The sequence below is a fragment of the Nesoenas mayeri genome (assembly GCF_963082525.1).
Source record: "Nesoenas mayeri genome assembly, chromosome: Z".
Lineage (NCBI taxonomy): Eukaryota > Metazoa > Chordata > Aves > Columbiformes > Columbidae > Nesoenas > Nesoenas mayeri.
Window position 1 is genome coordinate 7,677,465 of NC_137542.1, and position 144,179 is coordinate 7,821,643.

Below are 144,179 nucleotides of genomic sequence, written 5' to 3' on the forward strand. Positions count from 1 at the left end.
TCAATTCAGTGTCTGACACCCTCTACCCCCTGCCTCAGCTCCCTCTAACACACCTGCCTCAGCCAGCCAGCCAGACCACTTGCATGTCTTGGATGATTTTACAGGTACAACTCTGACGTGTCACCATGCAAAGAAACACTTCACCGGAGTTAGCATGATGACTTTATCTGGTTTTTCCTCCTAGGCCTGGCCACCTGTTGTCTGTCTTTCACAGCCTGGGTCTTGCTGCACCCATCACAACATGGAATATGTTAAGACTTATGGCCGTCCCCTGATGCTAAGCGCAAGACCTGCAAGTCATGTTCAATGCTAAACGTTGTTAAGTGTCCGAAATACACTTCTGAAAACAAGCACAGCAACACAGACATGACAGGTACTTCATAACCTGTGCGTGAAGAAATTCGGAGTTCCCCATTCATCAGTGTTTTTTTTTTTCAACCACTTAATGTGTGTGTTTTCTCCCAGAAGGCTTGCTCACATTATTGTATTTTCAGCCCCACCTTTCTGCCTCTGTGCCTATTTTTGCCCTTTCTATTAAATAAACTTTTGGCTCTGGTGACTTCACTGACATTTTGCTCATGGTCTTTACCCTTGAATACTTTGACTAAAACCCACCTTGTCCTGAAGAATTTGCTGCCATCCTTCAAATTTCAGACCTAGTTTTATTAAGCAGCAGTTCAAATCCTTTAACTCCACAAATATCTGCAAAATAGGCATAATACAAGATAAACATATTCGTTTAAAAGAAAAACTTGGATTTCATTCTGTTATAGATTTCATAAACGTGGCAACTGTCACGAAGCATAAGCCCAATACAGCACATGTATTGCTTAAAATATGTGACACCATTTATATAGTTCTGATTGAAAGTCTTAGCTTAAAACATAAACAGTTATGATCAATTCCTTTTCAGATTCTACTAATTTAAGAATAACCTTTAGAGTCATTCTGTAATCATCCACGTTTTCCTAACAGAACTTCCTGATGAAGTATGTCAGACTACACTTAAGAGTCATGTGTTAGCATTACGCTGCTTAAATGCTACAGCCCAGTTTAGGCTCTAACTCAAGGAAACTTATTATTTGAGCTGAAGGCTACCATCCTCACAACTGTGTCAAAACAAAAAGGTATGCCCAGTTCTCAGCCATACGTCACCTCAAAGCACCATCAACTTCTGTTCCCATTAAGGTGCCGGGCTGCAAAGCGCAGAGGCAAAGGGCTCCAGCTCAGCCGGGTGGAGGGCAGGGATGGGAGCACTGAATCCTGCAGGACACGTGAACCAGGAGCCTCAGATTCCAACAGGAGGCCAGGAAACAGTTACAGGCTGGAATTGCGGGTCCCTGAGCAGCAACACTAGTGCAACAAAAAAGTAATTCAGTAACAGTATTAATGAAGAGCACTGACACCCGTCAGAACACGTTTCTCCTAGAGGAATCATAGGACAGAATCAGAGAATCATTTTGGTAGAAAAAGACTCTCAAGATCATTGAGTCCAACCATAACCTAACTCTGGCACTAAACCATGTCCCTAAGGACATTGTCTAAACACCTTTTAAACACCTCCTGGGATGGCAAGTCCACCACTGCCCTGTTCCGCCTGTACCAGGGCCTGACAACCCTTTCCAGGAAGAATTTTTTTCCCAATATCCAATCTGAACCTTCCCCGGCACAACTTGAGGCCATTTCCTCTTGTCCTATCAGTTGCTACTTGGGAGAAGAGACCAACCCCCTCCATGCTCCAATCTCCTTTCAGGCAGTTGCAGACAGTGATAAGGTCTCTCCTCAGCCTCCTTTTCTCCAGGCTGAACAGCCCCAGTTCAGAACGGCCTGATCTGCCCCGCGGCTGCGGGCCGGCAAGAGCCCGGCGAGGCCCCGAGGTGACCGCCGACAGGCCGGGACCCCGCGGAGAGCCCGGGCTGTCCCGGGCCGGGCGGCGGGGGAATGAGGGACGGGACGGCCGCGCCCGCACCCCCGCGGGAATGGACTCTCCCGCTCACCTTTTCCCCCGCCTACAACACACCGACGCTCCCTCGCTCTCCCCAGGACTGCGGGGATGCGCCCGATCTCCCCAGCACCCACCTGCCCGCAGGCTCCGCTCCGCTCCGCTCCCCTCCGCGCTCCCCGCCGCCTCACGGCCGCCTGTCCCGCCCCTGCCCGACTCGGCTGCCCGAGCCCCGCCGCAGCCAATGAGCTCGCAGCACATGATCGTGATGCACGCGGCGCGCGACGATACCGCCCCCTCCCGCGCCATTAGCTCCTTCCCAGGCGGCGGCGAAAGACGTCAAGTGCGTAGGTTGACGGACAGGTGGGAGTGGATAGTCAGCGACGAGTGGGGTTAGGCGAGCCCGCCCCCTTCTCGCTCTGGGTCCGCCCCCGGTCGCTAGGCAACGGACAGGGCTCAGGGTGAGGCCCGGCAGGGCGGCCCGGCCGTAGCCGCTGTGCTGTGTGGGGCCGAGCCCAGCTGAAGGGGTAGTGTAGGGGAAAGGGCCCTGGGGGTCCTGGTGGACAGCACGATGACCATGAGCCAGCACTATGCCCTTGTGGCCAGGAAGGCCAATGGCATCCTGAGGTGTATTATACAAAGTGGGTGGTCAGTAGATCCAGAGAGGTTCTCCTTCCCCTCTGCTCTGCCCTGGTGAGACCACATCTGGAATATTGTGTCCAGTTCTGGGCCCCTCAGTTCCAGAAGGACAGGGAACTGCTGGAGAGAGTCCAGTGCAGGGCAACAAAGATGCTGAAGGGAGTGGAGCATCTCCCTTACGAGGAAAGGCTGAGGGAGCTGGGGCTCTTTAGCTTAGAGAAGAGGAGACTGAGGGGTGACCTCATTAATGTTTATAAATATATAAAGGGTGAGTGTCACGAGGGTGGAGCCAGGCTCTTCTCAGTGACAACCAATGATAGGACAAGGGGTAATAGTTTCAAACTGCAACACAGGACGTTCCACTTAAATATAAGAAGAAACCTCTTCTCAGTGAGGGTGACAGAGCCTGGCCCAGGCTGCCCAGGGGGGTTGTGGAGTCTCCTACTCTGCAGACATTCAAACCTGCCTGGACACCTTCTTGTGTGACCTCATCTGGGTGTTCCTGCTCCGGTGGGAGATTGGACTGGATGAGCTTTTGAAGTCCCTTCCAATCCCAAACATTCTGTGATTCTGGGAGTTTAGTTAGCCCCCAGCGTTTATTTCTACTTCATGACTCCTGTGAGGGGCAGCACGAGGAGCACCCCTGGGCCACGCTAAAGCATCAGCATACTTAAGTATTAAAAAAAAAAAAAGAAAAAGTGGAAGAGTGGTTTAATTTTTTTATCATAGCCAAGGAGTTTGAACATGGCAGGAATGATTCTTTGGCATGAATTCCAGAAAGGGTTGTGCATTCATACTACTAATGCATGGCTTGTTTTTGAAATGTCAAGTAACATCTCTATAAGTTAATGTATCTTAAGTGATCTGTCCTGGTAACAGTTCTTCAAGCCTTATACAGCAAGCTCTGACTTTTTTGTTTTATGTCCTTGTGGTTGAAATAACTGAAGTTTGACTCAAACCAACCTGAGTAGTGATTTGAACTGTAGCCCTTAACAGTCGTGCCTCTGATCATATACAAGTAAAATAAATCCTTAAGAACTGCAATCAATAAATAACGTGATGGGCTGCAAACAGAAGGGGCCAACACTGACCTCTGGATAGCCAAGAAATCAGTCACATTGCCTCATTAAGTTTTATATGTGGTTTTTTTTAAGGTAATAAACAATTTTTAGGAAAAAGGTCCATTTTAAGAACCAAATTTTAAGTGCAGAAAATCAGTTGTTTTTTTTTAATTAGTCTTAGTTCAAGATGTCTTTAGTTAGATACGCTTTTACTGCAATACATTAAACTTTACTACTGAGGTTTTGGTGGTGTGTGGAACTGGCATTTCTGAGCAAATGACATACTCAGGGCAAGGGGGGGTCTCTGATCTGGTAGTCAAACCTTCTGTACTCTGCAGGTCATCCAGTTCATCTGCTTTATCTTCCATCAAGTCTTAGAAGTCCTTAACCTCATCACTTCCTAGGCTTAAAGTGGAAAAAGGGCTTATTAAACACTGTTGGTGTAGTTACAATGGAATTATTTATATTAGTAAAAACATACATGGGATGTACACAGTGCTGAAGTGCACACTAGTCTGTTAACTTGGACAGCCAAATATATATGTAATTGTTGAAAACATCTAACAGTTTTCTAAGATATTATCCTATAGCCAGCTATACTAAATTATGTAGAGATAAATTACATTTTTGGCTGTACAAAATATATAAAAATCCTATCAGTACCTAGAATCATTAATTTGACTTAAAATAGTGTGCATTATTTTTATACATATGAATTCTGTGAGATGGGAAATGTTTTGCTAACCAAACATGGTGTCTGTCCATATATTTATACTTGCTTTTCAAAGCCTCACTAAGTGTGAAAATTGTAAATCTGAACAAATCTATGTCTAGAGATTTGTAACATCCGGATTTAGAATTTAGCTACCTAGATCGTTTGCCTGGGTGTTTGTGTGTGTGTGTGTGTGTGTTAATGAAAACCCAGACCAGCACCTGAACAACCAGCAATCATCCGAGAATCTCGGCGAGTTTTATATTTGCTTTAAAGCTCTGTTAATGAGTGCTGTGGATGGCAAACATTGCTGCCTCTCCCACACACAGACATTATTTTCAATTCCTCTTTGCCTGAGTAGCTGATTCAGTGTCTTCCTTCCTGATGTTGGTGGTGTTGGCTTGGTTTGGTTTTTTTGTTATTATTTTATTATTATTTTTGTAATTTCTCACTGTGCCTTGAGAACTGTCAAATGTGCTGTTGTTTGGTATTTTTTTGTGTGTGCATGGGGTTTTTTTGTGTGTACATGTTTGTTTCTTTCTTTTTTCTTTTTTTTTTTTTTTAAATTCCTTTTAATTATTCTGTCTTGCGTGATCTGCAGTCCATTTTACCTAGACATCTTGCTTGTAATCCTTAACTGCTGAGAAACATTGCAAGTGAAGAGCAGCACAGTGCTTAAGCTGATAATAATAATAATAATACCCAGTGCATTTCGCTGCATTGTCATGGTGGGACAGAGAATGTGAGTGATTCTGAAAAGCTGCAGATTGAGACATAAAGGCTTAGCTGCTGGGCTAATTCTTCTTGTAAGAAGAATTAAGTAATGGACAGTGGTCCTTGTCTGTGGATTGAGGGAGGAAGGTAGAAAAGGAAAAGGTGTCAGGGCAAGGAGGAGCCATCGGCAAGGAAACTCAGGTGCAGAAAGGCCGGGGCTCATTAATTCTGCAGTTCTGTACAAATGTGATGCAAATTTATCGTAGTAGTAACTTTGAGCATCTCTATGAAAATGTAATCCTGCCTCAAGTCAAATGATCCTTTGGCTTTACGAAGAGTTTCAGATCAGTAAATTAATTTCCTCCTCGGGTTGTAGAAGCAGAAAGGAACGTAGCTCTTGCAAGGAAGAGTCTAATCTCTTGTGCATCAGAGTACTTTAATTTTTCCCTCAAGTTCCGCCTTCTTGTTCACCACTGTCATATAAAAAAATTACGAAATATAGCATGTCTATCGGAAGGTCATTACAAAGTCTTTGGTTTAAAAAAAGGCTCTTCTTGAACACTGGCTCCCAAATCTGGCCATTCTGCTTATTGAGCCAATAAAATGCTGTTTTCAGGCTGCTGTTCTCGCCATCTTGGTGTAGAAGGAGCCATGTATCTCATCAAATAAACACAAGCTGAGTTAAATTGGATGTGATAATGAATGATCATAAACTGCAACATTTCAAAATGGCCATGGGCAGTTCTATTCCCTACAGGCTGCTTGCAGTTGACAAAGCTGAGGTAAAGCAGTGATTTACTCTTTTTTGTCTTGTTTTTTTTTTTTTTTTCCTAAGTGGAAATAGGCTGTGCAGGCTGTCTCCTTGGCTAGAGCCAAGATCTTCCAGAGGGCTGCTTTTATTGCCAGCTGGCAGAGCTACTCATACAGATCCATTCTAAACACTTCCATTTATGTCTATATTTATTGTGCATGTCACAAAACAAACAAACAAATTAGATTATTTTGAAGAGACTTTAAACATTAGTTGGATTACTCTTTTATATCCAGTTGCCTCAAGGTACTATATCCATAGCTGTAATCCTCCTCCATGGTTGGACTTCTGATTTTTAATTTGGTAGCCATTTAGCACAGACTTCCTCCTTCTGTCACAACACCCTGTCTCGCCACAATCCTATTTATTGGTTCCCCATCAAACTTGATGGCTTTGAAGGCTTTTAATGCAGTGAAAGCTCACCCGTTAGCTTAAATGTGCATTGAATAGCACTGTTGACTTGACAGTGATCCCATCTCTGTACAGAGTCAACAAGCACAGGCATAAGATTTAACTGGGTCAGGTCAGAAGCCTGTTCTCTTCAACCTGCAGTACAAGACATGAACTGTAGCAGCATACAGGAGGGACCTTTTTTCAAAAGATAGGAACTGATTTTAATGTTTTTACATCTTCTCAGATGCTCTTGTTTCGTACTATTATAGTTTCATATGTGCTGATGTGTAAAAAAGACACAAAGCTTATCCTCTCCAGGTAGAGCACAAGGGAAAAAAAGATAAAACGGTCAAGGAGAACCTGTTCACAATGGAGAAAAAAGCTTTTAGTGCCATTGACCTGGCAAACCAGCCAAGCCTGACAGTCTGGCTGGTGTGGCCTCCAGCCTCCCTTATTGTTTGTTCTTTTTACTGTCTGGAGTGTGCTCTAGAGAAGAATCCTGTAATTTAGGCTTTAAATAGAATACTTGATGAAAAGCAGGTGAGTTTTACATGTCTGGCCTAGTAAATAAATTCAACCTGAAGTTGGCCTCCTGCTATTATTAATTGTAAACTGTATTACCATTTTATGTCTCATTATCTGAACAAGAAGATGAAGATGCATTACAAAAAGAATGCTATGAAACAACTGAGAGTCCTTTTCAGGCTCACACTGAGCGCTTACAAAGCCATCTGCCATTATAAAAACATCCTGAGTGGTATTGTTGGAGTACCTGGCACTCCAGAATGTGTGGCCTATCTTTACATTTGTGAACAGGTTTTCCTATAGGTGCCTTCCAGTTATTATTGAGTTGCTCCAGTCCTTGCTTTGAAGAAAAGCACTTTGCCACCTAATGTTGTATTGCTGCTATGTAGTGTATTTGCTTCTATCTGTAATATCTGTCAACTTATTTTAAAATTAGTAATTGTATCAAATAACAAAATGCTCTTTTCTAGAGGATTTGGACAGGTAATAGAGAAAGCACCTGGATCTCAGAACCACCCACCAAACTGCTTCTATACCGTGAACTGCAGTTACGTCATACATAATGCAACTCAATAGCTTTGCATAGAATCTCTTCAAAATTCCTCTTCTTGCTTATGTTGGCCTATGTCTCACCCTTAGTAAAAATCACAGGAGATGGTAATGTGCATAGAATGATCTCCAGTTGGTGCCAGAGGTGCTTAATTAAAATATATATCAGCCCTGGTTGAGAAGATGCAGCTAAACAGCGGAAGCAATACGAGTAATTCCTGAACTAACGCTGCCTTAATGGAGATGCAAGATTATCACTGAAATGGTGGGATGAGAAGGTGAACTGTATATCCTTCCCCTATATTTATCCTAATAACAATCCAAAGGGGTATTCTGAATGACTTCTGTTTCAGTGATACAGAGGCAGAACTATTTTCTTCAGAAAAAAAACCCAAAACAACACCACATGGAACTGGTGGCATTTGTCTTGCATTTGTGAGATTCTTGACCCCCAAACAGACAATTTGTCTTCTTGCCCTGTTAGTACTATGTGCATACCTATTCTGTTTCATCTTGTGTCTGAGCTGAAATGATATAAACATGATAAATATTTAAGATTTTGCTAGGAAAGCATGCCTGTTTTCTCAGGTTAACTTGGTTTAAGAGGTGGGCATTGAACCACAGTCTCTCTTCAGCCAGTCACTGATTTTGATCTTCATTGTGTATTTTATTCTGTTGGCTGCATGTTTCATGTGCTGATTGTATTTAGCTTGGTCAATGTTTGACAAAAAGAAAACTCAATAAAAATGTCACACAAAATATTACAGTCATAAAATTATACCACCACAGTTGGTGGCACTGAGTAGGAACCGGAGAATGGAACACCCATGTGATTAATCACTTTTAACTTCTTAGCAGAATTAAGACATTTATTTATTTCAGTGCTGCTACTATAAGAAAAATAGACACTTTCCTTCCTCAGGTTTTGGCTGTACATTCTTGTGCCTGCTGCTGGAACCAAATGACCCACATGCTGATGCATTTAGAGGTTTTCTATTTGTGTATGGAAAAAAATTCCTACAAGAAATCAGCTACATAATGTACCTTTTCTGTTTTGTTTCATGCACATAAGATTTGTAGTTATTTATGGCCTCTGTTGATAATGCATAACTGGTTCTAATTGAGGTACAAGAATTTGCTCTTAACTCTGATTTTTCAAATGCAAGTCTTAAAATGTTTTATATTTTGTCTTTTTGAAGTTCCAGCTCTTGAAATCAAGTACGTAAGGCTGTCATCTTCCATGTCAAAAAAAGAAAAAGTTTCTCTCATGGCTGAAGAGGAAGCTGAAAACTTGCCTCAGTCTGTGATATGAACTTGCAGAGAAGACAGCAAATAAAAGGCTAGCTAATTGTACAGATTTTTTCAGATTACAAATTTAAAGTAAGTTTTACATATTTTGAGATACGATTTATGGTTTTTGAGGGTGGTGAGGCCCTGGAACAGGCCACCCAGAGAAGCTGTGGATGCCCCATCCCTGGCAGTGCTCAAGGCCGGGCTGGATGGGGCTCTGAGCAACCTGGTCTAGTGGAAGGTGTCTCTGCCCATGACAGGGGTTGGACTGTACGATCTTTAAGGTCCCTTCCAACCCAAATCATTCTTTGGTTCTATCAGCAATTCTGATTCTCAGAATGACAGTTTGCATCTGCTACTGAAGGTATGTATCATCACTAAACGTAGATTGCTGCCTATACAGATATTTACAGACATGGTACTCACTGAAACCAGGGGAAGACAGATACCTGTTTCTAGTCCTGAAGAAATTTACGGATACCCTAACCCTGTCTGTGTGGTTTCACTAAATGCATGTTATTATCAGAAATGAGTTGTAGTGAACATTTATATTTAAGTGACCTAGGGATCAATATAGGAAAAAGACCTGCTGAACAATTAACCATCTTGACTTTATAGCATGCCATGGTGTTGGAATTCTGAAATTAAAACATCACAGTCAGAATTTAGGAGTAACACCATAATTATCATCAGGTTTGTCTTTTTTCCTGGATAAAAGTCCTTCTGCTAATGTCTTCTGAACTTTTCCCAGCCAGACTTCAACTTGCTTGTTTTCATGGGCGCACAAATATTCTTGTATTCTGCATGTACTGATCCAGTTAGTTATTTGAAAGTGATCCCAAGTAGTTTATGTGAGATGAAAAGACTAAGGATGACATGTTTCAGCTCCACGCAGAAAACATCCAGGTAATGCAAATAAATGTAATTGGTAAACAAAGAGGTATATATTCCCTGTACATTCAGTATTCATGGGGAACTAGACCAGTAAATGAATCACTGGAGCTTGGCACTTCATCCTTGTGTACAGGAAAGCTGAGAGGTCACCTCACATTGCTTCAGAAACTAGATATACAACTTCCAGAGCAACAAATGTTATCTGAATCACTGAATGATTCAGGCTGGAAGGGACCCAGGGCAGTCTCTTGTCCAATCACTTGCTTAAAGGAGGGTCAGATGTGAGATCAGACCAGGTTGTCTTGAAAAATCTCCAAGAGTGGAGACTGCACCACCTCTGCAACCTGGTCCGATGCTTGGCTGTCCTCAGGGGCAAAAAGTTCTTCCTAACATCCTGCTTCAATTTATGTCTGTTGTGTCTTGTTGTGCTGTGCACTGCTGTGAAGAGCCCAGCTCCATCTCTTCCATCTCCTCCCTATGGGGTGTATTGGGGGCTCCAATTAAGTGCCCTTGAGGCCTTGTCTGCTCCAGGCTGAAAAGAACTTGGCTCTGCAGCTTCTGCTTGCAGGCACCAAACATCTCAGTGCCCTCCTCTGAACCTCCTTTAGCTTTTCAGTGCCTTTCTTGTATTAGTGGGCCCATAATTGGACACAGTATTTCTGATAAGGTCTAATAAATGCCAAGTAGAGAGTGATAAACGCTGCCCTCGATCTGCTGTTACTTGCTGTCTAGGCAGCCTGCATACTGCTGTTCGTCTTTGCTGCAAGGATGCAGCAGGCTTATGCTCAGTTCACTGTCCCCACTAAGCAAATAGGTTTAAGGAGCAGAAGGTCATTTGTACCAGCACAGTGTTAGAATGTGCCCAAGTGTCTAAGTTTCGAGTGCATTGGTTTAAGCATCCCTGACAGGCTTCCTTTGGAGAAGGGCTTGAGTTGGAAACAGCTGGATGAGGATGCTTAAGGGAAAAGATAGGAAGAGCTCTTGGTAAGTCGTCAGCCTTTGAGATACAGGATTTCACAAACCTGAAGGGAACTGGTACCTGGGCAATGTGGCAGATACACGAACCTGCCTGCTGCTTTCTCACAATAGTTTCCACTTCAAATTTGGATAGTCCAGAAGAAAGCCAGGGTGTCTGTATTTATGCTGGCTAATTTGTGTTGCTTCCTCTTCCTGATAAATAGGTTGTTTCTTAAGTGTAATGAACAAGACATATTTCACAGCCTCTTTCTCACTTGGGCCTGGGACGTGATAGGGGATTTTGATCATTACTGGAGTTCAAACCTTACATAATGTTGTTATTTATAGTAAAGATGTATTTTTTCATAGTTTTTGCTGTGATAAATAGCATTTCTTTTTGCAATGCAGGGCCACAGTGTTACAGTCCCATGTTTGTCCTGCTACACAGCACCTGGTGGTGACACCTGTAAAACTTGCCAGCTTAGGTTTAGGTAGCAGTGCTGCCCTTTTGATTTTGGTAGGCTGTACTCGCCTGAGAAAAGTTAAATGCGAGCAAAAACGTGTATGGAACCCAAGTCCTGTTTGGTCATGTATCTGTATGCATATCTTTATTTATCTATATATTGCTGGAAGGGATTATGAGGGTCTCACAGGGATCCTTCTCTTCCCTCAGTAGTATGTTAATCTATTACATCTAATTAATGCTGAGCAAACTATTCGCAAAGAATAATTTATCAGACAAATGTAGCTGCTTTATGTGTTCAGGTAATATCTCAAACCGATGATTTTTTTCCTAGTTACTAATTATTCAATAGTCATCGGCACTTCTTGATAGAGGATACATCATTGAATTTTTGTAATTGATATATGCTGATAGATGAATTCATGTGGACATTTCTACAGGATTTGATATAACCTTTCAGCTCATTTTAGGAAATCATAAGAGACTGAATTTTAAGTTGTCTGAAAAAAATACAAAAATTCTTTGTACACAGGGTCAGAGTAAAACTTTTCAGTGCATCTTTTGATTTTTTTCAAGTACGAAAAGAATTATTTGCAATGAATTCCAAGAAGCTTCCGTGTGAAACATTATTCTACGAAAATGTGAAATCTCCCAAGTGCGGCGAAAGCAAACACACGGCAATTGTTGAAAGCGTGTTGCTGTGGTTTGCTGGCCTAACGAGCGAGACATCTGCCTGTCTGCTCGCAGGGTACACCCAGCCCACTGTCAACATGAGGTTCCCGAGGAACAAGAGCCCCCTCGCCCGCCTGGGCAGCTCCGTCCTCCCGCTGGGGCCGGAGGAGGCACCTCCCGGCCCCTACCGCCACTTTAGCCACGACCGCGAGCTCGCGTCCTGCACGGACAGCCGCCGTCTTTGCAGTTTCCCTTCGACACGTAGCCAGTTTTAAGCCGGCGAGCCGAGCCTGGGAAAGCCGAGGAGCTGGCTTGCTTTTGAGGCGTGTGACCGCCGCTGACACCGCCGCTAGCGCCGCAGCCGGGGCTTCCCGCCGGGGTCGCCCGATGGCAGCACGGCAGCGCCCGCCCGTCCGCCCCGCTCCGCTCCCCCGCCCGGGCGGCGGCTGGTACCGGCCGTCCCGCCCGCCCGGGCCTGCCGGGGGCGGGCCCTGCGCCGCTGCCGCCGCGCGGGGGCGGCCCCGCGCCTTCCGCTGGTCCCCGGGGCAGCGAGCGGGCGGGCGGGGCAGCCCGGGGACCGCGGCGGGCTGGGGGGGCAGGTGGCGCGGATGGTGCTTTGTAAAGGGGCGGGCGGTGGCTGCGCGGGCAGGCGCTGCTCTCGCTCCTCCTCCTCCGCCGCCTCCTCCTCCTCCTCGTAGCGCGGTGGCAGCGGGCAGGCTCCGGCCGCGGCCCCGCAGCTCCCCGCCGAGGCGGCGCGGCCTCCGCTCCCTCCTTCCTTCGGTCGCTGTCCGGCCCCGGCACGATGTCGGGCGGCGCAGCGGGCGCCCCCAAGCCTCTCCCGTCCTCCGGGCCTAAGTCATTGCGGGAGATGCCGCATCCCCTCGCCACGTCCAGCAGCGAGGAGATGGGGCCGGCGCTCACCCCCAGCCCCGACCTGCTCCTGCCCCGCAGCATCGCCGACAAGGTACGGACCGGGGACGGGGGGCCGCGGCATGTGGGGGCCCTCTTCTTTGGAGGGGGAACATGGAGAGGAGGGAGAAGGGCGGTGTGTGTGTCTGCCAGCCACATCCCCTTCCCCAGCTGCATCTCTCTCTCCTCGCGGGGAAATTAAGCCCTGGGCGCTGCTGACATCCACTGCAAGAGCCCGGGGAGAGAAGGGGGGAGAAGGCACCAGGTCGGGGGGCTGGAGGCATCGTGTCCCTCCGTGCGAGGGGCCAGCTGGGACACCAGAGCTCTCGCTCTCACCGGAGTGGGTGTGAGAGGCAAGACTTCACTGACTGTATCCTCCTGTGGCTCATACTCTCTACAGATGGGTATGAATGCTTCAGGAATTGCTTCAGCCCCCTCGACGCCTCCTTCCTGTAGCCCTCATGAGGAAGGCTTGGAGCTACCGTTGTTTCCTTACCACCGAGCTTGGCATCAACTTGTATGTGGTTGTCCTTTCCAGAACTGAGCTCCTTACTTGCTTCTTCACAGCAGAAAGGATGCTGTTGCAGCAGCATCTGTGCCTGCTTTCCCTTCCTTAGCACCGGCATGTGTCCACAGGACACTAGCGGGCTTTGCAAAGTGCTTTTTCTGTCTGTGGGCCTCGGATGTGATAATTCGTGAATGTGAAAGCAGTAGCGACAGCACAGCACTGCTGTTACATTAGTTACTCTTATAAGGACTTGCTATCTCTGTGGGCAGACTTCCTGAAATGTCTTAAGGTAGTATTTCCCGGGAGTAAGGGTTGCAAGGGGTCAGATCAGTTTGAAACTTCATAGTAAATGGTTCTGGGCCGGCTGGTGTGAACACAACGTGTTACAGAGCTGCTGGTGGCAAGAGGTGCTTCCTATGGCTGTTTTCCCCAGGAGCATGGAGCTGCTTCTGGGCAGGATGGACCGGCCAGCAGTAGCTGGTCAGATACGGTCCTGTGAGTCAAGGTAGTCTGGTCTCTTCCATGTGTCACCTTCTGCCGCCCTGTCACTGTGCTTTGCAGATTCAGCACAGGTTCCTGCCCAGGTAAGGTGGTCTTTCCTTGAACACTTGCCCACTGTTGCTCAAGCGAGGAGCCAGGCTTGCCTTCCCTCTGGGAACATATGCCTTCACCTAAGAAACCTGTGAAAGACTTGATTGCCCTCTGAGAGAAGGGGGTATGCGAGTAAGGTGGGAGTAGGAATTGTGGCCATCTTTTGTCTATGATAGGTTAGATATAATAATGTAACCAGGTGGCTGTCTGACCAGCCTGTAGGAATAGGAGTTGGCAGCTGCCTTCGTGTGCCTTCTCGCAGCTCAGGAGTGCGGCGGTGGTGTTGTACTCGCTGTCCATCCACACAGCTGTGTAGCTGGTAAGCAGCTCTGCTCTGAGGAGTAGCTCACACCCAATAACGTAGTTCCTCAGCTCCATTAAAGAGCTCTTTTTCTTTTGGAGCCCAGGAAAGCTCCTCTCTACTGTACTGCTTTGAGTTGTCTGAGAAGTGTATCATCAGGAGCAGTAATACATCTCTAGCCTCAAGCTGTGGTCAGCAAACTTGTCATCAACAGGAAAGTCCTTGCCCAGTTCTTCCACCAGCACCACAGGTGAAGTCCATCTTCTAATGTCTGTGTGTGGTGCTGTCTTGTTTTAAGCACTTGGCAGCACAGAAGTACTCTAAAGCCAACAGCAAAAAGAGGCTGAGGTAAGTGGTTTTCAGACTCACAAGCAGTTCTGTGGTTGACCTGGAAATGGCACTATGGTAATAAGCCTTGCAGAATAAAAGGATTTCCAGTAGGAAGAGAGCAGCATTCTTTTTTTTTTTTCCTCCTAGCTGAATTAGCAGAAAAAGCCAAATGTCTGATCCTTCTGACGAAAGGAGTCCAACAGTTCTGCTGTGCGAGGGATGACCCTTCTTCTGCTTAATACCTGAGGCACTGGCAAGAAAAAAAAAATGAGTTGACTTCTTTCTCACCTCAGGAAAAACTTCAGTAAGCAAACAAGTGTTCCTAACTTCAAGACAATAGTGAACTTCAAATGCTTGTATTGTGTATTGAGTAGTCTAGAGAGTGAGTATGGCATGTGGAGGTAAACAGGTAAAACTGCCTTTTAGATGGTTAGTGTGTCTCTTGGTCTTAATGTCTGTTGGTGGGCTACTCATCTCCTAAAAAGCTGGCTTGCTAATCAACTAACAATGTGTGGGTAGCTTCAATAGTTGGGTAACAGAGACAGGTCAAGTGTTCAAGTTTGATAGAGCTCTACAGCTGTTCTTTATTCATTCTTGAATAGGAGCTGTGCTCCTCTGTTCTCTTGACCTTTCCAAGGGCTTTTTCTGGAGAGTCTGGTGGAGTCTGGCACTGCAAGAGAAGTTTGGGTCAAAGTCTCCTGCTTCACAGTGTTTCTGAGTCAGTAAGCTTGTGTAAGGACCGCTGTCCATACCAGGCCTGTACTAGAACATCGCCCTGGCACAGAGATAGTGGCAGTGCCTGACCCTTCACCATGAAGTAGTTAACTCACTTTTTCTGGGTTCTTGTTACCTGCTCTGAGTGAATAATTCCTAAACATTGCTGTGAGATAGAAGTACCTAAGACTGAAATCCTCTGAGGGGAGAGAAGTGCAGGAGCCAGGGAACTCGTCTGCCCATAAAGCAGTGCTTCGATTTCCACTGCCACAGATATGCAGCCTGGAGTGGTTGAACCTCTGACGTTGCTGCTTTGCATTCTTTTAAGCATGCTTTCCTTGCTTTTTTGGAGCCGCTGAGTGAGAACACTAATTTATCCTGAGTCAGAGGAACCTGGAAGACAGGAACACTGCTTGTGTGTCTCCTGTTGTTTTTTGATTCAGACATGGGAACCATCTAGTAGCTTAGACCCTGTCTAAGTTAGAAGTCTCTTAAAGCTTTGGTTGCTGTTTAAGAACTGTGGCTAATGCTACCAGAAGAGCAGAGGTCATACGAAAAGGAAGGAAAACCTCTGCTGTTTTCTGTGGCTTCCCTGGTTCTTAGGCCCTATAAGTAGACTAGTCCCAAGTTTTCCAAATCTTATGACGAGAGCTGCAGAGCTTCCATGGTCTGAAACAACATCATCCTGACTTGTAGGAGAGAGCTGTTTTAGGAGGAAGGAAACCTTGGTTTCTGAGCAGCATCAAGCCTCTTGAAATGGACATTTCTGGCTAAGCACTTGGCTTTGACTGATACTGCAGCAAACACGGAACATTAAAGTGTAGATTTTTGTCTCTGAAATGTTTCTGTATTGGACAGATCTTTCTAGAGAACATTGTGTTTCCTTCAAGTCTAATTGCATAAAACATTGTTTGTCCTGATATGTGACCACCATGAGCTTTTTCAAGCTTATTCTGCCTTTACCCTTGCTAGCCTTCAAATAAGGAGAAAGCCTAAGCTGAATCTAAGCAGTACTGACCCCCTATTTGTTCTTTTTTTTTTTTTTTTTATTTGGCATTAGGTGGGAAAGAAACATGCTGGGGGAAGAATCTCCCAGGGTGCATGGCAGGGTCCATTGCAGAATTAGATGTAAAACTGAATTCTTTTTCTCTTACAGAGCTTTGGAAGGCATGCAAACTAACTGAGATCTGCTTTTCAGAGCAGATCCTCTGCAGAGGAAGGTGAGACAAATGTGGAAGTGTTAGTGTGGATTTCTCTCCATTTTTTTTTTTTTTCTTAAAAAAAAAAGGAAGTTCTGCTTGCTTGCATGTGACTACTAGACTCCAGTTCACTAGTTTGTCACTTTCAATAGCGAATCTGCTGTGTGCACAAGGACAAACACTTTGACACTGAGGACAAAAGGCAATATTAATGAGTTACAGGGCTTGCAGCAGAGGTGAGGAGTAGATGGTACTATGCTGTGTGACTGTACCCAAATGATTGTGGAAGTTTGATAAGACTGGGGATGCAGCCCCACTGAGGCTGTGCAGATTTAATAGCATGCTGCTAAGTGTTGGAAGTGCCAGGCTGTGCAGAATTAGAAGGTTTTCTGCATGGCTTACTCCTACTGTGGTCCTTGTAGTCCGTCTAGACTTGTATCTTCCTCGCAGGAAGATGCTGGCTGCTCCTGCTGTGCTCTGCCTTGAGACTGGTGGCTGCCTGATAAGGTCCTGACTCGCAGTACTGGTTTCTTACCTACAGCTCTGCAAGCGTTAGTATCCCACCTGTCACAGGGCTCAGACTCTCTTGTCCTCTTTCAGACATCTCTGACTACCTGATACTGTACTTGTGGCCACCTACCTGTAACATGTTCAGCGTTTCATCTTGGAGGTGCGCATGTCTTGTACTTCCCTCTGTTAACACTAGACAACTGGTGGCTTCAGGGCTGTTTTACAGGTAGTATATATCAGGCAGGGCTGATCTGGAATACCAGCCTTGCAATGAATGCATAGCTTGAATTCATGAAGTCGTGTAGATGGATGTTAAAACTCCTACTGCAAACTTCTGGTAACTGACTGAAAAATATTGCTTGCATGTGACTCCCTTGCTCATCTGCTTCCAAGCTACCAGTCTGGTGAACTTCTAGGCCTGTATTAGCACTGGATCAAGTATAAATACTTGGTGTGTTTGCTGGAGTGCTGTTACTTAGCACTCATATTCTGGAAGGGAGCCTGGCAGCTCTCCAACAAAAAATATACTGAGAGTCTGGAGCTCTACTTCCAGACTCCTTCGTTGCTAGTTTATAATTATTGCTCTTAACTTCATCCACCCACAGATGAAACCAGTTTGCAGTATAATCTGAAAGCTTAAAATAGACCTGCCTGAGCCTCTACAAACCTCTTCTTTCACTGACTGCATGAGAACTGTTGGACCAGCACCATGTATTGCTCTTAAAACAAGCTGGAGATAAATTCTTCATCTTGAGAGACTGAGGACTACAGAAAGTCAGGAGCTGAAATTGATGAACTTGTGGGACCATGTCAGTATGAATGAGTTGATCTCAGTTCTGATCTACAAGAATGCAAAACTGACAGCAGTGAAGTTGGGGCTGGAGGGCACCTCTGGATATCTTCTAGTCCAGCCCCTTGTTTTAGAGCAGAGCCAGCTAGAGCAGGCTGCCTAAGGTGCTATAAAACTAGATTTTTAATATAATAACTCTCTGGGGAACCTGTTCCTGCATCCAGTCACCCTCAATGCAAAATTTCTTTCTCACACTGAAGTGAAACTTCTGATATTTCAATCTGTGCACATTGTCTCTTGTTCTGTTGTTGGATCTGCTGAAAAGGGTCTGTCACTACTTTTTGGACATCCTCCCGTCAGGTATTTGTCTGTATTAATAAGATCCCCTGAGTGTTCTCCTCTCCAGGCCCTTGGCCTTCTTTGCTGTGAGACATGTTGTTGGCTCATGGTCAGCATTTCCACTGGGATCTGTTGTATGTGGAGGTTTTTTTTGGTGGTATGTTGGGGTTTTTTTGTTTGTTTTTCTGCCAAGCTGCTTTTCAACCAGTCACGCTCCAGCATGTACTGCTACATGGGGTTATTTCTGCCAAGTGCAGGACTTTGCATTTCCTCATGTGGAATTTCGTGGAATACCTGTCAGCCCGTTTCTCCAGCCTTTTGAGGTCCCTCTGAATGACAGCACAATCATCTGATATATCAGGCACTCCACCCTGTTCTGTACCCTCAGTGCACTTCTGAGGGTGTACACTGTCCGGTCATTTAGGTCATTAATGAAGGTGTTAAACAGTAGTGCCCCTATTACTGTCTGCAGGTGTACTCCACTAATGACTGCCCTCCAGATGGAATTTGTGGGATCACAGCCCTTTGAGCCCAGCGATTCAGCCAGTTTTCAGCCCACCTTGCTGTACATCTGCCTAGCTTGTACTGCCTCACCTTGTCTAGGAAGATGTTTTGGGAGACATTGTTGAAAGGCCTCTTGCAGTTGAGATGGACCACATTAAAGCTCTCTTCTTGTACAGTAGGTCAGTCATATGTTCATAGCAGGTATTGTGTTGGTTAAGCGTGACTTCCCTGAAATCCATACTGACCATCATGTCCTTCCTGTGTTTGGAAATGGTTTCCAATATTTGCTTGATCACCTTTCCAGGGATTGAGGTGAGGCTGACTGGCCTCCAGTTCCCTCTATCTTCCTTCTTGAAGACAGGAGTGACACTTGGTTTCTTCCAGTCCTCAGGAACTTCCTCTCATCACCATAACAAGGATAAGATAATTGAGAGTGGCATTACAGCAGCATCACCCATCTCGCTCAGCACTTGTGAGTCCATCTTGTTATGTCTGTCAAGTTTGTTGATATGTTCCCAAACCTGGTCCCCCCCAACTGGTGGTGAGGTTGCGTTGTTCCAGACATTGTCCCAGGGCTCAGGGGCCTGGGATTCCTGAAAGCTGGTCATTTCAGTGGAGACTGAAGCAAAGTACTGAGTACTTTGGTCTTACCCATGTCTTTTTTTGTCAGATCCTCTGCCCCATCAGGACTGCATTTTCCCTGTTCTTTGTTTTGCTGCTGGTGTACCTGTAGAAGCCTTTCTTGTTGCTGTTCTCATCCTTTGCCAGATTCAACTCCACTAAAGCCATCCCCGCATGCTCAGGCAGTGTGTCTCTATTCCTCACGGGTCAATTGTGCCTGCTGCTGCCTTTTTCTTATGCTGCCTTTTTATATTTGAGTTTAGTCAGGAGCTCCATATTCATGCATGCTGGTCTCCAGCCACCTTTGCTTGACTTCTCTGCTCACTGGGATGGATCAGTTTCAGGGCTGGAGAGGTGTTCCTTAAATCAATTAGTTCTCCTGGCTGCCTCTCCAGGGCCATGTGCCTTCTTCCTAGCAGATTTCCGAAGAGGCCAGAGTCTGAGCTTGTGATCCTGCCCTTTGCTTTCTCCTCTCAGGATCACAAGCTCCACCAGCTCATGGCTACTGTGGCTGAGGCAGACCCAAGCCTTCACATCCCTGACCAACTCTTCAAAGCATCTCCGCTAGTCAACTTATCAGTCACCTGTGTCAGGCAGTTGTCACCAATGCATTTCGGAAACCTAGATTGATGTCACCTCTGCTGTGTGGTCGCTCTAGCAAATGTTGTAGTTCAGGTTACCCATAAGGACCTGTGAATGTGAGGCTTCTTGCAGTAAATCCCTGTCCTTGTCTGCAGAAGAAGTACCTGAAGGACCCAGGAATATTGTGTTCCACCTAGGACAGTAGGATTGCTAGTTTGGTTGAATGATCCCCTAACTGTTTCAGAATTCACCTGTTGATGAAGCTGTTCTGGCTTCCTAGAAATCCTGTGGTTCTCTTCCCCCAGTAACTGCAATGAACAGGGAGGTTACATTGCACAGTAGGTGTGTGTTAAGTTGCTGAATGGTTCTTAGGCGGGGAAGCTTGAAGTACAAGCACTTGTCTGCCACATGCTTCATAAGCAGACCATCAACTCTCAAAGGCTGAGCTTAGTCATTGTCTCCGAACTCCAGTTTTGGATGGCTGTTTAAAGGAACTGCTGTCTGTTCTGTTGCACTGTCTGTGTGCACATGTGTGCATCAGGCAGCTCTTCTCTAGGCTCCTAGTTGAAAGGACTGACTTAAACTTGGTGTGGCTTTCAACTTGCTGTCAGTGCTCTACCCACAGCCAAGCTGCTGGCTGAATCCAGTCTCCCATCTTTCATCCCGGTGGTGACTAGTACTGCTTTCTCTCGCTGCTTCATCTCTCAAACCCATGATATCACTTGGGCAGGTTAATACCGTGGTATCTTGCTGAAAAGATGGTGTGCTTGTCTCCTTTTTGCTTGTAGCCAGTCTGGGGTTTCACAGTGTAGAAGCACATAGAAAAACACAGTTGCTTTCATTTATAGAAACAGGATTTTATTGGTAAGGGTGTTTTAATAGCATCTTGCAGTGTAGGTGCTCTAGCACTGTCAGTGGTCTCTATATGATCCACAGCTCCCCAGTACAGTGAGTGTCTCTGGAATTGACAGTTCCTGTCTCTTCTGAACAAGATGAAGGATAGCTAATACTTCGGGCAAACGCTTGCATCAACATAACTGTCTTAGTACTGTTACTTTTTTAATCTTTCCATCTGGTAAAACTGAGCATAGCTTCTACTGTATAACAGTATTATTACTTTGTGGTTGTTGTTTCATCTTAATGGAGGGAGGGGTATACTTTGAGGTTGAATTCGGTGTTGCACAGCTTTCATAATCTCTTCAACAGAATTGCTTCATACTTAATGAGACAGAGTATTAAAAACAGATATTCCAAATGTACGCAGAGAAACTCGGTTCTTCAGCTGGGTTTCAGAAGGCTGAGTCTTGGCAATAACTCATCAGCCATGGTGGAAAAAGTTATGCTTGGTGGTCGGAAAGAATCCTGCCGGCTGCCTGTGCTGGAATGGCTCGAACTTACCAGTGACTGGATGCTCTCTGAGCTCCTTCGTGGGCAGGAGGGGGTTGATTAAGAAGCTTTTTTACAGCTGTGTGGGCACATCATTCTCTTGTTGGTGCCTCAGGGCTTTGTGAAAAGCCTCAGGTGGCATGTCCCTGTTATTAATGATGGGAGGGGCAGAATATTAAGGCTTTCCTATTGACACACAGTAATCTAGGAGACATCAGTTCCTAGATTAACCTGCGAACTATTGTCCTGCTGTTTTCTAGGATTGTGGACTACGCTTGAGGTATCTCAAGCAGGTGTCTGGCACTAGGCAGTCTCTTCTTTATCTGAGTGCGGAGGTTGGTTTCCGTAAAGTAGGTCAGGAGACAAGATGATAGCTCTTACAATGCAGCAAGACTTAACGCAGCACTGCGTTATGAAAATCTGCTTGCAATACCTTAACTGCATCTTTGAGACTGTAACTTGCATGTGCTTTCAGTCTGCAGAAGACAATACACCAATTAAAAGTGGCATTTGATCTTGTGTGTTTCTCAGAAGTCATTTCACTGAGGCTTTTTTTCTGTTGACCTTGAGCAAGGTCTTAAATGCTGAACTGTACTGACTCCTTAAGCTGTGGCTGACTTGACTGCCTGAGCCTGGGTTGCCAAGCAGCTGAGACTCCAGGCTCTGGTGTATGGGGAATACTACTCCCATCACTAGGATAAAATGGGGCAGAAAGCTCCAAACTCCACCTCAGAGGTGGTAGCAGCTACAACCCTAAGGTAGAAGCTGAGTGAATTCTCAAAAAAATGTGGAGAGTGTGTTTCTTTTCCAGTTACTAAGGGCAATAGTTGACAGTAAGGTAGATGCCAGGAATACTGCAATGAGCGACTGAAGATGGAAAACCAGGCCAGTGAGCTGCAACTCTTCTAATGGGTTGGCATTCCCAGTGCCAGTCCAACTTAAATCATTCATTTACAAGACATAAATAGCAACTGGCTTTACTTGCTCCTCAAACTAAGGAGTTCAGACCCTACTGTGATGACGACAATCTTTCTGCCTGTCTTGGAAAAGTTGCAGTGATCTGCAGTGTTATTAGTGATGGGATGACTTACAGCATCCTCATTCTTAGTCTACGCTCAAACCTCAAGCTGAAGTCTGAAAAAACAAGCTCTTCTAAACCACCCTATTGCTGCATATCTGAAGAGAGTAGCTAGTAGCCTCTCAAAGCCAAAATACTAGCAAGGGGTGAAGCTTCTCTTTGTCACATCTACCAGGAAAGCTGTCACTACACTGGTCAAATGACGGGTCCTCATAGGAAAGCGCCTTCTACTGCTTGAATAGAACTTGCTGTATCCTTCTGAAGGGTGTCCTGGGGTATAAGACCACCTGTTTTAAAGTTGGTCCACATAGTTATCCTCACTTTTCCAGTGAGCTTGAGTGATGTGGTGCGTTCTTGAGAAGGATATGCTGCAGTGCACGTGTTGCTCAAGGGCAGAGAAGCTTCTTACCCCTTGCTGCTGGAGGTGATGTTATTATAGCAACAGCTGCCTCTGACTACCTGGGTGATGAAAGCCCTGATGTGTGGGAGCAGTAAGTGATAGGCTGCCCCAGACAATACTCAAGCCCATGCTTATATGGGTAGAACTGACTGGCACCTTTGTTGTAGCTCGTTAGATGCTAGTGTATGTCAAATGGGAAGTGAATATCTTGGATAATGTCAAGATGAAGCTGTGTTTTGAATAGTTGCCAAGAAAATCCCTGGAAAACGTTAATCAATACCATTTATTGCTAGCGATCAGCTGGCCTCTTCAGGATTTGTGTGCTGACTAGATTGCACCTGGATCAGCATATTTCATGTGAAGCCGTGTGTGCCAAACACCTGTGAGTGCCACAGTGGCTGAGAGGAGCTTAGGCCATATAAATAAAGTGTGTATCTATAGATAAATTAGTCTGTAGGTCTCTTGTCTTGTTTCTTCCCTCCATCAGTCTCTATAGATAGTTTTCACACTGTGATGAATTACTACGTGACTACTTTTCCTCACTTGCTCTCCTTAAAGCAGGGAGTGAAGTGGTCATACTGTGTGGGTGTGCGGTGTAGTGGTGTTTTGTCTTCTACTTTTTTTTTCATTCCAACAGATACACACTTTGTTTACTCTGCCCCTTTGGGAACAAATGCCTTTCTGATGGCACACGTCTTGTTTATCAGCAAATGTGATGAAGGGATATCCCTTATATTGCACCTGCATAAACAGACTCTGAGAGCTCCTCCAAGAGCACACTCCTCCAGCTCTTCCAGAGTTTCCCATGAAAACATGAGTTCTCCTCTTTGAATATCGCTCCTTTCTTTACTTGCGCAGTGATGTCTTGTCACTCTGACTTGTAATGAAACCTCCACTGATCCGGTGTGTTAATACAACTCATCTAAAACAGTGAGCATGAGGAAACCCACATCATAATGCAACGTGGAAGTGTATTCTTGCTTGTTTAATTGAGGTATTTGCTGGGATACCACAGTGCTTTCCAGCCTTTCTTCTCTCTGATCCTTTGAATCTGCTTACATTTAAAAAAAATATTACTGTTCGCTCTCAAAAACATCTCAGCCAAATTGGCCTCTTGACACTGGATACCTAGGTAACTGTTGATGTAGCTAAACCTACTTCTAGAGTGTGAACAGGCATAAACTGCTGCACGTTATGTCTGCAGAGCTTTAACACAAAGCTGTGTGTCTCTAGGAGAAAGCAGTTTAATTTGGACAAGCTTAACAAACTGTTCCATCTGTAATGAGATATAAATCTGGCTTCTTGGATTGGTGATGGCTCCCAATCATACACTGGATTCAAGTTTTCCTGTTCATGGTCTGATGCCTGGCTGCTGCTTTGCTATTTAGAAAGTCAGGACTCGGGGTCTGAAAACAAAGCTTTAAACAAAACAGTCGGTGTGTTGGGCTTGTTCATTAACAAGGTGATCTTTAGCATGTTAAAATGAATTGTGATGTTCCTGTGCACACAACTCTGCACAACTCTTCTGATGATAATTCAAGTCTTGTAACAAACTATTTTCTTGAAACGAAGTCCTTGTAGGTGGACATGGAACTTAACAGAGCTAGAGGAGAGTAACTGGAGACTTGACTCCAAAGGTCTACGTTTTCCTAAGTGTTTCTGAAGGTATCTATCTTCTGCTGCTTGTGGAGGTCTTTGAGCTCTGAAGATAGAGTGGAGTTGGTGCCCACTGCTTCCTACTGTAGAAGGAAGAAAGAACCTTTAGCTCTGCTAAAAGGTGCAAATACAAGTCTGCTGAAATGTTGAACTCTCTCGCATTCCTTTGGGTCACAAGCGCTTTTCTACTACTTTCTACAGCTTAAACATCACTGCACTAATCTTGCTGGACAGTTGCCAGGCTGGCTTTTTGTTTATGAAGATAAAGCTTTCTGTGAGGGCTCTAGTGCTCTGGAAACAGATGTAGGAGCTAACCTTGGATGTGGTTCTGTTTCTTCCTGAACAGTTCATCCTGTGGATGTGTTGAAATACCTCTTTTGATTTAAAATACCTTGCCACAGTAATGGAGCTATGGGATGTGGCAAGCATCCAGTGACTGCTCACACTTTCCCTCCTGTTCCAAGGATATGTGGAAGTACATGTTGGGTTAGCAAGAGTTAATAAGTCAGGAAAATGCATTACCTCTTTACGTTTTACCTAATTAATATCCTCTCCAAATAACAACATTTCATCTGCCAGATGCCTGCCCCCCCAAAGCCTTTTGAGCTTTTGTGTGCAAAGCAGCACAGTAAGGTGGTTTATTACTAATATTGAAGGACTTGCCTTAACTGCCTTAAAATATGTGCGAGATGCCACTCACGATCCTCATTTTAAGAGTGTAACCTGAGCCACATTTAGCTTTAATGCCATTTTGCACAGTTCCCCTTCCAGACTAGGAGAGGAGCCCATCCTCTTAAGGACTCTGTGCGAAGACACAGAACCAGACTGTATCAACAGATGGTCTGATGTGGTACTTGATACCTTCCTGCGACACCTCCCTCCTGCCCCTGTGCATAGAAAGGCTGACACTGAGCTGTTTTATAGCTGAGTCCCTGAAGACTTCAGCAACAGAGATAGGAGATGGCTTATTGCTCTTCCTGAAAATGCTCCTTGCAGGAAACGCTTCTGTGCCCACATTCATGCTCTGGTTAGTTTAACTACGATGACTTACAGGAAAAGAAACCACTAAGTAAAATAATCCATCCTGTAAAGCTTGGCTGTTAGGCTCAGGAAAGAGGTAGTAATCCCATGACATGCATGGGAAACTTTGGAAAGTGCTTCTGTCAATCATGTAATGTCTCCAAAGCTTGTTCCAGTGTTTCTCTGCCCAGCCAAAGTGCAAAGAAATGCTGTTCCAAGTATGATACCTCTATAAGCAAGAATGCTTCCAGGTCTTGAGTGGTACCAAACCGCATGCTGTTGCAATCAGGTGTTGCATCTGAAATTCTTATTTTTTCAGGGATACTGAGTAGTCTGTCTCCAGGCAATTCTGACCTTCTAGAAACACTGATTTGGGTGATGAGCTCCAGAACAAAGTTATCAGACTCACGGCTTGGCAACATGTACTATGACAACTAACGTGAGAGGAAATGGATCAATTTTTTTCATCTAGTGGATTTTTCTTTGTTAGATGGGCAGAATACCAGTGTTACTGCTGGAACTGTAGATGTGAGCCTTGGACCAGATATGCATGGCCCATTAGAGTTTGGGACTTTCCACCCAACACTGCAGAGCTCACAGACTTTCTGCATAATACCCTCCAGGGCTAGGAAGTAGAAACCTGAGTTTGTCTTCTCAGCACCCAGCACTGTCCCTCCTCTGCTGATACATTCGCAAGTAAGAGCAAGAAGTATTCCTTCTGATTTGAGCTTAAGCTATTTTGCTCTTAAAATAGCCTTTACCTTGCAGTCTGATTCTAAGTGATTAATATAGTGGAAAACACTGACCTCTTCTGAGGGTATAATCTTGTTCCTTGTGAGTACACCCACACATACTGTACTCTCCTTCCCATTAACTGGAGAGGGATGTCAGGAGCAATGTTGAAGTATATACGTGTAACCACTTGCCCCTTCCCACGAGGGCAGATCCAGCCTTAACAGTTGATTCTCACAGTTCTGTCAAGCTGCATCTTAGCACTGTCTTGTTTGTGGATCAACATAGAAATGTGGTACTTCATCCTGGGAATAAATAGGGGTTTTGGAGATGTAAACTGTGGGTTTTTAATTTTTTTTTTTTTTTTTTTAACCTTGTAGAGCAAGACTGCCTTTTATATTCCCTCCTCTACTGTGTCCTGAGTGTTCTCCCTTCTCTGCAGCCTGGATCCCCATTTTGGTTATTCTTGCCTTCAAGTAGCTGCCCAAAGACAAGTGCAAGAGGAGGGGACATGCAGTATCTCTTCTACCTCAGATATGTATAGGAAAACGAAGGTGACTTGTAGTAAACAAGGTCACCTTACTGATGCCTGGTAGAGAATAAAACTGAACATCTATCAAAGCAAAGCAAATGCCTTTTCTTCCGTTGTTCTCTGAAGAGAAGTTTAGGTATTTGTGTACAGCTGGTATTGGATAATAGTCTTGTGTGGACTGAGGTTTCCCTGTACAGATGCTCAGTGAGATCTTCTGCTGGATATGATACTATGCTGTCAGTGGCAGGTGAACTGATCTAGGTAGGCTGGAGGATGCAAAGGTGCTTTATCTTCATGCAGAGCTGACCTGTACAGGCCAGTAGCAGAGGACTCTGTCAGGAAAACTACCTGCTTTCAAAACTTTATGGTATGAGACATGTAATGCTATGAACAGGTCTGTGAAAGACAAGTTAATGCAAGCTTTTATAGTGTTCTTGGGAATACTTAAATCTAAACTGTTTTAGTTTTCTAGTCACTAGCAGCAATTCTACTGTGGCTTATTGTCATGTATTGAAGGTACGACTGTTCCAGAAATCAGCTGCAATCTTTGTGTGGAATCATTGTCTCCTTGATGTGACTGTATCAGTTGTTGTGTGTCTCTGGGAAACAGATGGCAAAGAGCAATGGAATGCCTTGAAACACAAGGAGAGAGAAGTGAAGCAGTGAGGCTCTAGGAGTAGTAGAGGCCTGGCTCTCACTGCTGTCTAATACTTGTTGAATGAGAGCCAGGCACTTGCAACATTGGGTGGTTTCAGGCTAACCCTTTTCAGAAGTGAGTTTATCTGTGCTTGGAAGACCTAGCTGAACAATATATTCCACTCTCTTCATGGACTGCTGCTTAGATAGCAAAGCTGTCTGGTTACTCTGTTCCCTTGCTAAGGCAGGACAGGTAAAAACTAACATCTGGTTTGTAGCAGCAGTTGTATTGACTAGCTGCGTTTAACTTCAATAGGAGACTGCATGATCTTCACTTGACAATAAGGCATTTTAGACCCCTTTTTAGCCTTCAGGGATTGAATCCTGGATGCTTTTGCTGGTGTGTGCTTCTGCTTTGGGGGAGGCTGCCATCCAACAGACTGAATACCAAGCTCCTTAGATTTTACTTTATTTGGATCCAAGCTTCTCTATAAATCCAGAGTCCTGGAAAATCTCCTGGGAGAATGAAGGAGGGAGAAGATGAGATCAGCTGGAAACTTCCCAGCTTATTTTGCATTTCATATGCAGGCTTCAAATCTATAAAATTCAGCTGAATTTTATAGGACTTGGATGAAGTGAACTTCTTGATTTAGTATCTGTTTCTGAGCAGGCAAACTGGTCAAGGTGTTTGGACTGCATGATACAACAGAAGAATGTGAAGCTGCCTCCTTACCAGATAGCAGCCTGCATAGTTGGCAGGGCTCATGCATTTCCAACACAGACAGTTAGTTCCTACTTGGCCTGCACTGAAGGAAACCAAGTGTGTGCTGCTAGAGTCATCTCATGTCAGACAGTCATAAATTTGGGTATCTTGAGGAATACTGCAAACTCCATAGGAATGTGTGAGGAGTATGCCTGTAGGTGAGTGTACAGCTGTGCACAAAAGCCTAATACTTAAATAGTAGTTTGTGAACCTGAAGGTCTGAATGTGATAATATTTCTGCTATAGGCTATGATCCTTGCCTTGCTAGACCTTCACCTACCAAGCTTCAGCAGGTGACTAAGCTATGAGGCTAACCTGAGGAGGTGAGGGACAGTGGCTAAGCATCTTTGCTTTAGAAAAAGCTTTGAAATTTGAGGAAATATTCATGGATACTCACCAAGACTTGAAGAATGTCTCAACAGAACCTGTCGTCCATTCCATCTCCCTGGCTGCCAGAAGCAGCCTCCCCTCCTCCTTGCTGTGGGACTGTTCAGATTCACAGCGGGCTGACTGTACAGGTGATGTGACAAAAGCCCTTTTTTTTTTTTTTTCTGTAAAGAGCTTTGTGAGCAGTAGGTACCTACTGGGACTTGGACTATATTGATCTCTGATAATGGAGACAGCTGCTTAGAGCAGTGTATGAGCAGCTACTTGGTGGACTAAAGGTGAAGCTGATGCATGACTCCATGGCACTGAATTCCAGCTCTTTGTTCTACAGAGCAGTTAATACTACCTAGTATTTCAAATGCTTGCAGATATGATAACTATGCTGACAGGCAGAAATGCAGGTGGCTGCAGATCTGCTTTCCTGCTAGGCTCTGCAGGACATACCCTTCTCCCTGTGGTAAAAGCAGACCAGAACAGATGCAGCTTCGCTTCACTGATGGCAAAAAATCCCCCAAGTCCCATGGAAGAAAGCCAGTGCCAGTTACTGTGATGAGGAGGTGCTCTGCTGAAAGGATCATAGCCTGAGACACTTGGATTTCTAGGCCATCTGCTATAATGCTTCAAAGTCTACCTCTTTTCTAGTAATAGCGTAAGACTTCAGCAAACTGATCCTGCCTACTGTTAAACAAAGCTTCAGCAGTCATGAGCGTTGTTCCCTGTGCAGTTAGCTCAAAGGCTTCACCTGGTAAGAAGGACAAATGGTTGGCTTCTAACTTGGCTTTCAACTGCTGAAAACTGGCCAAGTAGCAGGGCATGATGCCAGCTGTGATTACCAGGGGATGGTTCTGCCACCACAGTTGAGGCAGTAGCAGCACTTGCAATGTACACATTCTCTGTCCTTTCCCACTACGACAGCTAGCAGCCCTTCCTGCTCCTAACCAGAGTTGGTCTAGAAGCATTACTTGATCTAGATCTGAGGTGTTTCATCCAAAGCTGAGATCAGGCAGAACTATCACAGTGTTTATTTAAGACCTGAGACATTCCACAGGACCCATGACTTCAAGAGCACACTTGAGTAGATTGGAGAGGATTCCAGCCTTTGCAAACCTGTGTCCTGCTTAAAAAGTGCAAGAGATGCTAGTATAATACTGTTACCTTGCAACAAAATTGGTGAGGAAAGCTTCTAACTTCATACAAATGACTCCATCTTTGGTCCTTTCTCCAGTTGTTCTGACACCTTGATGCAGAGTTTTCCTATTTTAAGCAGATTCCATTACATTCTTTAAGCTGTCTTTTGGAAGGGTTTCGTTACAGGCTTTTGAGATCTCCTGTGTAATCAGGCTTAAGCTGTTTCCACAAGTTGTTTCCATACCAGAAGCTTAGAATTTGACTGGCTACAGTTCTGGCACAACCTGTCTTATATTAATGCTTATTGTGCATGGGCAAGGAAGAGCTGTCTTTTCCTTTTGGAAACAGGAACAGATTTTCCTACAGATACTGCAGTGTCCCAGGGTTTGCTTTGCTCTTTACTCTGCTCAGCCAAATTCTTGTGTCTAGCTGAACTGCAGATTTTATGAAGCCATCTCCTGTTGCTAATCTTATCCTATCTTCTGCATATTCTGTTTGTGTAACTCCAACGGAACTCCTTATCTGCTGAGTTATTGTGGCATTGCTTCTTCCTGTTGTATGTGCTCCTGCTATGTTGAGTCTGAGCCAGATGCTTGTATAGTTAGAGCTGTCTACTTCGTGTATGAGCTGGCAAGCAGTGCCACGCTCATCCTGCTCTTTTGCCCTCCTAAGAGAGCACTTGAGTGAGCCTTCCACTTAACTCTGAAATCTCTCATCTGTTGGCAACCACTTCTGAGCGTTAGCTGGGAGAGTGTCTTCCTACAGAGACGTTAGATGCAGTAGTTTAGATTACCCCTTTCCCAAAATGTTTAGGCTAAAGCATTACTCTCTCTTCTTCATAAGGCAGTCCTCAAGGTAAAGAGCAATATACCTCAGTTCCACAGGACCAGTGGGCTGTCTATAGAATCCTAGTGCTCCCATGATGGGTTTGACGAAAACTGGTAGGAACTTAGCCCTATTCTTAGCCTTTGTCACAGACACACCTTCATAAGTAGCTTTAACTTGAAGCTCTCACCTGTGATTCTGAACCCCTGAACAAAGCAAGACTTCTTTTGAAGGCAGGAGTTAGCCTTGTCCAGCCGGAACTTAAAACACAACTGCACAAGGAATACTGATGGACAAACAGGATCTCACCCAAACAAGATTGCTTTTCTGTGATTACATGTTTCATTTAGCCATTTAAAAACAATGTGAAGCTGAGACTGAGTAGTAATTCTAAAACTGAAACACTTGCAGTTAATGTGCTGCTTAGCTATAGTGATGTTTCTCTGTCTAGCAACTAGAAGAAGCTTTGTCCTTACAAGGGAAACACTGTGGATAAAGCTACTCTTGTGCCACTAGTTAAACAAAAAACCTCCTCTTTTCTCTGAAAAGGAGAGCCATGGGTTTTGGGGACTTTATAATACTGTTGTCAGATGTTCCTACATATACTATACAACTTGTCACATGCTGTCAGCTCCCTCTGCTACAAAACCAGAGCAGAGAGTACATGTGAAGTTGTTGTGATATTTATGCAAATTGGAGTAATCGCTAGCTGTATAGTTGGTCTATATCAAAGTGTGAGATTTGAAGGGTGTAGGAATGTACCAAATTGGCTATAAAGGTGTGTGGTGGTGGTTTGGTGTGTGTTTTTGTTGTGTGTGTGGTTTTTTTTTCCTCTCCTGACTGCTGAGTCAGTTTCAAGGAATTACAGACTTCCCAAACCCTTGTACATCTCTTCCTAAAATAGCCACTTGCTGATTCTTTTCGCCTCTGTCTTCCCTACATGCTGGATGATCCTCTGCAGTTGGGAGGATGGGAGGAAGGAACTCTCCAAGCAAAGCACAATGTTTTCATTGGCGTTAGGACTCCAAAAGGGAGCTGTGCAGAGACACTGTGGTGCTGGGGTGTATGATCTGTGACTGTGCGATGATGGCAATCCAGGCTGCTGCCAACATGTTTAGAAGTGAATGGACTGGATGGGAAGCCTCTGGTACAGGTTTGCCCTCCTTCCTCTACCATGGGAGTCTCCAGAGGTGAAGTCTGACTGCATTCCACTCAACCGAAGTGTTACCACTTTGCCTGAAGCATGTCTTATAAGTAGGTCTCTTGATTTGCCTAGCTGTTTTGTTCTCAGAGTCCAAGTTGATTCAGTCTCAGCAGGAACTGTTGGTTCAGCGATACTTCTACTTTCTCATGAACAGAAACCAGGTTTCTCCCTGCTAAGGGGAGGGATGGTTCTAATGTGTTTTCTCTTCAACATGTGGAATGGTAGAATGACCTAATGCTCAAAGCCCATACCTTAGGGCATTGCCCAGGTGTCCTGGAAAAGGGTGATCCTTGGAGCTGCTGAAATAAATAGCCGTTGTAATACATCAATGAAGTGTGTCAGTGGCATCTTTGAGAATACTGTGCCTTATAGTGAATCTGTGCACTTAAGAAAAACTTGCTGTTTTTTCCTCTCCAATACAGGATCTCAGTCTACCCAATGGCACACCTGTGGACACTTCTAGCCCGGCCTCCTCCTCATCCCTCCTCAACAGACTACAGCTGGATGATGACTTGGATGGGGAAACTAGAGACCTCTTTGTTACTGTTGATGATCCCAAAAAACACGTGTGCACAATGGAGACATACATCACATACAGGGTTACAACAAAGGTACAACGCATCTTTCCTAGTACTTTTTTTTTGGGGGGAGTTTTTATCAGGGCATGTTCTGGATGTTTTTACCTTGCATTGTGTTTCCTGATCTAAGGACAAGAACTTAGTGTCTTGGAGTACCTTGTGTTGAATGTGTGACTTACACTGTTTCTCCAAAAATAAAATGGGGTCTTACATTAATTTTTGATCCAAAATATGCTTACATTTTACATGTATGGACACTGCCTTGACACTACTTAAGATGACCTTTTTTATGAACTGTAACTCAGGCTTATTTTTGGAGCAGGGCTTATATTTCGAGCATCCTCAGAAATCCTGAAAAATCATGCTGAGGCTTATTTTTGGGATAGGTCTTATTTTTGGGGAAGCGGAGTAGCAGAACTGTTACTATTTCAGTATATGAAACTATGCAAAACTTTTAATGTGTCAGCTTAGATTTTTGTCTCTGGCACTTAGAGCTGTTTGTAAACTTGCAAGGCCAGTTTCTTTCAGTAACTTGAAAGTTTGTTCATATGAAGTAACCTGACACTCATTTGGTTTGAGTTACCTTCCCTGAAGCAAAATGTGCCTTGTTCTTGCTTCACTGTTGATCATCTCACATTTTGTGTCTGTTCTTCTCTGAAATACTTTAGGCTTATTGTTGTGTTTACCACACGTTCTCTGTCAGCCACTCACCTAATGTTGATCCTCAGCTGTAAGCTGGATTCCCTGCGGTTTCTGGTACAGAAGGCTGTATGGCTGCTGCTAGAACTCAGTAGCGTAAGAATGGTACTGCCTACCAAAAGAAATATACTAGAGATTTTTTCAGTATGTGTTGTGGTTCACTCATTAATGCAATATTAAAGTCAGCTGAAAAGTCCACTGCACTTGCAACTGGGATGTTGATTCCTGTTAACTAGCTCGTTCTCATTAGTGTTAGCTCTTAGGTGATGTTAACATATGTTTTGGACACTTGCAGTTACCTAAGGCAAAACGTATTCACTAACTTTGCTAGGAATATACTTGATCCACTTGTCTGAAAAGATTAACATTCCTCTGGCCTGCTTAGATGGCACTATATACTGGAGAGAATGTTTTCCTTTGAGATAAGGAAGCCTTTACAGGCCACAGATGTGTTTTTTTTCAAAATGTCTACTCCATATTTCTGCTTTCAGGCTGCATGGGATAAAATGTGATTTATCTAAAATAGTAGCTATGTCTTACTGCACCCTTAATGTAGGCCTGTATTTTTTTTGTTGCTCTAAGTGTCTTAATCTTGCAAGAAATGCCACCTCTTAACTACTAGAGAATGCTAAGATGTATTGTAGGAAACTTTTCTACTTGAAGCAACTTAGCCTGCTGTGGTTACACTATTAGAAGGAACAGGAAGCACAAAATAAGATGCAGCTTTCCACAGACTAATGCCTGTAATTGGCCGAAGTTGTTTCTCCCTTAAATTAAGACCTGGTTATTCCATCAATATAAAATACCTCTTTGCAGTGGCACCCTAATCACGTTCTTCTGCTTGGAAACCTGTGTTTGTAACAAGGGATCGCCTCTTAAAGCAGAACTCTGGAATGTGGATTAAATATTTACTGAATGTAGATCAGACGTATTACCCAATGGTGTCTCTTTTAAATTAAAAAAACCCCTCGTCCTGTACTCCTGATTTTGTATACCTATGTGTCTGTTAATACTTGTTTTACTTGGGATCACACTGTAGCACACAAATCTGCTATCTTGTAGCAGTACAATACTATTGTGTAACAGTGCATGATTTATTTTTATCAATCACTATAAAAGCCTCCGATCTTCAGGTTTATTATTCCTGTAAACTTCTGGGTAACCTCAAGGGTCAGCACCTCTAGCACGATCTACCATTGTTTAACAAAAGGCTGTTTGGAAGACTAGCAGTATTAATGGTCTAATTAATTCTTGCCATACAAACAAGACCTCTTTGATGCCATGCTAATTGCCCAATCAGCTGTTGTAGCTGAAGGCAGTAATTAAACATGACAAAAAAACTGCACAGGGGTAATCCCTGGACAGTGATGAGAATCGGCGTTGATGCTTGCACCTCTAGGTTGCAGGGCGAAGTTTCATAGGAGACCTTGCTCCTGTCATCAGGGTAAGGTCACACTTTCCCACCACCTCCCTTGCAGCCTTGCATGAGTGGGGTTTGAGACCTGGATCTGGCTGAGGAGGCAGGGATGGCTGCTGATGTTGTTTCTCCACTGAAGAATGCTACTGGAACATCGAAGGTTTGGATAAACGTAGGTCCTAGAATGAGTTATGCGGAAGACTCCCTTGCTGTGAGAAGCAGCATCACCAGTTGTAAGAGTGGCACGTGACTGTTGGTGCTGCGATGTGCACTTGTGGCTGTGACTGGACACCACTGTAGGGTAACCTGACCACAGGCTTGCTTTTGTGTTTTTTTTCCTTTATTTAGAAAGGTCCTTCATTGTAACAGGAAAAAAAACCAAAACAAAACAGAGGAGTCTTGCAGTATGCCCCAGACTTCTCATCTTCCAATACTTTTGTCAGCAGGTGGTGGTGGCTGGGGAAAGGTCCGAAACATTTGGTCCAAAACAATAGCTTGCAGGGAAGCTGAGAATAAAGCTGAGTTTACTTGATCCTGCTTGTGCCCCCATTTTCACAGCTTCCTGATAAGATCCAGGTAGTATTCACCAGCCTGTCTTCTGGATAAATGTATTTAAAGAATGTAATAGAAATCCCCAAAATAACAGGGACAGTGATTCAGACCTGCCTCTTTTCACTCATATCCTGTTTTCTTCTTGTTAGCAGCTGTTTTCTTATATAGGAAGGCAAGTGAAGCCAAAAAGGCAAGTGAAACTTATGCTGGAATGTAATTGGTCTTGGCTGTGATGACTGAGGTGTCTTCTGGTGTTCTTGGTGATATACCTTTGTTCTCTTCAGATAGACTGATGTGTACACTAGGGGGATTTTATGAAGCAGATCTTTCTGAGGAGGGAGTGTGGGGGAAGTAAAGTTTACCTTTATGTTATGTAGTTGTCTCTCCTGAGGGAAATGTAAGTAATTGTACTTTTAACTTTGCTCTTGTTGAACTTTCCAGGATGACAAGGCCGCCTGCTGTGCCTTTTCCCATGGAGGTCTGAGCAGCTGTGTGCCATTCCTCAGGGTCATGCAGTTACTCTGCAGACTTGGAGGGATAGGGTTTCAAACCTTTCAAACCAGTCAGTACTAAAGTGGAGATCTTGTTTTGCTTTTTCCTGTCCATCTCCTTGTGCTTCAGTGCGTGCACTGAGTAGATTACTTGAGCACGTGAATCAGCTTGAACCCTAGAGAGGAGCAGGTGTAAGTGATGTGATTGCCTTTTCAAACACGCTGAACTAGAGGCAGACTAAACTACGACCTGCTAAGAACAGCCACCTTGCTTCCTTTCCCCCTCTGCTGTTCTCCCCTTTTCCTAGTTGAAGATTTCTCTGAAGTAGCAACATGATGTAGAATCCACAAGCAGGTGTAGCAAGTAAGAGACTAGAGTGAGGGTGCAAAAATACTTTAATGTAGTCATCATGGGCTAGCTTTAGGTTCTGCTGTGAACTGCTTTCAAAAATCTTACACAAGACCAAGAGTTGGTGATTGCCTTAATATTACTTCAAGTCAAAACTATTCTAACAGAGATAAAAGTTGTCTGTAACCTTTCCTGCTTTCCAGTAAGTAAAACTTATCCTGGAATACTGCAGTGCTGGGTTAGTGAAATGGTGCTGGAGTCTTCAGTAAATCATTGAAAATGCCTGTTATGTGGCAGATCAGAACCTCGCAAAAAGGGCTGAAAGGGTCTCTGTGCTGGGTCTGGCTGAGGAGGCAGGGATGGCTGCTGATGTTGTTTCTCCACTGAAGAATGCTACTGGAACATCAAAAGTTTGGATAAACGTAGGTCCTAGAATGAGTTATGCTGAAGACTCCCTTGCTGTGAGAAGCAGCGTCGTCACCAGTTGTAAGAGTGGCACGTGACTGTTGGTGCTGCGATGTGCACTTGTGGCTGTGACTGGACACCACTGTAGGGTAACCTGACCACAGGCTTGCTTTTGTGGTTTTTTTCTTTTATTTAGAAAGATCCTTCATTGTAACAGAACCTCCCAAAAAGGTTTCTGAGCTTCCTTTGGGAGAGATGTGTGTCCTCGCAAGGCAAGGGTTATGAATCTTACTAAACAAGCAGGAAGAATTCAACTGTGTCAAAATCAGGGAAATTCCATGTGTTGTCCCTGCATGGTGGCAAGATTCTGTTCTCTTTTGTGTGCAGTCTGGAAAATATAACCTGTGCAAAGGTAATGATCAACTTGATCTGAGATCCAGATTCTTTCGACATTGGTGAGGGGTTTTTAAAACCTTGAAGGGCCCTTATGTTCTGTCCAAACAGTCTTTGAAAAGCTTATTGGCTGTCTGGATTTGACAGAATATACAGGAAACACTGTAATGCTGATGACTATGATGTATTTTCATCTGTCTCCCTCTGAGGAACAAAACCTGATATATGGAAAACTTTGCAAGTCTGCTTGTGGTGTAAAGGCAGCAGGAACAGTTTGCTGGAGGTGGATGATAACTAATATAAAGTTTGTGTGCTGTGACTTATCCTGCCTTCCTGCTCCTAGACTATATAGGACCTGGTTAGCAAAATACTGGTTAATAAGGTTCTGAGCGCTAAAAGTTGGGAGGCTTTATCTTCCTCCTCATGGTAGTGGATAAGCCACTGTAGTGTGTGTCTGTCCTCATTACCCTCATTGTGTATATATCTCGATTACTCTTATTCACTCAGTGTCTCATCTCTTTTAAGAGGCCTTTGTGCAGTGACAGCTCATTCACAAAAGCTCTCTCTACTACTAAATCATTACTTTTTTTTTCTTTTTTTTTTTTTTTAAATTTCAGGTCATCTCCTGCAAGGCTGAGTTACAGCTGCCCTATTAAGAGAACAAAGCAGTCAGCACCACTGGCTGATGAGGGCCGTCTAACATGCACAAACTACCTTTTTCTAGTATACTGCTGTGCAGTTTCTTACTCAAAACAAGTGAAAAGGTTCATGTGGAGTCTCAAAAGTTTCGTTTATAGTGTGGCACTCTAACATGTTAAATGAGCTGGTGTTACTCTGAGGTAAAGCTGAGTAAAGCACAAATCTGCAGTGGATATCTAGGTCTTGGTAGTCTCTCATCCACAAACACAACTGCTCCATTGATGAGCTTTTGTTATGTTAGTCTATAGATGAACGTATATATCTCTTAGCATAGCTAGCAGGTCAAAGGAGGAAGGTAATGAGATTGATTTCTTCTTTTCTTTCTCTCTAAGCCTTCCTTTTCTAGAAACCAAACCATTTCATAGGTAACATCACATTAGCATTCTGTTTAGAGTATACTAGAGCTACTGTTCTGTTGGTAGTGTGTTAAGGCTGTTAGCTTCCCCCATAAAGATATTTCTGATGCAGAGCTTGTACAATATCCTCAGTGGGGATTGGCAGGAGTAACGTGCAGTAATTGCCATCCAGAGAGCAAGTGAAGAGGTGGATTTCATTTAAAGGCTGCTGCTTGGCTCTCTCCAAATATATGGCAGTTTCTGTCAGCCTGGAAGTAAATACAAAACCTCTGCTGGAATGTAGCAGGTGGTTGTAGTGGACAGGAGTAGCAAAGCAACCTAGAGCTGGACTCGGTGCCAGTTCAAAGCTAGGAGAGCTGTTGTGTTCCCCAGAACACAGTGGTTAAGGTGTCTAGCTATAGACACGTAGTGTGCTGGCGCTGCAGTGTCACCGTCATTGCAAGATGGTCTCGATGCTGCAGGTAACTAAATATAGCTCTCTAGACTTCTCTGTGAGCTGTGCTTCTCAGTGGGACAGAACAATAAGGACCATCTACCTTCCAGTTAGGGCTGTTACAATGGCAGGCTACTCAGCAGAGACTCCTAGTTGGTATACAGTTTCATTAGTGCTTTTAGGCAGTTGCAATACCTGCGGTGCAAGCAGCCCCATGCACTTAGTTTTCCAGGCTATGGACTGTTCAAGGACTGGATAAAACATTTCCCAGAAGCTTTACAGCTTACTTACCTTCTGTCTCGAACTTGTAATGGCAAGTTTAATTCCTTGCTCTAAAGAATGGAAACTTGAAAGATGTAACTTAATGTACTGATATCTCTGATCTGGCGTGCACAAACTTAATGTAAACACACTCTCCTTTCTTCTTCTCAGAAATCAACAAAAACAGTCCTTTGGGAAACCTAGCAATGGCTTATGTTCTAATCTTTTAGCCTTGAAGGACTGTAATACGCCTGTAATTTCTAGAATATGGGGCAGTAGCGAAACATTTTTCACCCACCGTTAATGTGCCTCATAGGATAAACAAGTCATGAAATATCTTTGCTTTTAATTCTTGGGGCCTGAAATAGTCTTGTCCTTGGAATTAAGATTTCATACAGTCTTTCCCTCAAACTTGTAACTGCCGAGAGATTAACATGCTGCACAGTACTGTCTTCTCCACAGGCTCCTCACTTAAATTTTATTTGACCAGAACATGTAATGAAGTACAAATAGATCTTAAGAACACGTCAGCTCCAAATAATGATTTTTCTTATTGCTGGGTTTCCCACTGCTTGAAAGGCCAGAGGATCTTTCTTTATTGCTTGCTGTAGATGTGATTTTGGGCATGGAGTCTGCAAGGCTTGTCCGGTGTCACCCTTGGCAGTGATGGCTGCACTGTATTTGCCGTGAAGCTCCAAGGTGAGGAGTTTTGGTACACACTAAGGGTATACTGTTCTTCTTTTCCAGACCACGCGAGCGGAGTTTGATTTGCCCGAGTATTCTGTCCGACGACGGTACCAAGACTTCGACTGGTTGAGGAACAAGCTGGAAGAGTCTCAGCCAACGCATCTCATTCCCGTAGGTAGTAAGCAAGAGTCTGCTATTAAGGACAGTTCTGTCACCCTTAGGGTGATATTTTGGTGATAAGTCTTTTCAGATATAAATACACTACTCTATTCTCTTCTAGTATTTAGATTTACAGTACTGGATTCCCTTCTAGTGGAGTGGGAAGAGCTTGCCATTCCTAATTGATTAAGCAGCTTAGATTTTCTTAGGTGGCCCACTGGAGAAGTGAGCTTTGGCAGCCTGTTGTAGGGCATGTGAGTGGTGACTACATTTGTTGTGGCATAAATGGAATACACTTCATCTGTTTGGTCAATTATTACATCTAGATTTCTGAGTATCCGAGGCATATGAAGTGCCACACAGGTACTTCAACTCCTAGTCTCCGTCAGTTTTCAAGATTGCCTTTTTGAGCCAGTTTTAAAGGGAGCATTTTAAAACTATATGTGTTAACATTTAATAGCAGAGACTTCGAATTCTTAGCCTCTGGCTTGGTAGGTATCACACACCTTCAGTAGGCAAAGGTTTAGCTGATGAGATTAGCTAAACTACTGTACCCCTTCTGTTGCTGAAGCTGATATTCTGGGCACCATGAGGAGGTTGATACTAATCTTCAGCAGTGTGTTTTTCATGCTGCAGAAGATGTGAAAAGGTAAGAAGTATGCAATATTACTATCAAAAGCTCTTTTGAACAAAGGAATTTAAAAAGGCCTGTAGGAGGCAAGTTGTTGGGAAATAGCAACAATGCTGACATACCTTGGCTTTCCCATCTGGGATCAGGGGGGAAGTTTCTCTACTCTCCCTCCCTCAGCAAGGACTAGGCTACATGAGAGGTACTAAGGCTGTTCCAGGGTAGAGAGCTCTTTAAGTCCTTTATTTCTCTTGGAATTGCCTCTAAGTGGAACAATAATTCAGTCTCTCAAAGATAAGACATACTTCACAAAATCATGTGACACCACTAACTGGCAAAAAATATGTTTACTGAGGGGTAGGGAGAAGAGAGGGAGTAAGATTGCTGGGGTAAGATGGAGACACGAGACTGTGTTAGCTGCCCAGACCCTCTTTCCTCTTTCCCTGTTTTCTGAACGTCTGGAACTATGGAGGTGAAGCTTCTACAGATTCTTGAATATGCTGCCAGGCTGACAGTCCTGCTTGAAGGCTGCAAGACAATAAATAATAGTCTAGTAGCAGCAGATGAGTCACAGCCAGGGAATCAAGCTACTTTGCTGTGACCTGGAATTCATTGCACACAGAACGGCAAATTTGTCACAAGTGGCTCTTAATACTGGACATGAAACCGCCTGTCGAACGAGGCAATCTCTTTAAGTGCCTCTCTTGTAGAAAAGCTGGAAGCATAAGGATGTGCTGCCCTCTTTGATCTGCCTGGGCACAAGTGCAGTGTGATTGCAGTTACGGAATTTCCTATTAATCTCCTCCATGCAGTGGTATGGAAGGGAGGTTGCTGAATGCTTTATGTATTTATTGACTAGAAGTAGATGGGGAATAGGAGCTAAAGGCAGTTTCAGGTGCACAGTGCCTCAAGTGTATTCTAAAAGGATGTTTCAAGCCAATCTAAGAGTGTCTGTAACTGGAGATACTGCAATCCCTGGAGGCCTTCTGTCTAAGAAAATACCATTAAGGCATTGTCTTCATAATTTTGGATTAGTCACTCTGCCTAAAACAAATGATGTGTCTTCTCAGTGCAGCAAGTCATGATAGCTTACACTTAGGAGCCCAAACTAAACCAAATATAGGTTTATTTTCATCTCTTTGGTTACTAATTTTTTTTATTTTTTTTTAATGATCTGAGATTTACCCTGATCTGTTCTTTTGAACAACAGTAAAAATGCTCTCAGCTCTCTCTCTAGACTAGAAAGGTAAGACTAACGTGGCCAAAGATCTTGTTTTTGGATGGTGGTGTTTGGATACTTGAGGCCATTTCTGCCTTCAGTGGACTCTGCTCACATGTCACAGCAGGGGAAAGCAGACTTAGCCTGGAAGACTAGGAGGTAGGTGAGTGACATACAGTTAAAACAGGGTATCAGTTGCTAGCTGTGTGTACTGATTACTTGGAATGGGCCTCTGAAGACCTGAAATGTAAAGCACTGCAACTACTGCCATAGATAAAGCCAGGTTAAATGATGAAAGTCTCCATTATAGAGATGTGCCCTTCTATGGGTCTCAAATGCTCAAACTCTTGTGATTATTCAGTGCCAGTGTGCATGTGTTTAGCTGAAAGAACCCTAGTTCAACCAGTCTTGCAGCTTGTCTTTTTTCTCCTGCATATGATGCTGAGGTAGTGATTTTCTGAATTTATTAAACAGTCCCAGCTAAAGTTTACAAAGTAAAGGAATAGAGTTTATCTTCCTTCCTGAAGACTAATGCACTAAGCATTATTTTTCTGAAGTCTAATTAGACTGCACCTTACACTGGTTTAACTAGGACAACTAATTTGAATGCTAAGCATAATAAGTCTTAAATTATAAGGACCAAATATATTGGTCAAAATGTAGCTGTGTTGCAGCTAAGTCGTGCTAGCTGATGTGTGCTTTGTTTTGTGTTTTTTTTAGGAGGTGCAGTCTTCTGTTCATCCCACATCAGCTGGGGTGGGTGGGAAAGGCATATGCACACACTTTTTCTTTTCTTTGAATAACTTTTGACACAGATTTCAGGTGACAAAGACTCTTTGCAGGGGGGCGTCCTGGCTCCTGAATTGGGTGAAAGTAGCTGTCACTGCTAGCCTGGGAGTAAGCAAATTATCTGTCTGGCAGACTGTTTCACAAGAATAAAATGCAAAGCACAGTTTTAAAACTGTAGCATCTACGCTGTCCAGAGAGAACAAAATCAGATCTAGTGGCAGAGCTGAGATTAACTATGCTGCATCTTAAAGAGTTTTCTTCCATCTGAAGTGATACTGTGAAGTCTGGAATCTAAATGTAATGGGGGGACTGCAGAACTAGCAAGTCCGGAAGCTGAGCTGGGCTTCATCTCTGCAGTTCAGCTTAAAATGTAAGTGGTGGAGTCAAGACAGCAGTAAGATGCAAGAGCAGATATGTTGGCAGACCTCTGTCACTTACACAAATGCTCAGGAATGTCAGCTATGATAGATGACGAAGTGTGCAAGTGCTTGAGGAAGGCACTGGCCTGGACTGCTCAACTATGTGCTGCATCCAGCCTGCTGGATGTACTCACGTGGTGCTATCACTAAGACTTTGTGCTCTGCACAGAACAGCGCTGTCCAGGAGCTCTAAATTGTTTAGAATGAGGGCGAAAGAATAAGTGGAATTGTTAAATTTTCTGAGTTTCCTTGGGCTGAGCAGCCTTGCTTCAACATGGTGGGGTGCATGTGTGCGCGTTTCTCCGTGAGTAGTGTGCAGCTCTGCTGGCACCTTGTTTAGATGCTGGAGCTTGAACCTGGATAGCATTAGAGGGGAACACCCTCAGTGATGCTTGAAGTACTTCATGTGAGTACTGTCTGGGCTTCACTGGTGTGGCTCTCAGCTGAAGCCACTCAGTAGACTTGCTAGCATTAGACTAGACCAGCTAAAGGGTAATTCAGATCAAGGTTTACATCACATCTGATGTATAGTTCCTGTTAGCAGGCATATTTCAGTTCTGTTAGGACTGGAGTTTGATTGCTTTCTGTGTGTTCAAATAGCAGAAGCAAGTTTTTTTTACCTTTTGATTTTTGTGTGTTTTGCTTGTTTCTGACAGCCTCTTCCTGAGAAATTTGTGGTAAAGGGCGTTGTCGATCGCTTTTCTGAAGAGTTTGTGGAAACGAGGAGGAAGGCATTAGACAAATTCTTGAAGAGAATAACTGATCACCCGGTGCTTTCTTTTAATGAGCACTTCAATGTTTTTCTCACTGCCAAGGTAAGCCAGTAACTTCCAAACACAGTCATTGACAGGGGCAACAGAACGGGCATCTTTGCAGTCTCTTTTGAAATGAAGGTGTAAAGGCAGCAAGAAAACTACATGTGTAGGTTAGAACTTCCCCTAAAATACCACAGAGTTGCTGGTGACCCTGAACGTTGTGTGCGACAGACCCCTGTGTGTTACAATGCTAGGGGTTCCATTTGCTTGCAGGGAGAGCTGGTCTGCAGATTTACAAATTCAGTTCTCCAGATGTGCTTGTTTTGTATCCTTGTTTCTGGAATGTGCTCCTCTGATGAAGAGAGCTTCAGAATTTAGAAAACTGTAGAATTTGTAAAATCCTCTTTTGCAGGAGTGAGGGAGGAGGAGAGACCTCTCCTGCACAAAAGTTTGCAGATTTCTTGATTTGTGTGTGCCTTCTAAACTGCTTGCCCTTGTTTCCCTCAAAATTAAGCATGAAGACCTCATTCTTGTTTGTTCTCAGTCAACAACTTACGCTCATCTTCTCTGTGACTCTGCCAGCAATGGTGCAATTTTGTTTAGCTGTCTTTTGAAGTGCATTTTAAATAAGACTAGGAGGACCTGAAGTCATGCTTGGGTTTGACCTGATAAGGGAGGAAAACTGTAAAAGCACGTCTTTCCAATGTCACGTTATGCTAGCTCACTCAAATGTGACACTTAATCTGAGCTCGCTTCAGGCTAATACTGCACTTGTTGGTAACATGAGACTCAGTCTCAAGTTTCCTTTTATTTCTCCTCCATGGTGAACTTAACTGCTGAAACAAGACAGAAATGCAGAATTTGTTTAGCACCTTGATAGTTAAATGTCAGACAGCTTTGTTCTGCTTTCCAGCTGTCAAAGCATGATGCAACTTCCTTAGCTGCTTAGTTGTGCATTGTCTACCCCTGTAAAATGACTGGTGAGGGCTCTGTCCTCAGCCCTGGGCAGGGCCTGCTGTGAGAATGCAGAGCATCCAGGGAGACAGATGGAAGAGGACACGTGTTATTGTGGCTGTCCCAGGTGTTGGAACTTGCTGTATTGCAGCAGTGAGGTGTCAGTTCCGTGTCCTAGGACTTCAGAATTAAGTCGCCGCAGAAAGTCGTGAGACCACCTTCTGGCTGAAAAAGATAAACCAACCTTTCTTTAAGTTCCCTGTTTGGACGAGTAACACACCAGAATGCTTGAGAAAGTGAATAATTTTGAGTTAAAGGGTCTTTTTCTGATGTCTGCTTGCAGGCAGAAGGCAAGGGTCAAGGAATTGCTGCATTTAAATGCAAACATAATTCAAAATTATAGTAGCGGCTAAGATGTCTGGTTCTCTTAATCAGACTTATATTTGACTTACAAGTACCATAGTATGGGGTTTGAAGATGGCTGTTGCATCTTTTTTTTTGAAGAACACTTAAGCTTTTAGTCTGGTCTGCAATACCATGTCTTGATTCTTGAGCTCTACAGGTCGTCTTGGTTTGAAAACATCTCTCCCTCAGGCTGCATAGGATAGCTTAGTTACAGCTCTTAAACCTGGTTTGAGATGTTGAAGAGTGACACCTGCTGGAAGGAGTAAAATGCAAAATGGACGCGTTCTGGCTAACTAAAACTAGTTCTTTCTTTCTGATGTGCCATCAAGGTGAAATCCTCCAAAGATCATAGGCAGACAACCTTGTTAATGTAAGTTGTCTGAATGTTGATTCATGCAGACGTGTAAAGCATTGTCAAGGAGGTTTAAGCTTTCAGTGCAGTTCAACATGGCTACATCTGACCCAGCCTGAGCTGCAGTCGGCCTTGCAGAAAGGCTGTGCTGGTCTCCCCATGCTGGGCGTTTGCAGTGTACAGTCTGCCCCTGCCTCCTACCTGACCACACCTCTGGTGTGAGGAGACTGCTGACCAAATAGCCATGCAATAGCTGTGTATTAAGTCATCAGACCCAGCTGGTGCATTTGCATAATACTGATACTGTGGGCTGTTACTTGAAAGTATATGTGATAAATGGCTTGAACAGTATTGATGGCAACAGAGCTATTAATGTCAGTAGTTCCTTGATGACAGTATAGGAAGTTGTGAAAGTCTGGCCAAATGCAAAAGTGAACCGCTTACTCATTGATAATGTACTTCATACCATTCTCCTGGATAGCTTATCTCCATCTAGAGGTATTCTTGAAACTGTGCTCAGATGTACAACTTGTACAAAGTGAGGCTTTGCCCAAGGCCACACGTTGCATGTAATCTCTCGCCTTCACAAGGTTTGATTTTTAACTGGCAAATATCCTTCCCTGCATTAATCTTCCAACATTCAAGTGAAATATCTCTAGACTTTTTTTTTTTTTTAACTTCCTAGGATCTTAATGCCTACAAAAAGCAAGGAATGGCATTGCTGTCAAAGGTGGGAGAGTCTGTCAAGTATGTCACAGGAGGCTACAAATTAAGAAGTCGACCACTGGAGTTTGCAGCCATTGGGGAGTATCTGGACACATTCTCTCTAAAGCTTGGTACCATTGACAGAATAGCACAACGGATTATCAAGGAACAGTTGGGTAAGGATACAAGGTGCCCTAAGATAATACTTGACCTTGAGTGCTCTGTATCTTGATCTCGTTGATGGAATGACAGAGACAACTTGTGTCAATGATTCTGGCCTGTACTGACACAAACACAGAGCAAAATCTAATACCTCTTGCAGATACAAAAGAGGCCCAAAGCCTAACACAGTATTTTAGCTCAGTTTCCCAATATTTTTTTGAAGTCGTTCTTGTTGTTATACCAACCTACTTTATCTTACTGGAGTTATTTTTGGAAAGACTTTTGGGAGGGTGAAAAACTTGTAGATTCCATCTGGAGGAGTACAGATGGAGTTCCTAGATGAAGGTAACATTTACAGGCCTGTCTTAGCAGAGCCAAGGATTGGATATGTTTAAAAAAAAAAAAAATTAGATACTGCACAGGTGCAAGTGTCTTTGTACTGGAAGCTTGTAGGAACAGTCAGTTAAATGAGACCACACCTGGAATATTGTGTCCAGTTCTGGGCCCCTCAGTTCCAGAAGGACAGGGAACTGCTGGAGAGGGTCCAGTGCAGGGCAACAAAGATGATGAAGGGAGTGGAGCATCTCCCTTATGAGGAAAGGCTGAGGGAGCTGGGACTCTCTAGCTTGGAGAAGAGGAGACTGAGGGGTGACCTCATTAATGTTTACAGATATATAAAGGGTGAGTGTCATGAGGATGGAGCCAGGCTCTTCTCGGTGACAACCAGTGATAGGACAAGGGGTAATGGGTGCAAACTGGAACACAAGAGGTTCCACTTAAATTTGAGAAGAAACTTCTCAGTGAGGGTGACAGAACATTGGAACAGGCTGCCCAGGGAGATTGTCGAGTCTCCTACTCTGGAGGCACTCAAGACCTGCCTGGATGCCTTCCTTTGTAACCTCATCTGGGTGTTCCTGCTCTGGCAGGAGGATTGGACTGGATGATCTTTAGAGGTCCCTTCCAATCCCTGACATTTTGTGATTCTGTGTGATTCTGTGAAACGAGTCAGCTTGTACGTGTCACCTGTGCAGCCATAGAGCTCTGTCTATTAAGATGCTAATGCAACACAAGACTTGACTCCTGGAGGAGTTAATGTTTGCCAAGTTTGGTGCATAGTTTCTCCTGTTTGGTGTATTTGCAGATCCTTGTGCCTCACTTTTACTCTGCTAATCTACTTTTCCATCTGCCTCTTACAGAATACTTGGTGGAACTGCGAGAATATGGACCTGTTTATTCAACCTGGGGAGGGCTGGAGGTTGAGCTATCGGAGCCACTGGAAGGGGTATCTGCTTGTATTGGGAACTGCTGCACAGCTCTTGAAGAACTCAGTGAAGACATGACAGAAGATTTCCTACCTGTCCTTAGGGAATATATATTGTACTCGGAGTCGATGAAGGTAGAGAGCCCTCTGGCAGAAGACACTGTCATTGTGTTTGCATGGAATGATTTCTCAGCAATTTAATTCTTTCTGACAGTTGGACGGGCTAGTGGTGGGAAAAGTGAGTAGGTAAATGATACATTAAAGAGGAGGATGTTTTCATAATCGGAACAAAACTAGGTATTTTTAGGAGCAGGGTACTACATGGGTAGCATTATCTATCTGCTCTGCTATTCAATCTGAGGTCAGAAATGCTGGGAGTGCAAGCAAAGTGTTGAAGAGTTGCTCCTTTGTCAGAGTGGCAGGTGGTAATGTATAGGAGCATCCTACAGCTGCCTAGAGTCTTGTCTTTGAATTGTTAGCAAGTCAGTTGTGGTCAGCTCTTTGCTGCTGGGTCAGTGTCTGGCCATGCAGAAAAGGTGGCATTAGCAGCTTCTGTCACTTGTATGTGGCAGGGTTGGGTGGCTCCTTCTAGAACTATGTGTCCCAATGACAGACACTGCTTCGTCTCTCATCCTCATGCTCTAGGCAGGACACATCTGTTGTAAAGTTAAGTTTTGCATACCAAGTAGCTGCTTAAAGATGTTGGTTGCAACTCTTAATCTCTCTAAGAACTTGATATCTAACTGCTTGTGCAGAAAACTACTTCAATGCATGTTTTATCCTCTTGAAGTTAAGGAGCAATGATAGTCAATCCCATTGCATGGCATGAAGAACTACTGAGTTATCTGCAATGAAAACTGAAACCAAGGACTCTATTACAGTTTGACTGTTGGAGCTTTTCACCACCTGCCCATGATGTGGAATGTTTCAGCAGCCCCTCTACAGGGTACTAAGAGACAAATTCCTTCTGAGGACTTTTCCCTTGAAATAACTGTTACAGGGCTATGGTATGCACTCCTTTAGAGATGTAATAGCCTGGTATAAACCTACGGTTGGAATATGGTGGTCCTTCTCTCTCTTAATCATGATCATCCTATACTTCTCAAACTGAGAACTGCAACACTTGCAGATTTATTTTCCCAGCTTCAGATGGCTAGTTGTATGGCTCATATCTTGCCTAGTTGAAGTGCTTTTGCAGAAGGCTTTGCGCTAATTCCCTGAGTATGCCCTTTCCTGTCATCATAGTGACCCCAGGATAAATGAGGTGCATTTTCTTTACAGTACTATTAACACCTAAGCATTGCTGGAACACCTTGATCTGTAGCTGTAAGCCCTGACACAGGATGTTCAGACTTACCCTTATTCTACAGGAAGGGCAGGGGTGTGTGTGTATTTGCAAAGAAACAGAGCATGAGACTAGTGCTTAAAGCTTTTAGCCCAGAAAATCTGGATTTTGAAGCTATAGATGTCATGGCATACTGGAGATGGCATCTGAAGTGGCAGGCAGAGCTGTGGAGGCACCTTTCACGAATGTAGCAGGGGATTTTTATTTATTTTTTTTTTATATAAGCTAAAAAGCAAGCATTTCTTTAGCTGAAGAGGTACTTCAGGTGGTTAAACACCACTTACCGCAGGGAGAGAGGCATTAAAGACTTGCAGCTAGAATACCTGTTGGCAGTCCATTCTAAAAGGGCTCTTGACAGATGATGGCAAAGACACTAACTGCAGTCTCCAAGCCAACAGGTATTCTAGATGCAGGTCTTTAATGCCTCTCTCCCTGCGGTAAGTGGTGTTTAACTGCCTGAAGTACCTCTTCAGCTGAAGAAACACTTGCTTTTTAGCTTAATTTCTAGACTGTTGACTTGACTTTCTAGTGCCCTAAAGAATTCACTCTTCCTGTCAGTTGTTCTCTGGTAACAGGCTTTGTAACTCTGGTAATTGGTGCTTTGGAATTGCTTGGATCTGGAAACCACACTTGCAAAATAGGAGCTGATAGCAGATGAGGATTATACTGCTTACTGTCCAACTTGGGCATCTCATTAGCTTTGCTCTGTGTGAAAATCAAGAATAAAAACTATTTCTAGCCAGGTCAGACTGTTCCTATTTTCCTGCACTCCCAAGCACCAAAAACTGAAATCTCTTGCATGGTACTGAGTGCAGTTTTCTTACGCTGGAACATATCAGTCTGTTGCTATTTCTGTGGGAAGTGTCTACAGAACTGTCTTCCCGGACTCCACAAAACTGAGTAAGTGACTGTAAAGGAGGCTGTTCTTGGAGTTCTTGGAGCAGGAGGTTTCTGCTGAAAGGGCTGCCCTCTTCACTAGCAGTGCAGTCCTGTTCACCAGCTCTTGTGAGGCCTGCTTGTGAAATTAAAGGCTGTGTTTGTCTTTCAGAGCACAGATTTTGGATAGGATGCTTGATGAAAGGTCTTTAGGTACTAGGAGTTCAGTGCAACCTTGATGGCTTGCTTGGTTGCACACTGTGCCCCAGGTACAGGTATGGGAATGTGATTTGTAGAGGAGTTCTAGCTGTGTGAATGTCCCTCAGTGTAAGAACTGTCAGGTTATTTTTACTGTATTAGGGATGGACATTCACCTTTGCATCTCTAGGACAGTTGCTGTACCTGGAGTTGGCGGCAGCCTGAGGGTACTCCACATATTGGGGTAGAGCCTGCTACTTCTGCTTGAAACAAATATTATCGTGGAATCATAGAATGTCCTGAGTTGGAAGGGACCCACAAGGATCATCGAGTCCAACTCCTGTCCCTGCACAGGACAACCCCACAGTTCACACTGTGTGTCTGAAGGTGTTGTCCAATCTCTTCTCGAACACTGTCGGGCTTGGGGCTGTGACACCTCCCTGGGGAGCCTGTTCCAGTGCTCCAGCACCCTCTGGGTGAGGAACCTTTTCCTAATGTCCAACCTGAACCTCCCCAGGCAGGGAGGTTTTGTCTGACTCCAGGGAAGTCTTTTGTTTGAAAGATTTGCAGAGCTGGGGAGAGGCAGGTATTGTGGGATTGAGTTAAAATGTGTGCTGGTAGTGTCTAGGAGAGACCCTTTCTAAAATACAAGCCAAGTAAGAGATGCCTTGAATAATCCTGGTGCAGTGAGGCCCTTGGCAGCAAATGTGTGTTACTGTTGCAAAGGAGTGATTTAGGGTTCTGCTTACTGCAGAACAATGTTTAGATTTCTCAAACAGAAGTGTGATTTAAAAAGAGTTCGGTGGCAGGTTCCCTCTGTTATTTACGGCATGGGGGAAACATGCCAAGCCGAATGCTGCTGACCTCTCCGGGAGCCTGGTATCTGTTTGCAGAGCAAACTTTCGGGTGTCTTCCCGCCCCGATAACCATTCACCCTGGAGTCTGTTTTAGAACTCCAGAGGCAAACTTCCAGTTGAGGCAAGATAACTGTGTGCAGAGCAGACTTGCAGGAAAGAAAATTTTCAGAAAAAAAACTTTAATGGCGTAGAATAGCAGGAGGGCTGGCTCAAGCTCGGTACCTGTGCAGAGGTCCAACCAGAGCATGGGAAACAAGACTTTGATATCTCTACAGACCATTCATGCCATGATTCCGTCCGATAGCAATAGTTCAGTCTTCTTGCTTCTCACTGATCTTTTTCACTGATTTCATATGTGCCTTTGTTTGGTTCAGCTGTAGATATTGTTTATAGTCCATAGCCTTGCAGGTGTTGTTTTGTCTGAATAAATCCTTTTCTTCTCAGTGATGTGCAAAACAGGCCGTATCTTGCAAGCATTCCGTGTAGTTTGTAGTTGCCTTTGGTAAATACGAGCAGAACTTTACAGCTCAAGATTTTAGCAAATCAAACTTAATAACGTGAAGCAGAGAGTATATTAAAAATAATATGACCTTATACTTCTAGATGATTCATTACATTTAGTATGCATGTACTCAATCTAGATGATTGATATGAAACTTAAACTGGGGTCATCCACTGACCTGTGAGTAGTAAAACCATTGCCATACAGTCAGCTTATTTAACAAGAGGGCTCACAGTAGCTCACCTAGGCTGTCATATTTACAAAATAAAACATTTGACTTGTAGTCAAATTGCATACAATGGGAAAGGTCTGCATGAGACTCCCTGAACCCACAACTTATCGGTGCTCAGTGTGCTGTTCTGCTTCCTTGTGGGTCTCCTGGAAGGAGTTCTTGGTCCAGCTGCAGCTCAGGCCTTCAGCTCCTCTGGAGCTTGGACCAGACTCTTCTGGTTTGGATGAGGGGGTTCAAATGCATCTGTCACATCTGCCACACTTTTTGCACTTTGCTGGTATTCCAGAGGGAGGCAAGTGCAGAGGACAAACTCCATTCTCCATAATTTAGTGCTGATATTGAAATGTTATATGGATGATGTCTGCTTAACACTGCCAGAAAGGCTTGTCAGATGATGTGATCCCCAGCCATGGGCTAGGACATAACTTTTAATGCACGTTCAAAGTAGGCAGCGCAAGGACAGCTAACTGTCTCTAACGATGTGCAGTAAATGAGGATCCGCTTGTGAGGTCTAGTTGTAGTAGGAAGCTATGTGGTGTGCAAGTGACATAGGATTCTGATTTGAGAAAGAAGACTGTGGCAAACTCCTGAAGCTCCTTCAGACATACAGGCCAAGGTGAAATGTTTCAGCTATATACAAAATGGAGAAGGACCTGCCCTACTGAAAGCAAGCTAAGTCATTCTTGTACAGGGACCAGTGGTTTAATTCTGTTCTCAAATAACCGAAATGTGGTGTGTGAGTTTTTTCTGTTTGGTGTTGGTTTCTTCCAACTCTTTTTTTCTTTTTTTTTTTCTTTTTTTTCCTCTCTCCATTATTTTTAATTTTTTTTTTCTCTCTAAGTGAGGCCTTAACTATCAGAAGTATTTCATGGGCTGTGGTAAGTCTGGGGACACTTGGTAGAGAGCTTTTCGGAGAAGCTGCTGAAGCATTAATGCATTCATCTACAACTGAGAAAAGAAATTGCCTGGAGGTGCTGGAGGAAACGCTTCCTTTCACATATGGGATGAGTGAAATGGAAGGCAATATTTTTTCATGGCTTACAGGTCAGCCGTTAATGGATACTTAAAGCTGTATTCAGAAGCATATTGTTAATGGTCCACAGTGGATGGACTTGAGCACTTAAGGAGAAATAAGACACCTGCCCTTTGAATCTAGTCTGCCAATACGATGCTTGTTAATCATTGGCTACTCCTGGTACGGATCCAGCTTACTGCGCTAACTCCATGCTCCTAAAGGCTGAATGCAGTTGCTGGAGGCAATTGTTTTTCTGAGAAGAAACTTCAGTTTACTCAGGTTCAAGAGGCAATACAAAGTAGAAATGCCTATTAAAATATCTCGGGCTTTTGTTGCATTGGTAACCTCAATCACTTAAGGACTATTCCACATAGTTGCTTAGATTCCAAAAGGAATGGGAATGCTGTGTTTTCTCAAGCAAACATGATCAATGGCATGCTTCTTGCATCCATGTGGGGACAAAAGGGAGGGTTAAGGTGTTGAAGACTAATTTTGCAGTTTCGTGTCCCCCCCCCTTTTTTTTTCCCCCGAAACCAATATCAACTTTGTGAATGGGATGCCATTCCCATTTATCACAAGGTGAAGTTTGTAGGAATATTGATTGCAGTCTCCTGTCTCTAGTCTAGAGCAGCTGAATTGGGGACCTTCCCTTAGCTTAGGGGGAAGATGATGATAGTAGATACAGGCTTTGTACCTCTTTAATTAGGAAACAGGTCTTGGCTACACTGGCTCTGATAACCACTCTTTTAAGTAGGTATTGCTGTAAGCAGCAGTGTACATGACTAGTCCTGCTTTACTAGCGTTGTCTGAAACTGCTAAAATGGCTACGTACCATACTCCTTTTGTTCTAATAGGGTAATTCCTTCTGGTGGCAGAAGGGAAGACTTGAGGTATGAACTGGCCAAGCTGGCTGCAAGAGAAGTTCAAATTTACAGGTGCCTCAGCAGTGAGTGTTGGCCGACTTCCCTCTGAGCATTTTCAGTAATAACTTTGCATCAACTGAGTTGTAAACAGTGGCTAGTTGTTTTGTTGTGAAGACTGAAGAATTAAGTGGCCCACTCTTGTAGGCACATAATTGCTTATTTTTTATTAGTATACTCTAAAAAAAAAAAAAGACTAATTTCTGTGGTTGTTTTTAGGTTATAACAGTGTAGTATAACCTTAGTGGAGGTCTTGACTTGTGGACATAGTACAAGATATGGATGGCATCTTTTGCTTTCTCTTCTGAGAATAGTCTGTCAATAAAATGCTTACTGGTTGTGAAACTCAGGTGGCTCAGTGCTTCTCACCTAAATTGTGTTTTCATATATATATATATGTATTTTTTTTTTTTTAATTAAACCAACAACCAGCCCCCTTAAACTGATCAAAAAGCAAAGCTTTTCTTGTAACATGACAGTGTAACAGCTTGCTGTAAAGGACTTTGAGGAGTTTTTGCAAGGGAAAAGGGAGATGTGATAGCTTCTGTGGTGGCCTTCGTGTCTCTTAGCCCATGCTGTTGTGTGTCTGCTGCTCAAGGGTATCAGAAGCTTTGCACTGTGCCTTGACAGCTTGGATGCTTTTGCTCATATCCTTTCTGTACTAATAATGGGTCAACTGATTAAAATAATTTAGTCAGTGTTATGTTCATGGTTACATGACAGCTTCTATCTTGCATGCCTCCAGCTTGTCCAAAAGTTGAGTGTTATTTGACCCTGCCAGTTACTAGAGAGCAACTGCTCTTGGTTTCTGGAAGCTACTCCCTAAATACTGTAAAATAGGACAAATTAAGTCTGAAAGTCTGACTTCAGATTGAATTATCACTTCAACTGTATCACTTTGCAGTTTCTTGCAGGCTGGGGAGGCAAGGAACAAGAGGACACCTCTCACAGCTGTCTTTTCTCTTGCCCATAGAATGTGTTGAAGAAGAGAGACCAAGTTCAAGCGGAGTATGAAGCAAAACTGGAAGCAGTAGCCTTGAAAAAAGAAGACCGTCCAAAGGTTAGCATTTAAAACTGCTCTACAAAAAATAAGTTGCACCTACATGGCTTCCAGAGAAGAATGGAGAAATGAAACTTGCTTTTGTTTGGGTCTGACAGCTTCTTTGCAGTATAAGCAATTTCTGACAGAACAGAAGTTTGTTGGGAAGCTACTGTGAAATAAAGACCTAGACATGAACATATATAACGTGTCTAGCAACTTCTCTACTACTGATCTAGAATCACAGAGTATTTTGGATTGGAAGGGACCTTCAAAGCTCATCCAGTCCAACCCCTGCCATGAGCAGGGACATCTTCACCAGATCAGGTTGCTCAGAGCCCTGTCCAGCCTGGCCTGGGATGTCTCTAGAGGTGGAGCATCCACAATCTCTCTGGGCAACCTGGGCCAGGCTCTCAGCACTGTCATTGTACAAATTTTTTTCCTCATGTCCCACCTGAATCTCCCACTATTCAGAGCAGGATGGCTCTGACCTGTGTAATACTTGAACAACAGCCAGGAATCAGCTGTAGTGTTCAGTGATACTGACTGAAACAGTGGTAGAAGAGTCCCTGGTGACTTAGCAGTATGTCAGCTAGCTGAATTAACGTCCTAGCCCTGGCCTTGCTGAACTCTATTGTAGGACACTGCCCTAGTTTTGTTAAAAACAAGGATGCTTTGCCTTAAACCTTGATAGATACCTATTTTGACTGTGGAAGATGTAATATCTTGCTTCTTCTGCTCAGGGAGGTCTTCCTGTGTGATGCTGAACAGACATGGCAGTTGTCACTGGGTGACAGGTTTTGGCTGGGCTTCCTCTAGAAGCAAAACTGTCAACCGGTGTGTGTATGGTGCCACCTGCTTTCTGCATGAAGCAATGAGCAAGAGTCTTATCTTAAATCACTTCAGCTTTAACCAACAATAACAACACGTTTTGTTCCCTTCCTCTGCTTGAGGTGTTTTGTTTCCCTTTCACCTTTGTGTTAATAACTAATGGATGGCTTTCCAGTATTAGGACTACTGTGTCATCATCTTACAGGAGGTTTACGTAATGTCTTTAATCTGAGAAGATGAAGAGGACAGAGCATAGAAATGCAAACTGGTGTTTTTCTGGTCTTGTCTGTCACAGGCTCTACAACTAGTTCTGACTTGGCTATCTTGTGGTGCTTTTGTATTTTGGTCTTTATCCTGCCCCACTGCTGGCTGGTGTGGTATGTACTCTTACTTCCTCAGCCTAGCTTTGTATAAGCAGGTGTTCTAACAAGTTGTATGTAGGGTGGAGGAAAAAACAGATAGCACATCCAGCAATCCAACTGAGGTTTTAGGCATTTGACTTTACGTAGATCTTGATGCAATGGAACTGCTGAATTTTGCTAATCTCTCACCTAGCAAAAGGTTTTTGCATCTAACCTCTCAGTGGGATTGTGTAAATCACAGCACTTAAATAGCTATCTTAAGAATTTTTTGAATACTTGCATCTCCTCTCCAGAATATAAGCATATCTTTTGGCAACTCCTTGTTCCTTTTGTCTCTTATGTGGTTTACAAGATGAAGTTGAATGAATTAATAGAACTCCATGCATGTTCATAGAATGCTAGCTTGTGGTTTTCAGATCCTTTCCATCTGGAGGAAGAGCTGGTAGCTCAGAGCTGTGTCCAGCAGCACATATTATGTTCAGTGAGGTCTTCTGGCTATGAGTTGTTGGAAACTAAAAGCAGATAGTGGGTCATGGGCTGGGTTATGCAGTGAACAGCATTTGTATTGCTTTGGGCATTATTTAGCAGATTTGGTTTAAGTGATGTTCAAAACAAAACAAACAAGAAAAAACCCACAAAAAAGTTATGGAAAAAAAGCCCTACTTTTGGATCATGAAGTGAGGACCTATCATTACTTGTTAGTCTCTGCCACTGGAGGGCATGCTCGGACTTGCTATACGCATGGTCCAGTTGGTTTTATAAAGCTTCATTGGTGACATTGGGCTGTTCTCATATTGAGATCAGCCTAGAACTCTGACCTATAAATGCATGTGGCCTGTAGGGCTACTGTACATGCCTGTTAGCAAGTACTGCTCAGAATGCTGAGGTTTACATCAAAAGTGTAGCGTGTGTGTGTGTGTATGTAGTGTTTTTTGACACTAATGCAGCAGTATTAGTGAAGAGTCTGGAGCATTTCTGTTACTAAGTAGTACGGTGGTGAACTGCTTCTTAGCCATTTCTGACCCACGCTGGGGCTGTTTTTCCAGTAATCCGCCCAGCGTAGTGAAGTGCAGGCATTGTTTCCCTTTGAGATAAAGTCCACCTCTGATGGCCTAGTTTATTCTCTCTGTCTCAAGGCTTTGTGGTGTGATGATCTGTGGGAACATTTAAATATGACCTTGAAGTAGAAAGCTGAACTTGAAGTAGAAAGCGACCATGTGTATTTACAGGGAAAAAAAAAAGGTTTAACAGTATATGCTTCCAGAGAAGTAGGAAGATGGAAGGAATGTATAAAGAGATGAGTTGCGTAATAAATCATGGATTTATTGTGCGTTGGGACCATTCGGTACTTGATAATGTTGCTGTAGAGGTGTTCTAAAAAAGTGGACATGGTTATGCTGCAAGTGATGCCGTCTGCACTTGGCCATGCTAAATTCTAGATGTGAGGCATACTTAGACTCTGGTCTCATCAAGAATTATGTGAAGAGGAATAAACATAGGTGCAGAACTTCCTATCATGTAATGAGGTGACCAGACTCCTAAATATACACTTTTATGCTTAGTTCTTGCCTGAGTATACATCTCTTCTCAGTTTAAATTGGCTCACTAAAGTAGTGATGGGCCCTTCTAGAGTGTATTGGAGTTTGAGCCAGTTGTCACGTTTTGGCAGTTGGGTTTTTGAGCTGTTCGAGTAGGTGAGGACAGTCATCAGAAGACTTCCCCCAAAGTCCAGTTGTCTTTCTTCTCAGTTCATAGTTGCTAGCTAGTATTTAGTATCTCTACTGGTAAAAGCAGGTATAAGCATCAGCATTGATGTTTCAACTTAATGTCCAAATTTGATGCTAGAACTGTAACCTCTCTTCATTAATCTTGCACTAGACAAAAAGTGCTTAAAAGCTGTTAATTAACTTAAATTTTTGTTGCAAGTTCTGTTCTGGGAAGCTGAAGTTTTGGAAGGAAAGGTACAGGACTGGTGCATGTGCAGATGCTGCTTTCATGATGCCTTTGGAGACTTAGCTGGAGTTCATTGCTGTTGCTTCTTAAGTAGACAGTACACAACCCATTTGCTGTCCACTTGGTTGTCCCTGTGACACCAGTCTCATGCAGCGCTCTCAGCCTGACCTGCAGAAAAAACTGGCTGTGTAAAAGCACATATTTTTCTTTTTTTTTTTAACCGGTTTCAGATTCTGGCAGAAGCAGCAGGAAGCTGAGGAATGCTTGGAAACTGACTTAAGTGGATTGGGAAATCTTATGTGGTTTTGCTTCCAGACTTCGTGACTCTTTCTCTTGATAGCCTAGCCTTTCCCATTAAGATAGAGGAGGACTTATAGATGTGATGCAAAGCATACTTGCCTTGAGAGGAGCATCTTCTAAACTTTGCAGCTGCTAGTTTGGTTGTTCTTGTCTGAAGCCTATGAGAGAACTTTATGCCTGGAGTTGTAGCAGAGTGGACTGTGTAGCCAGAAGTACAGTGCTCTGAGGGGGTGCGGGAAGTTTGTAGCTACTGAACCCCCAAGCTGCCTGTAGTTTAAATCTAGTTCTGTCAATAAAAGGTTACTCAGATCCCATCAGTATGAAGGAGGTGCTTCCTGTGTCCCAGATAGCTTTACTGGGGAACAGATGTAGGACCTTCTTTGAGTGTTAGTTAAAGGAATACTTCAGTGAGCAGCCCTAATCTGCATCCTGGAGAATGACCTGGAGTTGATATGTTTCTTCCTAAGTTGTATACCTTGCCAAACTACAAGGTAGCAGCACACCTCTAACTTCCCATGTTGTTAGCCATGAAAAGCTTCTTACGTAATCTGTTCATCTTCTTCCTTCATTCATGTCCCTCAAAGAAAAAAGAAATTTCTCAAAAGTATCAAGTCTGAGAGGAACCACTACAAATTTCTGCAGATGTTTCTCATTCCGCCCTTTGCCTTTGTGCAAATCACAGCTTCCAGAGTGGAAGTTCATGTCTCATGTTGATGTTGGGGCTCATGGGTTTTCTCTTCTGAGGTCATGGGCTTAGTCTGCATATCCTTACGTGCTTCCCATCTGTGTGGACCATGCAGCACAAGGAGAAGAGTGAGAGGAGTGTTCCTGGCTTTCCTGCTTGAAGAAACATTTTTAAACTGTTCCTTTTGTTGCCTGGTGGTACACATGATGTTAGTTAAAACACTAGCAAAGAACACTTCTTTAGCCTAATGTGCATCTACCTTGGGCTTGTGACTACTGTCATAATCTACTTAAATCTCTACCTAGGCTTGCAATAGTTTATACTCCAAGATTTCTACCATTGTTTACATGTGACTACGTGTCCACTGTTGAGCCCAAAGGCAAATGAACCAATCCACAGTGAAATGCTTCCAGTCACCTTTGCATTCTGATCATCAGTGCTTTGCACTTACATTTTTATTAGGCAGCCTGTAAGATTAAAAGTGGAAGCTAGAAACTATTTTATTTTGCAGCTGTAGTTGGTCACAGGTGTTTGTTATCAAGAGATAAAATTGAGGTTTCTTGTCTAGCTTTTTGGACAAATGTAAATATTTGTTTCGTAGACACTAGTGTGAATCAGGAAATGCCCGGTGCCACTGAAGATGGGAAGAGGGACAAAAAAACTTGCCCTGGAGCTGTAGTCAAGCTGCTCATTTTGAGAACTAGGCACTGAGCCTAGGCAGCCAGCACTTGTACCAAATGCTTTTCCTCTCTGTGTGTCTCTAGCAAGCTCTTCCTCAGTTGGCCTCTGTGTCTGGCATGGAGTTGGACAACCACAACTGCCCATCATCTCAGACAGCAGGGATCAAATTAAGCAATCCTGTCTGTTCACTAATACTGAATTGGGGCTTTTGTCCCTGCTGCCGTAACTGAGTTTATTCAGGGTAACTACTGGACTGCTAACTTACCCTTTCCTCTGTAGCTTTGCTCAGTGCGGTCTGGGGGAATCCAGCAGTCTAGCACTCTCAGTGACAGTTTCAATCTTCATTTCTCTTCCTGCAGGTACCCACAGATGTGGAGAAATGTCAAGACCGAGTAGAGTGTTTCAATGCTGACCTGAAAGCAGATATGGAGAGATGGCAGAACAACAAAAGACAAGACTTTAGGCAGCTACTCATGGGGATGGCAGATAAAAACATCCAGTACTACGAGAAGGTATGTGGCACTGCTGGAACGTTGGCAGGAATAGGGGTTAATTTTCCAATGAGGTGATGATAATTGTTCGTGGAATCTTCATGTTATTTTGAATAAAAGAATCTTGGACATCTGAATCAGTTCTGTAGTGCTGTGGAAACTGCTCTTTGTCAGCAGCTTTGTGTAAACTCTCAAGTTGCTGGTTGTGCTCAAGTGATCCGCATGAGACTAGCAGTCTTTTACAAGGCAGCCCTGTAAATAGCATTTCGTCCTGGATGCTTGTCTGTCTTGCATTCTTGAGTTGAATAATTACTGAGCAGCAGTAGTAGCTATGAAAAAGATCAAAATTGCATGTTCTGGTAGTATTACGAAACCAGAAAAGCTCTTGATTCTGCCTTTTATGAACCAAACTACATAGGTTAATGTACATTCATGGATTCATATATAGATTATGCCTGTTGTGCATAAATTATCCTAATTTCTGTCCCCTTGTGCATAGTTCTGTCCCTTACATGCTAGTCCTGAAAGGGCCTTGACATTAAACTGCATATGCTGTCAGTCTAATTTTCCTTTATGCTAGAAGAGTGTTGCCCAGTGCAGTGATTGATATATTAAACACTACTAGGCTTATGCATGGTGACATATTTCATCTTCTTGCCTGTTGCTTTTTTCCACATCTATTTCACAGATTTCTTCCTGTGCTAGGTTACCTCTCCATGTAATTTTAACATGCAGTTCCTTCGCCCCTTCCAGTGTTGGTCTTATCAGTATTTCATAACTAGTCACACAGAACGTCCTTCACCCTGGTCTCTTCTCTCTTCTGAGACTGCTGTGAAGGCAGGGATTAAAGACTCCACTGGACATCCAGCAGTGGCCCTGCAATTGACAGTTAGATCTGTACATATTAGTTTCAGTCTTGACTGCAGCAAGGATGATTTTTGGTAGGAAAGTGTCTAGTCGCTTCAGGATACACAACTAGAAATAGTTTATTCACCTTCAGTACAATTGACAAGATTAGAAGGAAGGTGCTTGATGACAACGAATTGTGAGTATAAGATCTGGTGATGAGTTTGCCCATTACCAGTGTTTAATAACACATATTCCACAATCTGTTTGTCCAGTTTCATTTCTGGGTTGTACACAACTGAAAGACAGTGGTGATACACAGTGCAAGGACAGGAGTCAAGTATACATGTCTGGGGAAATTAGTCCAAAGGCTGGAGTGACTTTCTAATAACAAGCTAGACTTGGCTTTTGTTATACCAGGCACTACCAGCCTGTTGTGCAGTTGAGTCGAGTGCTAAAGGTGTACCAGAGCACACTGTCTTTGAACTACCTTCCCTAAACGCATGGAGTTTTTAAATAAGGTTGTGGGAGGTAGACTGTCATAGCTGCCATTGTATCCAAACTAGCCCTCTCCCACAGTCACACCACAGAGATGTGAAATTCTACTAGAAACAGTTTGTTTGCCCATCTGAAAGCCGTGTTGTTCCTCAGTTTAGAAGAATTTAGCTTGGTATTTGGAAATCCTGGATATTCTGATGATTTTTAATGGCTTGGGCCAGCTGGTTACTTAAGAAAACCTTTATTTGTGGGGTTTTTTTTTGTTTGGAAACTGCAGCTGTTCTTTCTGAACACTTTCTTGCTGTTTGAAATTCTGTGTGTGGTGGTGTATGTTGTGATTATGTTTCTTTTTTTCCCCTCTTTCTTTAACAATCTAAAAAGGCTTGGCCGGCAGTTTTGAATTTGTATTCTGTTGGTCTAGAAGGGGTGGTCAAATATTATAAGAACTGATGTACAATCAATTTTTTTTTTATCTTCTTCCTTCAGTGCCTTACGGCGTGGGAGTCAATTATACCACTATTGCAAGACAAGCCAGAGACCAAATAAGAAGTACCTTCTTGGACAGTCTAGCACTTCTGTGCTCAGTACCACTAGACATACTGGAACTGTATGAAGGACTCCTTTTGTCAAGTTAACTGAATTGCCAGCTGCGCTTCAGCTGGAACAGATGCTCTGAAAACTGTTTGAATTTTTTTCCTCACTTTCTGTGTTTAAACTGGGGTATGTTTCATCTTTTTGAGTTATCTTGAATGGTTCCTTCTTTATCCTATGGAGTGATTGGGGTTCATACTGAAAGTGTACGGGGATCTTGATAAAACTTACCTCTCTAGTCTGGAAGGAACTGATGAGTGGAACACTAAAAAGATGAAAATAAAACTCTACTGCAAGGTGCCAAATGACATCTTTATTACCGTTCTGTTTTGTCTGCTAAAAAAGCAAAAGATAATTGTTCCTATGATACAGTACTCCCTAATCAATCCTTCTTATTCCTTTTTTTGGATGGACAGGGAAAGGCTGGAAATGAATATTTTCTGGTTTGCTACTGCCCAAATGCTCCCTTTGGATAAAATGGTTTCCGGAGACTTTTCCGTGTGGGAGTTGGGCTGGTCCTCTGCAGAACACACCACCACCACCTGCAGATAGCCTGTGATGCAAGCGTGAACTGTGGTTTTTGTGAGTGTGGCATGCTGTTGGTTCATACCGAGTATCCTTGTTTACCTTGGTGATTATGAAGTAATGTCAGTTGGCTGAAGTGTACTTGTGACGGATGTGGGGATCAAAATCAGCCTAGCTGCAGGAGTGAGTTGAACATCAGCCTTTGGAGGCTTTCAGGAATGGTGGAAAAAAGTATGACTCTTTAGCGTATATTTTTTCTACAGCTAGCTCTGGAAGTTGCATGGTGGAATTCTCTTGGTCAGTGCTTTAAACTTTTTGATTTTGTTTGTGTTTTTTTGGTTGTTGTTGTATTTTTCTTTTGTTGTTGTGTGGGGTTTTTTGTGTGTTTTTGTTGTTCGTTTTTGTTTTTTTCTGAACTAGAGTCACTTTGGGCTTGTTCACTTAAGGTGCCTCCTGTAGTAAAAGTAAAACTCTGCTTTCTTTCCCTCTTATTTTTTTTTTTTCCAGCAGCCAAAGCCAAAAAGTGTCAAATACTTGCTTACACCGAGCATCATTGTGTGTGAAACTTGCCTTACACAGATTGGCGGGTGTAGATGGGTACCCTGTTAGGTACACATAGTGTTCACACCTGTGTCTACTGCACCACATGGCAAGTCTTTTAAGACTACTTTTGGTACAGATCTATTTTCTTAGTAGTTTTTATTGGCCTTTAGAAATGTAACTGCTTCTGCAAGTCCCTTTTATCCCCTTTCTCTTGCAGTCCAACATCAAGTAAATGCCTGCTTGGTGTTAATGGCCTTAGGAATGCTGCTGTGATTCCCAGGGTCCCAGAGTCTTGGTTTGACAGCATGCAGATAAATCTTTTTTTAACCATCCTAAGTGAGGGGGTTTGGGGCTATCAGTGTAATATTGGGATTTGGGGGAATAAGTAAATTCGAGCTCTTACTGCTAAACTTGAGTGATTACTTGATCTCCAGGAACACTCTTTTGAAGAATCTGAGCAGTAATTGAGTATGTGCAACTTCTGTGTTCTCCTGTGATGACCTACCAGGTACCAGCCTGGTTTGGACTTTATCCCTTCATAAACACCTTCAGGTGTACCTAAAGTCCCTCTGCTCAGCCTGGTGGCTCGGTAGCAGCTGTCAGGATGAGTTATTGCAGCAATGCAGTAGCTATCAGGTTAATGTGATGATGTAAAGTAAAAAGTAAAGTTTAAGTAAAGTAAAGTTTAAGTAAAAAGTAAAGTTTAAGACATTTTAAGAGGTCTTCCTTTTTGACTCAGCCTCCATTGACAACTCTGTGGTACTAAACAAACTATAATTTTTGGTTCAAGCTTAGAGTTTGTCAGTATACACTTAAATGAGAACTCTGCTGTTGCTATTAGGTCCAGAGTGACAAACTGCTCTTCTTGTGCAAGGGAAGTGCTTAGGGGGATCATCTGGAAGCACTAAACAAATGTTTTGCTCAAGCTTTCTTCTCTGCAGTAAGCACTTGCATACCATTTAGCAGTCTGACCTTCAGGGCTACAGTCTTCCCTGTTTCCCATGCTTTTTTGAGCTGGTTTCTGTGTGGTAAATTGAATTTTGTTCTTGACTCTGCAACATCCTTGGGAGTTGAGGAAAATGTAATTTTAACTAATACTTAGTCTTCCCTTCACCTTATAAATAAAAAAAAAGCAAGATGAGTGCAGAGGATGGTGTCTTTTTCCTGTGGGTGAGGAGGTTTTGTCTGATGCCTTAGCACACAGAGGTCATGTTCCCTCTTGGTTTTCTGTTAAACTAAAGTGTGTGTTCATTCTGGGGGGTTTAGCAATTGATATAACAGCTGTTCATGAGAAGCATAGTGGATAGTGGGGAGTACCAAGTGAAGTTTGAATCAACATGTAACTGTTGAGCTGTTGCAGATCGGCTTTCATATTCTTCAATCTGATGCCACTGATTCTGCAGCATGGTTTTCAAACTAGTCCTCAGCCAAAACATATTTTGATTTCAGGTTAATCCCTTTCTGGCTAAGCTGTTGAAAGGCAGGCAGGCTTTGCAGTTCCCTGTTGGAGTATATTGCTCTGTGGCACCTGCAGATTGATTTGGAGAAGAGGTTGGAACATGCTTCTCAGGCTGTGGCCACTAATAGGATTTCTTACATGATCTGTAACACCAACATGTCTTAAGTCCCTACAAGGGAAGTAAAACTTAACATTCCCTGGCAAGCACTGCTGTAGTGGAAGAAGGATGTGTAGTGGTGAGTCCCTCAGCTCCCATGGGCTATGGAGGAGTCCCTTTATAAAGAGCTGTTGTAAATCGACAGGTAATTGTGGGAGAGGCTGTGAGGTGTGGGGAGGATCCTGACTGTGAGGTTTGGGGCAGCTGTGCCTAATGGGAGAACTACAAAATAGCAGGAAACCCTGTCAAATGCTAAGAGTGACACTTGTGAATGGTGCACTTAGCTGCTGTTAGTGGGAAGTTGCTATCTGAACCATTAGTGAAGCTGACATGTTATCCCATAGTCCTTACAGGACAGGTGTCTCCTTTGGATGGCCCAAACCTGGAATGTGAAAAATGTTGGTAAAGGGAAGCAGGAGTAGTGTGGGAGCTTCACCCTTGAGTAACTTCTGAGTGTTCAGTCACTTAAGGTCACCCTCTGCATGTGCACCAAAGTGATGTCAACAGTAGTTGTGCCCTTCCTATGAGACTGTGTAACATGTGGGTCCTTCAACAGTCTTTAAATTAGCCCAGTTTTCCTTGTAATCCATGGCCAGACCAAGCTCTGTCTGAGGATGTGTAATTCACTGCTGTCCTGGTTATACTTCTGTGTAATTTTTCTGGGACATTTGTTGCTTCCTTTAACTGGCACCAGCACAATAAAGCAAGCACTGAGATCTTGTTTCATGCTTGGTGATGAACTGTGCGTTGTTCATATGTATTGTTACCAGGTTCTGACTCTTGCAATAAACTTAGATGTTGAAACATCATGGCTTTTTTCAGGTATCCGTTGGAAAATGAAAAGGGAATAGGTGCAGCCCTAAAGACACGAACTCTTCTGATGTGAATGGTATCAAGGAATAAAATTAAGGATTCTTTGCTGAAGTCTGCTTGGATTTTTGTCACACTGACACTTGTGCCAAGGATAGAGTATGGCATAAGTGTTAGAGAGAAGGTCACCTTCCAGCAGTGGCTCTGCATAGCCTGTTGGTGGTGCGTATTGCTTCAGATGTTGGTCCTGCAGATGCCAAGGTACAAAAGAATCCTCTGTCATCCCACCAGGGACTGTTCCGTGTTTTAACAGGAGCCATGCTTTTGTTAAAACTTGCACAATTTAACTGAGTATAATTATGATTAATGTTGCAGACTGTTTAAAATCCTGGTGCTGATAACCACTAGACTAAACTAGCTCAGTAGATGTTGAGCTTTCTTAAGTTCTGAAGGTTGAACAGTATTTCCCTTGGTATATTAGTTTTTACTACAACAACCAATAAATAAGGAAAATGGGGTCCTTTTTTTTTTTTAAATTAAGATAGGGGAGTTGCTCCTTCTTGCCTTTGTTTTTGTAAAGTAAAACTGGGTATCACAGGAATAAACTTGCCTTCTGACGGTGTGAATGTTGCATTTTAAACTTTTTGGAAGTGTGCTGTTCAACCAATTTTACAGAATAAAATGGCAATGCTTAATTCTGTGCTTAGCACTTCAGACTCTTGCTGGGGTATCTGACTTATACAAGTACTTAGTAGTGAACTGGGCTAGTTTTAAGGTTGCGTGGCAAAGGCACAGTAGTTGTGCAGAGAATAATGCACTTTCTGAAAGGCATATGTAGGTCACCCTTAATCAAGTGGCATGCTAAAGCATTAAAGGCTAGTTGCTGTCCTAGACTCATTTGAAGGCCTTGGTACTCTATGCTTTGAAGCTAAACGTTTGCCTTAACTCTGCTGCAGGGATGTGTACCCATCCATACCTTCAGATCAAGCAGCAGGGTTGGGGCTGGTGCCATGTTCCCACTGCACAAGGAGACACATTGTGGAGGGACAGTCTTTTGTTGCAAAACAAATTGCATACAGCCAAAGGGCTTTTTGTCTTTATATGAAAATAAAGCAGCAGCGTCCTTGTTCTGTTTTCCTCTGTGCCTGCATCCCTGTGTCCCTCCTTAAGGTCTGGAGAGTTGGGCCATGCAGGTGAAGGCAAACTGGCTGTGAGCCGAGGTGGATCTCATCCCCCTCCTTGTTGAAGGTGTCAGTACTGGGGACCAAAGCGCCACCAGCTCCTTGCCCAGGCTCCGCTGCTTCCAGCCTCTGTAAAAACCCACTCACCAGAATTGTAGAGTCACCATTCATACCATTAAAAACCAAAATGAAAGCTGTGAAAAGACTTGTCTCTGTGTGAAATAGTAAACGGTGTGTTAGGAAAACAGGAAGGAGGGGTTTGTTTCCTGCACTCGACCAAAGCTGGCAACTATGCTCTTGTTCAGACTTGCAGGCTATGAAATGTTGTCTTGCCTTCTGGTGCTGGCATGTTTCTATACCCTTTCATATATCTCTGTATAAATATACTTTGTGCGTTGTTTACTATGGAACTAGTATTGATGGACAAAAACGCTTTGAGGTAAAACTGTTTGTAATTCTCTATTAGTGTGTACATTTTTTTAAAAATGCACCATTTGTTTACCTCAATTAATTTAACGGAATGGACCAATAAATGTATTAAAAGATGACTCCTTTACCTAGAAAATAAAGTTTCATTTTTTGCAGCCTTTGCCATTGAAATGGTGCGTGCACATATTTTACTGAGCAGCTCACTGTCTTACTGCAGAAATACCCTTCCCTTAAAATCTTGTTTCACTGCAGATATAGTTAAAAGTCATCTGTCTGTTGCTGTAGTACATCTGTATTACCTGAAAGTGAAACCTGGAGCTGAGAAAAGCCTGCAAGAATGTGTATGTGGGTGGAACAGGTGGCAGCAGCTTCCTCAGAATAAGGGATTGTATAGTGAGTAATCGACTTCTGCTTGCTGCATCCCTGACTCCAACTGAAGCTGCCTAATTTGCCTCCAGATTATTTTGGTTACTGAGGGGCTTCTAACTTGCCTCTACTTAACCCATGATCTCGGGAAAGACTTAATCCTTTGTAATTCAGTTAGCATGTAAGTAGACACATAGTTTAAACCCTGATCCCTCTAGGGTGTGCCAGTCTTCTGAATCATGTTTGGATTTAGATGACAACACCTCATGCCAGTTCCTATATTGTATGAAGTTCCTTTTGTATGGGGTTTCACCCAGCATGAAGGTGGGGTAACAAGGTGACTGTTACCTGGCATCAGTGTCCCTACACCTCTGTAAAGCCTGTAAGAGTAGTGCACTGCACTGTCTGGGGACAGTGGGGCAATCTCACAGAAGTTGGGGGCGTGAACATCTGTTCAAGACTGTTTTATTGTAGGGATTACTAATGAAAGTGTCTTTAATATTACTTGGGTGGTTTTTTTTTTTTACAGTTGCATTTTTGTATTTAGTGGTTTTTTTACATAACATCAATGTGCTGGGCTGATACATCTTCTGTAGCACTCAGAGAGCAGCTGTGTGCTGCTGACAACTGTGTGCATGTGGCTGGTGGACCTCTGCGTTGCCAGCTGGTGTCACAGGACTGCCCTGACCTTTCTGAACTAACAGGCAAAAAGGAACTAACAGAAAACCGATCCTCTGCATTCCCCTTCCACATTGAAGGACACGTCTAGAATCACCCTTTTCATTTCTACCCTGTTCTGGTCCCTCTACACTATTGCTAACCAGCTGAGCACGAAAGCAAAATGCTCAGAAGACTGCTGGTGTGAAATAGCCAGTGCAGTAACTGTGCAAGATGAGCTACTGCAGAAATAGCAAGGCAAACTTGATTGTCCTGAATGAGCACAGGCTCGGAGGCTGTGGGACGCTGTGAACTGGAGGCATATATGAGATGTTTCCCATACTGAGGATAACTGCAGGGGCTGATACTTGGCAAACCTCCCACTTCAGTGTCTCAGAGAGCTGATAAAGACCGAAATACGCTTCAGCTGGTACAACCTCCGTCACTTGGTCAGAATCTGAAGAGAGCCAGTGGTTGAACGTTGTTTGATGGCCACAATGCTGTAAAGAGCAATAACATGGCAGGTTACAAGAAGGGCCAGCAAGCTACTTTCTCAAACTACAGTTTGCTTTTTCCCCATCAGTTCTTTAGCTTAAACTGTTCTGGGGTGTCTGGAGCTGGCTGAATGCTCCTGTGATTCCCCTCAAGGATCTGCCAGCCCCTCTGTAAGCTACCTTTCTGTACAAGCAATCTTTCAGGTTTTAAGTCCTAATCCCCGTGTTTGTGCTAGTAATGGTGCTAACTTCTATTTGGAGAACGTGTCAAAAAGCAGTTGAGTAGCTAGCGGTGACTTGCTGTTTAACAGCAGGGTTATGTGTAAGAAACGAGTCACTCTTGTGTCTGGAAATTACGAGGAGGAAAGTATGAAGGAGACTTCCCCACACACGTAGTCCTGCTGGATGTCTTCACAAGCCCAGAAACCCTTCAGTGGTCTGATTGAGGCAGGACTAATGGTAATTTCTACTATTATTTTTTTTTTTGTTTAATGGCAGAAAAACTTGGCAAGAACTTAGCCTATCTAGTACCTGCCTTATATCTGAATGAAAATATTGTTGCATAGATTAAATACTGATACTATCACAATTCACTTTAACTTCATACTGGAAGAGTCTCACTCTTTCTAGTAATGCAATGGGGTGGAGGATCTTTGAGAAAGGATGGTGGACGAGGTAAGATTTGGAGAGAGATCCTTCAAAAATTCTGGAAGAGCAGATGGAGATGCTGATTCATCTTTTTCTCTTCAAATTAAGCTGGTTTTGTGCTTACAGCTTGTTCTTGAAATTGCACCTCTCAGTTGCTCTGTAGCTCTACATTTGGGCAAATTCACTGGATCAGAAAGTAACTATTTCCTTTACTATGTGGTAATGGTTTCTCTTTGAAAGGAACACCTGCGGGAAACTCATTATTCTTTTCTACCACAATAAGTAACTCGTAATGGATTTTTTTTTAGAAAATGTTTTACTTTGTACAGGATTATTCCCTCATTCTTCTTACTACTGTTTTCACAATATCAAGCACTACATTTGTGTGAAGCCTTTGTCCCCTGGGATTATCAGATCTTAAACTCTGCCAAATATTCTTCCTACAGCAATTCATGTTACATTAAACAAAAAAAAAAGATTAAAAATATTGGATAGATCACTTGCAAGTTTCATTCAGTGAATTGTCTTGATATTTGTCAGCTCATTTCTGCAAGATGTTTATTTCTCTTATTCCATTTTTTTTCTTTGGAAATTCAACATTTTTCCCCATCTCTAGTGTACACTTCAGACCTAGAATCAGGAAGGATGGAGAAAACACAGCATGTCCTTTGGACAAAACCCTTCCCATTCCTTACCTTAAAGGGAGGAGACTCAGGCAGCCAACTAGAAAAGACAAGATGAAACAGAAGCCGCTGTACCAGTTCAGTGTGTTTTGATAGATCTTGTTGTAGACCGTAGATGTCACTACTCCCGTGATGACTAAAGACAACTGCAGCAGGACAAACACCTTACCTGTAAAACAAGAATGTAGTTTGTTACTGGTGAGAAAATAAAAACCAAACGAAGCAGCCTGGTACCTCCCTCGTGAGTCCTGGATCCCCACTGCGTGGAAGAGCAATGTGGTCGTGGCTTCACAAGCACCAGATGGCATGAGCTTGTATCTGCTGCTGTTCTGGACCAGAATTAAGTGACTTTTCCTTCTTTTAAGCATAGGACAAAAAAAAAAATCTGTCTCAGTCTAGATGTAGAGGCAGCTGCTTGGAAGAGCAGCAATAAAATGAGTAATAAATGCTCCTTTCCACAGAATGTAGAAAAGTAGTCTTGGGCTAACACCTTCAGGACAGGAGAGGTTTTAGTCAGGTTCTGCTTCTGCCCTAGGCCATAGTGGTCTACTGGCTTAAAATGCTAGTAATGCCTGAAATGGGGAGGTGTGTGTGATTTGTATGACATTTAGAGAGGATGAAAGGCAGAAACTGAATCCCAGTTGAAATGGCTTTTTTTATCGAAGTGCGCCCTTCTGTTTCTGCTGTGGTAAATGGGGAAAGGGGAAGTAACCCAGCCCTACAGGGATGTGCAAGCTGGGAGCGAGGTCAGGGCTGCCCTAGCAGCCTTCTCCAGCCACCACCAAAGGAGACAACGCTGCTACCAGCAGGTACAAGGGCTGCTCTGCTTCATGTGGTCCTGCTCGAGAGCTGCTCTACCGCTGTTATCAGGTGCAGCCTGTGTGGCTCACAGTGGAGCTTAAAAACAACACTACAATTAATAACAATGATTAATTTGGGGTGTGAGTTGCGCTATTTGTGGCAAGGAGGCGAGTTTGCTACAGAGCACGTTGAGGAGCACGAGCATTGGGAATGTACGGGTGGTAGGGCAGTGTTGTGATCATATGGCAGAAGGGAAAGGACACAAAGGATGGTGTGGTAAGATGTTTGGAGAAGACACAAGCAGTCATGGGCCTGAAGTGCTATTTGGATGCATGGCCAGTCCTGTATGTTGTGTCTAAATCCAGTTCATTGGGGTAAAAATTGTAGCCTTCCATATACTGTTCTAAAATACATATATTTTACTATTTTATAATACAAATGTTAATAGAAGTGAATTTCTGCTCCTGTTTACCAAAAAGGGACATTTTTAATGCAAAAGTTGTTCTTTGTTAGTTAAATCACAGTTTGACAGGAACAAATTGCCAGGCAACACTTGGGAGACGTATTCAGAAAAAAGATGAAAGAATACATCCTTCCCAAAACTGGAAGTGAAAGAAGCCAAATATAAATGGTCCATCACAGAGCATCAACTCCCTGTCTTGCTTCTCTTGTTTTTCCCTGGAGCACTGTGTTTCGAGCAGCACCTCTGATACCTTCCCTGCCTTTGAGCTGCCTGCCGGTGGTAATCTCTTGAAGTATATGCCAAAAATTTTGTGAATAAATGATGACACAACCAAGGACGGGGAGTTTGGAAGTGACAATCTTGTACTGCAAGTTTCTATACTCCTCCCTTTCGATGTGCAGTACCAGCTGTTCTGGCTTTGTTGCGCAAAGCACAGATTGCAGCAATAACTTACCTTTCTCTTTGTACCTTAGGCTGAATGGAGACATTTGAGGGTTTTTTGATCGGTAAGGTAACCAAAGCACTTACCGTAGGATGATCCTTCAACATGCTTGGATAACATGGACCTGATGGTTGGTAAGGGGATGAGGGCGAAGAGCATCACTGCCCGTGCTGCAATGCAAAGGAAATGTAGTTACCCTCATACCTGCTCCTTCTCTCCCAACACAATAAGCTCTGCTTTTAAAGACTATGTGTCTCTGGCTTGGGCAGGGCCTTTGCTTCAACTTTTCTTGTCCTTTGAGTACCAAGAAGAAGTGCAAATCTCTAGTAGCAGTGTAGGTCCTCACTCGATCCAAGCAATGATGGATAAGCCACATATTGCTCCCACTAGCAGAGGTACTTTGCCCAAACCAGCCATGGTCTCTCGGTCTCAGCCCCAAATCCCAGCATAGATGGAATATAGCATTGTCCTTTGAGACAGGGAGACCAATGATTCAAGTCTAACAACCAGCAGAGAGAGCACTCCATGCTATAACATTATGGCTTTGACAGGAACAGTACCTGTGTAACACTATAGCTGTTTTCTACCTTGCTGCTTCTGGCTTGCAGTATTTTAGGCTTTCTCTAGCGTGGAAACTTCTAGGGAGCTGAATTATCTTCCTGTCAGCAGAACCAACCTCAGTGAAGACGTAGTCCATGCCTAGTGTACCGAGGTGTTCCTGCAATGAGCATCCTGCCCACTGTGTATAGTAGTGTGCCTTCATGAGGGGCTTAACATTAAACAAGCACTTTAATTTTTTTAATCTTTTTTCTGGGCTGGTTGTGTAAACAAACAAAATCCCTTGAAAATTTCACTCAATGTTTGGCTTAATACGTAAACAGAATATCCTACCATCTTTCCCTTTAGAATAACTTCATTTCATTTTCAATTTCTCATTCCCTGTAGGGGCAGACAGAAAAACCACTTCAGGGCATTTCTCTTAGATCTTTTTCTCACTTTCAGAAGCAAAACCTCAAAGCCATGCAACACACGAAACTGTCAGATCTGAATCATCCATCTCATTGTCACAGTGGATGCTGTTTTGGCTTTGTTTTCTGTGTTCCTGCAGAGGCTACCTCCTTTGTCATGGGATGCTGCTCCCTCTATTGTTATGTGTCCCTTGGTCATTTGTACCTTTGTGCACTACATTCTCAGGATTTTTTACTTGCTAAAGCAGCTCTGGTGTTTCACTATTAAGTTTCCCATCAGCCGTAAATGCCTTAATGTAACAAAAATAAATCACATCTTAAGATATTAGCTTAACAGGAAACTTCTACCAATTTTTTTCTGTTGTAGCCTTAAGCCTTACCTCACAAGAAGCCAGTGCTTCCCATTAATGCAGTGGCGTGGTCCAACTAGTACAGGTACCCAGCAACAATTTCCACCCCACTGTGGCATTAGCATTGTTCCCCTGCCCACATCCGGGCTCTGACCAAGTGATGGATGACAGGACAACCAGCCTTAAACCAAACCTTGGCAGGAGTGTCTGCCTCTGAAACTCGCGGTGAAGCAGAGCAAAAGCCCTTCTCCTGACACCAAAACACCCCGGCCCCTTTCTAAGGGGGCACTTGTTGTGCAACCAGCCTTTCAACTCACCAATGTAGAACAGGAATGTCCACCGCACAAAGGCCATGATGAGGATGCCGGCGCTGAAGGATGCCACTCCAATCATGATCATGGTAATGTCCCTCAGGCATCTGGAGAACACAAATACCCCTAGGAAGCTGGTGATGAAGATCACGTACCCCGCAGCATTGCCGTGGCCAATCTGCACAGCGTTCCAACTTAAAGGCTCCCTGAGCAGGAAGAGTGGGAGCACGTTCATTGCACCAACCACGGCAAGGTCATAGAGGATTGCTGCCACGAAGAGCATGACGATGGTAAGTTTCGAGGGGGATACTGGAGTGGAGCTGCTGCAATCTGAAGCTTGGGAGCTGCCTCCTGCTGCTGCTGCTTCTGTGTGGGCTGGTATTTGGCTGTCCACCTCCTTTGCACTCTTGCCTTTATCTAGGCAGGAAGCTGCTGGCTTGGGGACTGTCAGGACAAAAATGCTGTAGAAGAGGCAGAAAGCGTAGCAAGCGATGCTGCAGCTCACCAGCACAGTGCCTTCTCGATAGCGGTCATTGAAGCCAACAAAGAGGTAGCCAGATGCCATGCTTCCCAGAAAGCCAGCAAGGCCATACACCAGCTCAATGATGATGAGCCGCAGAGACCTCCTGCTCTCAGAGGACCTCAGGGATCCCAGAGCCATGACACCTGCCCAGAACGTGGTGAAGCCACCTGTCAGCCCATTGAAGGCAGCAGCCCCATACATCACCTCGACTGGCCAGCCCAGCAGGATCAGGAGGAGCAGGAGAGTTTTGGAGCCCAAGTAGCCAAGAAGAGGGATGCAGATGGGGATCTTCCGATGCATCCTGTCCCCTAGCTTGGACAAGCTGTAGGCTGACACCAGCGGGCTCAGTCCCAGGACTAGGTTGTAGATGATATAAAAATTAGAGACAGCCTTCTGCTGAGCATCTTCCAGTGCATGGGAGGAAATGGTGGCGTTGGTCTGGTTGTAGTAGTTCTTCACCACCAGCAGCAGCGCCGTGTCGTAGAAGGCGCTGGCCACTTGGGAACTGGCGACCACCGGCTCAATCCACGTCCTCATCACTGTCACCCCCACCATGCTGCTGGCGATGACCTGTTTTCAGGGAGATGAGCTGTGGGAAGCAGCTCTTCAGAAACTCTGCTCTGGGGGCATGCTTGGAGAGGAGCGGTGGAGGTAAAAGCAGAAGGTCCGCCGGGCTGCAGGGAGTCAGAGAGTTGTGCAAGAGATGATCTGGCTGGGAGGATATTTGCACCTCGCCTTGCTATGTATACGCATGCACATCCCTGCGCTGCTCTGATGTCTGGCTCAGGCACGAGAGGCTTTTGTAGAGCCGGAGAACGCCCTGCGCCCGCCGGCTGCCGCTGCTCCTCTTCCTGGTGCGGTTTCAACACAGGTCAGATGACCCAGGGGAATTTCTGTCTCCCAGCCTAGGAAGTGAAAATGCCCTGATCAAGTAATTGCTGCAATTTGGGGTGGTGGTTTGTTTTTCACTTGGTTTGGGTTTTCTTTTTTTTTTTTTTTCCCCCTTTTGGCACCCTTCACAGGTCAGAGCACTCTCAGGGCGGCTGTGGGGGCACAGGACAGCTGAGGGCACTTTCTGTCAAGTAATCTGTGAATTCCCCTTACCACCAGCTCTTTTCCCTTTCTTCCACACAAATATGTTGTTGGCTCTTTTGCTCTTACCTTCTCCTGCCTGCCTTGTTGCTGCATTATGCCCCTTATTGTGTTCCTGTTTCAACAACGCAGTCAGAAATTTACACCAAAAATAAAAGGGGAAAAGCCTGGTTTTGGTAACCTGCCTCCCATGGCTGCCACTCGGGCTAGTGCATCCCTTGGCTTTACAACGTGGGGTTTTCAAAGAGGAGGAGAAAAATTCATGATTTATCCAAAGGCATCAGCGCCCCAGTAATCAGCCAGCGGAGCTGGAGGCTGGGGTGGGTGAGAGCCCTGCGCCGGGGAAGCGTTCTCCAGTCCCAGCTCATGGGGCAGTGCCCGTGTCTCTCTGCAGGCACTGATGCTTCACACACCCTTGCAGCTTGAAGTCAGCCTCCGATTTGGCTGCTGCAGGAGTGGGTCAAGCAAAGCGAGCACCTCGGGGTCTCTGTGGGGCGGCAGTGCGGCTGCCAGAGGCACGAGAGGCTCTTGGAGCAGGATGTGGTGCGTGGAGGCTGCCAGCTCCGAGGAAGATGCTTGTGGTCTCAGCTGCAGGAAATACTTAGAGGATATTTGGCAGCCTCAAAAATGCTAACTTAAATGATAATGATCTCATTCTGCACTGGTTTAATGAATCATAACAGGCAGAGTAACAGTCTGTTCCAGGAAGATTTATGATGATTACTTTAAAAAATAAATTAATGATTAATTTCCAAGAACAATGTAAAAACCTCCATCTGTTGCGCTCTCTATTGATTCAGGTGACATTTACTCAATGCCTGTGTACTCATGCCTTGAGAGTTTCATTTTTTCACTCTCAGTTCGGTTGTGTAATAATTGTTTTAGATTTCAGTTCAAGGAAAAAAAATCCCAAGAACTAACAGGGAAAAGAGTGGGGAATTTTCTGCTGGAATGATTCGCTGCTGTATGATTTCGGTTTCACCAGATAATCTGTTGTGTGGTGGGGTTTTTTTGTGTGTGTGTTGTTGTTGTTGTTGTTTTGTTTTGTCAGGCCAGATGAGTCCTAGCCAGCTGTACAATATAATGTATGTTGTTCCAACAGCTGGCTTTTTTTCTTTTTTCTTTTTTCTTTTCCCCAGCTTTTCTGCAAAAGGTGTCTGGTTTCCTTATTTTTTATTCAGAAGTGGGACAAATCTTTTTCTCCAAACCCTGGGACATTTCCAGAGGATGGAAATTCCAGACATCCTTACTAAAAACCCCAAAGCATCAGCCTGTGACCAGTTTAAGCAGCAAACACAACCAGAGGAGCTGCCACGTTTCACTTCACCCAGGGAGCCCTGTCTCTTCTACCAGACATCAGAGGAAAAGATAAATGACTTTTTCCCATTCAAGCTGCAGTCTGCGACATCAGTTATCTCGGAGTGTAGAGGTGCATTACAGGCACTGTGCTTGAGAGACTGCAGATCTGCTCAACTCTTAAACAACAGGTAATTTTCCTCCACACTTTTTTGCATGTACAGGCTGCCTGGCTTATTCATCTGACACTCTTGACATTTAGGTGATACAGTGTTAGCCTTAATGCTATTTAGGCCTAGATAGCTAATGAACTGTGCTAAATGCCATTAGTGATCTCATGAATTACATATATATTTCCAGGATGAATGTTCATGCACATTACATTCACTTTTTAGAACTATTTCTCATGGAAGGATATAATTTCACATCAGTAATTGCAAAGCAATTGCTAAAGTAAGAGTTTAACCCAGGCTCCAGAATATTTCCCACTGCAGAATACATTTCGTGTATAACATAATGATTTGATGCCGCAAAGACTTCAAAATGACTATTCTCTAACATCAGCTTTTCCACGGGGCCCACTTCTCGTATTACTAAGATTTATAGGGACATTTGCATCCACTATAAAATAAGTTTGTGTGGCATAAACACAGTGGAGCCTTAAGAGAGTGGCCCATGACATCTAAGAAAAAATGCACCTACAGAATCACTGAGACTAGTCTAAAAGGAGAAGCACACTGGTGTAGCCCGCTGGAAAAGGCACACATTGTTTTAGGGCATCGCTCTCTAGAGTTGTCTTGTCTGGAGGCCCACCAGAGAACAGGTGAGCACCATGTTGCACCAGCTCTTGGACATTTGTCAGTCTGGCCACATGAACGTGTTTAATGTCTCCCCGTGGTGATGTTATACACTCATATGCAGTACTGCTTTTTCTTTTCATAAACACTTGTGACAGTTACATCACTTTTTCTTTCTGAAGGGGGCTGTTGTAGGGATTTCGATATGCTAGGGCAGCCGGGCTTGTCAGGTACTGGCATTTTGGAGCTTAGTGTCCAGCACTCCCCATCTGAAAAGGTCCTTTTGGCATCCAGGACTGCAATCCAACATGGGCATGTTCATCTCCCTTGCCCAAGCCTGCTGATGGGATCTGTGATTTACAGTCTCTGGCTGGCAAGACGTTTCGTCTCCACAGTGGTAAATCAGCTCTGTCACTCCTCCTCGGTACATGCCGATTATCCACCACACTGTGGCTTTGTGGTGGTGGCAGGGTGGGGAAACTTGACCAGAGACTGGGAAGCACACGGATCCGAGCCTGAATGGAGCTGTGGTCCTGTTACAGCACCGGGGAGAGGGAGAGCTGGTTAAAAACACTGGGGAGAGGGACCTATTTTGGTCATGGCCTGTTTTACTTCGGAAAACACATCTTCGTCATAAATGACCACATATCACCACAGATGACTGCAGACTGTGATGCCAAGCTGTGCTCTTTCTCTCTGTGGTTTGGCAGACTGGCTTCCTCCCTGGCTGGTGTTTGGTTACATATTGCCCCTGTCCTTGCAAGGCATGAGAGAAGGAGATGAAACGGGAGAGGTGGCTCCACAGACAGCCTGGTGCATGGGGCTGGGGAGCAGCTCCTGGCAGCGGCTGCATGGCCACAGGGAGGCAGTATCCTGGCCCTGGACAGTCATGTTCTGGGATCCGGAGCTGCCAATGGTAGATGCCAGTGCCTGGAGGTAAAAGGCTACCTCATCAGCCTTGTTTCAGCAGCTCTAAAAAATGATGTACAGGCCACTTGGAAGCTCACAGTGCTGGTGCCAGCATGTCTGCAGCACAACGACTGGTAAGTCTACCATTGCTGTAATAAAAAGCAGGACCATACCCTTACAGGAGCACCTTGATGTGTCTCAGACGCCAAGACTCCTAGGCCAGGATTCAGGAGGTACAGCCTCACCAGACATGTCGAGATAATGTATGGGGATATCTGCTCTCTGCTAATTGAGGGAAGAAGAGGAAACTCAGGCCAGAGGCAGTGCTAGCACATAGAACCATATAATAGTTTGGGTTGGAAGGGACCTTCAGGGCTCATCCAGTCCAACCCCCTGCCATGAGCAGGGACATCTTCACACAGACCAGGCTGCTCAGTTCCCCGTCCAGCCTGGCCTGGGATGTCTCCAGGGATGGGGCATCCACCACCTCTCTGGACAACCTTTTCCACCCTCATTGTAAAAAACCTTTTTCCTCATGTATATCCCAAATCTCCCCTGCTTAGTTTAAAACCATTACCCCTTATCCTATCATAACAGGCCCTGCTAAAAAGTCTGTTCCCATTTCTTACAAGCCCCCTTTAAGTATCTAAAGGCTGCAATAAGGTCTCCCTGCAGCCTTCTGTCCTCCAGGCCTAACCCCCCCAACTCTCTCAGCCTGTCCTCCCAGCAGAGCTGTTCCAGCCTCTGATCATCTTGGTGGCTCCTCTGTCCCCTCTCCAACAGGTCCATGTGTGTCCTGTACTGAGGGCTCCAGAGCTGGACACAGGACTCCAGGTGGGGTCTCACCAGAGCAGAGCAGAGGGGCAGAATCACCTCCCTCCACCTGCTGCCCACGCTCCTTTTGATGTGGCCCAGGATATGATTTGCCTTCTGGGCTGCAGGCACACACTGCTGGATCATGTCCAATCTCTCATCCATCAGTTCCCCCAAGTCCTCCTCCACAGGGCTGCTCTCAATCCCTTCATCCCCAGCCTGTATTCATACCAGGGGTTGCCCTGACCCAGGTGAAGGACCTTGCACTTGGCCTTGTTGAACCTCAGGAGGTTCACATGGGCCCACTTCTTGAGCTTGTCCAGGTCCCGCTGGATGGCGTATCATCCCTCAGGTGTGTCAACTGCACCACTCAGCTTGGTGTCATCCGCAAACCTGCTGAGGGTGCACTTGATCCCAGTGTCTATGTCACTGATGAAGATATTAAACAGTACTGGTCCCAGTATGGACCCCTGAGGGACACCACTTGTCTCCAGTCTCCATCTGGACTTTGAGCTGTTGACCACTACCCTCTGGATGTGAACATCCAACCAGTTCCTCATCCAATGAACAGTGATGCTGCATATCCACATGTTGTCTTATTCCCTGTGCCTTGAGGCCTCATCCGTTGCCCCACATAAGCAAAGCCCAGGGCAGGGTGCAGGCTGCAAAAAAAGATGGAGAACAGATGTGGAGAGACCTCATAGGGTCCACTGACGTGACGGACAGTGAGGAGTTGTGAGCCTTTGCCAGGGTTAGGAGATGTCCACCAGCCTTCCCTTGGAGGAAGCTGGTGCTCCCCACCACTTTGAGAGCAATGCTGGAGAGCAGCGAGGAGCTGGAAACAGCAGCACTGTCCATGTTTCTTTGGGACAGATGCTGGCTGACCAAGCAGCACCAGAAACCTGCGTTGTCCTGCTTTCACCCCCAGATGTCATGGGTTTGTGTATTTTTCTCATTTCAGGGTTTCCTGCTTACCCAGCTGGAGTCTCCTCTGGGCTTCTCCCTCTGCTGGAAAGACAAAACACAGCACCCTCAACAGACGCTTTTTGCCGAGTTGGCTTCTTTTTTCTTTAGCTTGAGGAATTTGGGTGATTAATAGTGCTGACAGCAGGCTGTATGCATTAACATTATCCTCTCCATGAAAGCAGGAGAAAAAGCTTCTTGCAGTATCTGATGCCTGCCTGATCAGCTGGACCACAGAACAAATCCTGCTGTAGTTCTTAGATAAACCCAGATAATCCTGGTGCTAAATTATTTTTATTGTGTGTACATCCTCCTTTTCATTAATATTAACGTATTTTTAAAAATGTTGTCACTGTATATATGTTTGGCACAGAAGCATTGCAAAGTTCAAGAATAGTGCAGGCAACAATGGAATTAAGAAATGGGATGAAATAAACTACTAGAACTACAGCTTGAGTAATCCTATGTTGAATAAACCAGAAGCAAATAGTCTGGAAAAATGAAATAACTATAGCAAAAACATGACTATTAAAAAATTTCACTACTGAACAAACTATGGTCAAGAATCTGTAAAAACTTGGTTGAAAACCAAAGACTACCCTCCTCTTCTCAAGTGCTCTCCAAAGCTATTTAAAAATAATTTTGGTTACCTACTTCACATTTTCATTTTTTATGTAGGTCTAGAAAGCAGGTCTTAGGGCAATGGTGAATGGGTACCGAAAAGCCTACAAACACATTTAAATAATAACAAATTTGAGAAATGGCATTAAGGGTAAGTAAAAGCTCTGTAAAAGAATGTGTGAGTAAATTTGGCTTGGGATTTATGAGGGGAACTGTGTGTTAAGTGCAGAAGGGAATTAGAGGAAAATTGTACACAAAGCATATTGGAAAGGTTAATATGGCAGAATAAAGGAGAAAAAAGAAACAGTAAGCCACCCATCCTTGTGGAATGAGACGGGAGGAAGAAGAAAAGAAGAGCAAGGGAAAGAGGAGTGCTGATTTTTCTGGGCAGGTATGACTTTTTAGTTGCTTGGATGTTTAAATTTTCTGGGCTATTTTGTGCACAACATCCTGTCAAAAACATTTGCATCATCTGTTTAAAAAAACCCCAAGAAACTGTGTACACAACCCAAAAGCTGCAGATGCTGCAGCACACTCTGGTGAGATTTATGAGCCACATCACCCTCTTTTTCCATGTGGCAGCTCTTCCTGTGGGGGATGTTTAATGAACCTCTGCAGCTCAGAAGTAAAAAACAGGGGAAACTCGATAGCAAGCTCTCAAACACTTTCCTTAATTACAGAGCACCATCTGTTCAGGGCCAGGCAGGTCCTCCATGGACCACTCACAAGTCCCTCAGCACAGCTGGTGGTGGCTGCTCAACCCAGCCCAAGGTGGTTTTGGGGTACCACGTCCCACGGCAGTGTCTGTCACCGAGGACTTCCTGGCAACCTGCCATAATAAGGCACAGCAGATAACAGGGTTAACCCTGTTTTTTAACATGTGCCACAGCCACGCCTGGCTAATTATCAAGCTTGCAGCCTGATGAGGGTGGAGGCTCTTGTTGGGGCCTGATGGGGTGAAGAGGTCCCTGGGACAAGAAGGAAAGGTGCCAACATCCTCCATGAAGGTGTCTGGGAGGCTACAGGGGACCATGTCTGTACCTGCTTTGCTGCAGGGCACTAGTGGAAAATGGCACCGTTCTTCCTCAGATGAGACAGACGTGCCTGGGTGGGCAAACTGCAGCCTCGGTGCTGGTGGAGCCCTCCCTGGAAAGCAGCAAGGGCCACTGAGGCTATGCAACCCCATGCAGGGGTGTCACCTCCGCTTGACACAGAGGGCAGATGCATCTGGGGTTCCCCAGTCCCACAAGTCTGTATCAGACAAGGTGCTCCAGGAGAAAGGTCCAGGCTCTAGAGAAGGCTCAGGTAGACAGGGCAAGGCAAGTTGCTGTATGCTCAGGAGAATTTTAGTTAGCACCCTCCCAGGCATCTGGTGAATGAACAGCCTTGGAAGATTTTGTGAATCTTTAGGACTCCAGTATGTGTACAAAAAGACATTAATGGGACTAAAATACTGCATGTTTTCTCCTTTGTCTGAAGAGTCTCACTGATCCGCAGGGAATTTTGGAGTTGAAGATGGGTATCGGGCAAAAGGTACCCAGGAAACAAGAAAGTCCATGCAGCTTTCCAGCAATATTGCTGCTGCTAACTTTTTCCAGGCTGCAGTTCTTCAGTGTCTAACAAGCACAAATAAATATATATACAATTGTAATTTTTAAGCTTGCTGAAGGACCTAAGACACTCCTGTTTGCTGAAAATCAAGAGGACATGGCTGAGGGCCATGTCAAGTGCGTGCTCTTCCTTCCAAAAGACCTTGCTTTTCTTGGTCTGCTGTAGACGTGATTGCTTTGAGGCAGCAGGGCTTGGGCCAGGTGCAGGTGATGTGGGCTCATGCTTCTCATTGCCATGTGTCACACACCTCCATACCACCACTTTCCAAGGGTCAGTAGCTATCTAAGTTCAAGTCCTTCAGGGATTTTGCATTGGATGTCACCTCCAAGATGCCAGTGGAAGCTGCTTCCAGCTATCAGGTCATGTCTGGCCATGAGTTTTCAGGGCAGGGCAGTCCAGGGCAAAGCAGGCAGATGCCTACAGAGTAAACCCAGAGTGACCTCTCTGACATTTAAAAACATGCTGATTTAATACTTCTTTAAAGAAAGGGAAGTAAGGAAGAGAGTAAGGAAGATTTGAAAAATAAAGCCCTTTGGGGCACTGAAATGCTGTTTTGGAAGGGAAAATGCTGTTTTCCTTCAGTGCTGAGGCACCTTGATAATAAATTCCTTGGAAACATCCTGCAACACTTAGACAGACTACATTGACTTATCTTTTAATTTAAAAACTCAAAGAGTCTGCATGTCAATAAATTGCTCATGAGCAACAAGATCATTCAGCTATTTCCTGGCTCCCTTCTGCTGAAAACCAACTCAGCAAACAGTGTCCAAGAAGGACAGCTGAGCTGGATCTTGTCCTATGCTGCCATAGTCTGGACTTGGCAGCACGTGAGACCCATTCTGCAACTGGCAGAGTTTTTGGTCTGGTTTCCAGAGAGCTTGGGTAAATATGCTTTTTGCCATATAGCTTCTATCCCTGCTCGAACGTTGTCCGAGTATGCTTTCATGTGACTTCAGAAATGGTTCCCTGCATGAAAAATTCCCATCAGCAAGATTTTCCCCTACTTATCTTTCTGTTTTCCTCTGTTTATACCACTACTCTCTGACCTGCTTTACTTATCCCCTTCTCCCTCCATTCCTGACGGAAATTTTTACTTTCTTTACATATGAAGTCCCACAACTTGCAATTAACTTCCCCTTTAAAAACAACCCTCCCCACCTCATACAAGCTCAGTTTGCCTTCTATGCAGCACTCCATGGCTGGAGCTTGGCTCAGTTGTTTTCCTCAAACACAGCATTAAAGAAAAGCTGTAATCAAGCCCCTTTTTGAATGAGTAATACAACCAAGAGAAGGCTTTTGTTTCGCCTGGCTCTCCATCAACACCCTTTCAAGTCAACCCCACATCATTTTATAGTGCGTTGACACAAGCCAAATCCATGGGCTTGCACTTGAGTTCAGTGCTGTGTAGCCCTCAAAGAAGCAGCTCCTTAGAGGTATTTAGGTATCTAAGTGCTTTGGATCTGATCCACTCAAGGTTTATCTTATGTATCTCTCTTCTACGGGGCTCTCTGGCAAAGAAGTGTAAACCAGTTAAATACTTGAGGAGAGGAAACCATCCTGGAAGGGAGCCTGACTGGAGGCTGATGGGGCCTTGCAGTGGTGGTGAGTCAGGGGCCCGTGGCTGGGGACTTGGTCTGAGCTAGGGTCTTCTCCATCCCGTGAGGATCCGTGGAAGCAGGGTGACACTCTCCTGTTCATGGGAGCCATCTAGTCTTGCTGCCCCAAACCAGTCATGTTTTGCATGTGGACAGCATCCTATGGAATCCAGAAGGGAACAGCAGAGGGCAAGGAGATGACAGGCAGCAGGAAAGGATAATGCTTTGAAAGTCTGGGTCCACCTCGGGCTGGTCCTGTATGCAAAAGCTGTGCTTCTATAAGTAAACAAGACATACCAGGGAGTGAGCAAGTGCCCTACTTTAGCACCTTCCTTCTTTCACTCGTTAAGTCAGACAATACTTTCTGCCTCCTCCACGCAATGCCAGGGCAACTAAGCTGCCTGGCAAGTCAATTCCCATTGTGTATCAGGAAACTCCACCTTTCTCCACGCAGATGACACTCTTCCCTCCTTTCTAATGACTAGTTATTTGCTTGCAACACTTTTCAAGTGTCATGTGAGTGCTATGAAATGCGGCTTCACTGGGGTTATGTCATTATCCATGTGTTTTCGCTAGCATTTTCCTGGCTTCTTGTATTTCAATTACATCTTGAGGACTTGATGCTCATTTTAAGGTCAGGCCAAGAGAATTCACCTTTCCCAGATACTACAAGAGGAAGAAGTGCTTGTTGGAGCCATTTTATAGACCAACAGAATGGTTGGGGTTGGAAGGGACCTCTGGAGATCATCTCATCCAACTCTCCTGCTAAGGCAGGTTCACCGGAACAGGTCGCACAGGAATGTGTCCAGGCGGGTTTGAATGTCTCCAGAGAAGGAGACTCCACAACTTCTCCGTTGCCTGTTCCAGGGCTCTGGCACCTCAAAGTAAAGAAGTTTCTCCTCATATTCAGATGGAACCTCCTGTGCTTCAGTCTGTGCTTGTTGCCTCGCATCCTATCTTGGGCACCACTGAAAAGAGTCTGGTCCCATCCTCTTGACACTCACCCTTGAGACATTTATAAGCATTGATAAGATGCCCTCTCAGCCTTCTCCAGGCTGAACAGACCCAGCTCTCTGCTCATAAGAAAAGGCCCCTAATCACCTTCATAGCCCACTGCTGGGCTCTCTCCAGTAATTCCTTGTCCTTCTTAAACTAAGGAGCCCAGAAGTGGACAAAATACTCCAGATGTACCTAAGCACTCATCCTCAATCCAAGCCACAGCCTTTTGCCATCAGTGACACGCCACGCGGAGAGCGCGTTGCTCTCTGCTACAGCCCAACATGAAACCCTGCTGTCCTCCTGGAGCTGTTTTCAGCCTCCTACTCTTCTCCCCGCCCCACATACACCTTCCCAGCCAGCAGCAGTCTCCACAGTAAGAGTTCAGTGCAGCACGGCCCCTTGTGAAGCGTTCTGTATGCCCAGACATAGCCCTGCACCAAGGTGCCTGCTTAGGCAATGTGGAGTTCGCAGCTGCTCCCAGCAAGGGCTGGTGGGGAGGTCTGGTGCACCCCAGGAGCTCGTATGGGTGGAGGCAAGCCCAGGGCTCTGCGCGTACATGCTAAGCACAGCAGTCTTTTCAAGTCTTCACGTTCCAACTATCTTCCCCAGGAGAAGCTTGTGAGCTGTGCCGTGGTTCTCCTCCTGATCCTTTGCTGATCCCAAGCGGGCTTGCTATGTTAGTAACACAGGTGCCATCGTAGTGGGCTTGGCGCTGGTAGGGATCCGAGACTGACGCATCAGTCAGCACCAGCTATTCCCAGAATTTGTCTTCCAGGGGCCATCCTTGGAAGTGAAGGTTGTGCTTGTTTGACTGAAAACAAGTTAGTTTTCCTTCATGCAGTTAGAAACCCCTCTTTTTCATAGCTAGCATGGTCATTATTTGGGCTTAATTTCAGAACAAGAAGATAACACCCCGGGACAGAGTTAATGTTTTTAATTGCAGTCGTTTGAGAGCCAAGGACGTTCTGAGCTCAGCCCATAGGTGTGAGGCATCTGGAAGGAGGGCATGGATGGGGCAGAGATTGACTGAAATCCAGGCTGATCAATAAGAGTATCCCATCCCGTTAGCGTCATGCTTCTCATTAAAGGAATCTTGGGATCTTTGGGACAGTTTTTGGCTGGAGCCAGGACAGAGACCTGCTTGGGGGGAGTTCTGTTCAGGAGTTTCTTTAGTTTGGCCTTTTGCCATCCTGCCATTGGCAGAGACATCTGGGCCTTTCTGCCTTTTTCTCTCTTTGTCTTCCTGGGATCAGCTGTTCAGGACCAGGTGCTGCTTCCTGGAACTGGCTGGTCAGTGCGGACGGAGTTAATGAGGAATTGCATTGAGTATCCTTTATTTTATATTTCATTTTATATATTATTATTTTTATTTATGTTATTTTATTAAACTCTGTTTATCTCAATCCAGAAGTTTCTCCCTTCGCTTTTGATTCTCTCCCCTATTCAGGGGTGGAAAGGGGAGTGAGCGAGTGGCTATTGTGTTTATATTGCTAGCTGGGGTCAAACCCTGACAAAGGTCTTCCCATGGATAGTGCCATCTGCCCTCCAGATGTCACTGCTGCCACACAAATCCCCCCTTCTCCCTCCCCCCCCCCATGCAGCTTGCAGTAATGGAGAATGTGACAAAGTAGCTTTGCACATTTTCTTCCTTCATCGATTTTTCTCGCCACACTCTCAATTGGAACAAGGCCTGAAATTTGTTCATCTCCAGGTGGCACACCGCCCTGAATTCACTGCAGAGATGACACACGCCTGGGACGGAGCAGGAGCTCTCACGCTGACACTACATCTAGTGCTTGTGAAAGAGGCTTCTTCCTGGAGACCCCACTGATAAATCAGACCTTGACATCTGGATGGAATTTGGGGGTTTTCCTCTTGTTGCTTGGGCTTTTGTTTGTTAGTCTGCTTTTATGTTTTTTATTGTCCTCCATCCCCCCGCACCTGGTGCTATTGCTGATGTGACAGGACAGCCCCCGCCCCTTGATCTCACACCGTGTGAAACTCTGGGATGCTGTTCAACCTGGGGAGGAGTGCAGGGCTGGACCTACACACTAACAGTTTTGTGGACTGCCCATCCTAGTCAATTCGATAACTGGAACATAACTGAAAGTAATATTCAGTCCTAACATCCCTGCTAATACCTGTAGCTCTGGTCCTCCCTAGCCCTGTCCCTCTGCTTGTCGTGCTCTGATTTGGCTTTCTTACACTACAGAACCCATTTGTGTTATTATTATTTTTTTAAATCTCCTTTTCTGCCTCCCAACCAAAAGCACTGTGCTGAATGCTCTCCCTCCTTTTAAGGCAGTGTAATCAAACGCACTTCTGCAGAGGAGATCCTTTGTCTCTCCGTTTTCTTTCCTATTGTGTTGAAGCCTCTTAAAGCCACCCACAGCTGTAAGAGACGCAATATTCTCACCTTGTATGGGACTGTGCCAGAAATTATGGATAAGTGGCTAGTTTATAGTCTGTCATTACTTATATGGGGTAAGCAGTGGAATAATTATATGGGATAAAAAGTGGGATAAGTATATGGGATAAACTGGCTCTTTTATCGTCCTTAACCTCATGGGGCACTATGACAGAAATGATGGATAAAGTGGCTCTTTTATAGTTCTTAACTACTTCGTAAAAATACTCTAAAGCTTGGTGCATGCCATATTGGCTATTCAGTGGTGTGACATGGATTTTAGGTGTCCTAAGTGTGTGTTACTAAACAAATACCACTAGCTGGTAACAGCAGAACGCATTGCAAAAATTCCTGAGCTGCTGCCACCCCACTGGCATCACTGTGACATCTAAACGCTCCCCTGCAAAAGCCCAATTTCCACTTTTAATTCTCATAAAACCCAAGGGAGAGGTCTGGAAGGGGTTCCTTTTACCATTGTGTGCCAGTAAATCCAATACACTACCCCTTTTAGCACAGATCAAGAAAAGGCAGACAGAAAGCATCTTCTGTGTTGAAAAGACAATGAGCTCTTTTTCTTCATAGATGTAGAGACCAGAACTGGTGGATAAATTTCCAGGCTTGTTTTCTAGCCCATCTTCTGACTACAGCAGTATTTACTAGCTGGAAAGGGAATCCACATCTGACTTTCCTCTGTTGGTGTTTCTGATACTATGTGCACAAGGGAGAGGAGGGCTTGTGTCGTGGAGAACATGGACTGAATTGCTGTGCTTGGCCCTATCCAGCTCCCACTGAAATCACCCACGTCCTCAGCCTACTCCCACGGGCTGTGGAGCAGGGTTATAATTAAACACCTGTCTAATCCAGGCTCAGCGGGGAGCAGAGGCTGCTGTGGACCTGCTTTCACAGGCAAAGCTGGTGGCAGCTCCCTAGCAGGGTTGAGGGACAGGTCTAGTTGACCATGTCAGCAGGCCGAGGGGCTGCAGCAAAGGGCAAGCAGCTGGTTGCTGCAGCTGTGCATGTGGGAAATGGACAACTAGCTGAAATGACGGGCTTTGCTGTGCAGGACAGCAAGGGTCCTGCAGGTGTGAAAGAAGCAAGGTAAGAAAGCTGGTGCAATTCATCATGAAGCAGATGTGGCCTCAGCAACCCTCCAGGGGCATGTTAATAGGAAATGCTCAGGGATGCTCTTGTAACTGCAGCTGATACCACCGAGTGAAGAAAAAGAGATCTCTCCTGCCTCCAGATAACAAGACAGAAGCAGAGTCATGGGGAGGAGACTGACTTCTGTGTCCAGCTTTGGGCCTGTCACTACAAGAAAGACACTGAGGTGCTGGAGAGAGTTCAGAAAACGGTGACAGAGGTGGTGAAAGGTCTGGAGCAGAAGTCTGATGAGGAGAATCTGAGGGAGGCAGCAGGAGGCTAGGCTGGAGAAAAAGAGGCTGAGGGGAGACCTTATTGCTGCCTACAACTACCTGAAAGGAGGCTGTAGCATGGAGGGGATTGGTCTCTTCTCCCAAATAACAAGCCACAGGACAAGAGCAAACGGCCTAAGGTTGCACCAGGGGAGGTTTGGATTGGATATTAAGGAAAAGCTTCCTCACAGAAAGGGTTTTCAGGCATTGGAACAGGCTTCCCAGGTAAGTGGTGGAGTCACCACCATCCCTGGAGGTGTTTAAAAGGCGTGCAGATGACGCTCCTAGGGACATGGTTTAGTGCCAGTTGTTAGGTTAGTGGTTGGACTCTATGATCTTGAGGGTCTCTTCCAACCAAAATGATTCTGATTCTATGGCCGCCTTGGGAGGTGGGAGACAGGCTGCTCTCCTCCAGCCATGTGCTGCTCGTGTGGATGCAGCTTCCTGCAAGGATGTGAAGAAACAGGCAGCTTTATAGAAACACAACACAGGTTTCTGTTTTAATGAGAAAATAATTATATACTTGCATCGTAGGCCTCACAGTCACTATAAAACAGAAGCAGGATAACATTTAAGTGGTTAACATACAGAAAGCCAGGTATTGTTGAAACTGGTTGATAAGTCATGACAAGGATGCCGCCTTTAGGTTGTCAAACATGTCAATGCTACTGTATTTTCCTTCAGATAATGTCAGTATGGAGCACGATGAAGCCCAAACTGTCAGCTTTTAAAATGAATTGTTCAGGAAACCTGCACTGTAACCCCAAACTGATTATAATCACAAATGCTAATGCTTAACTATTTCTCAATACACAGTTTCATTAAAACCAGTCTTTGCCACGGGAAAGGAACTGAGCATTTCTTTTGTGGAGACAAAGTTAACTCTGCAATAGTGCTCTTTTGTTGCATTTGATATAGTTATATATAGATAGATATGTATTACTGGTGTATACTTATAAACACCTAAGCTTGGTAGCATGCAAATGAAATAACAGAGGCAAGTAAACTGCATCGCACTCCTGTTACCACAGCACTGAACGTGTGCTGCTGACTACAAGTGTCCATAATTTCTGGAAGAGAAAAACCCTGCTGGGTGGAAAGTTTGGCTGTCCTGCACTGATGCACGCACATACTTTTGTCGCAGGGGCAGAAAGCAAATGCCTCTAGTGTGGAGGACTCCTGCCTGGCCTCTCTCCACCACCACTTTTCATTTCAAGGGGTACAATATAATTTTCACTTCAAAGACTGAGGGCTGACTGTGGCAGTAGGGGAGGATGTGGCAAAGCATGAAGAGATGTCTTGGGATGGGTAATCAAGGTCGCTGGCTTCCAGTGAGAAAGCAGGAGGAAAAAACAGGCCCCCAGGTTAAATAAAATAAAGATGCAGGTTCCTGGGAAGGGAGCAAATATGAGGGGAAACTGAAGAGCATGGTTTGGTGCACAACCACCTCGCTGTAAGTACAAGGGCCATCTCCTCTGCCCAGGAAACCCATGTTTTGTTTTTTTTCCCAGTCTTACTCATGGTCTCCCCAAGGGCGGAGGGAGACAGGACTCCTCTTGGTACCGCTGCGCAGAGCTCACGGCTGCGGCTGCACGACGCACGGTCTCACTAGAGTGCTGCATTGATGGCGTTGCTTTTCCTACAGTCTTACAGTAATGACCCACCCGCAGACGTGAATCACAGTCCACTGTTGATTGCCATGTCCGAAGAATGGGTCCCCTTCATTAGGTATGTAGTTCCTTCATAGGCACCTGGATTTGGAGAGCATCCTTGAGATAAGCTCGCTGCCCTTATCACAGTGAATGCTCAGTTCAGCAGGGTCTTCTGTTCAATAGCACTTGGGGAGACAATTGACAGAACTGAGTTAATGAGTATATATAATTGTATTTGCTACGATTCCCTGAAAATAAGCCTCAAAATGAGTGTCCATGGACAGAAATCACATGCTGGAGGAACAAGTGGGGTGGGGTGGGTGGAATCATTTGGTTGCAAGCTCTGTGTTTAAGAAAAGCACCAGAAGTATGTTCACAGTATCGGTACTCATTTTAAATGAGCTCACTGTTTCAGGATATAACAGCACAGCAGGTCACGAAATCAAGGAAAGGCTTAAGGGAGGACCAGTATCCTGGCTGCTGATTTCTAAAAAAAGATGTCAAAATAATAGTTTGTTTATAAAAAAGACAGAAAATTTTATATAGAAAAAAGCTCGATGTCTTTTTTTTTCTGTCACCTCCCAAACTTGTTGGTTTCTAGTCCAGAAATTATGGTTCCCAGTTGTAAAATATTCCTATTGTATTGCTTGCATGAAAAGGAAAGAGTAAACCCGCAGCCTCTATACTACATACAAATACAAAGCACAAGAATAAATACCACATTTCTTTTCCTAATTGTCAGCTTACAAAACTGGTCAATACTTTGCAATTGTGACTCATGCAAATACCATGTTGGGTCAAATTTTAATATCACAAATACTGCATTAACTCAGTGCCTTGTTTTTATATCCCCTTTCAGAAAGAAAAAAAAATAGCACTCACCCCTATAGCTGGTAAAACAGCTTTGGAGAAAATAATCAATACACGCACTGCCATACACGTTCTGGTATGTCAGCCTCACACACACACACACGTGCCCACACACACACACACACACACACAGATCCACTCTAACCCTTCACTGCTGATCCCAAGCCTAAGCAATAACTAAAGGCTCTACGGTTTGCTTGTAGCACTGAAAATACCGGCTGAATGGCAAACATCATAATGTTTTCTTCCCTTGTCTGCTCTTCCTTGCTCGCTCCTTCCAGCTCATTGTGCCCTTTAGCTTTTATTGTTGCCTGGAAACGTGAAGACTTCCACAAAGCACTCTACTTCAAAGGCTTTTTAGGTTGTATAAATATAGTTGAAGACGTAACTATCTTTGTTCTTTATTTCATACCTTTTCCTAGGCCAGAGTCTGGCTTAGTTCAATTATTGCCTCATTTAAAAATTAAATGTCCTTTATTTGTATCCCTTTCCCACTACCTTTCTACTTCAAATTACCCATCTTCATAGATTTTACAGATACGCCATTCTTTTCCCTCCCCACCATCAAAAAATAGTTGTCATCCACTAAATACAGATTTTCTATTTAGAAACTTTGTTAGGTAAATATGCTCTGAGAACCTGGAGCTCAAGTGATATTGCAAGCATATAGGATCCTAAAGCTAAGGTAATCCATTTGGCTTAGCTCTCATCCCCATCTATTCCACTCCTAAATTGTGATGGCTTGTGTTTGCAACACAAGGACTGTTTTACTGGGTGTGCTGGATTGTTCATCTGCAATAACTGTCTCCCTGTTTGTCTTTTTTTCTCTTTTAAACAGATAAATTACTAGAAAGGGGAAAAGAACCCACCCCCCTTAGAAAACCACCCCATTCCCAAACCAAACTCTTCAGTCCCCTTAAAGAAAGAGCAACAGAGAGCAATATTGTTGTGTTTTGTGGCTGGACAGGGTACACCGAAGCAACGCTGACGGTCTCGGTTCAGCGGCTGTGGGAGGCGAAGGAACTGCAGGAAGGTCCGGCAGGAGCTGCTGTGGGGACGGTGATGCTGGGGGCGAGGCAGGTCTGTCGATTCGGTCAGCGAGCCCTGGCCACAGGCTCCTCCATGCCGACGTCCCGGCCACAAGCCTGCAGGCCCTCCAGTCCGTGGGGACAACGGTCCCCTTGTCCCCCCGAGGGCTCTCACCCCCTGCACCGTCCCCATCGCATTATTTCAGAGGGGGAACGGAGGGAAGAAGAAGGGGGTATTTTCTAGTTGGGGTTTTCCTGTTGCTTTAGGATTGCCAAGAGCTGGATCATTTCTGTGTCTATGTGCATCTTGTAAGTCTGTTGTGTATTTAATAAATACTGGACTAAAATGCTGCTGCTTTCGTGGTGTGGGTTGTTGTTTTGTTTTTGTTTTTTTCTTTTTAATTCTTCCTTTCTCTCTTTTTGGTTTCGGCGTGCCTGCTCGCTGTCTTCACGCTGCAGCGTGGTTATTCGTCCTCCTCCCGGTTGGCGTAAATGCCAGCTTCCCAACGCAGCGCCAGAGCGCTCTTTCTGCGGTTCACCCTGGTCGCCTCCAGGACCTGGTCAGGAGAGAAAAAGGGAAAACACAGCATGTCACTGAGCTGCCCGTGGTCCCTGGGATGCCCTCCACTGCAGCACGGACCAGCCCTTCCCACAGGGCTCCCAGTGCTGCACCTTGTACGAACTGGGAGGACACATGCGATGAAGCACTTGCTGATGTGAAGGTGGGGCGGATGGCACACAAGAGCAAAGCCACACCATGGGAGGACAGGAGTGGTAGGAGCTGTCTGGCAGCACCCAGCTTGCTTCAGCTGCACATTGTCCCGTCCCTGCCCAGGGAAGGCAGGGGACAGGGTCTTGGTCCTCTCCCCAGAGGCAGCTGCACACCTTTGACATCAGGAGCCAGCAGCCAGCCAGCAGCTTTGTCCAGAGGCCACTCTGGAGCTGCTCGTGCAGCTGGGAAAGCAGTTTGCTGCTTGTTTCAGCATGTCACCCTCACAGGCAGAACTGGGCAGGCCCCCTGCATCTGCTTCTCGTGGTCTTTGGCTTGCAGCTACGCCAAAGGGGAAAGCCCATGCAGCGCGATCAAAGTGCTCCTGGAGTGAAACGTCACTCCGTGCGTATGGAGAAGGAGATTTACAGCAGGAGGACCTGCACAGCCTGCAGAGCCTGGTGCAAGATGAGCCTTGATATGTTTATCTATTTTCCATACACACATACACAGTCACACACATATATGCACGCATACAAATACATACACTGTGAATGTATTATACATATGCACACACATGCACACACAGAAACACTTAACTAAAAACACAAGAAACAGGTTTAATATGTGTTTTAGCAAGGTTAGAAAAATAATCAGGTGAAACCAAAAACTATTACTGCAATATGCATCTGATGTACTCTTGGCAAATAATGCACGGCAGTGGGTGTTCTTCTCCAAGCAAGTGAGACATAAAGGGGCCTGGTGCCTCCTTACAGAAGCACATGGCAATGTTATTTTCTGACCAACACTGAATAACAGCCCTGTGACCAAACTGTAAAGCTGCCAACGTCCAGTGCACTAAACATGTTTTAGAACAGCCCTCCCAGAGATGCAAACTTTCAAAATATTTACATGGTCAGTTAAAAAAAAAACCCAACAAACTGTAAAAAACACCCTAACAAATACATGACTGTCCACAGAACCAACGCCTGCCACCCCCGGTCCTAGTGCATCCTGCAAGCTGCTTTGCACACTCCTGGACTGTAGAAGAGTAGCTGGCCTTTTGAGAAAGGATGACGCTATTTTATTTTCTGTATAGAAAGCCAGATGCAGTGAGGACTTATGTCTTGGCTGGAATAAAAATAAATAATTTAAGATTAAAGAAACTTTTATTTCAGCTTGTGACAAGGTGAGGTTGGAAAAGCGCACAGGTACTAGAGGCTCCTGCACAGGCAATATCAGGACGTCAGGTCTGAACTGCCAGCTGGAATTACAGGCCATAACTTTGCTTACAGGAATGAGAATGTACTTTTGCATTTATGCTGAGACCCAGACCTCCGTGCAGGAGCTGAACACAGGGTGGAGTTTGGCCAGCTTCATTATTAATATTTCTTTGCCCTCCTAGTTTCTTTTGACTACGACTATGAACAAGCCAAAGAACGAAAGGGAAAATCCAGCCAAAAGACACGATTTTGAGCTAAAGCTCCACCTGCCTCCTCACACCGACCAAAGCTGGTCCAGGCCCACTGGACGCATTTTTTTCTGATATGTTGCCCCAAATCATGATGCCTCTTTTTTTTGCAGAGAAACCACGAGAGGGAGCAGGGCTGTGAACAGTTTCTGTTCTATCCAGCAGAGGGCAAATGTGCTCACAAACCTAACAATTAAGAAAAAAATATCGAAATTGGTAAAAAAATTCCTTGAGACATCAGTCTGTAAGCAGTGTCCTGGAGAAACCTCTGCTGGAGGTATGAGGACCATTGGTTTAAAGCACGTGTTTGGGATTCTGAGTGCCAGAACCAAGGAAAGACAACCCAAACCGAACAATGGAGAAGCACAACTGGGACTAGGTATCACAGTATCAAATAATTATATTCTCAGAATAAAAGACAGTGGTTTCTCCAGGGTTAGCACTGAAGGAGGAAAAAAACCCAGTGATTTTTGTTTTAGATGGCAACTATCTAGACCAGATTGGCATAACGATCAAATCAATCACAGAAAATTACTCTTCTCCCCACTGGATTTCAAAATTTGCATGAAAAACCAGCAAATTCAGCATCAATTACAAATTAAAACTGCCATGTCACAGATGACAGTATATTTAAACAAGGTCTGCTGACTTTGGCCTGTAGAATTATGCCAGCTGAAAATAAAACAGATTTTATATAATTTACAAGTTTCCAGTCAAGGTCTTCCTTGCAGGAAACCACAATGTTGTGATGGTCTCTGGTGATGCCTTCCAACAGTCCACTTAAACTTCGAAGATTTCTGCTTTGGATCAGTTAGCTCATCTTTGTCTTAAAAGACAGCCACAGGGTTTATTCCATTTGTCCCATCAGCAATCTGCTTCTGCAAATATTGCTGGTTGCTCCAAGGAAAACTGTTTCCAGAATTATATCAGAGACACTGTAAGGGCATTGAATGTGGACTTAACCTTCGCAAGGAAACAAGTACTGATGTGTGGCTTTGTATTAATAAATAGCAGATCATATACTAATAAGTTAAAGGTCTCTTTGAATAGTTACTCCAGAATTATTCTGTAATTGGTTGGTGCAAAAGTTAATAGTGGTTTTTGCATTGTTGAAATTTGTCATTTGATATTGGAATACATTCTTAAATAAATGTGGTTGTGTAATACATAATTTTAATGCCCTTCTCTCGCCTTTTTTTTTTCTTTTTGCTACTGACGTTGCTTTCTATTTTATACTTATTTTAGACTATGAAAATTATGTTAGACAAAAAGCAGATGTGAGTGAATTTCTTATTCAAGTTCAAAAGGGGTCGTGAAGCAGCGGAGACACCTTGCAACATCAACAATGCATTTGGCCCAGGAGCTGCTAATGAACGTACAGTGCTGTGGTGGGCCAAGAAGTTTCACAAAGGAGACAAGAGCCTTGAAGATAAGCAACGGAGCAGCTGGACATCAGAAGGTGACAAAGACCAACTGAGAGCAATCAACAAAGCTGATCCTCTTAAAAATACATGAGAAGTTACCAAAGAACTCAATGTTGACCATTCTACTCAGCATTTGAAGCAAATTGGAAAGGTGAAGCAGCTCGATAAGTGCTCATAAGCTGACTGAAAAAAAAAATCATCATTTTGAAGTGTCATCTTCTCTTGTTCTACACAACAACAAACGACTTCTTGATTGGATTGTGACATGCGACAAGAGTGGATTTTATTCGACAATCAGCAATGATCAGCTCAGTGGCTGGACCACGAAGAACCTCCGAGGCACTTCCCAAAGCCAAACTTGCAGTAAATAAAGGTCACAGTCACTGGTGCTCTGCTGCTGGTCTGATCCACTACAGCTTTCTGAATCCCAGTGAAACCATTCCACCTGAGAACGACGTTCAGCAAATAGATAAAACACACCAAAAACTGCAACACCTGCAGCTCATGTCAACAGAAAGGGCCCGGTTCTTCTCCACAACAATGCCTGAGTGCATGTCGCAAAACCAACTCTTACAAAGTTGAAGGAATGGGCTACCAAGTTTTGCCTCATCCACCATATTCACCTGACCTCTCACCAACTGACTACCACTTCTTCAACCATCTTGAGAACTTTTTGCAGGGAAAACACTTCCACATTCAGCAGGATGCAGAAAATGCTTTCCAAGAGTTCGTTGAGTCCTGAAGCATGGATTTTTAGGCTACAGGAATAAACAAACTTATTTCTTGTTGGAAAAAAAATGTGTTTATTATAATGGTTCCTGTTTTGATTAATAAAGATGTGTTTGAGCCTAGTTATAATGATTTAAAATTCATTGTCCAAAACCGCAATTACTTTTGCACCAACCTAAAATTCTACTGAAAAGAGTGCTTGACCTAAAATAACCCTCGTTTTTACTAGGCTGTGTCAGTTTCACACCCACTAGAGGAAACAATGGGGTAATTATAGCATGGAACTGGAATGACTGAGTGGAGAATTGGGACTCCTCCGTGGAGCACTGAATTCACAACCCAGGAAGCCGCTTGCCTAAAATAGCAAATGATCTCCATTTTAAAATATTCTTGGCAGATATCACGGCTGTCTGTAGACCCATCATGAGTCCAGCACCCAGAGGCTCTCCACAGCAGGTCAAGAGAAGGGAAGTCTTTTCCTTTTGTTGTTGTGGCTGGTTTGGGGGTTTGTAACACGCCGTATTCGGGCCACATTACAAAATGATACCTCCGATGATTCCTAAGTGTCCTCCCTGATGATGCCCCACGGCAGCTGAGCGGGTGCAGGCAGGGACAGGGCTGGGTGGTTGGAGCACCCCAAGGCAGCCAGGCCGTAACTGCACATGGGAGGTGTACACTGAAAATCAGAAAGGTCATGAAGGAGACATTTCACCCGAGTCAAGGGCCTGAAGAACTGAGCTGGCTATGTCCTAATGGTAAGGCCACATCAGTGTTAAAAAAAAACAATGTGACATAAAATGTCTTGTGGTTGCAACCCTGGGGTCTCACTAAGAATTGCAGAGGCGTCTTCCCTGACAGACTCAATTTATTTTTGAGGACTGAAAAAAAAGATCAAAACAGCTACCACTGTCAGGTGTTAGATGGATTTATCTATCCATCCTGGAGATGGAGACTACCTGTCCTCAGTTTCCCTCCAACAGACATAACGCTAATTGCTCTCTTACTGGCATCAAGAGTGTGAAAAGCAGAATACAGATAAGCTTTAGTCCAAAGCATATTTATCCCCACCAATGAATAAAACTGACTACTATACAGTACAGGTTAATTTTTTATTCAACAGTACAAGCAAAACTAATGTGGAAGCAAAATTCTTTTTCTGGAGTTTAATAATTTACTGATTCTTCCCATCTGGGCCTGGGAGAACTAAAAGCAAGAAAAAAAAAATAAAAAGAAAACGCAAAGGTCTGGGTATCTAAAATCTACCAGTTCCATGCGGGACAGTCATTGCACAAGACACCTCCATGGAGCACGCCATGCACAAAGGGACAGGCACACACAGGGAATGGGCTGCATGACCATCAGGAGCGATAAACCGAATGCTTTAACATAAAACTGGAACTACTGCGGGACAAAGAACATATATTTCTCAGTATAAAGGTGTTTTCTTTTTTGTAGCTACTTAGTACTATTCCCTGAATACACCAGACCTCTAGTGAGCAGAGTGAGGAGCTGCGTATCATCTGTAACAAAAATGCTTTTACTTGAAACAACACAGTAACAGTATCGTACTGCTGCTGGTCAGCATTACAGTATAGACCATGTGCCCTCTGCCATCAAATCTAGTATGTTGGTTTTCTGTCAAAATTTTTCGGCAGTATCTTTCAATATCACCTAAATGTCACCTGAATGCAGTATCCCCTGCACCACGGCTGAAATTAATACTAAGCAAACTTAGGATAACATCCCGTAAATCTGAAGATCTTTATATTTCTAAGTCCAAAAGCAGATTTTGAGGATGAAAACCACCTATCTGTGCAAGTATGAAGTTACCTGTGGTCTCTCTGAACAGCTGCTTGGCCTCAGCTGAAGATTTCCAGTGAGAACCTGCTTCAGTCTGGGGCTCAACGCTGGGGATTAGCCAGATGACATCCCTTTACCCGCACACAGAATAGCTGTGTCCTACAGCCTATTTCATCCCTCCTCCCTTTCCCACCCGTGCATGTTCATTTCCAGCTCATTACTCCGTGTGTCATTATGATTTTACAAGGCAGACACACAACGCAGCTCAGCAGAAGGACAAGAGCTGAGCATGTAAAATCTGCACCTGAGCTTCTGCCTCTCACACAATATCCAATGCTCTGGTCACTACTGATGGTTCATAAATCCTTACTCAGATTATTGTGCAGATATCATGGGGAAAGGAGGCTCAACCTGTGTTTAAAACCAGGTCTCTGAAAGCACAGTGCTCTTATATTGCTTAATGCTCTATAAATACCCTATGCAAAGATCAGTCACGGGCTTGTATCAGTGAGATAAAACCCGCACTGAATTATTTAATGAACAGGAAATGGCATAGACTTGACTTTGCTTTACTCTCCGGGACAGAAAATGTTCATATACTTGTCTTGAGGTAGATAATGTGGTCAAATATGCTATGGAATAGGGAAATACTGGAAGGTTCATACTGATAAAAAAATGCTTGTGCTGAACAAATGAGTGTCCCTCATTACCACAATCTGTTTGTGTCTCTTAGAGAACTCCAGATTTACACACATATCTGCACAGAAAATTCCAGGTATTTGAAGTGTCCACATTATTGAGCACCTCGTTCCTACAAACACTGCAGAAGTACAGCCGGTATCCACTCCCTGCTCTTAAAGTCATTGGATTTGTCAGAGTCCAGCTTTGTAGGGGTAAAGACTGTGCAGTTTATTGCCTTGCTAAAACACCGAATGTCACTGTAAATACTCTTTCTTCAGCAGGTCTGGGTTTCTTCTACTCTGAGACCAACACAGATACTAAGTTGTGGGACCATGATCAGTCATCACATCCCAACACACAGGGACAAGGACAGGTTCACAAAATTCACCAGACTGTGGCCATGCTCTTGGATCTGACTCTCTTCTTCCACAGATGGAAGGTTGGTGTGTGGATTCTTTAAGGACTACTAGAGGTTTTCATAGGGCTAAATACACTGTAATCAGAGACAAAGGAAAGCTACAGCAGTTTCACTCAGCATCTGAAGATGCTTGGATGCCAGGTTTAGCTTTGGCAGCTAAACAGTAACAGGGATTAAGGAGAAGTTCTCATTTCACGCCTCAGGAATGATCCAGTCCCGGGCAACAGCTCCCGTCCCTTTAATTACAACCCTTCCTGGGCCAGAAATTGTAACTAGAATTCAAGGGTTAGAAAAACAGCCACACAAATATTTGTTGATGAGAGATAAGAAGGAATATCCCCCACACACATTTGCATCCCAGTTTTGATACGAAACAGCACTGGCACACAGCATGAAAATGCAAACTGCAGCAACATGCACTTGGAATCACCATGCAAGAGGAAGCAAAAATAAATAAGCAGGTGAAAAGTACCTCAGAAGTAACCTTGCTAGACAGTAATTTACAGGTGTACTGGTAGAAAGGGAAAAGACCAGCATTAGTACATTGAACAAGCATGTTATAACCAGGAAACAAGAACAAAATAAAGAAATTGCAAGAACTGGCACATCCCGGAGTATAGGATTTCAAGCAACTTGGTGTCATAAAAAAAAAATTAGTCAGTCTGATGGTTTTTTTAATGACATTGCTTGGCCAGTCTCAGTCTTGTTTACCATCGATGGCTGACCTGTTTTCTTGCTGCTGCTTTTTCTCTTTTTCTCACCTGTTGAAGCCTCTAGTGTAACACATCCTCTTTGGAAGAAACTGTCCCCTTGCCTGAGCAGTGATGTTCTTCCAAGAGCAGATGTGCTTCATTTCCCTCTGTCTCTGAACAGCAAAACCTGCAAGCGCCGGCAAGAGTGGCCATGTTGCATAGACTGGATGCTTAAAGGAGAGGTAGGGTAGATGTCCTACCAAAGCCACCCTCTTGCCTTTTGGTGTGCCTTATGTAGGGAGAAATTAAAGCTATATCCGTCAGTTGCCTCCTGCCCCCACAGGAGTGCTGGCTCTGTCCTGCTTCGGGTACCACAGCACCTCGACTGCTCCCGCTACCCCAGCACATCTCTGGTCCCCCTTGCTCACAACACTGAGCCACGTTCAGCTCTCAGGACTTAATGCTCCAAGTGGCAGCTGCCAGTCTGGTTGTCAGTTATGCTCCTTGCCCCACCGCATTTCAAGTATTTTTAAATACAGGCTGGTGATGTACCCTTTGTTTCTTTAGTACAGAAATATTTTTCTTGAGCACGTATTCAAATGTCGCCTGCTGACAAACCAAACCTATTTGTTGTTAAAGTGATTATTGCTTAGCCTGGCATGTAAAATACAGGCTGTTTCAAAAACATGGACCAAATTTCACAACAGCAACATGTCACAATTACACAAAAATTTACAAATGGTTTAACGAGTTATCGAGTTTGCATAACCTTTTTATAAATGCTCTGTGTTCCCTCCACCTCCTGTATGGACAACATCGAGATGATAGTTGAATTTGTCCCAAATGCCTCTCAATTGGGTCCATCTTCTTGAAGCACCCTGTATTAACTCAGATTAACAGTTTGAGCATTTCATATTTGAATTATCTTTCCTCTGCCAATGGTGGGAGTTTTTTACATAAGGAGAGCAGAAAAAGAGCACTTCTTTTTTGAATTATCTTTCCCCTGTAAATGGTGGGAGTTTTTTACAAAAGAAGAGCGGAAAAAGGCAGGGAAGAGAAACAAAGCACTCCCACTTGTTCAGAGAAACTCCCCCTGGGCTCTGCAGGACATTGCCCTCTAATAGGATTTCAAATATGCAGCAGCAAAATGTAAATCATGTTTGGCTGTATGCAAAGGGTTTAGAGGAGAATAACAACAAACTGCAACACTGTGGGACTTCGGTGTGCATTGGGGCTCTGTAAATTCACTGCAGCCTTGACAATTAATCCCAGAAGAGGATCCATCCCATGTGCTGCCTGATGGGCACTAATCTCCAGCCGTGCATCTTGGGGCGGTCAGTGTCTGGGCAGCTTTAGCGGCCGTGGACAGCTGAGCTGGCACCCAGCGTGCAGCTTTCCGCTCGGATACTGCCCCGTGTTCCGATCAGGACAAGGGCTCACTTCAAACTGCGGAAGAGGTCATGCAGTTGTGGCCAACCTGCTTTCTAGGGGCATACCTGCAGCTCTGCAGGCACCTGAGGAGCTGCACTCGGGTCACTGAGCAGAGGGAGTTACGTCTAGTAACATCTTTTTTTAAAGTTGCTCTGACTTCTGCAAAGGGTGCGAGGGTGTGACACGTCTCCTGCGAACCCCTAAGGGTCCTTCAGGGAAACAGAACCTCTGGGGAGATGCTAGAAAATAGCACCCACCAGAGCAGGTGTAGACACCCTATTTCACTGGGTGCTTTGGGGAGGGAGGGGAAACCAGAGGGCGGCTCCTTCTCAAGATGCCGCTGCTAACACAAGGCATCGTCTTGTGCATGGGCTGGCTTCCAACCCGGCAGCAGGAGCCTGCTGGATCACGAGATCTCGTTTTACAACAGCTTCAATAGAAAAAAGGACCAGAAAGTTTCTGGTGTGCACTGGAAATTTATTTGTTTACAGTGTGAGTTGGCTTTCCTACTGAGTTTTAGTTAACCAGCAGAAATGCAACACGACCCCTCTGCACTGCAGTTCTTCTGATTTTAAGTATTTGCTACTGCACAGTATCTGCTGGTAACGACTAAAAGCTGCCAGACTAGTGCAGTATTCACGTTACAAACCTTCACTTCATTCTGTATGCCTAATGAGACTCTACCTTTAATGAACATTACGAGAACATAGTGTGGAGCATGAGCTCCTTGGCACTGGGGTCACCATTCTGACCTCTCTGGTAAAAGCCCAGAGGACTGCGGCTGCTTCAGCAAATGTTGTGTTCATTTAAGAAGTTTTATATTGCACTTATATATCACTACCTTCTGCACTCATTGCCCACAGTAATAATGATTCTGAATAAGAATCACCTTGTGCTCTGTTGGGAAATAGGTCGTATAACGGATGCACCTGAATTTTGACACTTTCAGTTATGAAATTTGTAGCTCTTTTTATTAGTGCCTTAATTGGTTTAAACAGTGCCACAGTAATGACTGAAGTGCAGGCACCCATTTCACAAACTGAAACTCTGGCTGGTTTTCTGTTTGCATGGAAGAAAGACAACAAGTCCAGCACAAAAGAGCATGCTGCCCATTGAAGGATTCAAGTTAATTTCTGAGGCACTCCCAATCCAATTCTGCGAGGGGTCATTTCTAGGGAAGTTATTAGTTTACTTACACTGAATCCTGACCATGCTGGGACTTTGGGAGTCTATGAACACAAGCATGAATATATGCTTGATCCACAAAGTTCAAAGACCCACTGAAATAACCAATCGGAGGGTCTTGGTGATGTGAGAATTAACAGAGCCCAACAATTGCAGAGCAGCTACCTGGAGCCTTTATTATTAATTAATTAATTAAAGAGAAACTTAATATGAGTTTCCTTTGATATTTGCAGTTGACACTCTCTCTTCCCTTCCAGTGGCCCTCATCCTTCCATTTCAAAGACACTAGCCCTAACAATGTGTTAAAATCCTTGCACAATTGCAACGTGATCTGAGCGGATTGTTGAGAAACAAATATTCTTGTTGTCTGAATTTTGTTTCTCATGAGTCACGGTGTCTATGGCAGAGCAAGATGTGAAGAGGAAAAGAGCACTTACACTGCTGTCGTCCATCCTTTCTCGTCTCTTAGTTTTGTGTGTTTCGTAATCCTCCATGAGGGTCTGCATCAGGTTCTTGGGTCGCTGGGCTCCCGCAGGCTCCTCGGGCAGCGGGTCAGACTGCGAGACAGGGCCTTCTGTGGTGGGCGATGGAGGAGGCTTGATCTTCTCTATCTTTCCTGCAAAGATATGAAAAGGAACGATCCTTTCTAAGCTGAAGGACTTGCAAGTTGTTTCCGAAAGACAACAGCTAGAGAATAACTTCCAGCAGGGTTTAAATGAAGAGACAGTTTGGAATAAGGTTTATGGAACAATCTGGTAAATCAGGGCTTTTAGAGCACTCTCCTTCTTCCTGAAACACAACAGCAAAACACTAAGAAATCTTTTTACAAAACCTAGAAGAGCTAACAAATGACACAATGCAAATGTAACCCACCACTACTATGTACAGTAGTGTCTGGCTGCATCACCCCCATTCTCTCCTATAGGACACTTTTCAGAGGTCTGGAAATGTTTGTAAGATTCTGGAAAACTGCAATATGACTTTTTTTCTTGCTCAGACAGTCCAATGTAAAGGATGCCACGGCTGTATATTGGGGATGGTGTGTAAGGCACTCAAGGAAGGCAATATGCCTTTCTTCTCCTCTGCCAGTGCTTTTTATTTGCTTTGTAATGTGAAAGGCTTTGAGTTGGTCCCTGGCGCTATTCTCTGCTGCAGCTCAGAGGGTGCTCCTGGAGGGAGCAGGAGGATGGGGTCTCCATCCCATTCACTGCTTGTTCAGACAGGGCCCTTCAGTCTCCCGGTGGAAGGAAAGTCACAGAGAAATCAGGCTGCTCTCTGACTGAACTCTTTTCACCCAGAAATCCTGTTCAGGCAGAGCGACTCCAACTGAGGAGCTGGGAAAAGGCAGGGGAGAGCAAGGAGACCACTGCAACAAGCTGCAGGTGAGCTCAGCAGGTGGACAACCCACCGTCCTCCAGGGAGGTCAGCCCGTGTTTGTCATCACCAGGTGCTGATCTGGGCTGAGCTGCCCGGCTTGTCCTGGGAAGAAGAATGAGAACGATGGTAGCAGGTCGTGGGTGTGGGAATAAGGTGCAGGGGTCCTCAGCAATGGCAGGAGAAAGCAACACTGAATCAAAATCAGCTTCCCTTTTCCATGGCATGTCAGTTCTTTGAAATAAGACAGTTCAATGGATGGCAAAGAAAAAAAGGAGAAACAAAACCACCCTAAACCCCTTACAAATAAGTGAAGTAACCAGAAGGGCTGTGCAGATTTTAATCAAGCTTCCTCCTGCTGCTGAGACAAATTTAAATCCTAGCTGCTACTCCAAAAATTATCACGATGGTGGTAGCCACTAGAGAGCAGCCTTGAAACCTCCTCTAATAATCAGCAGGATTCTTTCTTGAAGGGAGAAGTGAAACCTGAGTCGACACTGCAGGGGTCTTTTACAAAAAAAATCCCCTTGACAGGCTTGTTTCATTTGTGACCAGTATGGAAAAACCCAGCATCACTGGGTTCTCGTTACAGGCTTAGCTTAAGCTGGCTGGTGCAGGGATGAGGCTGAGAATTCATCCTCGACCCTACATCATCCCACCAGAGGCTGGAGGGGGAATTCCTTTGGGCCCAGGTTCTCCTCTGGGTTGCCCTAGCATCAGCTCCATGGACAACCAGGAGTCATGCTGCCAAAGCTGGGTCCAGCAGCGGGTCCTGAGCTGCCCAGCTGCTCCCATATGTGACAGCTTGGACTGCTGAGCAGGAGAGTAACAACAACCATCACCTTGTCCATTAGGTCCAGTGCATAAAAAAGTCTGCTGAGAATAAAAGGCCTCATTAAGGGTCAGATATCTTGCTGTAATCAAAAAATCATAGAATCGCTTGGGTTGGAAGGGGCTGTTAAAGCTCATCCAGTCCAACCCCTGCCATGAGCAGGGACATCTTCACCCAGATCAGGTTGCTCAGAGCCCTGTCCAGCCTGGCCTGGGATGTCTCCAGGGATGGGGCATCCACCACCTTTCTGGCAACCTGTGCCCGTATTTTACCACCTTCATAGTAAAAAAATTCTTCCTATTACTTCATTCTTATACTAATAAGTAACAGTCTTTGAAGTATGCAAGTAATGCAGGCTTCTCAGGCTTCTCAGATGTCTGCCCAGCTTTTGTGCCTTCCCCCAGGGACACAGACAATCACAGGATGCTCAGGCCTATGGCCAAGCCTCATGACTGAAAAAAGCTATTTCACGCCACTCCCCTGGAAAACAACGCAAACAGAAGGCTTTGGGGATCTGCAGTTTAGAAAAGGGATATCTCTGAGCAGATTCATCCTCTCTGGATGGAGTGTCCATCAATTTTTGTTTTGTAGCAGCAACCCTGCTGCAACACACAACCAACTGTTCTCGCCATGCTGGGTAGTGTCACCATGAACAGTATCACAGTTTCTTTTTCACAAATATAGAAGCCAAGGCAGAAATGAGATTTGCCCACAGCAGAACAGTGGTTTATTGGTTTGCATCCACAAGAAATTATGCTTATACAACCATTTTCTCTTTTTGTTTGAATTTCACTAAAAACTCAGGAATCCACAGCATAATTTCAACTGCTTTTCACAGAGGAGTAAGCATCTGTTTCAAGTTCCTTAAAAGCTTGTGAGAACAGGTAGGCAAGTGGAAAAGAGAGATGCTACCAGTGCCAACAGCGGCAGAATGGCCAGAACCTGCACAACCACCGGTGAGGCTGTAGTTAGATGATGGAGTGTCTGAGGCTTCAGGGCTCTCAGAACAGCCACAGAAATCTCTGTGAACCTGATGCAGAGCTGCAGCCTAGTGCAGACCTATTCTGCCAGTTTGGATCATGTTAGAAATGTTGCTGGGCTAATTTTATTCTGGCAGACTTTCATCCAGATAAGGTCCTGTTCTCAGGCAGAAGAGACATCCAGCATAAAGGCATCATGAGACATGATGATCACGGGCACTCCCTACTGCTGGAGTCCCATGCCCACACCTGATGTACACAGACAAGGCTGGTCATCTTTGCCCAAACTAAAGCTGCGTAATTCTATTCTATGATTTTGTGATTCTGTTAAAGGAACTGTGCTCTGAGTCAAATGGAAACAGGGTCACACTTGTAGGTTGCCAGCAAAAAACTGCAGCCTGATGGTCACACTTGCAAGTTAACAGCAGTTATCAGCAGCACCTTCCTGTCCAGTGGAAGATAGTCCTCTGAAGTCACCTTTAGAGCTGTTGGAAGATATTAAGTATAAGCTACAGCATTCCAAATCTTCACATACACATTTATATTTTTCTTCTCTTTGAAAGGGACTCCAAAAATGTTCCATGGCTTTAGTTCTGGTGATGGCTTCCTCCACTCTCCGGCTTTAGGGATCTAGGTAAGAAGCTCCTGCAATTTGATTTCTCTTAATTTTTTGCCTCTTGCACTATTTATGTCAGGCAGGAGCTGCTCCTATGGAGAATGCTCTTTCTCAGGGGAGAGGTGGGAAAGCTCAGAGAAGGGGCAGCTGCTGTTGTGTCCCAGTCTGGCGGCTGCAAGACACTGCCTGCCACCCCTCTGCAAAATCAAAGATGTATAAGAGCAGAGGGCGGATTATCTTTCTCCGAATCAAAACCTCTGCACAGCTCTGAGGAGCAAGAGCGGTTGCGATGGTGACTCATCCACCCTGTGGAACCTGAGAGGTGCCCAAGCACTCACTGCAAGCCAAGGAAGGATGCTCAGCTATTTGCTGCAATAGCGAGAAGAAACCGTGACTGAGCTGAGGCTCTGGGACAGGGGCCCGAGCCACCGCTAAGTAACGAGCAGCTACCAAGGGCCACTGTATAATGTTTACTGAGGTACAAAGGAGATGGGAAGAACAGGGCTTCTCGTAAGAGCGAGCAACTTCTTTACAGGTGCTGTTGGCACTTATTAAGACATCTGCACCGCAAAGAAATCTTTTCAAAATAAGGTATTTCAGCAAGATAGATTACTTTAGGAGACTAGTCTGTGCTGAAGTCAGAGAACAGCTGAAGTATGTGGAAAAATATCCCTCTGGTAATGTGGAGTCTCATTACCACTCCAGGTGAACGGAGGGCTTCTTTTGTTGTCTTGAACACCAAGTGGGCAACATAAATCGGCAAACAAATAAACAAGCAAACATTAAAAAAAATAATCTCTCGGAGGTCCTCTCACTTCATACACATTCTCCACTATGGAGGGAATACGAGAGCAAATGACAAACGAGCTGGGTTAGTACGACCCAGAGGTGTCCAGGGGATGAGTGATGAGCACTCCAGAGGAATCCTTGAAGACAACAAAGAACTTTGCTTTTTTCATACTGGTGCTTATGAACAGATAAGGAAACAGTATCTTCCATAAACTCAAAGGCTCCATTTCTACTCTAGTCTTTTTCAAAGTCCTCATTTAAAATAAGGGATTCATGCATATGTATTATACTTGATACTTACTCTTTACATGTGTATGGGGCATTAACATTTTTGCAGTGGCCAGAAATATTTAAAATATCCTGCCCCGAAGTTTCTGCTTCTCCTCCCACTGCATAAAGAGTATCTGCAGGCTGTGGCTGAACCTGAGATCTTTCATTAGGGTGGGTACTTACTAGTGAAAAATGAAAGTGGAAAATGGTTTTTAGACTGAAGTGGCTCCTCTGACAGAGGCTTATGGTCCACAGCTGTCACTCAGGAGAAGAAAGCATGGAGAAGAAAGATGATGATGGAACACACATGCCCCTCACTATTTGGAGGGAATAGTTACCTGAAACACAAAGGCACCTGATCTGTTGCATCTTTAAACTGCAACCTGCCTTCTGGGCTTCGGCCATACACTGAAATTCTCTCATGTAGTTTGTCAACTGAGGACAACAGATGACTGCTGGTGGGCAGATGCGCATGCAGATGGGTCTGAATGTCTGCAGATGAGTGCAGGGAGTGCAACGTGTTTTCTGCCTCCCCTGGCAAAGCTCTGGTGATGAACATCAAAAAGGCAGATGCGGCAGCTTAAGGAAAGGTTCCTTCAGGCATGGCTTCTCGTGTTAGGGATGCCCCCACGCCTAGTCATGAGACAGTAAATATTCACCATGGGTTTCTCTCCAACAGAAAAGCCTTCACTGAACAAAGACCTCATCATGTAATGTTTTTTGTATCTCCTTTGATGAACAGCATTACTTGAGCCAGGCACTATAGGAAGTTAAACAGAAGTTCTTCGTAATCTAAGTACTTCTAATAAAAGGAACATGAGAATTACTCCACCAAATGTACGCTGAATCCTCTTGTGTCACCCACTCATCATCCTGTTCAAATAAGCTATCAAACAGGCCCAGCTGCTCACCAGGGGGCTCATGCATCACCTGCACATTGCAGGAGAAAACCACTGGCTTGCTGTGCAGCTGCTCAACATCTCACCAAGGTGCTGCAGCTAAACAACGCAGGAAACGTTCAAATTTAAATACAGCTCCACAAATATTTTGGGACTCAAGATGACTCTCCATGCTCTACCAATTTTTTTCTTGTGTCTTGAATTTCTTCATGCAGGAAAACCAAATTTTTTGGGAAAGGAGTTCACATAGCTTCCTCCCTTCACCTTTCCAGGAGTGGCCTGGGGAAGGTCTTGTCCTGTGTGCACACAACACATAGTTGTCACTCCACCAAAATTACTCTGTGTCTTTCTCCAGCGATCTGAAATGGGTTAAAAGGCTGCTTCCAAGCATCTCAAACAGCTTTAAAGGATACTTGTCAGCAATGCAGAAGTTTCTTACTATGATCAGGGTTGGCTTGCACTGGGTAGTTGGCAGACATCAAGTTTAGTGCTACTGTCAGTTGTACGAGTGTTGTATGTTGCTTGTCAGGGTGGTAAAAACAGCCTGTTTGCTATCTTAAGTAATTAGCAGTTATTTCCCACATACACCCACATGAATTGTGTTAATCTTCCACACTTCAGTCAAATTAGCAGTTCAGTTCACTGCAGCCCTTTTTCTGTGGTTTGTGTTTCTGTTATCCATGTAACGATGGTTCAAAGCAGTGAAGTGAGACAGCAGTGATAAATAAGTAGGGTCTAGCAGGAGTCCTAGTAAAGCTACTCTGCCCAGTCCACCAGCAAAAAGCTACATGATAGGTAGGCCATTGCTAATTAAGTTAATTACTGCACCTCCTTAAAAAAGTTATGGTGAGTTTACACTTCTCCACTTGATGATTTTTCAGATTTGGATTTGGCTCCTAATTTTTTTCTGCTGAAGTATTCTGATAGTAAAAGACGAGTGCTAATTCTTTGGGAAAGGCAATTTGGTGACAGAAAAGCCTCCATTTCTTCATTACCATTTTTATTACTATTATTAATATGTGAAACTAGATATCCAGGTTACAGTATCAGACATGTTCTATAGCACATTCCTTACTGTGCCTACTACAAGCAGATTTTTTTTTCTCCGTAAATCACCTCTGTAACTGGCTGCAATGAAGCTTCACAGCCAGACTTGTTGCAGCCACTGAATCACCTTTTGCCTCTGTTTTTGTAAATATTGAAAAGATACTGTAAATATTAAAACAAAAGGAAAGTTGCAGCAATCTTCCAAGTGATTGCATGGTTTCCATTCCCCCTATTTTTAAGGACGCTTGCAAGCTCTAACTGCAGCATAGCCAGCTGAGGGACAGCAAGGATGAGATGAGCTGGGGATACGCACCCTGCAATGCTTAGGTAATGCTTAGGGTGCCGAGCTGATTTCCACCAGATGAGAGCTCTGCCAAGCACATGTGTGGTTTAGAAAGCACCAAAAGTAGAAGATTTTAAGAATGACTTTCGCAATGCTCTTTGTGGGTTTTTTGATCAATGACATCCTTACACAGTACCACATATTCATCTTTTCCTAGAAATGAATTCTTTGCCTTGTCACCAGCTGCACATCGCAGTAGCTTGAGTCATCGGCTAATAGATCTCAACTTTCTTTCTTGAACATACGGCAGTCGGACATTTAAAGGAAACTGGAATGATTCATGATAAATATAAGTTTAGCATTCTCACTATAATGTAATTTACGACAAACATTTTAGCATCAGACACGAAGTAAACGCCTTGTTGTATAGAGAAATAAGAACGAGCACAGGTACATTGTTTTCCCAGATGCTCCATTAAAACAAGCATTAGTGTCAGCAGTACTTCCAGCATCACTTGTGCGTAAAATGCAACCATTATCAGCCTCATTTCGAGCACTTGCAGCTACAGATGATGCTGTTTTTGAAAACAGTCATGATAACACCTTTAGAGGTCCTAGCTGAGGTCTACGGTGCCCTGTCTCTCACATCTTGTCTGACATTGCTCAAAACATCTCAGTTTATGGAGACTCCCCCTCGAAAATACCGTTCTACATAAGTAATAATACTAGCACTTCAGAGAAATTATGGACATGTGCTACATTTTTGGCAAGAAATACAGGTTTCTTCTTTGCAGAAGAAACAAAACTATTAGCTATTCATGTGCTGCATGACACTCCACGTTCACAAAGAGTCTGGGTAATGGACTAAATCCAGGCCTTATTCAAGTTTGACGTGACTTTCAAAAGAAAAGAATCACCCTGTGCAGTGTTTTGGAAGCATCAATGGCTCAGATTTACATCAATGGAAATAACAATGGAATTTAAGTACTCTGGGTAAAATTAACACTTCTTCACAATGATCACTGTTAATAAAAACTTTGAAGCACTTGCAAAGCATATGTAGGTCTACACTCATAAAAATCACTACACAGAAATAAGCCTGGCATATACTTCTATTTTATTTTTTTTTTTTAGATTTCTTTTTTGATGTTATATTAACAAGGTATGAGTGCTTGATTTTATTTTTTGAAAAGGGGAAGGACGAGAGAGATATGCTGTAACCGCTGTGAATCCTACCACAATGACTCAGAAGCTCATCAGTCAGAGAAGGACTTCTACTGTATCTATTAAGAATTTAGTCTGTGACACCGGTTTAATTCAGTACTGAATCACACCAGATGAAATGCATGGCAACTCAACAGCTTTGGAGATCTTTTTACCAGAGAAAGTTCATGAAGAAGACCAAGAAATAGCTGAAAACAGAAAGCAAAACACACAAAAGAAATATGATGCAAAACTGAAAAACTTGTATATCCCTGCTATCTTTGCACTTCCTTAATGACAGGCAAGAGAACAGAAAGCCCGTTAAAAAAGGCTTTGCATGTTTGTCTTTCAACTAGCCATGCAGCTGCAAAAGCACTGCTGTCCCTCCTTGTGATGATCCTAAATTTCAGTGGGTGCTCCGAGGAGCACAGCGATAGACATGTCACACTACAACACATCAGGGGATGAATAAAGCGTGGGATTTTCTAACGATGATCAGCAAGGTACGTAAGATACTTCTGCACTGCATTTGGGAAAAAAAACAAAAATGTCCACATGCATGCTCAGAGATAGAAAGTTGGGTTGTCCCTTGCCCTCCTCTTGCCTGCAGATGAAGTCCTGACCACCCTTTGCCCTCTGCAAAATGCCACAGTCATTCAAAAGTCACATAAAAAATCTGAGCTGGCCTTTTGGTCATATTTCACTTCCCCCCTGGCGCTTTGGGCTCTTACCTGGTGCAGTTTTGTAAGACACGGTTCTGGTCGGCATGGGTGGTGCAGTCTTCATAACAGGGCTTGGTGCCACCTGCAGACCTTGCCGCTGCCTCTTCAGCTCCTCTTCTCGTTCCTGGGCTGCTCTGATCTCTTCTTCTATCATCGATAAAGTCCGCTGCTTCCTTGACCGTAACTTGAAAGGGCCCACAGTCACCTCAGGCTCCTGCGTGGCCAGGATGGAGGCGGTGCTCCTCAGCTCAGCTGCCTCTGAATACTTGCTGAAATAGCTGACTTCATGCCTGCTTTCCTCCACAAGGAACGGCTGGCTGGCTGAATACACGGGTGACTGCTGCAAACTCTTCCCTTCCCTGAGTCCTGAGTCTTCCTCTTTTGAAGTCTTTGGTATAGTGTCCTTTTTTTCTTGAACAGGTGAAGACACCTGGGGTGGCTTAAACATTGGGTTCTGCTGCTCCCTGGAGGCTGGAGATGGCCCAGGGGTGGTTGGCAGCTCTTTGACTGAGATCTCCTTCTCTGCTGGGATTTCTTCCTTGCAGATCGTTTTATCCGCCTGCTCGGCTATGGCTTGTTGGATGGCATTTTGAACTAGTAGGCCAGCATGGTACTCCAGCTGGTCGTCAATCAGTATGGAGTCTGCCAAAGCAGAGGAGGACGAGTCACAGCCTGGGTCGCTGAACGACTTGGAGATGCCTTCACCTCTGCACTCTGCTGGAGTGTCGGCCTGCGGGGTCTGCGGCAGCGAGAAATCAGCCAGCGAGCTTTCATGCAGGGCACTCATGGTCTCATTGGAGGCACCGCTGTCGCTGATGTTATCCATGCTGAAGTCATTGGAAAGGGTCTCCAAGACAGTGGTATCCTGAGACCTGACAGACAAGTCATCCAAACCGGAATCGAGCTCCTCTGGAGGAGAAGAGGCGCTGCCTGACTTTGGGAACTGGTCCAGCATGCCCTGTCCATCATCCTTCACCACCGTGAAGACCGCTTTCGCGCTCATGAATTCTCCATCCTCTGCCCACAGTTTTGAGGCCTGTCCAGCTCTGGGACTATCACTATATGGTAACTCTCTTACTGGGTCAGCAGTGGTAGTGTGAACACTTGTATCATCTTCTGAAGTACAGGAGACCTTCTGTGCTTTGACAACAGTGGCATTGTTACCCTCAAGCTGTCCTGTTTGCCCACAAACTGAAACAGGTCTTGTCACAGAAGACAGTGGCCTGTCTACATTTGGAGAATTGAGGCTTTTGTAGAAGGGTTTGATGGAGAACATTTTGGGTGTTCCTGACCGCCTTGGTGGGGCCTGACCCTGAGATGGACCTGAATGCTCCATCAGCTGGAACTGCTTTCTGGCAGCTGAGAAGTCAATTTGCTCTGTGACAATATCCTCTTTCTTGATACTGACTGGCTCTGGTGGTACAAAGGAGCAGCTGGCCTGTTTTGGGGATGTCGGTGTGGCACCTTGCTGCTGCTGTCTCTCCTTGCGCTCCTTGTACTTCTTGTGGGACTCCAGATGCTCTTCATCCAGTTGATCCTCCAGAGTCTTCTCTTGCGGAGGGTTCCACCATTTGGCGGCAATGTTGGGGTTCTTTTTAACAGCCTGGCTTTTAATGAGTTCCCTTCTTTCCTTTTCAAGTTCCATCATTTCCTCTGATGGTCTCACTTTGCGGACCCTGTATTTCTCCTTCTCTTCTTCATCTTCAAAGAGCTTTGAGGGCTTTTTGTCTTCATGGAAGGCTCGTAGTTCAAACTTAGCCTCTTTCTTAAGAGTTGTAAGAGTTGTTTCTCCATCCTTAGAGGATCTTCTAGAACTGTTCGAAGAAGTGGGACTTCCTGGCACCTTCAGACTTTCCCTGGTATCTTCTTTCAGTCCACCCAAGGAATGGCCATTAGATTTCAGGTTCTCATCTGTTATGCTAGCTTCACGTGGTTCAACTACCAAGGGTGCCTGCTTGTCGACTACATTTTCTTCACTTCCACTAGGTACTGAATCATAACTGACATTAACAGATGCTCCTGAGCCATCCATAACAGAAACTGCACTTGGTTCAGGAGAGGATGTCCCATTAAAGGTATTATCCGCAGCAGAATCACAGCAATTTGCCTCCAGCACTTCATCTAGGTATCTGATCTCTTTAGCAACCTCACTGTCCAGAGATTCATGCCTGTCCTTAAGTCCATTGTGGCCGGCAGCTGGGGAAAAGAAGTGGGTTGGATTGTCTATGGGATGTGAGGAAGCCACTGTGGTGATGCTTTTATGTTCAGAAACTGGAACTTCAATTTCCATTTTCTCTTCCTTTGTAGCAAACACAGTTGCTGGTTCCAAGAAATTGGCACAGTTTTGCTCTCTGTTTTTTCTCAACCTGATGTCATCCTCAGGGATTCTAGACGATTTCTGAAATGAAAGAGAACAAAACTATGATGAAGTCCTAAAAAGCAACATTTTATTTTTTGCAGAGTAAACACCATCTGGAAAGTAAATCCTAGCACTTCTTAAACTTGAGATTAAAGCAGCCTCTCAGAGTGTGGGAAGGCAAGGCAAATCATTAACATAAGAACAATAAGTTACCATACCATAAGCTGGACAAGGCACTAAAACAACAGTAGACTCTAATTTAAGTATCTCCCATCTGCTTACCATCCTCGCTTTGCCATTACTTCACACCTGTGTCCTGGTTTGTCACTAAAAATAAGCTTTGGATTTCCAAGTTACTAATGACTTGGCAGTTAAGGTTCTTCAAAGGTTTGCACATGCAGCACACAACACCTATCATCTTGGTATTCTAAAAATGCTTTCCACACCTCCAGGAAATCTCATAATGCTTCTACAGATGAAAATTATTACTGCCCACGTTTTGCAGAAACAGATGCGAACATGCAGGAAGAGTAGGCGATTCATCCCAAGTTAGGAAAAAGGATGTGGCAACAGCAGGGAATGTTCATTCCTCAGTGGATCAGTCCCGGTCATCAAACATAGGGTAGAATTACATGGTGCTGGAAAGACACGGGGTCTTTCTCTGGCCCCCACGGAAACCCACACGCAATTAGATGTGGGAGACAGGAAGCATTTGCAACTCCTATGGCATGACGACCACCACCAGGAGCATGACAGGGACCAGAGTCATGGTCTCCTCCCTCCCACTGCTTTGATCTGCAGTGCAGATGCACTGGATTCACATTTCTCCCTGGTGTGTTGTCTCTGCTCTCATGGAAGTTATTGGAAGAAACACTATTTATGCTCAGGTATGGTCAGATTTTACTGGTCAAGCAGAACTTCCTGTGAGTAAAGTCTTAAGGAACTTCTGATTAAGCTGGTAACATGTCAATGAATTTCTCAATAATTCTTTCCTGCTGAAAGGCAAAAAAAACCCCCAAAACAAAACCACCAAAATAAAAGGGCATTTTCAAAATTATTCTTCAAAAATAACTCTAACTCTTCCTAATTCCTGAAAACCAAAAGTGAGTCATCTATTCACTTTGACTAATATTAAAACAGAAACTTGATGTCTGAGGTCTCCATCTCCTTTTCCACGTGTGTCTGTGTTTGAGGCCTGGTCTGGGGAAGCAAATGGCACTGATCAAACCCTGGGAACTCAGTGGCCACCCAACAAGGGCACCATGTTCTGCTGGTCACCCCTGCACCTCTCCCTTATCTTGCAACTATTAACACACCCTGCAGCAGATGATCAGCTGGGAGCACAATGGCACTTACAGTGACCTGAACAATCACGTTGCCTCTGGCTTTATACTGGCAGTAAAACGCATTTGACACACCTTAGGGAATCATAGCCAGTCAGCCAGAAAAGCTCTCTTTCAAACAGCACTTTGAGAGAGTTTTCTAATTATGTGGTAGTACTCAGCTGAAGACAATGCCGGCCTCAGACATTAGATATTTTCTTCTTAATTAGGCTTAAATATTGGGAAAAATCTTCAAAAACAACTAACCAGCTTTTGTCTATATATTTTACTTGACGTACTTAATTGGTTCTACTTGCACTTCACTTTCTGTCGAACCTACAAATTCTTCAGCTGAAGTTTCTATCAGTGCTTGTCTTAAAGCATATTACTTTTTTTTTTACCCTTTAAATATCTGAATGTGGGCAGTTTCTTCTCCAGTCATATTAAGGATATGTTCAAGAAATCAGATGTTCTGCCAACCCAGTATAAAAAGCCCTTGCTTTTTTGGAGTGGGCACAGCAGGAATTAAATAATAAACTTTATTTTATCCTGAAAGGGCAAGAATTGCTCTTGATTTGCCTGCAGAGCTGCAGGTATCATGACACAATCAGTACTCAGGTGACAGGACTAACACTGCAATACCTTTCTGATATCTGGGTTTAAATCCCTCCTGCCTGGCTTGCTGGTGCAAAGCAGGGGATGTCGCTACCTGGAGTAGTCTGTCCAAAGTGACACAAGCGTCAGTGCAGGATCGCTGGCTGCCCCCTTTCACACAAACCATGAGCATGCCATCACGCTCCCGCTAACATTTGCTTCTCATCAGACAGATCAAAGCCACCAGAGACATTGGTAGCGAACCACATGTCCTCTGTAGCTGCAAGAACACACCTCCGATGGACGCAGAAAATCAGGTAATGGAGCTGCACACCCCAGCCACTGAAACACATCTCCCTGCAGAGCGAAATGAGAACTGAAGGCCCCCCAGTCCCATGCTGCTGGTACCTCCATGTCATGGTGCTGGGAATATGCCATTGATTGTCCCACAGACTCCATGCGCTAAAGTAAGTCTCCTTCCATCAGTACTTCAAGGTATGAACCATTTTAGATCATACCATGTTTGGGTGTCCAAGTTAGGGTACAGAACCACAGGCACAGTATTTTACCAATTTCTTAAAGAGCAAGAGCCCATCCTCTCATCATAGCTGCAATCCATAGCTCACAATTAAGGCACATACACCTGTCTAATCAGGGCACGCATTTATGACAGTATGTAACTCTGAAACCGCATGCGACTGTGCAATTAGTATGGCACATGTAGTTTTGTAGTAACACAGACAATTTGGTAGTAAAACATATAAGGAAACGTTGCTGCTTATGGGAGGGAAACCTTCTTTGCTGGGGATTAGTAGCTGAGCAAGTAGAAGGGCTCCCAGCAGGGCGGAGATGCCAGGGAGGAACACTAGAGGAGGAAAAAAATATAATTTATAAAAACACATAGTTTTTCCCTCAGAATATTCTGGCAGAATCTGGGCACAATTTTGTGAGGACACAGCAACGACAGTATGCTCTGGACACTCCTGTGAGGAGCAGAAGTCAACCTACTGATGAGTTACCTGAATAAGATAATAGAGAAGATCATAAGGATAGAAGCACCCGACAAAATAAAGCTTTTTAAGACAGCTGAGGCCACAGAGCCTGTCCAGGATAACTGTCTGGGTCTGGGAAAATGGCACTTTGGGGTGATGATACCATGGGTGGGAGGAGGCTTGGGGGATGTACACAGAGCCCCTTCCTCAGCTGTTCGGCAGAAGGAGGCAAGTGTGCCAGGGGGATGCTTTTGCTCCTTGGTGATAAATATGTACCTATAGCTTTGTATTTGCTGCCTACAGGGAGGAGGCTTTTCAAAGCCTGCACCTTCACAAAGGCCTGTAAATGGGAAAAGGGCTGGATTCAGTCCCAGTTTTAGCCAGCAATACAGCATTCGCAGTGATTGCCATATACTGCTCATCTAGACCCAGATTTTCCAGAAGTTACTGTTACATTTACACCATCTCTGAATGCGCATTCATTTCAGTCAAGATGCAACTGGGTAATTAGTGTCATTTCTACAATGCTGCTGCACTTTAGTAAACTACAGTTATTAGCAGCTTAGAGAATTATTAGCATATTTCCTCCTTGGTTGAATTCTTCATCTACAAAAGTGTAAGTGTTTGGGCAATCAACTCTTTTAGAAGGAAAAAAATGTGGGTGTGCTACTAGCAAGACCCAGCAAATGCACTGCCTGTGCCTTCCTTTGTTTGGAGCAACACAAAATGCATATGACAATAAGTGGGAGGCAATCCTTCTGAGCCACATCGGCATTCTTCTGAAGCGACAGTAGTGGAGAGGGGGAGAGAGGAAAGGATTAAACAACTAAAAACGTTTCATGGTTTAAAAAATCTAAACCACAGTTTCCTCATTGTGGGCTTCTACCAATCACTCCGGTCAAGTTTTAGGACAGCTTTTGATGCTGTTGGTCTCCTGGTGTAATTAGCACTGTTGACTTTCCCCTTCTGTAGATTTTATCTTGTTTGGAGATGTCCTGTACTGCTCCTGCTTCTCCTTCCACTGCCTGATCGCTGAGCCTGTGCTTAGTTCAACCCTTTCCCCTTTGCCCTTGGGTATAACTCATGTGCCTGTCATGTCTCTAGCAGTTTTAGTACAACAGCGTAACTTAAAATCACATTTGCATATGGTTGAATGGCTAATCCACACCCCCGTGCTGATGTCAATGATCTTTTCCCTCTTCACCTACTGTCCCAGCCTGCCCCTCTGATGTCTCCTTGCAAAAGAGAAGGAACCAAATGATGAATCTGCTAGGGGCTTGACTCTGGCAAACCTTCAAGAGAGCAGCTGCTTTCATTCAGCTCATCCTTCTGAAGAACGCAGTCACCACCTGCCTCACAGATGGAGCCAGTCCCAAGCACAAAGCTCATCTGCACCTCTGTGCTTCCAGACAGCCCCCCTGTCCAGCGAGAAAACCCCCAGCCCGCATAGGTACTGCTCCACCCTCGCTACTGAGAACAAGTATTTCTGTAGAGAAGTCTGAAGAAATATGCCAAACAGTATGCATTTTGGAAATTTTCTGTTCAGCCCAGCTAAGAGAAAGCAGCAGCAGAGAAAAACTCCTCAAAAAGATCCTGGAACTGGGGAAGAAAAGGAATGGAGCTGATGATGTGAGGCTCGAGGAAAGGAAGGGGATTTCTGATTTCTGTTGACACTACCTACAGAAACCATGTATTTTCATTAAAGAACAAACAAACAAAAAAACAAAAAGGAAGAGAAAGAGAAAGAGAGGAAGAGGAAGAGAAAGAGGAAGAGAAAGAGGAAGAGAAAGTGGAAGAAAAGGAAAAGGAGAAGAAAAAGAAAAATAAAAAGAAAAGGAAAATAAAAGGAAAAAGAGCCAAAACCCAAAGTGTCGTCTTATTGCTCTTGTATGAAAAGGTCCCATTTTTCCATACAATATTTTTTAGAGTGACTCCTAAGGGTTTTAAAAATACTATAGAAAGTGTTGTCAAAAAAAAATTTCTCACTTAATGAAATTGGATAAAACTCAAGTTTCAGGGAAAAAAAAAAAATCCCCAAATCCTGTTGCCAATTTTGTTGAATTTAAGACATGTCACATGCTGGCACTACCTTGAATAGTTCCATTCATAATCCTGCTTGCACACAAAAAGCAAAACCTGGCCTGTTCCTCTGTACTCCACAGTGCAGTACACAGCGTCTTCAATACCCAGACGGAAACCATTTCCGATGACTAAAATGTGTTAGCGTTGAGTGTTGCAAGTGACGTTCTCCGTAAGCAGCTCTCTGTGCCCTTCACTGAGGTACCCAGACAGTACAATAGGCAAATTTTCATTCTGAAAAGCTGGTTTATCTTCACCGAAGCATTTCAGAAATCACGAGAGTACATTTTAAAAATCAATGCAACTTCATACTACCTCCCTGTAAGAAGCAGCAGGGGACTCTTTTGGAATACAGATAGCAATAAGGGACATGGGGATACAGTGCCCAAACAAGTGGCTACTTGGAGAGTGTGCTGTGTGACAATTTCTGAGTGGTTTTCTGTAGGTCCTTGGGTTTTTCTGCCCATTTTAGAGGAGGAGTTCTGATTGCATTCGCTCAGAAAGCACGTGAAAGGCTTTGCAATACTATTTTTCATTCCAACTGAGCCATGGGCTTCAGTTTCCCCATGTGATGCACTATAAAGCTCTTTTACAAAATCAAACTCCTGTTGCTGCTGTAATAAATAAAGGATGGAGCAAAATGGTTCAAAAACGATGAACACTTTAATGATGAACATGTAGTGCATGATAGGATATTTTAATGATGAGCATGCAATGAATGATACCGTATTCTCCAAACATGTCCTGGTAGCTCCAGGATTTTCTGTGCCCTCAATGACAAACAGCTGAAGCTTCTTTCTGGGCAAGCCAGGATTCACCTTTGGAATAACCCTTACTACTTCCCACTGACTTCAAGGCATGTAAATTGGAAGCAGTTTTCTACAGGTAGGAAGCCACCTGATTCCTTATGCCAGTTATTTTCTCTTACTACATAAAACTATACACCTGGTCTCTCTTTGAAGAATTTGCAAACCTAATGACTGGATTTCAACTATTGCTACAGGGGCAAGAAAAACAGGTATGTGAGTTCTTTATATTACATGCTTGTGCAGCTGTTGTAAAAAAATCAAAGCCCAAAAGGCTAACTACCTTTTATGAAATATTTTAATTCCTGCAAAGATCTGTAATTGCATGCAGCACCTGCATGGACAAAGTTATTTATACGGAAATTAATATTTAGGGACAAAAGGCTGCTAACTTCCAAATGAAAAGAAATACCAGCTTTGATAAAGAAAACACATCGCAGAGGTTATTAGAATATGATGGTTCCATAGCTGGCACGAAGGAAAGCAGTACACATTCAAGTGGTGTACACTCAGATCCTACAGTTTTGGGGGCTGGTTAGCTATGCTGAGAAAGCTCTGTTCAGTTCTGCGGTAATCAAGATGCAAATGTGAAATTACAGGAAGCTGTGATTAAACTTTCATTCAGAAACTGCAGCACAATTTGGTACTGCTACACTCCACCCCCTCCATTTTTTATCAGCATCCAGATAAGAGGATGCCCTAAACAGCTCCAAATAGCATTTCACACTCATGGGCAGAACTGGGAGCTCACCGTACCTAAAGGATCAGTAAATGGGTGATAAATCTGATTTCAGGTACAAGAACCTGCACTGAAAAGACCATTATCTTGTACTCTGCACCGCTGGCTTCTTGTAAATGTAGGTCAGCCTGAAAGTGCCACTGAATAAGAGCAGTAAATGCATGCATAAGAAGGCATTTCATCCAGAAAAAGGTGTCTTTCTCATTGCTCTCATCAGTTCAAATCCCACTCCTGATGCTCCTTTCACTTCCAAATTGACTTCCATCTCAAAAGAAAAATGCACAGTTAAGTGTTATTTCTTCTATGGCTTCACTCGGTTCCCCAAGACAGAATGACCAGGACAGTACACTCTGTGTGAAGGAAACAAAACAATGCAGCAGAGAGGCAGCACTAGACTCAGGATCAATATAAACATATTCACGTACTAATCAATCACAACACCACAGATTGTTATTAGTTCTTTTAAACTTTCTCACACACTTTTACTAAGGCTCTTCTGTGGCTTGTCTCTAAAATGTCTCTGCTGAAACAAGAATGAATGCTTCCAACAGTTGTGATATTGGATTTACAGAGCATGTGGTGCTAAGTCACTTAAAATGGTAAATACAAGCTCTTGAAGCAGTCTCCAATGCTACCTAAGGAAGTACAACTGTTTGCTGGAGGAAATGAAGAACACCACATCCAACTAACACATAAGGAGCATTACACAACTAGAAAATTCTCCACTGCTTGGCAGGGCGTACAAGGTTATGATACAAGCCTTAAGGAATAGAAGTTAAATGTCTTTGTCACAGCTGAAGGTCACAGATGAGGTCCTGTAACATGAACCATTGCATCTGCAGAGCCCACTTGGACAGGGTCCCATCCATCAGTGATGGGGGTCTCTGAGCTCAGAGATCACAGCTCTCTATAAGTAGCACTCACTCACGTTCAGCCTCTGGTTTGATGTTAAGTGAAAGCAGAGAAATCCTAATTGAACAAGGACAGAAAAATGTTCAGCTTAACAGAGTGCCCAAGATAAGAGTTGAGCAGAACATGGATTCTGAGTGTATGCGCAAAAAATCACAGTTTCAGAAAATGCTGCAGTTGAAATCTGCCCAACACACGTCAAGGATGGAACAATTGCTCCTGTAAAGCATGACCTAATCCCAGTGGGGAGGGGAAAGGATGCTAAACTAAGCCTTGCTTTTAATACTCTCTAACTCATCTAATAATGTCAGCACAAGGAAAGGGTGACCTTTACGGTCACTTGCATGAAAAAACAATGAGACAAGGGGATTTCCAAAATTCCTTGGTGTTTTCATCAGACGCAGAGGGTTCCCATTCCTTCTGAAGAACAGAGTTACAACCCTCCTCTGTAAATGCAGTATCTAGAGAAAAATACTGGCATATTAATTGTTTTGGTGCATGAGAAAGGGACCTCCTGAGGAAGGAATTCAGGTTAGGCAGGGGCAGCAAACGGAGACAAAGGGCCACGCAGTTCACTCGTTCTCCAAGCTGATCTTACAGCTGCTAGGAAAACTTTTTTAATACATTGGAGGAACTGAGATAAAACTGCCATAAGCACACAAGTAGGCTTTCTGAGATGCACTAGTATTTAAGTTTTCTGATGATACAGATTCTTCCACTGGCTGATACAGTTCTGTAAACCTTTCATAAATAGCCTAAACCGCATTTTCTGAACATGATCTCTCTCTGCTGGAGCTCTTTCACTGCTGTCTTTCATGGGCAATATAGTAGGAAGTGAACGCGTTAAGCGAAGCAAGCCCCTACAAACCCTTGCAAACAAAGCCTAGGACAGATTATTTTTCACTTTCTTTCAACTCTCTGCTTCACAAACACCAACTGCTAGTGATCACACTGCTTTTAACTATTTCCTAAAGCCTAATTAGTGCTTGCTGCGCTTCTAAAAGGCATGTCTGTTCAAGATCTGGAGTTTCACAGTCAGGAGCAATGCCGCAGAGAGGGCTAAAGGAACAAATTATACTCAGAAATGTGAAAAAAAGGCTCAACATCTATTTCCCTTAGAGAGCTGAAGAAGGTTAAGAGTTATTATTGATGCTTTGCCTCTATCAGTCGGACTTGTTACAGCTGCTCTCATCCATTAGGTTAAGACCTATCACAGCAAAATCTCCTTAAATGAAGGTACGCCCAGGTAACTGCACGGTGCAGCGCGTCTCATCTGACGGCAGCTCTGCAGAGCAGGACAATGTTATTTTACTGCAGACAGTGAACCTTGGGAGGGCTAGAGTACCACAGCTGAACCAGCCAGCTATCAAGCATTCTTTGGATCGCCTTCTTCCCACTTTTTCAAGGAAATTAGGTTACTTTAAAGCTAGAGACCCCTAAAACTCTCTATAAAGAGAGCGCACATAGCGGCTTAAAAAGGTCCCAATTTATAATTAGCTTTACTCAAAATTTATTTTAGGCTGTTGCCTCCAAACTCAGGCAAAAACAGATCACTGGAACGCTATCAAAGGAAAACTGAGAGGTCACTAAGAAGGAGGAAATCTAGCCTAGTCTTGCCTCAAAAAATCGCTTGAATCACATACGTGGAGAGGAGAAAAAATACAATGGTGGTCAAAGGATATAACTGAAGTCTCTGTCAACAGCTGCGTGATGCATGGATGCAGGGAGAGAAGACACCTCCAACAAGAGCCTGGCACATCACCATCCCTAATGCTTCACCATGCTCAGAGCCCACCACGAAAGCCCCATACAAAAATGCTTTCACTCCAGTCCCCTTTTCCAGAAACACGCCACGGTGAAAACAGCACTTGGTCTATAACCTGGAGGTTTCACACAAGAGCCAAAAATTTGTAATGCCAGTGGACTGCAATTCGCAGGGATCTTCCTCTAAAGATATGCATGTAATTTAACTTTCTGGAAGGTGCACGTGAAAAAATATACATTCAAAGACACACACTCACAGAATGAAAATTGCTATTACCAAATGATGAATCCAATGTAGCCAAGATGATCAGGGGACTCTGACACACTGTTTTTAACAGAAAAAGGAGCCAGACTACAGAGTCTACAGAACTGTTTTGCTAGTAAGAGGCCAAATGTGTACAGTCTTTTAAAAGGAGGATGTTGCTAAATTCTCCACATGCCATTGCTGTCCCCAGGCTATAAATATGACCTACCATGTGAGCTAGGGATTGTGAGCAGTTAGCAACTTCATCTAAGCTTTGCTGGTAACACAAACTAAGCACTACAGTCATCTCACTATCTCACACAGGAGAATATTTCATTGGAAGTGACACTTGGATAGGATTTTTTCCTAATTCCTTATTTGGGAAAAAGGCAGTTGAGAAATCCCGGGGAATAAGACATCCTCTTTCAGCACCTACTGCTTCCCGTCGCTCTGCCCCTGCTCCCCTCCCCTCTCCCAACCAAAGACTCATTATTCCTTCTTTTCCTGCTGAAAAGCCACTGATTAAATGACCCACAGCACATCTGGACTACATTAGGATATTATTTGATTAAGGCATTCATCACTTGTTCTTTCAGCAAGTGGAGAATTAAGATAATGGTGGGGGGAAACGGTGTTAACTGAACTGGCTATTCCAGCTCAAACTGCTTTAAAAGTCAGATTGCTCCAGTCCCATGCTGTGGGGTTTTTCTTCCCTTAATTACAGAAAAATAAAATAAATATTAGTTAATCCATTTTATGTTGGCAAGATCACTGATGCCAAGTAAAGCGTTACATTAAGGGTTGCTGTCATCTGTGCTTCTCAATTTGGTAGGAAATACTTGCTTGGAGATTGTTTTAAACAGTTGTAAAAAGGCTCCGCGTTAAACTGCAAGCAGCACCTCACATTTTTGTACAAACAGAAATTTGACACATTCTGGGTCAAATTGCTTTAGGGAAGAGGGTGAACAGACAAAAGTGGCTTAACCAGATCAGCTCAAAAGAGAATTGTTTACTAGCCCATCACACAAGCACTAACTCAGTTTTCAGTATTTGAAGTGACTGCACAAGACTTCAGCTTCGGAGTCTGAGTATGTACAAACCAAAGCAGAGGCTAGAAGGAAATACCACGTCATCTTGGCTTTCAGATATTTTACCCTAAAATATCCTTCCTAATTTCTCTGGAGCTGAATAATGTTCTATCCTGGTGCATGCACCGGGGTATCAAACAAGTGTCACAGCGTGCATCCAATGCCATAGAAACCAGGAATGCTGTTGCTGCTAAATGTGACTGCTCACAGTACTATGCTTAATTTCCCACAGTGCTAAACAACGAAAAGATGAAGCTGAACAGACACCCTTAGAGCTACTTTATCAGCTGAAGTTTGCTTTACAGTGTCAGGAAGGATAACACACTCGACTAGTGGGAAACAGACCCCTCCAGAACAACTAAAGAATTCAGCCAAAAGACTTTGCAAGTGCTTCCTAAAGAATACAGACACTGAACATGAGGGTGCTATCTCTAGTTATCACATGCATAGGATATACATAAGTATCTTTTCTCTCTAGAAGCAACATGCTCCTCTATTATAATACACTTAAGTAAAAAGTTGCAAGATTTCAGAAAGCTCTGCCCACTGTTTACAATAAGCAGAACAGCCAGAGAGTGATGAATTCCACAGCCATCACAGGGAAAAAAAGGGTATTTTTAAATACTCCTCCCACTATTGAATGATAAAGGCTCAAAGAAGATACAAGTCACAGGTCAGAAATCTTAGCTTACCATTTCTCTCTCTGCTCCTGTAAACTCTGAAGGAAACCCTCAAAATGCCATTTTTCACAAGAGCCTTCACTTTTTTTGGCTCATTAAGCCAAATTCCTTCCCCAGCTCGTTACAGGACTGATGTCACAGGCTAACACAAGTCTGGTTTTCAAAAAAAACACCAGAGGCAGCCCACACCCTCAGCCCATTCCCACAAAGAGGCTGTTTTGAAAGCAAAATGCCAGTTCACACTGCCCAAAAAGAATGTAACTTCACTTAACCTGTACGGGAGCCACCTCCTTAGAGATCCCTTCAAAAGTACCACGTTGGCAACAGACCCAAAGACCTGTTTTCAGCTGGCACAAGCAGGGGTTACTGTTGTAGGGGGGGGTTTGTGTGGGGGGTTTTATTTCTTTTCTTCGTGGTTTGTTGTTTTTATTTATTTGGGGGAGGAAGGAGGCACAACCCAACAGCACAGCATGCGGCTGGTTTTGTACTAGAAAGGGGCAATTACACAAAGGGCTGCTGTGAAAGACCAAAGCTCCAAACAAGTAATTAGCAGTAATTTTTACCTACCTGGAAACACCCACAAAAGGATTAACTATATTCTTTCCACAGGAGAGGCTTAAATGTTAACTGAAGTGCTTAGGGCACCTCTGGTAGCCTTCTGCCTCACAAGATTCGGTGTGGGCAGTGGTCTCTAGACTGGAGGAAATGTGTCAGCCAAATGGAAAACAACTGAAGACAGGGAACATTTAGAGAAAAAATAAAAAAGCAGAAGGAAAGGTGACTGGGAATAAAAGCACCATGTTTTCTCCAGCGCAGTTCTTGTTCATTAGTGCTGCCTGTGGGCTAGTGACATCTGAGCACCGCTGGATTAGGTTTCCTGGAGGCTTGATAGTTAAAGCTAAAAACATGAGCTATGCGGACCTGGCATTGCCTGTGAAGGCCCTCTGGACTTCAGGTTAAAATGTCTTGAATTTAGTGTCACCTTACAGGTGTTGCTATAGATGACATACCTTAAGTATTGGAAAAGCGTATTTTACCCACCTGAAGAATTACGTTAAGACATTTATTTGCTTTCTCACTACTTCTGGGGCATCTGCGGAGGGACAGCACTGCCATCCGCTACCAGCAATGATGGACCCTTGAGGATCCTTGAAGGCAGTTGCAGTTCACCTCATCCCATGCTCAAACACCCGACTGAGACATGTTAAAAGAAGCAAGTCAAGGCCCTACAGTTCTAATATGGGTAGGTAAGAAGCTCCTTCTCACCTATCGAATGAATCTATGAAAACAGAATGGAAATAAGAAAAAAAAGACAAGACACTCAGCATCCCTGTCCTAAAATAAAATTCAGAGTGGCTCCGGTGAGCCTAAAATGACAGGAAAATACTGTGTTCTTCCATATAATTTTTTCCCACATTATCTTTTATTTTTGTCTTTGGATCACCAAGAATTCTATACTATGATGAGGGATAAATGCCTAACAGAGAAATTAAATTACGTATTAAGCTGTCTGGATTTAAAGTGCAATTTCTGTAGCTCTTCCTTGATTAAATACGACACTGAAGTAACCCTTGTGTTCGCTGAAGGAGCAGAAGGTCACAAGACGTGTTTATCTTACGTACTCCCCCTGTCACCAACAGTGTAAAGTCCCACAAGCCCCCGGGTCGCTGGAGGACAGAGCTGTACCTGGAGCTCTACCCAGGCGTGCAGGAGATGATGCTCAAGACACTTGTTTGCTACAGACTCACCGGAGCTGCACACTCGATGTGCAAATGCTCAGTTCTCACTGAAATCTTAGAGAGTTGCACTAGCAGACAGCTTTTTTAAAAAAATATCAGTGTCTTATATCAATCCGTTTTGGAAAAGAGGAAAAATATTTCCTTAACATACTGGTGTGTTGCAAGAATTAACTGGGCTATTGGTAATGAAGATATAGCAGTGTAGCTTAGTAGTAAAGGTGGCAGATACACCCTATTAAACCCTATTTTGCTACAGTTCGCCTCAAATGAACTACAAACCTTTCTTCTCCTCAGGAATTCAGACCTATCATTACCATCAACTTCAAATAAGTTTTGCTGTTGTTGTTTTTTCTTAATTTCTTTTTTCTTAAAGCCTTAGTCTCTTCCAATAGAACCTCAAGCTTGTTTTAAAAAATAAAAATAAATCTAGTACTCTTGGTTGAAGGGAAAAGCTTGAACAGAAACTTGAAATGGATGAATGATCAAGAAACAAATAAAAATGACTCCTCTTAACTTTCTGAAGTGCAAAGATTCTTGACATGTCTGCATTTTAAACCACTTCACCTGCATGACTATAAGCAGTAAGTCTCTGGGTCCTGCAAATCATGTCATACTGAAAGGCAGCAAGTGTATGAAGATAAAAGTGCAGTGGAAAGTCTGTATGAGTATCACAGATCCACCGAACAATCAGCACGTATTGTCTTCTGGAAACATCAAGGGCAAGATTATAAAAGACAGAGTGATGCTGGCCTCAGTAACTGAGAAAAAAGGACCATTCCAAAGTGATTTACCTGCTTCAGGCCTCTAATCTTCCAAATTTGCAGCACAAGTGCACATTAAAGCCAAGGATGCTGGATGTTGTGCCTAAATCTGTGCATGAGAAGCTAGTGTGAGGCAGGCAACTCCTGCTTTTGGCTGCGGATCTGAGGATCCTCAGGTCTGCAGCCAAATTTGTCTCTCAGAATGAATGGCAGGTCATACACAGTTTTAGTGCTGAGTCAAACTTATTAATGAGAAAGACTCCAACTAGCCACAAGGCTGCTCTGTCTGTGCCAGAAGGCCACCTGTACAGGCAAATGAGATGTGTAACCAAGAACACAGCCAGTCAAGGAAAAAAGATGTAGGTGGCCACATGTTCTCTGCAAGGGCCTTGTGATCTTGGGAGACTTCCTTAACTCAAAACACCCCTGTCCTGTGAACCTTCAAGATATGTGACGAGGTACTGGATATGAGGCACAGTCCATGCTATGAGCATTTCTGGGAGAAGCCACCTCAGATTTTAGCTGCTGGTCACAACTTTTGGTTATGGTTAAACAAAGCTATAGTGGTCACATAAATTCAAGCCCTTTCAGCCACCTCAGGACACGGATGCTTCCCTGTGAGCCCAAAGGCCTTCCCATGCTGGAGACAACTGCACCACTTGAACCATAGGGTCATCATTACACTCCGTTGCAAAGGGTTAATTCTATTCTTGAAACATGTGCTTAGAGGAAAAAAGAAAACAAAGTGGTGCTCCTCTTTACGGAAAGCCTATGCAATGTTAAGGTAAACCAAACAAATCCTCTTGCGCATCCCTTTCCTCTTCAGGGAATAAACACCCTGCCCAAATTTCTGAGCCTGTCGGACTAGCACCCTCATAGGACCACTAAATTCACGATGTGCAATAGCAGAAGAAAACACTAATACCAGAGGTATTCCATTATCTCCTTCTGTATCGACAGTCTTTTCATGACACATAGCTCATTAGAGAAAGTCTGGGTTCTCTGTATCACAGAAAAGTTGGCTGCACATGAAGGAAAGTCTTATGGGATGAGAGTTACCATTTCGTCTTGTTATCTTCAAACTATATTATCTCTACAGATGTCTCTGTCTGGGACTGTAAAATTAAAAGTCCCCCACAAGGTTGACTGCTGGAAGCAAAACTGGTGGCTGAGCATGCAACTTTGAAAGTTTGCTTAACATTTTAAGGATCTCCTTCACCTTTCTAACACCTCCTCTACAAACCTACCCTATCAAGCCAGCAGAGAAATAAATATGGGTGGTGAATGTTGGAGGATGTCACGTGCAAGAGATCCAGAGTAAAACAACAAAGATACAAGAGATACTGTGAGGCTTTCAATGACAGCCCTGACACTGGCAGTATGGGTGGGTTTTGTCTTTTCAGTGAACTGCTCCATTCTTCAGCTGTCTCTCCAGCTAAACGTTTCTGAGTTCCCCACATGGCAGCAGGAGATGCAGGTCAGGAGAGGGGAGGCAGCTCTCTGTGCAGACTCATCACCCGTGATGCTGGTCAGGTCACGCCTGCTCACAAGCCAATTTTCAGCTTTTGGCAGAGACGGCTCATAGTCAAATTCTTTCTTTCAACAAATACTTTTAAAAAATAAATAGTTGTCGTGGACATTTCCTCATGTTTAAGTGGCTATTTGACAACGAGCTATTACAAAGAATTTAATCTGGTGAGGAATCTTAAATGTTCTTCCTCCTTCTTTTGTGGAAATCACACGCTTTAAACCCAAAGGCCACTTCTATTTATTTTATGAGAACAAATTGGCTCTGTTAGCATAATTTCCCCTGGTGGTGTAACCAGACCTGCTGTTCTTACAAAGACAACTGGGATGAGACAGAAATAAAACCAATTTCTGAGGACAGGCTGCATGATCAGCTTGCTCGTACCACAAACCTCTCCCTTCCAGAGCAGACCCCCCCACCCAACACCCATGTTTCAGGTTTGCTCCTGTAGCAGCAGGAGAATAACTGCTCAGCAAGAATTACCCAAGGGTGGATACCGAAATAAATTGACAAGAAGAAATTGTCACATTAAACCTTGATGGGGGAGCAGAGGGCTCTTACATTTCAGGAGTGGTTTGCACTTTCTGGGCAACTTGCAGCAGGGAAGTGCAGTGCGGTCGGTTGCGGCTGCCCACTTCGGGGAAGGGACCAGCGCCAGGCTCTGACACTGCTTGCTGTCTGGACTGTGTCTTCTTGTGATGGAGAAACACTACAGCTTCTTCAGAAAGAAAATGCCTCTGGTGTGTACTCATACTTGCATCAGTATAACCTAATTAGGACTCACACCTCAGAAACATCTAACCTTGGTGTTCAACTCAACCCAAAGAATACCTGGACACCCTCTCTTGATGCTACATGAGTTGAAATTAATTTCCAAGGCTAAAAATGGTCCTCATCCATATTTCCCATGCTCAACATGTAAAACTTACTAGAAGATGTGTTCACACTTGACTGGTCTGAAAACTGGGGCTTAGGGGCATTCTCCATTCAGAGAGAAAGCGGAATGTGACATGGTTACTACTCTCAGCACTGCAAATGTAAAATACCTTGTTGAAATTACAAGAGTTGGAGCCATAAATGCCAATCAGCTGACAGGGCAACATTTCACGAAAAGATGATGGCTGGAAAAACAAGTGAGAAAGGCCACACAGCATCCCACTAGTTTTCCTCACGTACTTACAGTTAATATTTGGCTGTTCATCTCCTTGTAGCTGGTGAGGGGCCTGGAGCACAAATGTGATGAGAAGCAGCTGAGGGAACTGGGGCTGTTCAGCATGGAGAAAAGGAGGCTGAGGGGAGACCTTATCACTGTCTGCAACTGCCTGAAAGGAGGTTGGAGCATGGAGAGGGCTGGTCTCTTCTCCCAAGTAGCAACTGATAGGACAAGAGGAAATGGCCTCAAGTTGTGCCAGGGCAGGTTCGGATTGGATATTAGGAAAAAATTATTCACATAAAGAGTTGTCGGGCATTGGAACAGGCTGCCCAGCAAAGTGGTGGAGTCATCATCCCTGGAGGTGTTTAAAAGGTGTTTAGACGAGGTTCTTAGGGACATGGTTTAGTGCTAGAGTTAGGTTAGGTTATGATTTGACTCGATGATCCTGGGGGTCTCTTCCAAATGAAATGATTCTATGATTCTATCTACTCTAGCAAGCAAACAAGGAATCAGAAATGACAAATTATTTACGTTTATTGCAAGACACATATAGGGAGAAAGACTTCCTCTCCCCTCTCATATTTTCTTCAGTTTTTCACTACCTGTCAAAAGCACTGGTTTACCTACATGCTTTTGTTGTGGGTGCTGAGGAGGGTGAAAACTGCCCTCCACAACCTGTGACAGCCACCGGGTGTGATTCCTGCAGCCGTGTTCTACAGTCACTTCACAGCAAACTTTTCACCTCCGCTCTTCCGCAGTTTGAAAGCCTAAAGCTTGTTTCAGCACCCTTCGCTGGAGAGGCATGCAAGGAGATGAGCTTCTCCTTAGTGTTGAAGGTGAGGTAACTCAAAACAGCCTGACCCGCACCCGTAGTAAGAGGAGGAAGCCACCTTGCCCTGCTGCAAGCCACCTTCAGCTGCTCCATGTTCCCATGTGTTAGGTGGGAACAGTCACCAAAGGGGTAAGTGAGCAGTCCTCTGTCAGCTGCACGATGGGAACGGTCCTGTGCAGGCTCCTGCCTCTCCATAAATGCAACGTGATTTGAAGAAGCATCCTCAGGACTTATTTCAAACACTGTTAGCACTGGAGATGATCTGCCATCCTACATGCTGAGGCTGTTTCCCAGGCAAACACAAAAGACAGGACAAAAAAAAAATCCCTCCCCACAACCACCTGAGTAAAAACAATCCATTTATTGTGGTAGCAAGGAATGCGTGCACAGCTTTTGTTTTCATTTGTTTAGATAAGGAGGCTGCAAACAAAGATCCTAAAGAATTTCAGAAAAGCTAACAGAAAAATGTTTGTTTTAAAACAGAACATAATGTTTAGGTAACTCCCAGTCTTGCAAGTTGGAGTCGTGCCTGTTAATTTCTACTCATTCAGCCTATGTCTGAGTGTTTTAACTCTGGTGCCATCTTGAAGAATTACCTAACCTGCACAGCCAAAGCGGAGAGGATACTTCAGGGTTACGGGAATCAGGATTTCTTCAGCGGAGTCAAACCTCTTCCCGTATTTATAGAAAACCTACTGAATTTGAGGGAGCTAGAGGTCTGAAGTTAGAGTGAAAATCCTTCAGGCTGTCTGCAGTTTACCTGGGGTTTCAGAAGAAAGTCAGATATTATCAGGAGAGCCTCCCATTACCCTCTGCTGAATTTGAAATAAAACAGACTTACAGCAAGTTCCTTTAAGCATAACCCAAGAATGTATGGGGTTGCTGCAGACACAGGTTTGCTGTAGCTTTGAACAGACGCAGTACTTCAATTGAACATACACAGAGAAAATTAACAAGGAGAAATCCCAGCCGTCTGGAAAGGAAAGAACACCTGGTTGCAGTAACAACAACCACTGCTATGTGCCACCTACCCAAAGGAGACCAGTAAGAAGCACAGGACAACTTACCAACATGAACTGTGTAAGTAGGGTATTACAAACCAAGAGACAACGCTAAAAGATATCAAACAGCCCCATGCTTAGAAAAGATGAGTACTTTCCAAGTTGCTTCTTTTGCTGTAATTGTCAACTGTCATTTCTTCTATACTTAATATTGGCAAGTGTCAAAACACACACAGTTTTGTTCTATTACAGTTGATTAATTTGATTAATAAGGTAGCTCTGTTTATCAAACAATAGCAACAATACTACTACTTTATGTCAGGGAAAAGACTGTCTGGTCTCTTTTTCTCTGACATCCTCCCACCCCAAGCCCCCCACGATCACCCAGCACCGGCAGAGCTGGGTGTTCAGAGCAAACCCCGCACAGCGGCAAGACGATGCTGCCCGGCTCACTGATGTTAAGTCTCTGCTATGACAGGCAGCAACTGCTGAGGCTAAACTTCACAAGAGTCCCGGATTCAAAGAACTGCGTTTTGCACACACAGCTTAGGAGGCACAGGCCGGCTATTCCTGGTCTAAAAAGGCCAGCTGAAGTGAATTTCTCTAAAACCTTTTGGAAATCCCTAATCTTGCTTTCCTGCGACTCCAGAAAGGTGTGGGAAAAGCCAACACAAGTAAGATGACTGCTGGCCACAGCTTAAACCTTAGATACATGTCTAATGCCAGTAGAGGATGATGCTACCCAGCAAGACCCCAGGTGTACATACAAGGATGAGCACCATGCTGCTTATCAAACGAGCAACAACATATCAGGAAATGTTAAAGTATCTTTAAGTACAAAGGAAACATGAGCATGCATTCGCTAGTTGCACTGTTTTTCTACTAGAGGCAAGTATTTAAAAATTTTCCAGCAGTGTCTTACCCATAAGCTTGTGTCAAGGCACTAGCTTATCTTCCCAGCCACTATAAATTTCTTATAATGCTCTCTGCTATAAAATTAAGCTTCACTGTATTGACGGCTGTCTGCAAAAAGGTAGATATGATTGCAGTACACCATCCTACATAAATTCAGCGTTAAAACTTAGTTAACTCTTCAATGAATTCATCATTGCAAACAATGAACTTCCTTCCAAGCAGGTAAAACTGTGATACAATGTGAATTCTGGGGCTACAGCATCCCCATGAAATTCCACCGCCTTCTGAGACACAAGATTCAGCTATAAAGCTGAACAGGGGGAAACAGGAATGAACTTGCCAACAGCAAATGCACTGAATCAAGCACCATGTTCCACTATAAGCATACTCCTCCTGATGCAATAATATTTTCTTGTTTAAAAAAATGCTTGGTTGGAAATATCTGAACTGCCTTTCGCACTTGGGAGAGGGAGGTGAAGGAGAATGTTGAAGGTGCTTTTCCGTATTGGGGCAGAAAAACGATGCAAAGAGAAGAAATCTCCAAGCAGCACAATTTGTCCTAGGACACAGCAGATCCTCAGAGTTCACATAATCAGAAGAAAAGGCTGGGCACTCTGTAAGTCCACATGGGTTTGCACACACTTAATCCTGAAGTATATCAGAGATTAAGAAAGTTATGTCCATTTTAAAGGAAGAATCAATTTAAATAAAGGAAGTATAGTAACAAAATCTTGTTAAAGAGCGGGCTACAAGTATCTTCTTCTATTAGTGTGATAGATGATGAATTCATATAACACATGGGAGACCCTATTTTTATAACATAAACATAACAATTTTTTTTTATGACATTATTTTTAAAATATTATTCTTCTGCTAATTAATTTCTCCTCATTTAAGAAATGATGGTGAAGAGCTCTCTGTAAATCTGTATTGAGTGAAATGCAGAGAACCTGTAGGACTGCTGCTGATACCCTGTTGGACTGTGTTGCCATATTTGTCAGTTTCTTTTCAGTAGATATCGACACAGTATGAAGCAGGCCCTAGATAGAGAAATTACAAACTGTTAGGTATTGACAGACCCCAAATCTTGCTATACAAATACAACTTATTAACCTGAAAATTATCTGGGAAAACTGTTTCTCTCCTTTTCTTTTATGTTTTATTTTTCTTAAGAGTTTATTTTCCTCCGTGCTCTGACTCGTCTACATCTCTTTGACAAAATAAAAAGACATTGCAGTGGTTGTGAACACACCTGAACATACATTGTGAACACAGAGTGTTCACTCTGAAATTCTCATCATACTGCTAATCCTGACTGTCTCCACTTGCAAGATCTAGCAAGTGCAGCTGCAGAAGTCTACGCTGCTAAAAGCAGTAGACAGAAGAACCATGGTGGCTCCCGAGCTGCTGGATCCCACCCCAGGAGCTCTGCCACATCCGTGTGGGGCTCAGGCACTGGGGGTGCTGCTGTGAGCAGGGGCATCTTCAAGCAACATTTAATGAAGATGTTCACCACTGACAGAAGACTTGCTAGCTGTGTGCCAGGCCTGGAGAGAACAGCAGATGACATGAGATGTCCCACCATTTCTGTCACTGGAAAGGAACTTTCTCTTGGGCAGCCGTGAGCGTTGGAGCAGCTCTGTGGGGCAGGTCTGTCAGAGACCTCTTCTGCTCCATCACTGCTGAGAGAGAAACAGGAGCTGCTGCCCCTTGAAGACTGCAGAACTGGCAATGATGATTGCCCACATGAACACATGTGTCTGCAACTTCTCTTTTCAGAGTTTTTTTTCCAGAATGGTTTCTCTTCCTTGCATTGGTCTTTGCTTTCCCTCAAGCTTTCTCTTCAGTGTCAGCTGTTCCTCTTCCCCATCTGGCTTCCTCCATTCACTGCCTGCTCTCACCTCAGTGAAAGAGATCATGGTAAGTGCATCAAGCTAATGTTCCTTCTGTGTAGCACCTTGTAGTAGCAAGAACCCCAAGGTTTTTGAGCCTGTTCACTCTGGCTCTGCCCAAGCTTGACCTATGCTGAGGTTCTGCATATGGATCTGTGCTCTGAAAACAACGCTGAAACGCAGCTCATCAGCCGCCCAGCAGTCCTCCTGCTTGGCATTTTCAAGTGTTCAGCTACAACCGAGTAGCGTATGAGTCTCTAAATCAACACGCTGCCTCACACGCTAGGCAAACTCCAGCACTGCGGCAGGCATTTGTTTTTAATTCCCTCCTCCTATTACAACAATAGCAACAATAACATCAACCCGTGATGATTTCCTGGGCTCACACCAGCTGCTGAGCAAATTAAGGCTCTAACAATGACAAGGATGGGGAGTTTTTGAAAGCAATTGCAAATATTGTACTTAGGCTGTGTCCACTATCTGCAGCTCTTTGTGGCAGTGGCACACCCAGGAGTCACAGCGATCATACCTGCACAAGGGGGGAACTCATCTCCCCTCGGAATTTTTATATAGTTAGAGGGAAACAGGGAGCAGCCCCCACTGTGGTAGCTCACTGTGGGGCCAGAGGATGACTTGATGCTGAGCTTTATCTCATGTATCTATGCATATGCCAATATATGCTACTCATGGCAAATTCTAGGCCTAGGAAAGGCTACTCAGCGTGGAGTGTCTTCCCAACCTGTATTCCTCTATGATTGATGTAACAGTCTGCACAGAGGCAGCTGGAGAAACATGGATTGGCATTGCAATTTCATGTATTAAAGGATGCAATCTCAAAAGCACAGGTACAAGAAGAAACCCATAAAACCTATTAGTATTTCTTTTGCTGCTACAGGGATGATGAACAGAACAACACCTTCATATCTCTAGTCCCACCATGCAAAGACCTCAAACCACATTGTAGGCACCCAGGGGAAGCACAGCATGCCAGGAAATTATCTCCATTTTACAAAATGATCTAAATCAGTATTTTTGAAAAGTCTTCCTTTCTTAGGAGACTACCCTCCTAGTACATTTTACTGAGAGTGTGGAGGTTCAGCCTCTGATTCTCTCCAGGTAAGGCAACCACCAAACTGAGACAACCTAAAACTCAGTAGTACTTGAAAAAATAACAAGCTTCAGCAACAGCTCAAATGTCTGACTCATGGCAAGGAATGAAACTTGTGAATTAGACCCCTGGGCATCAATAGCTTAGGTATGAGACTGAACCTCAGATGCTGTGAAGGCTCTGAGATGTCTTCACTCCATTTCACCTGGGAGCTGCTGGTGAATGGCTCTGTGCCAACATCATCTCCCCATCCAGTGCAGGGAAGTCCTCTCCTGCAACAGAGTAAACTGGCCCAAAATTTCACCACAAAATTGTAACGCAGGCCAGGGGAAAAGTGGAGCAGCTTCAAACTCGGGTAGGAAGGGCTGCATGACCATCCTGTGAATTACCCGCAAAGCACCACCAAGTGGAACACAGCCATCGAAAGGGGAAAACACATGACTCATGCCACTGTTCTAAGATTATTTCTCTAGCATGAAACTCAATTTGCCCATTTTGAAACCTTCTCCCACCTTGCTGCACACAGACAACGAAAGGGAGGGAAAGAACGGATGTCAGTAAAATGCAGAGTGGGGCTTATGAGAAATTTCTCATTACAGCCATCATCTGTCTGCCGGAGGAAAACTAAACACCCATGGTGGCATTAATCCTTTTTATGGTTTTATATTGATCCTTCTCCCTTCTGTAGTTGAACAGATACCCATGGAAAAGGGCAAAAGTGCAACCCTGGAGGGCTCCATGGAGTCCCTGGTGCCGTCTGCCTTTCTAGGGTCATGGCTTCAGACCAAGTATTAGCTTCACTTTTATTTCTCACTGCCATTTTTTTGACCAACTGGTTAGTAAACAGGGGTCTGGCTTGCAGGAAAAGGCTAACGCCAAGATTTCTGCATTATTAACAGTCACTATAAAAGTACTGGAGCTGTAATCATTTTTAAGCTGAAATCCTGAGGTTTGGAGTACAAACTGTCTGTCTGGTGTTTGCCCAGCTCTTATCTGAACGTTCTCTGGTCATACAGCAGATTTGGGACAAACCTTAGCTCTCTACTTTCTTAGTAGCAGCCACAGAGCCAGGGGAGAGGGCCGGGGCAGTGGCAGCTTCCAGCTGGAGCCACGTGTGCCTGTGGTATCCTGTTCAAAACTCCTTCCCCTTGCCGTAGGCTCCCAAAACATTCTTAAGCACCTGTCTAACTTTATTGCCCCCAGGTGGCTTCTACAGTTTTGACGCAGGACCTTAGGAACTCAGGATGCTGGGAAAAATCGCAAGGTGATTTTCACACAACAAAACCAATGCAGCACGTTTTTACTTTTCCCCCAACTGACATATTGGTTTTCGTGGTCTCCCTTTCTGACTGATAGGTTAACAAGAACTTGCTTGTCCAAAAATAACTTTTATGAGGAGGAAAAAAATGCGTTTTGTTTTTCTTCTTGTGCTTTACAACTCACTAAATTACAGACAGCAGTCATGCATACTCTATGCACTTGAAAATAATTTATCAAAATTGACACATTCAAAATAAGGCAGGGACTTAAATTAGTTATCATAACTAGAAAAACAAATACAACAGCTAATCTCAGAACTGAATTTGTATTCTTTATGATGAGCTAAAGCTGGCAGTCCTCATCATGTGAGATCTGTGAGCTATAAATAAACCTAACTTAGAACAAACTAACATTTTTTACATGCAGCACTTAATGCATTACAGTTTCCTGGCAGAACAAAAAATAACAACAGACCAAAAACATGTCTCATTTTTAATGAAAGAACAAGCCAGTAAAGCAGAACTCCAAAAAAGGAAATCTCTAATCTGCTAGTGCAAGTATCCAAGCATGTCTCTAGCTCTTCTCATTCAGTTTAATAAGAGAGCAAACTAGGCCACCAGAAGTTACAGACTAATGCAATTACAGGGTGGCTCAATAAGCACTGATTTGTCTGTTATCTATGACACATAAGATAAAGCTATGCTAACAGGTCTGGTTTTCCTTTCACCAAGCTGAATGCCCCTCCATCAATCAAACAATCAATCAAAATGGATGTTTTTCATGGGGAAGAGTAGCGATCACTTGCTGGCTAATATATAAACGGCTATTTCTTGCAGCTATTTTTAAGATCCTTTAACTAACTGAATAATTGGATTTACCTATAAATAACAAATGCATTTTCATCAGATAGCATTTAACATTTCTTACATCACAGGTGAAATAAAAATCCTCTTAGTAGGTCTAATATTAAAAGGCAAATTAAACTAACTCATAATCATAACATGACTTCAAAATCACCATGAACTTTCAACAGTTCTGTGATTACAAGGATACAAATGTACCATTGAAAAGTCACTCACTGTAAAAAAGCCACTTGAAGAAAACCAACTTGTTTTGCTGTTTGCAAGTGGGATGAACGTGGGAAACCGCCTCTCTTCTGCAACAGTGAGAAGCAGCTTGCACATGGACAACAGCAGAGAGCTGGACCCGCTCCAGATGTGTTGAAAGCAAAGATCACTGGTTTTTGGAACCACAAACACTGCAGACCAAGCCCTTAAAACAAAAATGCTGGAACCCTGGTGATAAAAGTTAAACTCCCAGAATCAGATCCTGAGAAGTTAAAAAGTGGTTTCTGGAACAGATATATCTATATGCTACCGATGTGCATACATGTAGATTTAAATGATGAATTTCAGGTCTTTCACTTTGCAAGGTCGAAATTTGTTAAGGTCCCATCAAGAGGAAAAATAAAATATGTGTCAGAGGGCCAATGAGATCACTAATGTAACTTCTAATGCTTGAGAATCTCAGGTCGTGAAAGGAAGGGTGTACAGTGCTACTTCATTTTCAACACAACTTCAACAGGAAGTTACCCAGCCTACTTTAAAAGTTTTGTGATGGCTGAATTTAAAACACCCACACTAGAGTCCAAGGGCTGACACTTCTCCAAACCTCGGACAATCATTATTCACACTGCTGACTAGGAGGGGAAGTACCCAACTCGCAAAAGGATAATTCAACCTGATGTAAGACACGTGTAAGACACGGTTTTCATAGTACCCTGGTAGTCTGGTTAATGGGCACCATCTTGCTTGGGTACACCTTCCAACTTTGGACTCTACGTATAGATGCATAAAGAACTACTTCGTATTATGTCAGTCGATAACTTCCAGAAACACACCTGGGCAGAGCTTCACTGAGTAAGCCAGCTAAGCAGAATTTCCCCAGAGCTAATATACGCTTTCAACTAGGGAACTGTGAACATCTCAGCAACCAAGCAACAACTTGGCTAAGGTGCTTATGAGCGCGTTAGAGCTGACATCTCTTCTTACCAATTAGCATAGTCTCAAAAAGGATAAAGAAAAGATCATAGTTCTGTGAGGTGATGTGACAGCCAGCTATTACGGAAGCACTGCCGAAACCTACAGCGTAATTAAGAGTACACCTTCAAAGCCGAGCTTAACCGGACCCACACCTGCATGTTCCATCCCGTCACCGCTCTGTCTTGTACACAGCAACCTTGTTCCCAGGTTTGGCAGAAGGACCATTCCGGGCTCATCACCCAGGCAAGAGCCCACGCGGCTGCTGGGTTCACCTCTCTACCTGCTCACGTGGGCCACCCGTCCGCATTGGCATCACAACAATACAGAGACTTGAAGGAAGACACTGAGAAAGCTTTTTAGATGGTTAGACAGACTGTAATTAAAGCCACAAATCAGAACTTCTTCCAAGCCCGCGGGTTATGCAAGGAATAAAAAGCAATCACTCAACAATCTTCAGACAGAGCCAGCTCTTCAGAGGAGAAAGGAACACAAGACATTTCTGTCTGATCAGGGAAACTGAGAGTAAAATAATGCCTGTCTTCTAACAGGAAGCTGTTAGCAGTCAGTGTAATTAATGCAGGGAACAATTTAACACAAGCTGTGATGAATGCCCTCTTGCAGGACATGTGGAATCAAAACTGGATGTTTTTCTAAAAGATAAGCGCTAATCCAAACAGAAGTCAAATTAGGGAAATCCAGTGGTCTATGTCACAATGACAGTCATAACGTGATCATGGCTGACTCTTTAAACCTTATAAGCCATTAATATAGTGAGTAATGAATACCGACAGGACTGTTCCTTCCTCCAATAAAGTGTCTGGTGATATGGTGCCTGGATATGGGCTGGTTATGATTAATGATGTATTTTATTGTGACTTTGCTCAAGAACTTTTTTCCCTTATGATTGCTATGGCTAGGACAAGTTCTTCTTCCAGGAATTATGATAAAAAAATGACTTCAGCCCATTTGCATTTCTTCAATTTCGGAACAAGATTTCTTGGTTGGAAATTGCTGGCCTGCTCAAGGGCAGCCAGACAAATATCATAAGACTTCAGTATGCCCACTTGTCCACGCAGTTGATTATCTTTCATTTAAAAGCACGCTTGCTTCTATTTTTGCTTTCCAACCCCATTTAAAATATTATTTTAAAATTCAAATTATTATGAGGTTTAAGTTCCAAGATACAGAACACAGAAGAAAATGGTAGTTGTTTAAGATTTTGCTTGTCAAAAATGGAAGTTCTTAACAAATAACATCCCTCCTAAATCCTTAGAGAACAACCATTCAAATCCCATTCCCATAAGCCTCCTCTTCAATCTGTTAAAAATGTAATTATTTGCTCATTGGTCATATGGAAAAACAAAGAGCAGTGGGTGCTTCTATACCTGAGCAGACCTGTGTCACAAGGGGTCAACACTGAAAGACTAAAGACTAAGACGGAAAATAGAAGAGAACTGGAAGCACTTTTGAAAGGCTGAATTACGGGCATCACGTAGCAACAGAAACAACAAGTTAGAAGTGGTTTAAGTGCAGTTTGTAGCAGGGTGATTATGAATACCAGAGATAAAATGACCCTCGTTACTACAGTAATGTGCACAAACAGGTATTGCTGGAACTTGATGGTACTAAACCTCCCTAAAAATATGGCAATAAAACTAATTCCATTTGCTCAGACGTCATTACTGAAGTCCCAGAAAGCCAAGAAATGCCATTTAAAAGCACAAAATTGTAGCTACATAGTCCTTTTTGTTTTCCTCATGCATTTTAGCCCCAAGAGGTCAGTCTGACTTTTCTTCAAGCTTTACACTGCAACCAGAAAAAGCTAGAAACTTTTCTTCGATTATTTTTAAGGCAAGCTGAAATCCTTCTCTGCTCCCTCAACTGCATGAACCGAGGGTTTCAGAGAAATGCTAACTCTCCCACCACTCCGAACAGAATCAAGAAACCCGGCAGCACAGGGAGGGCAGAACCACATATGTGCAAGCAAGTTCCATGCTGGGTGTTCACTGCCCTTTCTTCTGTTTATTTTGTTGGACACTGAAGTGCTTTGCTAGGACCTTGTATGCTGAGAAGAGGACTGGCAGTCCCTGATCCAAATCTGTGCCATCTAGCAGTCATCTTCTGCTACCACATATGTTAAGCGTAAGTCAGCTCCTCCTAGGATGCTTTTGTATTTACTTGTTACCAAGACAAATTACTGATTACTTTTCACTGTTCTTTCACTATCTACATGACTGGGAACACAGGTTCTTGTAAGAACTAGAGAGCTATGTTATTAATAAATGTTACTCCCAAGAGCACTCTGTCCTGGACAATGTCATTAAATTGTATCAGCTCTGTACTCTGAAGAGAACAAGCCATGAGTAAATTCATCTGAATCACTGAAGACATGATAAGAACAGTTTTGATTAGGTATGAAAATTCACTTGCTTCCAGTGCTGGAGTTAATAGGTGGTAGCTGGAATCTGGGAATCATCAGCTAGAAACAGAATATTTGCACATAATCATAGCTTAAGTATTTATTCCAAATCTTGCCTTTATCACATCAACAAACAACGTACTAAAATCTAGATATCCTAGAACAAACAGCTGTATGTATAAAGGAATAACATGGTTCAGCCAAGCAAAATGCACCCCAACGAAATTAAAGGATTGCATCTATTTTTACTGATAGGCCCTTTCTCAGTCTTATCTGATCTTAAACACAAAACAATTTAGAGCAAACACGGAGCCCTCAACAGTTCAGTAAAACTCAGAATGCCAAACCTGACAGAGTAACTGCAGAACCTATGATTTACAGTCTTTATTTGTTTCTGGTAAGGCTTATGATGTCCTTTAGTCACACACCTGAAAAGGCTGTGCCTCTGCTTCAGGGAATTTATGTTCCCGCAGTTCCTCCTTACTTCCTCAGGGCCGAGCACAAATTACAGCTCTTTAAATGAGCAGCATTCATTAAATCAAATTACTAGTAATACTGCACTGCCTGAATGTGCCCTTAATTAGTCTTGGAACACTTTTGCTATGTACCCAGAGACTAGGGGTGGCCCTGACTATTCACTAATTATCTCTGTGCTAACTCCAGAGCCCCCACCAATAATGTTTTGTCAAAACTTCTCCACTTTTGGTATCGCTATAAATAGTCCCTTCAATCTACTGTCACATTATCTTCGTACACCCAGCCGTGCACCAGTTCAGACCAAGGAGATTTTTCTCACTGACTTCAGCAGGAGAAGGCTGTAAACCTGAGTATTTACCACAGCTTCCGTGCAAACCAAAGGCGAGATGGACAGTCTTCCAAGTATAAAATGCTAAATGGCGATTTTAGTTAGACCACAGGTTTGCCTAAGAGGAAACAAGAAATACTGCAGCCTTCCTGCGTAAAGGTCAACGGTGTAGCCTCATCAGCTGCCTAATTAACATGATTTAATAAACATTAATGTATAACAGTGCCTGCATAGGCAAAAGGTAATGTGAAAATTATCACCAGCTTGACTCAGCTCTTTGCAATAGAAAAATGCAAATAACTTACAGAAACCAATATTTACATTAAACTGTATTGATTGTGTTCAACATGTACGAGGCAGGATTGTAAACCAGGGGCTATGGACAGCTTCCACACCCTTGCCATACTGGAAGGTTCAAGGTGTCCCAGCACTACCCAGAGAAGGTGCTGTGTAATTCATGCCTCCTGAGCACAGCTGTATATAACACATCCCTGACCAACCCTAGACAGTTGTCCATGTACAAGTGCGATGAGTGCGTGGAACACACGTTCCTATTTCAGCTGGTATCACAAACACACAATTATACTGCAAGGACAGTAAAGGTATTTAGTTTTTTCACCTTCTCGAAAGAAAAGCGGGCACTTGATTTCATTTGATGTGAGTGTTCCCCAGGCACTCTATTTAATTTTTGGCTTAGGCAATACCCTGGACTGAAGCCCAGAGACTGAACTGCAGCCAGTGCTGGCATTCTGCTGACACCTTAATGCATTTGGATCCAAACACCCAAAATTTATTATCATTGGTCTAGTACTCGAACAGCTCCGCACTGCATACAATTCAATGAAGAATGACATGCCTTCATGGATCCACTGGACACACAGCCAAATTCTCATCTACGGCTTCTGGTAATATACTGGGTGTCTCAGATATGCTGTAACTTATGACTGCTGGGCTGTCTGTGTTAAAATACAACCAGGACAAAAAAGCACTTCATGGACTTTCTCAATATGTTCGTTTTTTTTTTTTTTTTTAAATAATGCTTGATTAAAGCACTGGGGGAAAAAGGAGAAACTTCTGCAAAAATAGAGTGTTTAGAGACTTGCTAATTGTGAAGGCCAGTACCATATATACCGCGGATTAATATTTATCCAGAAGTAAGCTTTTATAATACCGTAAGGCAAAGTAAAAAACCTAAAACCTCTCCTGAAGGAGCTCCCACAACCATCCCAGAGAGCCCATTCCAGGAGGATACTTTGCACAAATGCCAGCACTTTGGAAGTCCTGCTGCTACCCTTTAGACAGCACCAAATCCCATCTCCGTCCCAAAGAAGATTACATAATGACTGATAAGTGATCTATACAATCTGTATCGTTTGGATCCCTTAAGATAAAAGGATTAGAAAGGGAATAGTCAAAATAGACTTAGCAATGACAAATACAAGCTATCCTTGTACAGAAAACCAGCTGCGTATGAAGACCTTGACCATTCTGTTTCCAAGTATGTGCTTTCTACAGAGACTGATAAAAAACATCAGCCTTCAAAAATCATAAAAGCTAGTGAGATGCAAATCTTGCAAGCTGTAAAACCAAAATGACATGAACAGCATTTCAGTTTTGATTTGCCTCTTTCGGGAGGGGGCTAGGGGCAGAAACAGGCAACTCAGGAGGTCATATTTAGAAGCCATACTTTTCAGTATTTTTTTGCAATTTTTGAGGCTAGAATCCTATTTTCAAAGACTAAAGGTACTTCTGGCATTTGGCATTTTTGGAAGGAAAAACTATACCAAATATTTCAAGAGCTGTGATAAAATCAGGAGAGTTGAGGAAACATAATAGGTATTTTTGAATTGCAAAGCAACTCTTTCATATTAAATGCCACCAGAGACTACTAGACTGCTTTCACCGAAAATAATACTGCAATGTGCTGCGAGAATAAGTGTACAAATAATGACAGGCCAAGTTGGTTTACATTTACATTTTTCAGATGTCAGTTTTGCCCATAGTTTTTCTACTGCTACAGTTAATTGTTGTACTGTCATGAGTCCTCAAGGCTTATGGTCTTGAGGAAAATCCAATTTAGAAGAACAACTAACAGGTATTAAGCAACTAGAGGGACTCAGAATCAGAAGATCTGGATTTTGTTCTTCTATTTGCTGCTGACTTGCTGCATGACCTTGAATAAAATACTGAACTTATCCAGGCTGCAGCCCTACCTTAACATGCATTTTCTAAGACCACTATTAAGTTTAATTAATTAATATCTGCCTATAAAACTTTCAAAAGCCTGGAGATAGAAAGATATGGAAATGAAAACTTTCAACAAACAATAATTTCCTACATACAGAGGTACAGAGTGACATACGCTTGCTGTATGAATATAAATGCAGAGACACACAAACATACACAACACATTTTCACAGAACTCCTTTTGACTTGTTCCCTCAAGAAACAGCAACACGGAAATACACAATGAAGGAATGAACACTGCACGTCCCCACGGAGCCTTCATCTTCTGCGTAGGTAGCTCTGGTGCTGCCTTCCCTTTACAGCACATATCTCGAGATTACAAATTATTCTTCTTTAAAAACATGACAAAAATAAATTTTTCTTACCCTCAGCCCCTGCTCCATGGACAAGCAGAGGACCTGCCAGGGTGCTGTGTACCTGAACATGTTTGGCCCCTCCTGTAGACAGACTGAATAGCAAAAGGCACACAAGTCTCTCACGTCTGCTGGTTGCTTTTCATCCAAGGGATGCTTAAATCGAGAGAAATCCTTCAGTCGCACTCTTCTACGGCCCCCCAAGAAGACTCTAAGATAGAGTTACAGCCATTCCACTTGCACCCTGAGGAACTGAATAACTAATTCAATAAGAGGCTTTTTTCTTGGGAAGAGCTTAGCTCAAACTCAATTAGCATAAATAGGATGATAACCTCTGAACCTCCCACTCCTCCCCTCCAGGAGCGGATGGTGGACAGCACGTTGCACGTCGAGCGGTGTCACTGCCTCCCCTGCAAATCCTGAGGTTGGTTGTATTTCCGCTGCTGGCATTTGACTCTTTTTCACAGGTCCAGAAGCAGCTATCAGAGACCAACTGTGGCT

At 43.9% G+C, this 144,179-nt stretch overlaps 4 protein-coding genes across 6 annotated transcripts in view; 1 reads left to right on the forward strand and 3 right to left on the reverse strand.

Annotated features, from left to right (window-relative positions):
• INIP (INTS3 and NABP interacting protein) overlaps positions 1-2,160 on the reverse strand; it is a 12,916-nt gene extending 10,756 nt beyond the window's left edge. Inside the window, exons 1-3 of one of the 2 annotated variants that reach the window (XM_080362859.1) lie at positions 2,080-2,160; positions 1,156-1,353; positions 616-702 (exon numbers count right to left, since the gene is read on the reverse strand). In XM_080362859.1, the coding sequence (XP_080218985.1) occupies positions 616-640 (25 nt within the window). In that variant the 5' untranslated portion in view covers positions 641-702; positions 1,156-1,353; positions 2,080-2,160. The remainder of the gene's footprint in view (positions 1-615; positions 703-1,155; positions 1,354-2,079) is intronic. The other variant, XM_080362860.1, reaches the window with a different exon arrangement.
• A 10,100-nt stretch (positions 2,161-12,260) lies between these two features.
• Positions 12,261-60,741, forward strand: SNX30 (sorting nexin family member 30). Its single transcript, XM_080362231.1, has 9 exons — positions 12,261-12,586; positions 31,690-31,878; positions 38,648-38,758; positions 42,458-42,616; positions 44,953-45,148; positions 46,331-46,530; positions 53,314-53,400; positions 58,551-58,703; positions 60,513-60,741. The coding sequence occupies exons 1-9, from the start codon at positions 12,425-12,427 to the stop codon at positions 60,570-60,572; spliced, it is 1,317 nt and encodes a 438-aa protein (XP_080218357.1). The 5' UTR covers positions 12,261-12,424; the 3' UTR covers positions 60,573-60,741.
• A 6,445-nt stretch (positions 60,742-67,186) lies between these two features.
• On the reverse strand, positions 67,187-72,982 carry SLC46A2 (solute carrier family 46 member 2; the record flags this gene model as incomplete). Its single annotated transcript, XM_080362401.1, has 4 exons — positions 67,187-67,244; positions 68,582-68,738; positions 70,362-70,445; positions 71,911-72,982. The coding sequence occupies 4 exons, from the start codon at positions 72,980-72,982 to the stop codon at positions 67,187-67,189; spliced, it is 1,371 nt and encodes a 456-aa protein (XP_080218527.1).
• A 17,742-nt stretch (positions 72,983-90,724) lies between these two features.
• LOC308051644 (PALM2-AKAP2 fusion protein-like) lies at positions 90,725-143,750 on the reverse strand (the record flags this gene model as incomplete). 2 transcript variants are annotated; one of them, XM_080362203.1, is made up of 4 exons in its annotated part: positions 90,725-91,049; positions 101,470-101,648; positions 110,057-112,445; positions 143,691-143,750. In XM_080362203.1, the coding sequence occupies 4 exons, from the start codon at positions 143,748-143,750 to the stop codon at positions 90,957-90,959; spliced, it is 2,721 nt and encodes a 906-aa protein (XP_080218329.1). In that variant the 3' UTR covers positions 90,725-90,956. The 2 variants fall into 2 exon arrangements, with proteins under 2 accessions (XP_080218329.1, XP_080218330.1); XM_080362204.1 differs by lacking the exon at positions 143,691-143,750 and adding an exon at positions 98,197-98,235 and having other exon boundaries at positions 110,057-112,337.
• Between the last annotated feature and the right edge of the window lie 429 nt (positions 143,751-144,179).

Coding starts and splice junctions, on each gene's coding strand:
- SNX30 (XM_080362231.1), top strand. CDS start 12,425: ATGTCGGGCGGCGCAGCGGGCGCCCCCAAGCCTCTCCCGTCCTCCGGG. Junction 12,587..31,689: donor CCCGCAGCATCGCCGACAAG/GTACGGACCGGG, acceptor TCTCCAATACAG/GATCTCAGTCTACCCAATGG. Junction 38,759..42,457: donor AGCCAACGCATCTCATTCCC/GTAGGTAGTAAG, acceptor TGTTTCTGACAG/CCTCTTCCTGAGAAATTTGT.